Source organism: Pseudophryne corroboree, chromosome 4, assembly GCF_028390025.1.
Source record: "Pseudophryne corroboree isolate aPseCor3 chromosome 4, aPseCor3.hap2, whole genome shotgun sequence".
Classification (NCBI taxonomy): domain Eukaryota; kingdom Metazoa; phylum Chordata; class Amphibia; order Anura; family Myobatrachidae; genus Pseudophryne; species Pseudophryne corroboree.
In genome coordinates, this window is record NC_086447.1 from 256,673,682 (window position 1) to 256,817,860 (window position 144,179).

Sequence of the window (144,179 nt, forward strand, 5' to 3'; positions counted from 1 at the left end):
AACTGCTCAGGTGGGAGGGAAACTGGGTTTCCCGCCGCATGGGTAATAAAGTGCAAATAAAGTAAATGTTCATAAACTTCTTATGTCCATAACTATTCGCACGAGCGATTGATCTGCTTCAAACCAACACCGGAATATTTCTAATTAAATATTCTTCCGATGGATACTAAACACCACTGTATTACTCCTATCTGACCCTTCGTATCAAACAAAGAGGGATTCCTCTGTTCATAAACATTCTATATTAACCAAACTTTCAGAATCTATCAAAGGGACCATGATCTATAAAATACATTATTTGTGAAAAATATGTAACGATTGAGTCGCACGCTACGACTACACAAACTTTACCGTAAATACGCATACCGTGCACCAGCGGGTGCACGCAACAGCGGGTATGCGCCTTCACGGGAGAGCGCACGCATGCGCAGCGCGGACCAGTGTGAGGTGCAAATATGGCAGTGTGTATAGAGATATTTTTCTGACTTTGACAAATGCGTTCTGACAAGCCATGCCAGAATGCAGCATACAGGGCCTCGTCGTTCCAGGCCAGTTAAGATGCCAGGATTTTGAACTGTATAAGATACTGTCCCACAGTACGTGTTCCGTGGCGTAGACGGAAAATCTCAGATGAAGCAGAGGAAACCCGGCCCGGCTCGTCGAAGATGCGCCTGAATGATGCTACAAAGTCAGTATAGGAGGACAGCAGGGGATCAGACTTCTCCCATAACGGTGATGCCCAATCAAGGGCTGAGCCACTGAGGAGAGAAATAATATACCGTATATACTCGAGTATAAGCCGACTTTTTCAGCACTTTTTTTTGTGCTGAAAAAGCCACCTCGGCTTATACTCGAGTCAGTGCAGGCAGAGGCAGAGCAGTGTGAAGGAGGGACATGGAGCGCACAGCGCGCGGCGCTCCTGTGTCCCTCCTGCATCTCCGGCGGCAGCAGCGGCGGTTCTATTACAGGAAATACCCGTTCGTGACCTCTGATCACGAACCGGCACTTCCTATAATAGACCCGCCGCGGCCGCCGAAGATGCAGGAGGGACACAGGAGAGCCGCGCACGCTGTGTGCTTCGTGTCCCTCCAGAAGACAGCGCGGGATCGACGGAGGGGTAAGTAACAGCACTGTGGGGCATACCTGGCACTTGGGGAGGGAACGTATCTGGCAGCACTGTGGGGGCATATCTGGCAGCACTGTGGGGGCATATCTGGCAGCACTGTGGGGGCATAACTGGCAGCACTGTGGGGGCATAACTGGCAGCACTGTGGGGGCATATCTGGCAGCACTGTGGGGGCATATCTGGCAGCACTGTGGGGGCATAACTGGCAGCACTGTGGGGGCATATCTGGCAGCACTGTGGGGGCATATCTGGCAGCACTGTGGGGGCATATCTGGCAGCACTGTGGGGGCATATCTGGCAGCACTGTGGGGGCATATCTGGCAGCACTGTGGGGGCATATCTGGCAGCACTGTGGGGGCATAACTGGCAGCACTGTGGGGGCATATCTGGCAGCACTGTGGGGGCATATCTGGCAGCACTGTGGGGGCATATCTGGCACTATGAGGGCATATCTGGCACTGAGGGCTGTGTACGGCTAGAGCTGCATTTCCCACCCTAGGCTTATACTCGAGTCAATAAGTTTTCCCAGGTTTTTGTGGTAGAATTAGGTGCCTCGGCTTATATTCGGGTCGACTTATACTCGAGTATATACGGTAAGCAACTTTGGTACGGTCACTGGGGAAGTTGCCAGGTTGAAGCTCAAAATGGATTTCGCATTGGTTGAGAAATCCCCTGCAGAACCTTGGAGATCCGTCAAATTTTGCTGGCGTTGGAAGATGAATACGTGGAATGGAAATGGGTAAGGTGGGTGCGGTTATAGCTGGAGTCACTGTGATGGACGCATCAGACGTGACAGGTCCACGGAGGGTCGTCTGAATCCCATCCAGCCGAGTAGAGAGATCCTGGAGACAGCGGATGATGTGACCTTGTGCAGCCTCCTGATGTTCGAGTCTGGCTGCCAGTTCTTGCATAGGTCTAGCTGCTTGATCCTGGTCTCCGGCTGGATTCATATGGTCAGTGCTTACTGTCACAACTGAGGGTTTAGGCTGACGGAAGGAAGCCTCAGTTGTAGGGGCTGAGATGAAGTTAAACCTGGGAGGTTTAATCAGACCCCTGGACATGTAAGTGCAGATTGATTACCCGAAGGTGTGACCATGACAACCAGTTTAAAATTCAAAATAAAAATTTATTTAACAGACTCCGTGAAATGACAAGCAGCATTCAAAGTAAATCAAAGACAGTGGCAAATAACACAGTTCCTGGATCACATAACCATAGGAGGTATCTCAGAGCACTGGTAGGTATAGAACAGATGTAAAAGTCCTTTGATGGAATCACCTTACCAGGCCTGGTTGTAGTAGTGGAGATAGCCGAGGAACATGCCAGTAGTTGTAACAGGTGAATCTGTAACTTGAGTATGCTGCTGTATCAGCTGGATGGAACCAGCCAGGTGGTAAGACACGGAGTGGATGCTGAGTGGAATCAGCCGGGTGATGGAACACAGAGTGGATGCTGAATGGAATCAGCCAGGTACTAAAGTCACGGAGTGGATGCTGGATGGAACCAGCCAGGTGATGAACACAGAGTGAATGATGTGAGATGCTAGGGAGCGTAGAAACTGAATAGCTGATAAATGATTACCGGTGGTAGTGGATACTGCTGGTAAGATAGGATCCGCTGGATCAGCACCGGTGTTTAGTAGAAGCTGAAATCTGTTGAAAGCTGGCTGCTGGAAACAGATTGTAGATAGCTGGAAACTGGACAGCCACGGAAGACTGTAGAGTCAGGCTGCACCGCAAGATGGAAAGCAGGTGCGGGTCTCTTTGTGGATGCTGGAGACAGGAACTGGAACCTGGAGAAACAAACCACAGAAGAGAGAGACTGGAACAAGGTATGACATTCAAAGCACTGACATCTATCTGGCCCAGACACAGGATACTTATACCTGCTGCTATGCAGGCATTGGCTGGGCAATTATGCAGATTCCAGAGATGGTGGATTGGAGGAATTGGAGCATGTGATTAAATCCAACATGGCTGCGCCCATGCTGGAACCTGGAGGGAAAACTGGTTTGAAATGAAATGTGCAAACATAATGATAATGGCGGCGCCGGCCGCGGAGGACAGGAGACGCCAGATGACAATTATATGCTGAGACACTTGGAGGGCAGCAGAGGCCGCGGCAGGCATGATACACGATTCTGAGAACCTGCAGCAATAACACAGTAACGGCGGCGGAGGACGGGAGACGCCATGTTGGATTCAAACATGGCGCCGCTGTGGTAGTGTCTCAGAATGACAGGAGGGATGTGCAGAGTGTTGACACAGATGAGATCCGGACTTGGAACGCTGGGCCAGTCTCAGAAGACACCTAAACGGCAGGTAATGGCGTCCAGATACCCGGATCGTGACACGCAGGGCCCAATTGTACCACCAAACAATCCACTGTCTTTTGTCATTCTGGACAATTCTTTTGTTAGTGCCACAGTTTGCCACACTCAGAGCACGTTGCAGGAGTCATTTTGAGATCTGTTCCAGAATCTGGTGCCGCTTTCTGTCTGTCTTCCTTCTCTGCTGTCCAAGCCATTTTCTTCCAACCATAATACCGAGGGGCTGGCTGGGGGTCGGGGGGAGCGCAGAATGATGTAAATGTGCAATGGTAACAGCTAGAGTTTAATATTTCTGGTAAAACCTGCAATATAAATGAGTATGTCTAGGAGTAAGGATCCAGAGCCCACATAGAGAAGTAGTGGTCTCAGCAGAGCGTCTTAGCATTCATGCATCTGGGTTTCTCACAGTTTAGATTTCCTCAGCAGCAGGTCTGTTTTATTTGGTAAGTATGTGTGTCACTGGGATTACATGGTAACCTGTGGGACAGTTCATTCTCCCTGTAAATGTGTTTATTTACACATTTACTGCTCTTTTCAGTAAGAACTGTGAATTACACTTATTTCTGTCCAATCATGTTTTTGTTCAGCACCTTTCACACTGGTCTCCCAAATCTTCTTGTGCTTTATACATCTTTTCCAACAGTTCACTTGTATTTATGAGGCATCATTTTATCCATATTGGATGTAAGTTTAGAGTAAAATGCTAATAATAAAGCACAGTCCTCAGGAGGCAACATCTATTGTTACCCATTTACCATACACAGGAATAGAAACATCTTATGTGGAGTAAATGGAATGTTTTCATGTGCTGAGGTAATTTTTAACGAAGTACAACAATTTGTAATTTGCAACTGGTCCAAAGATATTTTCCCATTTTTGCAATGATTTTGAGAATGTATGTGATCACGTAAGCCAGTGATTTTCAACCTTTTTTTTACTCGCGGCACACGGAACAGTATTTTAAAATTGCCAAGGCACACCATCAGTTCCCCACAGAATAAAACAAAAAACACACATTGGCCCTCACAGTAAAAAAAATAAAAAAAAATCCACACATACATTGTTTTTTCTGTGTAGGCCAATCACATTGCTCCCCACAGAAATCATGTTGCTCCCTACATAAATCCGATTGCTCCCCACATAAATCAATCCCATTGCTCCCCACATAAATCATGTTGCTCACACATAAATCAATCACATTTCTCCCCACATAAATCCTATTGTTCCCCACAGGAGAAATAAAATAACAAATATTAGCCCCTAATGGTCAGCTGTCCTCCTCCCTGACCCTCAGTGGCGGGGGTTGTTCATAGTGGAGTGCTGCGAATACTGAGCAGGGGGCAGTCGGACAGGTGTGGATGTGGGTGGGCAAGGAAAGCTGTGTATGCAGGCGGGAACTAGAAGATGTGTATACAGGTGGGTGCGCTGGCTGGGTGGTGAGACACAGTTGCCGTGACCTATGATATCACACCGCCGTATCTTCAAAGCATAGGTCACGGTCGGAGCACGACTGATCCTCTAAGAAGAGCCCGGGCCAACAGTTCAGTCTGAAGGTGCAGGAAGCGGCTCTGGCTCCACAGCACGCCTTGCAACTGGTTGCAGCACACTAGTGTGACATGGCACACTGGTTGAAAATGCCTGATGTAAGCATTAGCAAGATTGGATACAAATGTAGAGTAGTAAGACAAAGGGGGTAATTCAGAGTTGATCGCAGCAGCAAATTTGTTAGTAGTTGGACAAAACCAGGGCAGTGATTCAGACCTGATCGCACGCAGGCTATTTTTTGCACTGCAGCGATCAGGTAGTCGCCGCCTACAGGGGAGGGGGTAATCACTGTGCAGTGGTACGAATGCTTGTGCAGCCTCTGCCCAGCTCAGGACTTAGCCACTGTGATGATCCTGAACGGAGCTGACATCAGGAACCCTCCCTGGAAACGGCCCGGCACACCTGCGTTTTCCTGGACACTCCCTGGAAACGGTGAGTTGCTGCCCACGAACGCCTTCTTCCTGTCAATCTTCTTGCGATCGCCGATGCAATTGCTTTTTTCGTAGAATCCATCGCTGTCCGGCCTGCACGCATGTGCTGTTCAAACCCGATCGCATAGCTGCAAAAAAAGGCAGCATGCACTGCAGGTGGAGCAGATATAACCATGTGCACTGCAGGGGGGGGGGGGGGCATTGGGCAGATATAACATTTGCAGAGAGAGTTAGATTTGGGTGGGTTATATTGTTTCTGTGCAGGGTAAATATTGGCTGCTTTATTTTTACACTGCAATTTAGATTTCAGTTTGAACACACCCCACCCAAATCTCTCTTTGCACATGTTATATCTGCCCCCCCTGCAATGCACATGGTTTTGCCCATCTGCTAACAAATTTGCTGCTGCGATCAACTCTGAATTACCCCATAAGTCATCTAAACTTAAGGGGGAACTAAATTCTCAGCAGTGTACCGCCATGAGCCATGATGTTCAGCTGCGCACATCTACAAAAATTATGGTGGCACAAAATTATTTGGCAATGTTGGTGGCTGTGGAGTGTCCGCATTACGATCATCCTGGCGACAAACCGTCGCCACGTTATGGACATTGTCAAGAGCTGAATCCCTAAGAAATATAATAGCATTCATGTAATAGTATAACATGCCCTTCCTAATGGTTATTGTGCTTATGTGACATGTTATATTTGTGTTTTCTGTTTATCACACAGGTAACCAGCCCCAACAAGCAGTACATTTATATGGAGATCCTTCCAGTTTCTAAACCCGGACACACAAGTCTTGACTTTTGTTCTTCTTACACTGTATCATTTGGAAAGCCTTAGTTATATGATTGTACTGAGTGTGTGGATAGCTGCACAATAGTTAGTCTGTATTTGATGCTTTGTTTACTCTGCGGCCTACTGAACACCAGGCCTGTTTATATTGATTTCTTGCTACTATAACAATAAGGACAAAGGACATTGCGGATTAGACTGCTGACTGTACAACTGCACCGGACCAAATTACAGCTAAACAGTGAGAACTTTTTGTGTCTATTGATACTTGTTTCTTTTTTGTGTGTAAAGTTTATAATTATTTATATTAACTTTATAAGCTCATAGGTAGTTTATAATGTTTTTTTTGGTGTTAATATACTGTTCGTATCCACCTCTTTTGCTCTTTAGATTCACTGGGATAGTATGGTGTTTTGCAACTTTAATGCTATTACTTTGCTGAAACTACAATCATCAATCTATATTATCTGCACTGCACAGCCTACAGATTACAGCACAGTCCATTGCTTCGCCACATTACACGTGCCTGTCTCAGGGATCATTTTCACAGCAGATTTATGCCAAGCATAGTACATGCAGCAGTTGTCATTTATTTATCCAAGGCTTGTTTTAATATTTTAAAGTACTGTGAGTGTAGTTTTTAAGGCTGTCAGGAGAACTGTCAGGATCCTGAGCTAGGGAGCTTAGCAAAGTGTATATGTGTGTGTGTGTGTATGTATGTGTGTGTGTGTGTGTGTGTGTGTGTGTGTGTGTGTGTGTGTGTGTGTGTGTGTATGTGTGTGTGTGGTGGTGGTGGTGGGGGAAACAGCAGTAGCCAGGGTAGGACTGGCCAACAGGGGTACAGAGGAGACCCTCACTGCATGGGGCACCAACTTCTCCTCTAGGGATCAGGTTCCAACTGTGCATTATACATGTTACCTTATACTGCACAGGACAGTGCATTACTATTATTAGTCTGGTACATTATAACCATTCTCTAATGGTTAGCCAAGTATCTGTGGCAGCTGACCACATCCCCTCTGGAGACTGGCCACATCCCTAAACATGGGCCCCTACTACTACTACTACTACTACTACTACAACAACAACATCCACCCCGGTGGGCCCTTCATGTCCCAGTCTGACACTGCCGATAACCTATGCAGAAGCTGTGTCCTGTGCCTTGCTATCTTGGGGGGCCTGGTTACACCTCCCTGGCAAGTACAGGTTGAGTATCCCTTATCCAAAATGCTTGGGACCAGAGGTATTTTGGATATCGGATTTTTTCGTATTTTGGAATAACTGCATACCATAATGAGATAACATGGTGATGGGACCTAAATCTAAGCACAGAATGCATTTATGTTACATATACACCTTATACACACAGCCTGAAGGCAATTTTAGCCAATATTTTTTATAACTTTGTGCATTAAACAAAGTGTGTCTGCATTCACACAATTCATTTATGTTTCATATACACCTTATACACACAGCCTGAAGGTCATTTAATACAATATTTTTAATAACTTTGTGTATTAAACAAAGTTTGTGTACATTGAGCCATCAAAAATCAAAGGTTTCACTATCTCACTCTCACTCAAAAAAGTCCGTATTTCGGAATATTCCGTATTTAGGAATATTTGGATATGGGATACTCAACCTGTAGTAACTTTGTAAGCATTCTCAAACTTTTGAAATAAGAAGAAAGGTCACATCTGTTACTGCTTTAACATTCCGAGATAAAAATATAAAAATGAATAAAGGGTCCTGCTGACCCTGGCGATGTATAGGAGAGAAGATTGGGGGCCAAATGTAAAAGAGTGAGAGTTTCAGAAAGTGAGAGATTTGGTAAGGTTTTGCTGTTTTTTTTTTTCAAGTGACAATCATTTACACAGCAAGATCAACCTGGTTTTGCAGTGTAAATGATTGCCACTTTAAAAAAACAAAACATAAAAACTGAAAAACCTTTATAAATCTCTCACCTTCTGAAACTCGGCCCACTGTATGCTGTTGTTAGGTTCAGCAAGACATAGGGACAGGATACCAGAATGTGTCAGGTAAGTGGAAGAGGATATTATTCCTAAACAGTAATACAATATGGGACCTCTTATATTTAAACCCGTCAGTGACAATGTTCCCTTTAAACTGTAAGTTACTGTATTTAGGCTTGAAGCCATAAATTGCTGATCCAGAAAATCCCTAGCACTCCAGATCATAGCTCTCATGCTGGGATCAGTATGAAATACAGACGGTCGGGATGCCAGCCGTCAGTATACAGAGAACGGCATCCCTTGCCACAGGTTCTGTTCCCACTCTATGGGTGTCGTGGACACCCACGAGTGGGAATAGCCCCTGTGAGCCGGGATTCAGGCTGAAGGCATTGTCAGTAGTCGAGATTCCGACGTCGGTATCCTGAATGCTGGGATCACGACAGCCGGCAATTTAACTGCATCCCCTCATGTCAGCTGGTGTAACGTGATCATTGATTTCATATGAAATGTTTTAGAAGTTTTAAAGCCATGACTGTTACAAAATATATGTTTATTTTATGTTTCATTTTATTGATTTGGAATAAGTGTTTATGGGCCATATTCATCATGAAAAAATTCATTATGTCCCCATCACAAAATTCTCACTTCCCAAAAAGTGGTCTTTTTGAGAAGACAGTTTTTCAGAAAGTGGTACCTTCCCCCTCTGAAGCCACAGCACCTCCCGCCGTTTTTCTGCAGCCGGACCTCCCCCCATCCCTCCCGTCATCTTGTTCTATGTGTCCGGCTGCAGCATCCTCCCCCTCCTCCGCAACATTGGCACCTTATTGTGTGTGTGCGCCCCCCGCCACCTTGCTCTACTACGTGACTGCCTGCTGCTCTCCCTCCCCCCCTGCCGGCACCTTACTGTGTGTGTGGCCGTCCCCCACAGCACCTTGCTCTATGTGTCCATGCGTAGCACAAACCTTGGGTTAATTTTATAATGAGGGAACCTGAGGCAGTTGTTTTAGCCAAATTTATAGGACCGCAGGTTCTAGCGATTTCATTAAAATACCCATTTTCTCACTATCATATCTGAAGACATGGTTTGTCGTGGTGATAGATCTAATATAGAGTGTGTATTGTGTCTCCCTCTAAACAAGACTGTCAATAGACAGTGGCGATAACCAGAACAGCTAAACGATCATTGGGCCAAAGGGATAGGGGCAGATTCTGAGTCAGACGCAGAGGGGTCTTTTGCCGCGGTAGCGTCCGGATCTTTATGCTAATGCCGTGACAAAGCCCTTCCTGGTGTACAGCCGGGCGTCCCAATATGCAAGAACTGAGACGCCCATTGGCAGCGTCTATATAAGCTGCATTACCGTCTAGTGTGTCTTTAGATGCACCATCGATCGCACCAGCGCTATGGCAGGTGAATCTTCTCTGTCTGATTATGGCTTCCTATGTGAGCAGCTGTGTCTCTGTATGTAGCCACTTTCAGCGATACGCCAGCATTATCCCTGTTACCTCCCAGTCACTGTCTAGGAACGCCCCTTACATTTTGCTATTGTGCGTCCAAATCTGTACTGCCGCCCTATACGAACAAAATTGGCATGCATGCGCGGATGTGACTTAGACACATGCACAGACGACACAACTATTTTGTGTGAATATTGGTATTGCATCTGACTCAGAACGCCGACCTTTTCTCAGCTTCCAGTGCAGATTCTGCACAAATTAAAGGAGAGAATAACCAGAAAAATTAGAGAAAGTACATTAAAATGTAAAAAATCTTGAATTACTGTACAATGGAGCATTATTTCCTCTATCGCCACATTATAGCAATCAGGAGATAACACATAACCTTTGCCAGGTTCGGTAAATAGTGACTGCTCCCCCCTTACTGATTAAGATCTGAACAACACTGCATTGCACCAGCAATATTTATTTATTTACAATTTCTTATATAGCGCAGCATATTCTGTTGTGCTTTACAATTGCAAACAACAATGATAGAACAAATCTGGGTAATAACAGACAGACATAGAGGTAAGAAGGCCCTGCTCTTAATCTTACAATTTATAGGGAAATAGGCATGGATTCAAGGAAAGGTGTTATCTATTGCATAATGGTCCACCAGATTGCAAAGTTCTTGGTGGGCTATATGATATGGTTATACAGCGATGTTTGCCAGGGATCAGGTGGATGTGAAAGTGAGGATATGTGTGCACTAAAGTATATATGGGAAATTATAATGTCTCTTGTAAATGAATGAATATCAGAAGTCACTGTGGATTTGTGTGACCATATAAAAGCGTAGGTGGGTACACACCTAAAGATTTATCTGTCTAATCAGTCTGGAGGGAACAAAAATCTGGTAACTTATGGGAACAAATGACAATCAACCATTTGCTCCCTAGAGAAACACAAATCAACTGCAGCTCTTCTAGGAAGAAGAATAGCAATTCACTGTAAATCCAGTGCATCTGGAAAGTATTCACAGCGCTTCACTTTTTCCACATTTTGTTATGTTACAGCCTTATTCCAAACTGGAATAAATTCATTTTTTCCCTCAAAATTCTACACATAATACCCTATAATGACAACGTAAAAAAAAAGTTTTTTTGAGATTTTTGCTAATTTATTCAAAAGAAAAAACTAAGAAATCACATGTACATAAATATTCACAGCCTTTGCCATGAAGCTCAAAATTGAACTCAGGTGCATCCTGTTTCCACTGATCATCCTTGAGATGTTCCTACAGCTTAATTGGAGTCCACCTGTGGTAAATTCAGTTGATTGGACATGATTTGGAAAGGCACACACCTGTCTATATAAGGTTCCACACTTGATAGTGCATGTCTGAGTATAAACCAAGCATGAAGTCAAAGGAATTGTCTGTAGACCTCCAAGACAGGATTGTCTTGAGGCACAAATCTGGGGGAAGGTGCAGAAAAATATTTGCTGCTTTGAAGGTTCCAATGAGCACAGTGGCCTTCATCATCCGGAAATGGAAGAAGTTCGGAACCACCAGGACTTCCTAGAGCTGGCAGGCCGTCTAAACAGAGCGATCGGGGGAGAAGGGCCCTAGTCAGGGAGGTGACCAAGTACCTGATGGTCACTCTGTCAGAGCTACAGCATTCCTCTGTGGAGAGAGGAGAACCTTCCAGAAGGACAACCATCTTTGCAGCAATCCACCAATCAGGCCTGTATGGTAGGATGGCCAGACGGAAGCCACTCTTTAGTAAAAAGTACATGGCAGCCCATCTGGAGTTTGCCAAAATGCACGTGAAGGACTCTCAGACCATGAGAAACAAAATTCTCTGGTCTGATGAGACAAAGATTGAACTCTTTGGTGTGAATGCCAGGCGTCATGTTTGGGGGACACCAGGCACCTCTCATCACCAGGTCAATACCATCCCTACAGTGAAGCATGGTGGTGGCAGCATCATGCTGTGGAGATGTTTTTCAGCAGCAGGAACTAGGAGACTAGTCAGAATAGAGGGAAATATGAATGCAGCAATGTACAGAGACATCCTGGATGAAAACCTGCTCCAGAGCGCTCTTGACCTCAGACTGGGGCGATGGTTCATCTTTCAGCAGGACAACGATCCTAAGCACACAGCCAAGATATTGAAGGAGTGGCTTCAGGACAACTCTGTGAATGTCCTTGAGTGGCCCAGGCAGAACCCAGACTTGAATCCGATTGAACATCTCTGGGGAGATCTGAAAATGGCTATGCACCAACGCTTCCCATCCAACCTGATGGAGCTTGAGACGTGCTGCAAAGAGGAATGGGTGAAACTGCCCAAAGATAGGTGTGCCAAGCTTCTGGCATCATATTCCAAAAGATTTGAGGCTGTAATTGCTGCCAAAGGTGCATCAACAAAGTATTGTGCAAAGGCTGTGAATACTTATGTACATGTGATTTCTTAGTTTTTTATTTTTAATAAATTTGCAAAAATCTAAAAAAAACTTTTTCACATTGTCATTATGGGACGTAGAATTTTGAGGGAAAAAGTTCATTTATTCCAGTTTCCAATAAGGCTGTAACATAACAAAATGTGGAAAAGGGTGAAGTGCTGTGAATACTTTCCGGATGATTCCAGAAAGTATCTGGGTCATTCCGACCCGATCGCTCGCTGCAAGTTATCGCAGCGCAGTGCTCGGGTCGGAACTGCGCATGTGCCGGTGCATACCAGCCGTTGTTGCCTATCAATCGCCTCTGGAGCTGCACTGGCCGTGAGTAACTCCTGAGATGCAAAAGCATCGCCGCTGTGCGATGCATCTGCATTTCTGTGAGGGAGGGGGGGGGGCGAACTGACATGCGGGGCAGACTAGCCCTGTGCTGGGCGTCCACCCGCATGTCTGAGTGCCCGATCGCAGCTGTGCTAAGTTTAGCACAGCTACGATCAACTCAGAATGACCCCCATAGTTTTTATATAGTTTTATAATGTTATGTTTTCACAATGGATAACATCTATACCATAGTGCTCGAAAAGTTATACAGAGGCAATGATAGTGCTCCAACTGTACCTAAAAGAGGATTCCATTGAGGATAAAACATCCAAACATTTCATCCTTAACCTGGTAGCACTGTAAATTATTACTCTGCTATTTGTTTCTGTAAATTCACCATTGTAGTGATAAGTGGGAAACACAACATTAATGTATGTGGCTGTTTATGCTGAAACATTTACAGGTTGTCACACAGTTGGTTTAGACATGTCACATTTATTTGTCAAGTTGCAGTTCTATACCCTGACTTGTCACGTTACTGGAGAATGACTGGGGAATGGCTGGTTTGTCACTTGCTTTATGAAAATACAGTTGTTTTATTACTACCAGTGGCGGATTTCCCACTAGGCACGTGAGGTGGGGGGAGACTAGGGGTGGCACTTGCTGGGGGGAGACACACCAGGCTAATAATGGCCAGGTGATTCTTTTTTTTCATCATTACGACTTATTTTTCATGACTTCATTTAGCAAATGACTGGGGAGGAACAATGGACAGCAAATTGTGGTCCAGTAGTTGGTAGTAGGGTGAGGTTGGAGCTGTTTTGGTGGTCTCAAGACATCCGAACTGGCACTTGAATTGAAGTGGGCAATGGCGTGATTTAGGGGGGAGGGCGGCAGCCAGTAATGTGCCTGGGGGCGGCCTGACCCCTAAATCCGCCCCTGATTACTACTGTATGCTCATTATTTTTCTAGAGACTGCACAAGATAATAACACACGTACAACACAATAACACTATTTTGTAGATGAAACACATTTAAAATAAATTACTGTAGCAGGGATTGATTTTTTTCCTATGCAGGGAACCACTGGGGCTTTTGCATCTACGGTTGTCAATGTTTCAAAATGCCTTTTTCTATTGAATTTATTTTCATGTTTTAGGATTTGTGATTTGGACACAGATGCATGTTAATGATATGAAGGTAGATCTGCTTTATTTTTAATGTATACTAATTTGTAATTTATGCTTCTAAACATGAATTCCAAAACTAACTAATGCATTTACAAGTGGCCCACAGATACAGGAATGACTTTTCTTGAAAAATATTTTTATTTATAAACAAAATACTGTATTTCTGTTGGAGAAGCAGTATAGTAGGTTGACAGCGTAACGTTTGTCCCACTTGTAAGAAATTCCCTATTTTTAATTAAACATTTAGTCTAGTAACTTGACATTATTCAGGTATTGTAAGAAGCATTTCAGTGACTTCTGAGCTGAAACATTTCTAAACTGATGCTAGTTCGAGATATAGGAATTTATTTTGGGCCAAATAATTGTTCTTGTTTTAATTAAAACAGAACTTTTAACCTTCACACAAGCAGTGTATGGATTAGCACTAGGCAATATACTGTATCCAGACATTACATCATGTACTGAAAGTCTTAAGGTCCCCTGTACATCTGTTACAGATGGTTGCAGATTTTTGCAATTTTTTTGAACCAGGAACATTCAACAAGTTTAAATTTCTCAATTCCCTGATTCTTACCGTAAATCGTCAGGATCAGCAAATCAAAGATTTTTAATATGAAGAATTTCCCAACAGATTGTCAATCATCAATGGCTGTTGTTCAGCGGTTCCGGCTGGGGAAATGGTGGCCAGGTGTATGGAGGCATTTCCAATCAGTAGTTCAAGTTGGGTCGGGATAAGAGTGTCTAGATGTATGGGGGCCTTTAGGCAGTGCTTTTTTTTTTTTACAAGTTCATACAAGATTTCAGACATTTATACAAGTTCATACAAGTTTTCAGGCATATATTTATTTCTACATTAACTGATATGATTTCTTCCTGTTTCCAGTGCTACTTCTAAGAATTAAAAATGATACCAAAAAGATGATGCTGGTACTATATACCTTTTAGGAGACAAAGCCATTTACAGCAACCAAGTCAATGAAACCTTTGCTAACAAGGGAACTGTACTGATTGGAGGAGGTGTGGCAGTGAGGTAGGCCCAGAAAAAATAGTCCATTCCTACAGCTGCCACTGATTTAATTTTTTTGAGCATACTCAGGGGTCAGTACATGTGGAGCACAATTTTATGTTTCAATGCCAGTACCAACAGACCAAATGGGTCTGCACTGTGCAAGCACGAACCCCATGGGCATGCTCAGAAGATCAGAGCTAGGGCATGGCTGGGAATATTTCGGCTGTCCCTTCCGAAAGGGGTGAGAGCCAGGTGGGCCGTGCAATGAGTGTGGTGGTGCCAAGTGGATGGTGTGGGGGCATGGTGCCACTATCACATAGTTGTGCCACCCCTTTATTATACAAAGCCATGATTCCCGGCATTGAGAAGCACTGATTAAGGGAGACTTACCTACTCTTCCCAGCAGACTGGAGAACCACCCAAGTTTCAGGAGACTCTGGGACATTTCAGAAGAGTAGGCAAGTATGCATCAAAGCCCCCTCTCCAAAATAGAAAACAAATTGTATCTCTATAGTTGTTTTTCAGGCAGCTTACAGAAGGGGCACTACACAAAGCTCCAACAGTTGATGGGTGGAGACATGCTGAAAAGAAAACATCCTTCACCTGCAGGATGTTAATAAAGCTATTGGCATCATTTTCAAACTATTTCTAATAAAACTGTGTTCTTTGAAAATATAAAACAGCTCTGTCATAATGCAAAATGCTACTTTAAAACACACACACACTTGCATACTATATAACTGTACAAACTGGCAATATTTTCTAGAAACAAATTAAAATTATTGCAGCTCTTACTCATGTTTTTGTGTTTTATTGAAATTAGATTTTTATAAAAAAGTATAGCTTGCCTACTTTGCAAAGAAATCTTATTATAATAATTGCCCATTGTTGTGTCTCATATATACATACATATATATATAAAACAAAAAATCAACCCTAATATCTTGCGCTATACCTCTAGTCTCAAACCAACAAGAAATACCCTCTGTCAGATAAGGTATTAAAAGTAGATTACAAATAGAAATGGATTCTCGTGGGAGCCAATATGCCTTTTGTATGACAATAATTAAAAGTTTTTATTGTACAGAAACAAACGATATTTATCCTAAGCGTTCGTTATTGACACAACCTTCTAAAAATTCATATAAAACAATATTACAATCTTATACATAAATTACAGTTGGATGTGAGGATTTTACAGCCAGGTGATCACAGTCAGAACTCGAAATGGATGTATCTCCAACCAGATGTTTGTGATAAGGACTTTGTTAACCAGACGTTGCAAAACCCCAATGGGTTAACAAAGTCCTTATCACAAACATCTGGTTGGAGATACATCCATTTCGAGTTCTGACTGTGATCACCTGGCTGTAAAATCCTCACATCCAACTGTAATTTATGTATAAGATTGTAATATTGTTTTATATGAATTTTTAGAAGGTTGTGTCAATAACGAACGCTTAGGATAAATATCGTTTGTTTCTGTACAATAAAAACTTTTAATTATTGTCATACAAAAGGCATATTGGCTCCCACGAGAATCCATTTCTATTTATACATATATATATATATATATATATTTATATATGGAACGCGCCTCTGTTTCCGCAGTTTAATTGTTGCAGAGGGTGTCATAGAAAGGTGCCTTAAGTAAAAGTTCTCTTTGTGCAGTTGGTGATAACACTCCAACTTCAGGATGCAAATCTGTACACTTATGGTCTCTATTGCCTTTTAACTTCTTTTCAGATGCATAGATATACTGTATACTGTAGTGTTTACTTCTTTGATACATTCTTTGTTTAGATGACTTTTAAATATGTTGTGCTGCTGTCCGTACCAAGGGTGTTCTTAGCAGTACATCTGTACATCCCAGAGTCTGAACTTTCCGGATTCTGCAAAACTAACGTTCCTGATGGATGAAGAAGCTCAGTGCCCATAGTGCGCCCTTTACTAGCTGCTGTTAATATTGATAAGTCAGGTAACTCCCATGTTATCTCTGGTTTTGGAATTCCAATGGCCATGCAGTTGAAATGCACAGGAGATCCTGCTCTTGTATGAATGGTATGTGGTGGTCTATTTGTAATCCTTGGAGGATAGGCTACAACCATAACAGGTACACTAATAGATGCCTCCCCTGCATTATTTTTGGCTTTACACAAATAGTTTCCTCGATCATGAATGGTGGTTTCTTGAATTACCAATGTGCCATTCTCAAGTAACATGTATTTCCCATTAACATGAGGCCTGTCTATTATAAATCCACTGGGGAGTGTCCAGATAACACTGGGCTTTGGTATTCCATCAGAAAGACAATGTAAAGTCAATGTCTCACCAATTATATTCTTTACTGGTCCTCTTGGGTGTGTTAGAATATTAGGTTTCTGACCAACCTCCAAAATGATTAACTTTTCGATGTAGCCTACTTTATTTCTTGCTGCACAGCGATATTTGCCAGTATCATCTTTGGAAGGACTGTGAATAATGAAAGTTCCATTGCTTCCTGCATAATAGTTTGTAAACGTCTGCCCATTTAAAAATCTTGTGCCATTTGGCAAAAGCCATATTATTTCTGGAGTGGGATTGCCATCTGCAAAGCAGTTAAGTATTGCCATTTTGCCTGGTTTGGCAATTATCTTTTCATTGAATGGATTTTTAAACATTGGTCTTCTAAGCACTTCAACAACCTCCAGCTGGACCACCAACATACTTTCACCGCCATCATTACGAGCAACACAGGTGAACTCTGCTGTGTCTGATGGCCTTACATTCCGAATTTCCAGAGTTCCATTCTTATGTACCATTATCCTACTGCCATGGTAAGGAGCAGTTAGATATATGTTATCAGGCATGATCCACATTATCTGCAGAGGAGGTGTCCCTTCAGCACTACAATGAATTAATTTTCTAGAGTGCTTTAAGGCAGAATCCTTGATTATTGTCTTATTTGTATATAAACCATTTATAACAGGAGGTGTTGAATGAACATCTAATTTGAGGAGTTTTGTGTCATCTCCTGCCGGATTGCGTGCCACACACATGTATTCTCCAGCATCTAGTAGTTTGACTTGGGTAATTGACAATGATCCATTATCATGCAATATATAGCGGTCATGGGACATTGCAATCATATCACTTGATGGAAGCAACCAGAATATTTTTGGTTTTGGTTCTCCAATAGCCTCACAATCCAGAACGGTATTAGCTCCAGCTCTTGCTTGAAACTTTGTCTTGGGATTGAGTTTAATGCGTGGAGCAGCTGCTACAACACTAATATGTACTTTCATCTCATCCCTTCCTAATGTGTTTTCAGCATAGCATGTATAATCTCCTTCTTCAGACATCCCTACTTTGTTGAGATACAATGTGCCATTGTCAAAGAGGACATATCTACGTCTCCGCCTACCGCTGTCGTCAGCTTGAAGGACATTGTTTATCAATGTGCCATCTGGTAAACTCCAGGATATTTCTGGCAGTGGAGATCCTGAAGCCTTGCAATCTACCTTGAAATCTCTTCCATATGGAACTTGCTTAGTGAGGTGCTGTTTCTGATCAATCTTTGCTGGTTTCATAGTTATGCTGACCTTCATCAGAATCACATCATCTCCCATTTTATTTCTCGCTACACATAAATAGTCGCCGGCATCTTTTTCATTTACCAATTGGACAATGAGTGAACCATTTGGATATACTTGAATTCGACTTCCCATTCTGAAAAACATAAGAAATTCTTAAAAAATGTTGCAGGTAACTTGCCTTATTACCAATATCATTATACAGGGAGTTTGGAAAGTCCCTCTGCAGTGACCACTGTCTCTGACTGCAGATCCCCCCCTGCAGCTGTGGGAGCCAGAGAGGGACAACCCTTAATGTAGATAAATATGTAACAAATTCTGTTTTATCTCATGTAAATGAAGTGTTTAAAAACCATTATGTAGTCATATTATTTAGCACACATTCTCTGTGAGAAAACTTGCTTAGCACACTGGGCGGTGATTCAGACCTGATTGTAGATGTGCTACATTTAGCACATCTACGATCAGCTTCCCTGACATGCCGGGGGACGCCCAGCACAGGGCCTGCCCCGTCGCTCAAGTACTAAAGCATCGCACGGCGGCAATGCTTATGTAGTTGAAGAGAAGCTCCCCACCAGCACAGCTCCCACGCGCTGTGAGGGTCGCAGCGGCTGCGTGTGATGCCACGCAGCCGCAGCGCCCCCCCCCAACGGTCCGGGCACACCTGCGTTACCCGGACTGCGCCCCCTCTGCCTGTCAATCAGCAGCGATCAGGTCTGAATTAGCCCCACTGTCACTACGAAGGGACTCTCCAAGCTCCCTGTATAAATCTAAACTATAGTGAAAGAGTTAATTCTATGGGGTTTATTTACGAAGTGTCAGGTTGTAAACCCGGTGCTTCTGATTGTGTTTATGGACAATATTTAAAAGGGCAGTGCTTTTACTAATCGTGTATTGCTAGTAAAATCATTGCCCTTTTACAGATCAGGCAAATGTACAATCATAAGCGCAGATTTTATAAACTGATACTTAATGAAGAAACCCCTATGGCACATTCTTGTCATCAGCACTAACAATGAATAAGCAGCTATTTTATCAACCAGTTCAGTATGATTTACTGACGGTCAGGATGCTGGCTGTCAGTATACAGACAATGGCATCCCAGCCGTCAGTATGGCGGCAGCGTGGCGAGCACAAAGAGTCCACTTGCATGCTCACTCCGCTTGCCATGCTGCAGGCTCGGTGGCTCGCTGTGCAAGCCACACGTTCTATTCCCACTCTATGGGTGTCATGGATACCACGGGCAGGAATAGCGCCTGTGAGCTGGGATTCCTGCTGTCGGTATTGTCAGCAGTCCGTATTCTGGTATCGGTATCCTGACTGCCGGCAAATTAACTGCGTCTCTTATCAAGTGAGAAATGTAAAAAGAAAAAAGCAAAGTATGCATTAGAGCAGGAGCATATCTGGTCCCCATAATAAAATTGTGAAGACATCTCTTATAGTCAAAAACCACCACAGTTTCTGCTCCATCAAAAATCACTATTCAATATGACAACGTACTAATTGCAGTAGTAGTAACCTGGCACATTACTCCGAATTATTTATGAGTCTTTTTATCCTAACATTCAAGTCTGCCTGCCTAATGTGTAAAAAGGGGACTCTGCTTAATGTGTAAAAAAGGGGGCTCTGCTGCCGTAATATGTTAAAGGGGACTCTACCTGCCATAATATGTAAAAGGGGAGTTTACCTGCCTAATGTGTAACTGGGGACTCTACCTGCCGTAATGTGTAAAAGGAAGCTCTGCACAGTGCCGTAACTAGACATTTTAGCGCTGTGTGCAAGAAACAGTATCGGCGCGCCCCCCCCCCCCTTACATACAAAGAAGGGCGTGGCTTCATGTGAAAGGGGCGTGACCACAGAGCTCCCTTTTGCACATTACAGCAGGCAGGGCTCCCTTTTTTAATATTACGGCAGGCAGAGCTCCCTTTCACATATTACAGCAGGCAGAGCTCCCTTTCACGCATTACAGCAGGCAGAGCCCCGTTTTTACACATAACAGCAGGCAGAGTCCCCCTATTTTACACATTAGGCAGGCAGTCCCCATTTTTTACACATTTGGGATGGTTAGAGCAGGTGAGAGGAACACGGGGGGGAGGGCTCTGGTGAGAGGAACGTAGGGGGAGGGCTAGGGTGAGAGCAGGTGAGAGTAACGTAGGGGGAGGATTAGAGAGAGAGCGAGTGAGAGGAACGCAGGGGGAGGATTAGAGAGAGCGAGAGAGGAAATGCAGGGGGAGGATTATGGAGAGAGCGAGTGAGAGGAACGCAGGGGGAGGATTAGAGAGAGAGCAGGTGAGAGGAACGCAGGGGGAGGATTATGGAGAGAGCGAGTGAGAGGAACGCAGGGGGAGGATTAGAGAGAGAGCAGGTGAGAGGAACGCAGGGGGAGGATTAGAGAGAGAGCGAGTGAGAGGAATGCAGGGGGAGGATTAGGGAGAGAGCGAGTGAGAGGAACGCAGGGGGAGGATTAGGGAGAGAGTGAGAGGAACGCAGGGGGAGGATTAGAGTGAGAGTGAGTGAGAGGAACATAGGGGGAGGATTAGGGAGAGAGTGAGTGAGAGGAATGCAGGGGGAGGATTAGGGAGAGAGCAGTTGAGGAACGCAGGGGGAGGATTAGGGAGAGAGCAGGTGAGAGGAACGCGGGGGGCGGATTAGGGAGAGAGCAGGTGAGAGGAACGCGGGGGGCGGATTAGGGAGAGAGCAGGTGAGAAGAACGCGGGGGGAGGATTAGGGAGAGAGCAGGTGAGAGGAACGCGGGGGGAGGATTAGGGAGAGAGCAGGTGAGAGGAACGTGGGGGGAGGATTAGGGAGAGAGCGAGTGAGAGGAACGTGGGGGGAGAATTAGGGAGAGAGCAGGTGAGAGGAACGTGGGGGGAGGATTAGGGAGAGAGCGAGTGAGAGGAACGCAGGGGGAGGATTAGAGAGAGAGAGTGAGTGAGAGGAACGTAGGGGGAGGATTAGGGAGAGAGTGAGAGAGGAATGCAGGGGGAGGATTGGGGAGAGAGCAGTTGAGGAACGCAGGGGGAGGATTAGGGAGAGAGCGAGTGAGAGGAACGCAGGGGAAGGATTAGGGAGAGAGCAGTTGAGAAACGCAGGGGGAGGATTAGGGAGAGAGCAGGTGAGAGGAATGCGGGGGGCGGATTAGGGAGAGAGCAGCTGAGAGGAACGCGGGGGGGAGGATTAGGGAGAGAGCGAGTGTGAGGAACTTGGGGGGAGGATTAGGGAGAGAGCAGGTGAGAGGAACGCGGGGGGAGGATTAGGGAGAGAGCAGGTGAGAGGAACGTGGGGGGAGGATTAGGGAGAGAGCAGGTGAGAGGAACGTGGGGGGAGAATTAGGGAGAGAGCAGGTGAGAGGAAAGTGGGGGGAGGGCTTGGGATAGAGTTGAGCGGCATACAGAACGGAGGAAAGGTATGGAGAGAGCAGGTGAGAGGCCCACAATGGGGAGGGAATGGGGGGAGGGGGGGGGGGCTGTAATATGTCCCTAACCTGCGGTGGTGGTGTGCCCTCGTGTAAATCCGACTCCTGGTCCTGTGCTGACAGGTGCTGGTGTACGGGTCCCTCTGCTCCATGCCTTCCCCGGCTCTTCCGCGGCTCCAGCTCCCATGTCAGCTGGCTGGGCTGGCTAAGTCAATAGAGGCTGTTTCTGGCTGCTCTGGGTGCACATGATGATGTCACGCCCGGCGTTGAGCAGCGCAGATGAGGGGAGAAAAGATGCTCAGTGCCTCAGCCTCCTCCCCTCAAGATCAGCTGCTGCTGCCTGGTGACGCCTCCAGCCCTCCACAATAGTAAAGCTGGTGAGCGGAGCTTCGGCGGCGCGGCCGCGGCGCAGCCCAGTCGGGGGTGGGGGGAGTGGTAGGAGGGGGAATGTAGAGGCGATCACAGCGCCTACCGAACTAGCAGTTCTCCATCTCCACCATGCTCCTCGGGCAGCAGGCGGTAGTGTCGCGTAGCCCTGCGGGTGCATGTGGAGATTTTTCCGCCCCACAGCGCATAGCGCTGTGTGCAATGCCCCTCTTGCCCATACCTAGTTACGGCACTGGCTCTGCGTGCCGTAATATGTAAAAGGGGACTCTACTGTACCTGCCATACTGTGTGAAAGGGGACTGTACATGGCAAAATGTGTAAAAGGGCACTCTACCTGGCAGAATGTGTAAAAGAGGACTCTATCTGGCATAATGTGTCATAGGGGCTCTACCTGGAGTAATGTGTAAAATGGGGCCTCACAAACGGGAGGGTCGGGGTCTCTGAGAACCAGACCTGCTCATCATGTATAAAGTTTATTACGTTTTTATAGCTATTGCTTTTGTCACTAGTTTATTGAATACATCTTTTTTCATATATGTATACAGATGGAGCCCTGCTCATCTATCCCTTTAATAGGATTAATTGAGCCAGTGCAGTCGGACATAATCCCCTGCCATGGCGCACCAGAGAAGGCTAGATGAGCGAGGCTCCATCTGTATGCTCTATGACGATATTAACAATACAATCTCATAAGTGCTGTTATCATTTTTGAATTGTGTTATAGCAGCTGCTTTTTCTACACAGGCAAGTCCATGGTATATCATAGGTGCCCAGAATCCTCTTTTGAAAAACATGTGCACAGATATTTATAGCACTGTGACTGCACAAGCAATTGGGCTGACTCTTCTGTAAATCAGTTCCGTTTATTTGGCTTGTTAAAGCAGATATGAACAATGTAGCTCACATGCTCCACATGGAAAGCAGGAATCACCCCAAAAGCACAGCCTAATTAAACTCTTGTAGCTGAATTATGAAGCGCTGTGCCTCATCTGTAGTCATCATGCTAGTCCTGCTAGAAGAAGCAGCTAAAAGAAACATGGGAATAGGTTTTATGTGTTTTCATCTCTATTAAAGGTGCAGTACTGTATGTGTTAGTAATATAATGCTGAGGTTGGTTACGGATATACTGTAAAGCAAAGGCCTCATTGCTTCACTCCCAAGACAGTTCATATTAAGTCCAATCCCAGCTAGGGATGGATTCAAGAACAAGTTGGAGATTGCAGTCCCCATTGAAGCGTGCAATCACATTTTAGCCAAGTAAGGATTTTGTCTAGACTACAGGGATAGGAAGAGGGAATGTCTCGCTTCAAGCTGCCCTTACACCCACCCTTACCAGCAGCTCTATCCTTAGTGCAGTATCTAGTGAAGGAAGGGTCAGAGTGCTGTGCTGCACTACCCAGCTTATGTTGCTGCTCTATGATGTAGGAGTTCTGTGCAAGGCATTGGTGAGGGATGCGGTCAAGATGCCGCCGGCCGGAAGCCCGGCGGTCGAAATACCGACGCCGGAATCCCGACCGCCACAATCCCGACCGCCACAATCCCGACATATTCTCCCTCCGTGGGTGTCCACGACACCCATAGAGGGAGAATATAATAGTGTGCCGAGCGTAGCGAGGCACCGTGCCCGCAAGGGGCTGCGTTCGGCTCGCCACCCCTGTCGGGATTGTGTAGTCGGGATTCCGGCGTCGGGATTTCGAACGCCGGGATTCCGTCCGACGGCATTTAGTACTGATCCCATTGGTGACAGCAGTAAGAGTCAGTGGCCCTCTGCATAGAGTTCCTTTACATATGGATCTGCAATGTGAAGGATAAGTGAAGACCAAGGCTCTCATCCAGCATTCTCCTTGGCAAGTAGGAATCTGTGGACTGTTGGGCTTGGTTCATTGGGCCTTATTCAGATCTGATCGCTGGGCTGCATTTTTTTGCTGTCCGGCAATCAGATAGTCACCGCCTACAGGGGGAGTGTATTTTCGCCGTGCAAGTGTGCGATCCTATGTGTAGCAGAGCTGCTCAAAATCAGTTAGTGCAGTCTCTGCGCAGCCCAGGACTTACTCGTCTAGTGCGATTAAATCCTGCTGATCGGGCCTGTGCTGATGTCAGACAACCTCCCTCAAAATGCTTGAGCCCGCCTACGTTTTTCCGGACGCTCCCTGAAAACGGTCAGCTGCCACCCACAAATGGCCTCTTCCTGTCAATCACCTTGCGAACGCCCGTGCGAATGGATCCTTCGCACCATCTCATCGCTAACCGCCAATGCCTGTTGTAGCCGTCCAACACACCTGCACATTGCGGCTCAGACGCATGCACAGTTCGGATCTGATCGCCCAGTGTGCGACCCCTGATTGACCCCCATAGCTTTAACACCCATCCTCTGGACAGTACAGAATTCTTTTGGACAGTCAGTAAATCGCGAGCTCTGTCTGGAGGCTTGGCAATCCAGTGTGAAAATAAAATCACAGTCCTACCTGCTTATCCACCTCCACCTACCCTGTTGTCACCCTCCTCTGACTCTGATCTTCCAGCCGCTGCATTTGTTGCAGTCATGGAGTCTGGGCTCCTTGTAAACACAGCTGATACTTGGAAACATACAGTGGTGCACCATTGAGGAGGCACACGCGGGTATGCTGACTTCTCCCTGTGATCAAGAACTTCTTCTGTCTCCCAGCCACTTCAAAGCATTCCTACCCATCATCCATGATTACTAGTCCATCATCTGGACTGTACTTATGAGCTGATACTTCTACCTAGAACACTATATGGGATATCTATTTCACATGTAGAAATGGCTGTCCCGTTGACATCAGTGACTGAGCTGCCTCCTCACTGTCCTAAACCACATACTCACACAAGCTACTGAATTATCTATACAGTGTTTTTTCCATCATGTTATACCCCTTTTACACTGACAATTTTATTCCGGGATTTTGCACGTGAACACGCATCATCCTGGGATTTTTGTCAGTGTGAATGGGTACAGGGACAATTTCCCGGGACGAGCATCCCGGGATTTCAACCCAGGTCTCGACCTGGGTTTAATCGGGGACCGTCCTGGGAAGCTGTGCAGTGTAAACGGGTATACCGGGTCAAGGCGACCCAGCACCCGTTCTCTGCATAGGAGGAGGCAGTGCTTGGAGAAGATTATCTGCAAGCACCGCCTCCGGTAGAGTCAGAGGTGACGTCAACGACCCGGCAATATGCTGGGTCGGACCGCTAATGTGAAATGGTCATTCCCGGGAATGTGTCCCGGCAAATATACCGGGACACATTCCCGGGAATGACCCAAGGCTGCGAGTGTAAAAGGGGTATTAGCGGGACTGACTTGTTTCATCAAATCACTATATTTCTGTCGATCCTCCATGAGTTGGATATATTCAATGTGTACAGAATTGATATATATACTTAACAATATATAGAGTGTGTATTTAAATTTTGGTCGACAAACCACTATATATATTAACGTCTTTTTACAAAATGTAATTATGCATTTAGAGCTCTAATGTGTTCGTGAATAACTTTATAATCTGTCCGCGAGCAAAAGACACCATCGGGGGTTAACGCTTGGGGAAAACCCATTGATTGCGCAGTTTATACAGGATAAGTGAGTTTCTGCCTGTTAACTAGAGATGTGCACCGGAAATTTTTCGGGTTTTGTGTTTTGGTTTTGGGTTCGGTTCCGTGGCCGTGTTTTGGGTTCGAACGCGTTTTGGCAAAACCTCACCGAATTTTTTTTGTCGGATTCGGGTGTGTTTTGGATTCGGGTGTTTTTTTCAAAAAACCCTAAAAAACAGCTTAAATCATAGAATTTGGGGGTCATTTTGATCCCAAAGTATTATTAACCTCAATAACCATAATTTCCACTCATTTTCAGTCTATTCTGAACACCTCACACTTCACAATATTATTTTTAGTCCTAAAATTTGCACCGAGGTCGCTGGATGACTAAGCTCAGCGACCCAAGTGGCCGACACAAACACCTGGCCCATCTAGGAGTGGAGTACATGAACTAGCCTAAGAATAAACAATTGATATTATATAAATGTAAACGAGACTGCCATATCTCCTGAACAAATATGAATAAAAAACCTTTAATAAACCCTAGTTAGGGCTGCATTAATGCTTCATGAAAATCAGCCGTGCGTCCACGAGCTGAAATGATTGTAAAAAGGAGACTGATAAAAAGTGCCTCTGTTATAAGTCACTGTCCTCCTTATACACAATAGAATCTCATTGGTAGAGAGTGTCCCAGTACTGGACTTGCGGACAACCGTGCTGTAGTATTATGTGGCAAATGGATAGTGATAGTCAAATTCACTTTGTGGTATATCACCTGATGTAGAAGCCTCTCCGTCAAAGGCGCTGTACTGAGCCGGGTTTGCAGCGGCTCTGTGCAGTGAACGTACAGCTGGTCTCGTCACCGGTGAACCATCCAGATGAACACGGTTGTTTAATTCTGCTGAAGGATGCTGTACCAGTCTGGATATGCAACAGTGTAAAAAGACTGGAGCAGCAGATTCTCCGGCCGCTGGTGGAAAAATCCGTATTAATTGCGGCTACGGTCCACTCGATGCATGTGGCTCACAGGGTGTCAGGAGAATATAGCAGTCCAAATGAGGTCCTTCAAAGGAGTACTCCTTTGAAGGACCTCATTTGGACTGCTATATTCTCCTGACACCCTGTGAGCCGCATGCATCGAGTGGACCGTAGCCGCAATTAATACGGATTCTTCCACCAGCGGCCGGAGAATCTGCTGCTCCAGTCTTTTTACACTGTTGCATATCCAGACTGGTACAGCATCCTTCAGCAGAATTAAACAACCGTGTTCATCTGGATGGTTCACCGGTGACGAGACCAGCTGTACGTTCACTGCACAGAGCCGCTGCAAACCCGGCTCAGTACAGCGCCTTTGACGGAGAGGCTTCTACATCAGGTGATATACCACAAAGTGAATTTGACCATCACTATCCATTTGCCACATAATACTACAGCACGGTTGTCCGCAAGTCCAGTACTGGGACACTCTCTACCAATGAGATTCTATTGTGTATAAGGAGGACAGTGACTTATAACAGAGGCACTTTTTATCAGTCTCCTTTTTACAATCATTTCAGCTCGTGGACGCACGGCTGATTTTCATGAAGCATTAATGTAGCCCTAACTAGGGTTTATTAAAGGTTTTTTATTCATATTTGTTCAGGAGATATGGCAGTCTCGTTTACATTTATATAATATCAATTGTTTATTCTTAGGCTAGTTCATGTACTGCATTTTTATGTGGATGACATATTAATATTTTAAATAAAACAATATATTGGATTCATTCTGCGCTCCCACTCTTTCTTTTTTCACACTTACTTTGATCCATTGTTGGGGCAGCCCGCCCACAACTGGTGAGCAGCCGTCTGAATCCAACCACATATAGTGTGTGTATTGTAGAGCGCCAATCTTTTGTGTATACATCTAGGAGTGGCACTGCAGTGTCACGCAGGATGGCCCTTCCAAAAAACACTCCCCAAACAGCACATGACGCAAAGAAAAAAAGAGGCGCAATGAGGTAGCTGTGTGAGTAAGCTAAGCGACCCTAGTGGCCGACACAAACACCTGGCCCATCTAGGAGTGGCACTGCAGTGTCACGCAGGATGGCCCTTCCAAAAAACACTCCCCAAACAGCACATGACGCAAAGAAAAAAAGAGGCGCAATGAAGTAGCTGTGTGACTAAGCTCAGCGACCCAAGTGGCCGACACAAACACCTGGCCCATCTAGGAGTGGCACTGCAGTGTCACGCAGGATGGCCCTTCCAAAAAACACTCCCCAAACAGCACATGACGCAAAGAAAAATGAAAGAAAAAAGAGGTGCAAGATGGAATTGTCCTTGGGCCCTCCCACCCACCCTTATGTTGTATAAACAGGACATGCACACTTTAACCAACCCATCATTTCAGTGACAGGGTCTGCCACACGACTGTGACTGAAATGACGGGTTGGTTTGGACCCCCACCAAAAAAGAAGCAATTAATCTCTCCTTGCACAAACTGGCTCTACAGAGGCAAGATGTCCACCTCATCATCATCCTCCGATTCATCACCGTGTACATCCCCCTCCTCACAGATTATCAATTCGTCCCCACTGGAATCCACCATCACAGCTCCCTGTGTACTTTGTGGAGGCAATTGCTGCTGGTGAATGTCTCCATGGAGGAATTGATTATAATTCATTTTAATGAACATCATCTTCTCCACATTTTCTGGAAGTAACCTCGTACACCGATTGCTGACAAGGTGAGCGGCGGCACTAAACACTCTTTCGGAGTACACACTTGTGGGAGGGCAACTTAGGTAGAATAAAGCCAGTTTGTGCAAGGGCCTCCAAATTGCCTCTTTTTCCTGCCAGTATACGTACGGACTGTCTGACGTGCCTACTTGGATGCGGTCACTCATATAATCCTCCACCATTCTTTCAATGGGGAGAGAATCATATGCAGTGACAGTAGACGACATGTCCGTAATCGTTGACAGGTCCTTCAGTCCGGACCAGATGTCAGCATCAGCAGTCGCTCCAGACTGCCCTGCATCACCGCCAGCGGGTGGGCTCGGAATTCTGAGCCTTTTCCTCGCACCCCCAGTTGCGGGAGAATGTGAAGGAGGAGATGTTGACAGGTCGCGTTCCGCTTGACTTGACAATTTTCTCACCAGCAGTTCTTTGAACCCCTGCAGACTTGTGTCTGCCGGAAAGAGAGATCCAAGGTAGGTTTTAAATCTAGGATCGAGCACGGTGGCCAAAATGTAGTGCTCTGATTTCAACAGATTGACCACCCGTTAATCCTTGTTAAGCGAATTAAGGGCTCCATCCACAAGTCCCACATGCCTAGCGGAATCGCTCTGTGTTAGCTCCTCCTTCAATGTCTCCAGCTTCTTCTGCAAAAGCCTGATGAGGGGAATGACCTGACTCAGGCTGGCAGTGTCTGAACTGACTTCACGTGTGGCAAGTTGAAAAGGTTGCAGAACCTTGCACAACGTTGAAATCATTCTCCACTGCGCTTGAGACAGATGCATTCCACCTCCTATATCGTGCTCAGTTGTATAGGCTTGAATGGCCTTTTGCTGCTCCTCCAACCTCTGAAGCATATAGAGGGTTGAATTCCACCTCGTTACCACTTCTTGCTTCAGATGATGGCAGGGCAGGTTCAGGCGTTTTTGGTGTTGCTCCAGTCTTCTGTACGTGGTACCTGTACGCCGAAAGTGTCCCGCAATTCTTCTGGCCACCGACAGCATCTCTTGCACGCCCCTCTCGTTTTTTAAATAATTCTGCACCACCAAATTCAAGGTATGTGCAAAACATGGGACGTGCTGGAATTTGCCCATATTTAATGCACACACAATATTGCTGGCGTTGTCCGATGCCACAAATCCACAGGAGAGTCCAATTGGGGTAAGCCATTCTTTGATGATCTTCCTCAGTTGCCGTAAGAGGTTTTTAGCTGTGTGCGTATTCTGGAAAGCGGTGATACAAAGCGTAGCCTGCCTAGGAAAGAGTTGGCGTTTGCGAGATGCTGCTACTGGTGCCGCCGCTGCTGTTCTTGCGGCGGGAGTCAATACATCTACCCAGTGGGCTGTCACAGTCATATAGTCCTGAGTCTGCCCTGCTCCACTTGTCCACATGTCCGTGGTTAAGTGGACATTGGGTACAACTGCATTTTTTAGGACACTGGTGAGTCTTTTTCTGAGGTCTGTGTACATTTTCGGTATCGCCTGCCTAGAGAAATGGAACCTAGATGGTATTTGGTACCGGGGACACAGTACCTCAATCAAGTCTATAGTTGGCTCTGCAGTAATGATGGATACCGGAACCACGTTTCTCACCGCCCAGGATGCCAAGGCCTCAGTTATCCGCTTTGCAGCAGGATGACTGCTGTGATATTTCATCTTCCTCGCAAAGGACTGTTGGACAGTCAATTGCTTGGTGGAAGTAGTAAAAGTCATCTTACGACTTCCCCTCTGGGATGACCATCGACTCCCAGCAGCAACAACAGCAGTGCCAGCAGCAGTAGGCGTTACACGCAAGGATGCATCAGAGGAATCCCAGGCAGGAGAGGACTCGTCAGAATTGCCAGTGACATGGCCTGCAGGACTATTGGCATTCCTGGGGAAGGAGGAAATTGACACTGAGGGAGTTGGTGGGGTGGTTTGCGTGAGCTTGGTTACAAGAGGAAGGGATTTACTGGTCAGTGGACTGCTTCCGCTGTCGCCCAAAGTTTTTGAACTTGTCACTGACTTATGATGAATGCGCTGCAGGTGACGTATAAGGGAGGATGTTCCAAGGTGGTTAACGTCCTTACCCCTACTTATTACAGCTTGACAAAGGCAACACACGGCTTGACAAATGTTGTCCGCATTTCTGTTGAAATACTTCCACACCGAAGAGCTGATTTTTTTTGTATTTTGACCAGGCATGTCAATGGCCATATTCCTCCCACGGACAACAGGTGTCTCCCCGGGTGCCTGACTGAAACAAACCACCTCACCATCAGAATCCTCCTTGTCAATTTCCTCCCCAGCGCCAGCAACACCCATATCCTCCTCATCCTGGTGTACTTCAACACTGACATCTTCAATCTGACTATCAGGAACTGGACTGCGGGTGCTCCTTCCAGCACTTGCAGGGGGCGTGCAAATGGTGGAAGGCGCATGCTCTTCACGTCCAGTGTTGGGAAGGTCAGGCATCGCAACCGACACAATTGGACTCTCCTTGTGGATTTGTGATTTCGAAGAACGCACAGTTCTTTGCTGTGCTTTTGCCAGCTTAAGTCTTTTCATTTTTCTAGCGAGAGGCTGAGTGCTTCCATCCTCATGTGAAGCTGAACCACTAGCCATGAACATAGGCCAGGGCCTCAGCCGTTCCTTGCCACTCCGTGTGGTAAATGGCATATTGGCAAGTTTACGCTTCTCCTCCGACGATTTTATTTTAGATTTTTGAGTCCTTTTTTTACTGATATTTTGTGTTTTGGATTTTACATGCTCTGTACTATGACATTGGGCATCGGCCTTGGCAGACGACGTTGATGGAATTTCATCGTCTCGGCCATGACTAGTGGCAGCAGCTTCAGCACGAGGTGGAAGTGGATCTTGATCTTTCCCTATTTTTGGAACCTCAACATTTTTGTTCTCCATATTTTAATAGGCACAACTAAAAGGCACCTCAGGTAAACAATGGAGATGGATCGATACTAGTATACTTATGGATGACGAGTGACTGACGACACAGAGGTAGCTACAGCCGTGGACTACCGTACTGCGTCTGCTAGTATAGAGATGATAATGATATAAAAAATATATATATATCACTACTGCAGGTGTATATAATATAATGACGGACCTGCTGGACACTTTCAGCAGACTCCTAAACTACTAGTATGAAGAAGATAGAAAAAAAAACCCCACCACAGGTAGGTATACAATTATGGACGAGCACTGACGACACAGAGGTAGCTACAGCCGTGGACTACCGTACTGCGTCTGCTAGTATAGAGATGATAATGATATAAAAAATATATATATATCACTACTGCAGGTATATATAATATAATGACGGACCTGCTGGACACTGTCAGCAGACTCCTAAACTACTAGTATGAAGAAGATAGAAAAAAAAACCCACCACAGGTAGGTATACAATTATGGATGAGCACTGACGACACAGAGGTAGCTACAGCCGTGGACTACCGTACTGCGTCTGCTAGTATAGATATGATAATGATATAAAAAATATATATATATCACTACTGCAGGTATATATAATATAATGACGGACCTGCTGGACACTGTCAGCAGACTCCTAAACTACTAGTATGAAGAAGATAGAAAAAAAACCCCCACCACAGGTAGGTATACAATTATGGACGAGCACTGACGACACAGAGGTAGCTACAGCCGTGGACTACCGTACTGCGTCTGCTAGTATAGAGATGATAATGATATAAAAAATATATATATATCACTACTGCAGGCATATATAATATAATGACGGACCTGCTGGACACTGTCAGCATACTCCTAAACTACTAGTATGAAGAAGATAGAAAAAAAACCCCCACCACAGGTAGGTATACAATTATGGACGAGCACTGACGACACAGAGGTAGCTACAGCCGTGGACTACCGTACTGCGTCTGCTAGTATAGAGATGATAATGATATAAAAAATATATATATATCACTACTGCAGGTATATATAATATAATGACGGACCTGCTGGACACTGTCAGCAGACTCCTAAACTGCTAGTATGAAGAAGATAGAAAAAAAAACCCCCACCACAGGTAGGTATACAATTATGGACAAGCACTGATGACACAGAGGTAGCTACAGCCGTGGACTACCGTACTGCGTCTGCTAGTATAGAGATGATAATGATATAAAAAATATATATATATATCACTACTGCAGGTATATATATAATATAATGACGGACTTGCTGGACACTGTCAGCAGACTCCTAAACTACTAGTATGAAGAAGATAGAAAAAAAACCCCCACCACAGGTAGGTATACAATTATGGACGAGCACTGACGACACAGAGGTAGCTACAGCCGTGGACTACCGTACTGCGTCTGCTAGTATAGAGATGATAATGATATAAAAAATATATATATATCACTACTGCAGGTATATATATAATATAATGACGGACCTGCTGGACACTGTCAGCAGACTCCTAAACTACTAGTATGAAGAAGATAGAAAAAAAAAACCCACCACAGGTAGGTATACAATTATGGACGAGCACTGACGACACAGAGGTAGCCACAGCCGTGGACTACCGTACTGCGTCTGCTAATATAGAGATGATAAAGATGATAGAGATGAACAAAAAAAATATAACACTACTGCAGGTAAATATTTATATAATATAATGAATGACGGACCTGCTGGACACTGTCAGCAGAATGCGTTTATAGAATAAAAAAAAAAAACACCACAGGAGTGTTTAACTTTTTCAGGCAGACAATATACTGGTGGTCACTGGTCAGTCACACTGGCAGCAAAAGTGTGCACTGTACTCCTGCTATAACTGCACCCCAGTCTCCCCCACAATTCAGCTGTGTGAGCAGTGAGCACTCAGCACAGTCAGATATACATAGATATATCATGCAGCACACTGAGGCTGAGCACAGATATGGTATGGAGCGTTTTTTTCAGGCAGAGAACGGATTAAAAAAAACTAGCAAAACTCTGCACTGACTGTACTCCTCCTAACAGCTCTCCCCAATCCTCCCCACAATAAGCTAAGCAGCAATCAGATCAACTAACTACTAACAGTAACTATAAACGGAGAGGACGCCAGCCACGTCCTCTCCCTATCAATCTCAATGCACGTGCGAAAATGGCGGCGACGCGCGGCTCCTTATATAGAATCCGAGTTTCGCGATAGAATACGAGCCTCGCGAGAATCCGACAGCGGGATGATGACGTTCGGGCGCGCTCGGGTTAGCCGAGCAAGGCGGGAAGATCCGAGTCTGCCTCGGACCCGTGTAAAAAGGCTGAAGTTCGGGGGGGTTCGGATTCCGAGGAACCGAACCCGCTCATCTCTACTGTTAACTCCAGTTTTTTCGTCACAGGGAAAATGCTGTTTATTTGAATAAATCTACGGCCAATTGATAATACCACATAATGTGCATTTAATAAATGTATTGTTGATTGTTTCCTATAACCAGTTACAGCCTTCTTATTTGTGCAATTGTCAGAACTTCATCTCCCCCTTTTTATCTCTTGTTTTACAGTATAGGGAAAAATTAGTCCCATGTGTTAAGGTGTGTACACACGGTGAGATAAATCTGTAAGATTTTGACTATATAGTCAAAATCTTAAGGAAAGTTAGTGCATATCTCAAGGTGTTAGGCAGCTTGCGATACCAATTAAATCCCAATGTGCACTTCGCCGTGGGTCGGTATCGCAAGGCTAGATAGACTGTGCAGGCAAGGCAATCTTGACTATCTAGTGTACTATCTAGTACAAACGGGCGGATTGGGCCACTGGGGTGCCATGCTAGTTTCCGGTGAGCCGGTCCCATAGACAGCTCAGTCGGGCCGGCTTACACTGCTGGGCTGGCGGCAGCCGCACACTTCCGGGTGCCGCTAGCCGGAAACTGTAGAGGCTGCAGTGTAGCTCCTGTGGTTGCTAGGAGGCAGTCGGGGACTCAGCAGGGACGGGGCTACACGGGCTCAGCAGGGGGCACGGCTACACGGGCTCAGCAGGGGTGGGGCTACACGGGCTCTGGCTCAGCATTGCTGCCACTGTCAGAAGGAGGGGAGAAGTCCCTGAAGTGGCTGCAGAGTCGGGGACAGGACCAGCCAGTGACACTGCTCCATGTTAAGGCACTGTAACCTGCATATAAGGAATACAGGCAGTGCAGTCACGGCACTTTCCCATGCATACACAGGCTGGCCCCTCCCACCAGACTCAGAGCAGCTCAGCCCATCCCTCCACTTCCTGCTCCTTATCTGCCCATGCTGCTGCCACCTACTCCTTTCTCAACACAGTGTTCTGGGCTGGATCCCTGCTCTTCAGAGGAAGAGAGCAGAAAGCCAGGTGGGGGTTATGTTTACTGGGGGTAATATGAGGGGGGGGGGGGGGTGTATGTATGTAATGCAGTGTGCTATATGTGCTGGGGGTAATATTGGGGGGGGGGGTACTGTTTGTACTGAGGTAATATGGGGGTGCTGTGTGTAATGCAGTGTGCTATATGTACTGGCGGTAATATAGGGGGGGGGTGATGTATGTGCTGGGGGTAATATGGGAAGAGGGGGGCCTGTGTGTAATGCAGGGTGCTATGTGTGTTGTATGTATGTACTGGTGGTAATATGGGGGGGGGGGGGCGCTGTGTGTAATGGAGTGTGCTGTATGTACTGGGTGTAATGGGGGGCTCTGTGTAATACAGTGTGCTCTGGGGGTCATTCAGACCCGATCGCACGCTAGCTTTTTTTGCAGCGGTGCAGTCGGGTCTGAACTGCGCATGCACCGCAATGCGCAGGCTCGTCGGCCGCCGGCGACGGGCATCGCCGGACAGCGACGGATTGTACGGAGAAAGCAATCGCACCAGCAATCGCAAGAAGATTGACAGGAAGAGGCCGTTTGTGGGTGGCAACTGCCCAGCCGTTCGGAAGGAGGGTCTCTGACATCAGCATCGGTCCGGGTCGTCGCAGTGGGTGAGTAAGTCCTGGGCTGTGCAGAGACTGCACAAACTTTTGTGTGTGCAGCTCTCTGCACATGGGCCCTCATTCCGAGTTGTTCGCTCGGTATTTTTCATCGCATCGCAATGAAAATCCGCTTAGTACGCATGCGCAATGTTCGCACTGCGACTGCGCCAAGTAACTTTGCTATGTAGAAAGTAATTTTACTCACGGCTTTTTCATCGCTCCGGCGATCGTAATGTGATTGACAGGAAATGGGTGTTACTGGGCGGAAACACGGCGTTTCAGGGGCGTGTGGCTGAAAACGCTACCGTTTCCGGAAAAAACGCAGGAGTGGCCGGAGAAACGGTGGGAGTGCCTGGGCGAATGCTGGGTGTGTTTGTGACGTCAAACAGGAACGACAAGCACTGAACTGATCGCACAGGCAGAGTAAGTCTGAAGCTACTCTGAAACTGCTAAGTAGTTAGTAATCGCAATATTGCGAATACATCGGTCGCAATTTTAAGAAGCTAAGATTCACTCCCAGTAGGCGGCGGCTTAGCGTGTGTAACTCTGCTAAATTCGCCTTGCGACCGATCAACTCGGAATGAGGGCCATGGTTCGCACCCCTGCAGAGCGATTACATACTCCCCTGTAGGTGACAACTACCTGGTCGCAGCAGTGCAAAAAATGCCTGCTTGCGACCAGGTCTGAATTAGGCCCTATATGTACTGGGGGTAATATGGGGAGAGAGGGCCTGTGTATAATGCTGTGTGCTGTAGGTAGGTACTGGGGGTAATATAGACGGGTGGGGCGCTGTGTATAATCCAGTGTGATGTGTGTACTGGGGGTAATATGGGGGAGGGGGGACCTGTGTGATATGGTGCGGTGTGTATTGGGGGTAATATGGAGAGGGGCCTGTGTAATATAGATGTACTGGGGGTAATATGGCAGCGACGCTGTGTATAATGCAGTGTGATGTGTGTACTGGGGGGTAATATGGGGAAGGGGACCTGTGTGTAATGCTGTGTGATATGGTGCTGTGTGTACTGGGGGTAATATGGAGAGGGGCCTGTGTAATATAGATGTACTGGGGGTAATATGGCAGCGACGCTGTGTATAATGCAGTGTGATGTGTGTACTGGGGGGTAATATGGGGAAGGGGACCTGTGTGTAATGCTGTGTGATATGGTGCTGTGTGTACTGGGAGTAATATGGGGGGGCTGTGTAATATATATGTACTGGGGGTAATATGGGGAGGGGGCCTGTCTATAATGCATTGTAATATAGGTGTGCTATGGGTTCTGGGGGTAATATTGAACCGGGGCCTGCGTAATATAGATGCAGGGGCGGATTGGCATGCCGGGACGCCGGACCGGATTCCGTTTGGCCGGTCCGGTGGTCCCCTTATTGGCTGGCCGTCACCCCCCTATACAGGCCGCTGCCACCAGCGCGGCAGCGTTAACTGAAGCTTCTGCGCATGCGCAGAAGTTCTGAAGCATTTAAAAAATGCCCACCGTCGGAGCTGCTGCGGCCTGCATAGGGGGTGGTGACAGCCAGCCAAGGAGGGGCAACAGGCAACATTGCCGACGGTTCCGCAGGTGAGTGCTGCTGCTGCAGCATATGGGTTAATAGGGAGGGAGGGGGAGGCAGTGACAGGGCACTACTGTGTGGCACAGTGGCAGTGCTGCTAAATGTGCATGGGATGTTACTACTGCAATATACTGTAAAAGGCATTATTACTACTGTGTGCGCAATTTAGTCTAGTCCCTTACCCTAACCATCCCCTTCCGCAGCCTAACCCTCCCCCCGCAGCCTAACCCTAACCTCCCCCCGCAGCCTAACCCTGACCCTTCCCGGGGCCTAACCCTAACCCTCACCCTCACCCTGCAACGTCAGATAAAATGCCTGTCAGTCTGATAGGCATTTTATCTGCCTGTGCAGCGGTGGATTGGCAGTGTGTATGACGAGCTCTGCCTGGTGCAATATGTATAATGTGCTTTACCTGGTGCAATGTGTATAATGTGCTCTACCTGGTGCAAAGTGTATAACGTGCTCTATTTGGTGCAATGTGTATAATGTGCTTTACCAGGTGAAATGTTTATAACGTGCTCTGCCTGGCGCAAAGCATATAATGTGCTTTACATGGTGCAATGTGTATAATGTACTCTGCCTGGCGCAGAGTGTATATCGTGCTCTACCTAGCGCAAAGTGTAGACATGCTCTAAATGGCGCAAAATGTATAACATGCTGTACCTGGCGCAGTGTGTATAGGAGGTTCTACCTGGTGCAATGTGTACAAGCGGCACTACTGTGTGGTGTAATGTGAATTGGCACTATTATGTGGCCACGCCCCTTCCCCATGAAGCCACGCCCCTAAAATTTTGGTGTGCGCCGTCGGCGCACACTTTCCATCCCTGCATTTAGTCAGGCCTTCTGAGCAGTAATCCCACCCCAGTTGACAGACTCCACCCCCTCAACACCCCCCCCCCCCCCCCCCCTCCCTATTAGGGCTGCTTCTATTAATTTCCCGGGCTGGTTTTCCATCCCAATCCACCCCTGAGTACAAAGTATAGTCAAAATCGCACATAGACAAAATCTCAAGTACAGATAGTCAAAATCTGTGCTATCTGGGCTCTGGGGGAGTTCAAAGGAAATCGCATAGTCAAAGTCGGGCATAGCAAAGTTCTCACCATGTGTACACACCTTAAGGCTGAATTATATTATTAGGAGCAAATCACAAAGAGCAATTTACACAAAAGCCGTGTTGCACTTCATGAGGGACATATTTCTCTGACGTCCTAGTGGATGCTGGGGACTCCGTAAGGACCATGGGGAATAGACGGGCTCCGCAGGAGACTGGGCACTCTAAAAGAAAGATTAGGTACTATCTGGTGTGCACTGGCTCCTCCCTCTATGCCCCTCCTCCAGACCTCCGTTAGATTTCTGTGCCCGGCCCGAGCTGGTTGCACACTAGGGGCTCTCCTGAGCTCCTAGAAAGAAAGTATATGTTAGGTTTTTTATTTTACAGTGAGACCTGCTGGCAACAGGCTCACTGCAACGAGGGACTAAGGGGAGAAGAAGCGAACCTGCCTGCTTGCAGCTAGCTTGGGCTTCTTAGGCTACTGGACACCATTAGCTCCAGAGGGATCGACCGCAGGACCCATCCTTGGTGTTCGTTCCCGGAGCCGCGCCGCCGTCCCCCTTACAGAGCCAGAAGCATGAAGATGGTCCGGAAAATCGGCGGCAGAAGACTTCAGCTGTGCGCCATTGCTCCTCATACACACTTCACACTCCGGTCACTGAGGGTGCAGGGCGCTGGGGGGGGGGCGCCCTGAGCAGCAATAAAAACACCTTGGCTGGCAAAATAATCACAATATATAGCCCCAGAGGCTATATATGTGATAATTACCCCTGCCAGAATCCATAAAAAAGCGGGAGAAAAGTCAGCGAAAAAGGGGCGGAGCTATCTCCCTCGGCACACTGGCGCCATTTTCTCTTCACAGTGTAGCTGGAAGACCGCTCCCCAGGCTCTCCCCTGTAGTTTTCAGGCTCAAAGGGTTAAAAAGAGAGGGGGGGCACTAAATTTAGGCGCAATATTGTTTATACAAGCAGCTATTGGGGAAAATTCACTCAGTGATAGTGTTTATCCCTACATTATATAGCGCTCTGGTGTGTGCTGGCATACTCTCTCTCTGTCTCCCCAAAGGGCTGTGTGGGGTCCTGTCCTCAGTCAGAGCATTCCCTGTGTGTGTGTGCGGTGTGTCGGTACGGCTGTGTCGACATGTTTAATGAGGAGGCTTATGTGGAGGCGGAGCAGATGCCGATAAATGGGATGTCGCCCCCTGTGGGCCGACACCAGAGTGGATGGATAGGTGGAAGGTATTAACCGACAGTGTCAACTCCTTACATAAAAGGCTGGATGACGTAACAGCTATGGGACAGCCGGCTTCTCAGCCCGCACCTGCCCAGGCGTCTCAAAGGCCATCAGGGGCTCAAAAACGCCCGCTCCCTCAGATGGCAGACACAGATGTCGACACGGAGTCTGACTCCAGTGTCGACGAGGTTGAGACATATACACAATCCACTAGGAACATCCGTTACATGATCCCGGCAATAAAAAATGTGTTACACATTTCTGACATTAACCCAAGTACCACTAAAAAAAAGGGTTTTATGTGTGGGGAGAAAAAGCAGGTAGTGTTTTGTTCCCCCATCAGATGAGTGAATGAAGTGTGAAAAAGCGTGGGTTCCCTCGATAAGAAACTGGTAAAAAGTTACTGATGGCGTACCCTTTCCCGCCAGAGGATAAGTTACGCTGGGAGATATCCCCTAGGGTGGATAAGGCGCTCACACGTTTGTCAAAAAAGGTGGCACTGCCGTCTTAGGATACGGCCACTTTGAAGGTACCTGCTGATAAATAGCAGGAGGCTATCCTGAAGTCTGTATTTACACACTCAGGTACTGGACTGAGACCTGCAGATAGTGCTGCTGCAGCCTGATCTGTAACCCTGTCAAACAGGGATACTATTTTGCGAACATAAGACGTCGTCTTATATATGAGGGATGCACAGAGGGATATTTTGCCGGCTGGCATCCAGAATTAATGCAATGTCCATTCTGTCAGGAGGGTATTAGAGACCCGACACTGGACAGGTGATGCTGACTTTAAAAGGCACATAGAGCCTTATAAGGGTGAGGAATTGTTTGGGGATGGTCTCTGGGACCGCATGTCCACAGCAACAGCTGGGAAGAAATTTTTTTACCTCAGGTTTCCTCACAGCCTAAGAAAAGCACTGTATTATCAGGTACAGTCCTTTCGGCTTCAGAAAAGCAAGCGGGTCAAAGGCGCTTCCTTTCTACACAGAGACGAGGGAAGAGGGAAAAAGCTGCACCAGTCAGCCAGTTCCCAGAATCAAAATTCTTCCCCCGCTTCCTCTGAGTCCACCGCATGACGCGGGGGCTCCACAGGCGTAGCCAGGTACGGTGGGGGGCCGCCTCAAAAATTTCAGCGATCAGTGGGCTCGCTCACAGGTGGATCCCTGGATCCTTCAAGTAGTATCTCAGGGGTACAAGCTGGAATTCGAGGCGTCTCCCCCCCGCCGTTTCCTCAAATCTGCCTTGCCGACAACTCCCTCAGGCAGGGAGGCTGTGCTAGAGGCAATTCACAAGCTGTATTCCCAGCAGGTGATAGTCAAGGTGCCCCTACTTCAACAAGGACGGGGTTACTATTCCACACTGTTTGTGGTACCGAAACCGGACGGTTCGGTGAGACCCATTTTAAATTTGAAATCCTTGAACACATACATAAAAAAATTCAAGTTCAAGATGGAATCGCTCAGGGCGGTTATTGCAAGCCTGGAGGAGGGGGATTACATGGTATCCCTGGATATCAAGGATGCTTACCTACATGTCCCCATTTACCATCCTCACTAGGAGTACCTCAGATTTGTGGTATAGGATTGCCGTTACCAATTCCAAACACTGCCGTTTGGACTGTCCACGGCACCGAGGGTCTTTACCAAGGTAATGGCAGAAATGATGATACTCCTTCGAAAAAAGGGAGTTTTAATTATCCCGTACTTGGACGATCTCCTTATAAAGGCGAGGTCCAAGGAGCAGTTGTTGGTCGGAGTAGCACTATCTCGGGAAATGCTACAACAGCACGGATGGATTCTATACATTCCAAAGTCACAGCTGGTTCCTACCACACGCCTACTGTTCCTGGGGATGGTTCTGGACACAGAACAGAAAAAAGTGTTTCTCCTGCAGGAGAAAGCCAAGGAGCTGTCATCTCTAGTCAGAGACCTCCTGAAAACAAAAACAGGTATCGGTGCATCACTGCACACGAGTCCTGGGAAAAATGGTAGCTTCTTACAAAGCAAAATTCCATTCGGCAGGTTCCATACAAGAACCTTTTAGTGGGACCTCTTGGACAAGTGGTCGGGATCGCATCTTCAGATGCATCGGCTGATAACCCTGTCTCCAAGGACCAGGGTATCTCTACTGTGGTGGCTGCAGAGTGCTCATCTTCAAGAGGGCCGCAGATTCGGCATACGGGACTGGGTCCTGGTAACCACGGATGCCAGCCTTCGAGGCTGGGGGGCAGTCACACAGGGAAGAAATTTCCATGGACTTTGGTCAAGTCAGGAGTCGTCCCAACACATAAATATTCTGGAACTGAGGGCCATTTACAATGCCCTAAGTCTGGCAAGGCCTCTGCTTCAAAACCAGCCGGTACTGATCCAATCAGACAACATCACGGCAGTCGCCCATGTAAACCGACAGGGCGGCACAAGAAGCAGGATGGCGATGGCAGAAGCCACAAGGATTCTCCGATGGGCGGAAAATCACGTCTTAGCACTGTCAGCAGTGTTCATTCCGGGAGTGGACAACTGGGAAGCAGACTTCCTCAGCAGACACGACCGACACCCGGGAGAGTGGGGACTTCATCCAGAAGTCTTCCAACTGTTGGTAAACCGTTGGGAAAGGCCACAGGTGGACATGATGGCGTCCCGCCTAAACAAAAAACTAGATATTGCGCCAGGTCAAGGGACCCTCAGGCAATAGCTGTGGACGCTCTAGTGACACCGTGGGTGTACCAGTCGGTTTATGTATTCCCTCCTCTGCCTCTCATACCAAAGGTACTGAGAATAATAAGAAAACGAGGAGTAAGAACGATACTCGTGGTTCAGGATGGGCCAAGAAGAGCTTGGTACCCAGAACTTACAGAAATAATATCAGAGGACCCATGGCCTCTACCGCTCAGACAGGATCTGCTACAGCAGGGGCCCTGTCTGTTCCAAGACTTACCGCGGCTGCGTTGGACGGCATGGCGGTTGAATTCCGGATCCTAAAGCAAAAGGGCATTCCGGAGGAAGTCATTCCTATGCTGATAAAAGCCAGGAAAGAAGTAACCGCAAACCATTATCACCGTATTTGGCGAAAATATGTTGCGTGGTGTGAGGCCAGGAAGGCCCCAACAGAGGAATTTCAGCTGGGTCGTTTTCTGCACTTCCTACAGTCGGGAGTGACTATGGGCCTAAATTTGGGTTCCATTAAGGTCCAGATTTCGGCTCTGTCGATTTTCTTCCAGAAAGAACTGGCTTCACTGCCTGAAGTTCAGACTTTTGTAAAGGGAGTGCTGCATATTCAGCCCCCCTTTTGTGCCTCCTGTGGCACCGTGGGATCTCAACGTGGTGTTGAGTTTCCTGAAATCACATTGGTTTGAGCCACTTAAAACTGTGGATCTGAAATATCTCACGTGGAAAGTGGTCATGTTATTGGCCTTGGCTTCGGCCAGGCGTGTGTCAGAATTGGCGGCTTTGTCATGTAAAAGACCTTATCTGATTTTCCATATGGATAGGGCAGAATTGAGGACTCGTCCCCAGTTTCTCCCTAAGGTGGTATCAGCTTTTCACTTGAACCAACCTATTGTGGTGCCTGCGGCTACTAAGGACTTGGAGGATTCCAAGTTACTGGACGTAGTCAGGGCCTTGAAAATTTATGTTTCCAGGATGGCTGGAGTCAGGAAAACTGACTCGCTTTTTATCCTGTATGCACCCAACAAAATAGGTGCTCCTGCTTCTATGCAGACTATTGCTCGCTGGATTTGTAGCACAATTCAGCTGGCGCATTCTGCGGCTGGATTGCCGCATCCTAAATCAGTGAAAGCCCATTCCACGAGGAAGGTGGGCTCATCTTGGGCGGCTGCCCGAGGGGTCTCGGCTTTACAACTTTGCCGAGCTGCGACTTGGTCAGGGGCAAACACGTTTGCTAAATTCTACAAATTTGATACCCTGGCTGAGGAGGACCTTGAGTTCTCTCATTCGGTGCTGCAGAGTCATCCGCACTCTCCCGCCCGTTTGGGAGCTTTGGTATAATCCCCATGGTCCTTACGGAGTCCCCAGCATCCACTAGGACGTCAGAGAAAATAAGAATTTACTCACCGGTAATTCTATTTCTCGTAGTCCGTAGTGGATGCTGGGCGCCCATCCCAAGTGCGGATTGTCTGCAATACTTGTATATAGTTATTGCCTAACTAAAGGGTTATTGTTGAGCCATCTGTTGAGAGGCTCAGTTATATTTCATACTGTTAACTGGGTATAGTATCACGAGTTATACGGTGTGATTGGTGTGGCTGGTATGAGTCTTACCCGGGATTCAAAATCCTTCCTTATTGTGTCAGCTCTTCCGGGCACAGTATCCTAACTGAGGTCTGGAGGAGGGGCATAGAGGGAGAGGAGCCAGTGCACACCAGATAGTACCTAATCTTTCCTTTAGAGTGCCCAGTCTCCTGCGGAGCCCGTCTATTCCCCATGGTCCTTACGGAGTCCCCAGCATCCACTACGGACTACGAGAAATAGAATTACCGGTGAGTAAATTCTTATTTTAAAATGCATCCTAGCTTAATTATGCATTTCAAAGCTGCCGATATTTGTTCACAACATACAGAGGCAGATAGTACTGTATTTAACCTGCACGCAATAAATTACATAAATGCATTGTCACCCCTTACACTGCAGCATGGTTTATTCCAGAAGCAAATTGCTCTTATTTGCTCAAGCTCTGTAGAAGCCCCAGTCTTTATTTTTCCATAAAATATACATAAACTTTTGCTGTAACAGGATTGCTGATCTGTTCTACTATTAAACTTTTTCTCTCTTGGATTTCATTACTGGTGTCTACACATGATCAGGACAAGGACTCTTCTTCATGTTCCATAACAGAATGCTCTGCCTGTAGAGAACTACATGAACTGATTAAATATTAAGTCAAAGTTGTTATGTTCTCACATTCCATCTACAGTAATATGGTGTAAAAATCCATACTCTATGCCACAGGTTCTCACACTCAGCGCTCGGGACCCCCACGCAGGTCATGTTTTCCAGGTCTCACAGAATCACAAGTGAAATAATCAGCTCCACCTGTGGATCTTGTAAAATGTGTCGGTAAGTAATTAAAACAGCTGTGCACCTGCTAGATGTCCTGCAAAACGGGGACTGTGTCGGTTCCTGTTGGCCGAGTTTGAGAACATGTGCTCTATGCTATCTGATTTTGTCGCTCTGCACTTTTTGTGAGGTTTTCATGAGTTAAAGTGCAAAATACACAATTAAATGGTAACCATTGTCTGTGGGAAAACATTAATTTATCATCACTATCACCATACTACTAAAATGTGCTAAAGTGTTTTTATTTACCTGTGCAACTGATCTACCACAGCTTTGGATGGCAGTCTCCATATTATCTTTGGCTTTGGTTCCCCACTTGCGCTACAGTTTAGCATCAGTTTGTCTCCAAAATTCATTTCTGTGTATTTAGGAGATGCATGAAGAATCTTTGGAACGGAATCACTCCACTGTACCATGAGACTGACGACTCTTCTCTCAGAGCCAGTAGAGCTGGTCGCTATGCACTCATAATTCCCATTGTCCGTGGCATCCACTTGTCTTATGTAGAGGGTTCCATTGGAAAACAGGAACAGCTTTGAATTAACATAATGCAAAGGTTTAACTTTTGTCCCATCAAAAGCTACCCAATAAACTCTCGGGTGAGGATTTCCTTTTGCAGTGCAATGAAGTTTAACATTCTCCCCAGGATGCACTACAAGTGTCTGTCTTTTGTCTTCTAAAATAATTGGGGGAGCAGCAATCACTTGGATCTTTACTGTAAAGGTGTCAGCTCCAGCTATATTAGTAGCCAAACACTTATAAATCCCACGGTCATATAATGTCACATCTCTGATTGTCAGGGTACCATCTGGTTGCACAAACACTTTGTGGTCATTGTCAGACTTCTCAGATGCAATGGTCTCATTAGCCAGTATCCAAGTAATTGTGGGAAAAGGTCTGCCCTCTGCCTGGCATTTTACACTTACAGTATTACCTGAGTGTACTGTAATCTCTCTCAATCTGCCCTGTATGATCCTGGGAGGGTATGTTATGACAGAGAGTGTAACAAGTAGCCGGTCTGAGCCATACTGGTTATTAGCGACACAAAGATATTGGCCACGGTCCTGGACACTCACACTAGCAATGGAGAGGGTACCATTCAGAAAAACTTCCATCTTGTTTCCCCGTTTTGCCTTTGACACAAAAGTCCCTGTTAGGGAAGAAAAAAATTTTTTTTCAGTTATCAAAAATAAGCTATGAAAATGCTATAATAAAACAAACTATGCATTGTCATGATCTGTCACATTACATCATTGGGTATTTTTCTCCATCAAGAAAAAAAACAATATACAGTATTTGTCCAATAAAAATATTATTTGGTTGAATTGGCATATTGATAATAAGATGAGTAATACACATTGGTATTCTTATGGTAGAACAACAATATTTTAATGTTTTTGTTTTTCTGAAGTAACAGAATAAACTCTTTTGAAGAATGCACCAATATTGTTTCAACAAAGTACATAACTGTAGCCTGCTACTCAAAAAAGATAGTACACTTGATACATGTGCACTGGAGATTTCAAATAGTAGACATATTGGAAAGAACTACAGAATGCAGTAGAAAAATTGAGGTGAATAATTTTGAAATTATTTTTTTAAATTATGAATATGGCGCCACTGGTCCCGGATTAAAGGGGTATTATGGCAAGCGTAAGTGTCAGTAATTTATGTGTACAGTTTTTTTTCTTTTTTAAAATAGCATTAGTTTGTTTGTATCTCTTCACTCAGCATAGGTAAACTACCTTAATGGGTAAAAAAAACATGTTTTTTTTTTTTTACTAAAACTTCAAGAAAAATAATTTTTTACCACCGTCAAAAAATACTTGGTGGTTCTTGTATCAGCACTAATCTGCAGGTCGGCATGGAAAAGGTCAACATGAGTTTTTGTTATTTTTTTGGTGTCGATTTGTTCATAAAGTGACCGGGAACCCCAATTAGTGCACTGTGTACCCTCACATGGCTTGTTTCGCTCGTCATGCTTCGGGCAAGGTGCCTCGCTCCGCTACCACTGCGTTCAGCGCAGGTTACTATTTCCAATCCTAGTCCACGTGCATCTTAAAGTATGAAAAAGTTCAAAAAATGAAAAAAATTGTGAAAAACTCAAGTTGACTTTTTCATGTGTCGACCTTTGCCATGTCGACCTAATGCCCATGTCAACATAATACCCATGTTGACCTAATGCATGTCGACCAATAGTGGTCGACCTATTGACTGTCGACCTAAGTTAGGTCGACCTAAGGACCGTATCCCCATCAGAGAATGGGCCTGATTAAGGTTTCTAGAAAAGCAACAAAGCACAGAACTAAGCAAAACCTTGCTGCACTGCAAGTGGGGCAGATGTGACATTTAGATTTACATTTGGATTGGTTATATTGTTTCTGTGCAGGGTAAATACTGGCTTTTTATTTATACACAGCAATTTAGATTTCAGTTTGAACCCACTCATACCTCCCAACTGTCTCGATTCCAGCGGGACAGTCCCGCTATTCGGACACTGTCCCACAGTCCCACCCGCGGCCACAGTGTCCCGCAGGAGAGGGGCAGGTTGGGAGAGCCTGTGATCTGCACTGCTCTGCTCTGCTCTGCTCTGCTCTGCAAAGCAGCCGGTGATGGCTGAATTAGATCCGGCTTCTATACAGTGTGGGGTGTGAAGGGGGGGGGGGGGGGGGGGGGCTGCCCTGCTGCTCAGGGAGCACATCCCCCAAAATGATGAAAACGGGGGTCATGCGATGAGGCCCCACCTCCGGCGCGGCAGATCCTGCATCAAAAGACTCAAAAATCGGGAGGTATGCACCCCCTCTTCCCAAATCTCTCTCTCTCTGCTGATGTCTGCCCCACATAATTTTGGTCAGTTCTGTGCATTTTTGCTTTGCTAACAAACCTGAATCAGGCCCTATAAATGCTAAGGTGCCCAGGGGCAAATGCAGGATTTCTGTAGAAGGTTTCCAAATGTTTGATTTTAGAGCAATTGTCGCCAGTCCATGAAGGATGCACAAATAGAGTAGCTTTAACAAGCTATAGTCTGCCCCAAACAAAGTGCAATACTTCAGATATATGCAGGCCCAATGATCGCGGTGAGCCAGATTCTCTCTCTGGTGCGCTGATTGAGCACTCAGGTCCACAGACACACACACGGCAGACTTGGTAGGAAAATCTGTGGCATGTTCAGCAGGTCCCTTCTGCCATTTATACTACATATAGTGGCCTCTGGCCAGGCTTTGAAGGAAGGGAGATTTCCGAGCAACTGGTAACCCCCATGCATTTGTCTGTGGGGCCACATCATTTGAAAAAGGTGCCCCTAAGTTTACTGAAGTAAGGATGTACATGATCACCAAATAATAACTTCTCATATATCATGTTTATTTATGGAGCCCCAACCCCTCCATGGCTGCAGTAACATAGAAACATAGAATTTGACACCACTTGGCCCAACTAGTCTGCCCCTTTGTTAACCATATTGTTACCTCAAACCTATTTGAGTCTTGTTTCTTTGTAAGGATACTCTTATGTCTATCCCATGCATGTTTAAATTGCTCTACAGTCATAGCCTCTACCACCTCTGATGGGAGGCTATTCCACTTATCCACTACACTTTCTGGGAAGTCATTTTTCCTCACATTTCCCCTGAACCTGCCTCCCTCCAGTTTCAGTGCTTGTCCTTGTGTTCTATTGCTTCTCTTCATTTGAAGGATGTTTCCCTCTTGGACTTTGTTAAAACTCTTGATATAGTTGAAAGTTTCTATCATGTCCCCCTTTCCCTTCTCTGCTCCAAACTTTACATATTGAGATTTTTTAGTCTTTACAGGTAAGGTTTATGATGTAGGCCATGCACCATTTTAGTTGCCCTTCTTTGTACAGTCTCAAATGTATTAAGTACTAGTAATGGAGACCGATCTAAGTTAATTGGGCCAATATATCAAGCATGTATAAGGGCTATTCCCTGTTCTCCCGATGTCTAGGTCAGCATAGCGGGGAACTACAATATACAGTATTGGTGATCCTCCATTTTCTAATTCCAACAAAAAAATTGGTTGGGATCAGCAAACCTGGGATTTATAACATGCTGTATTTCTATAATTCCCTGACAGATTGACGATCATCGATGCCCACAGAATGGCGTATAAAATCGGCTTCAGGAAACTGTCTCGCTGATATATAGCCCAGACACGTTTTATCTTCATTTGAACTCCTGCAAAGCAGTGGGGCTCATCTATAACAGTTTTAATGGGAATACATATGATATCCCGGCAGATGGGATGTCGGCTGTCTCTTTACCGACAGTGGCATCCCATCTGCCGGCAGAGAGTCCCCTAACTTACCTACGTATATAAAAGATAACTTACCTACATACTGTATATAATAGATAGATAATAACAAGGTAGTGTGAACATGGAATTTAAGTTCTGTCTGTAACAAATGGCACAAATTTTGTAAGATGATCCAAAATTATTGAAGATGTCACTTATTAATTAGGAATATCTGAGTATCTGGAGTTTCTGGTTTCCAGTGACATGAAAAATCACATTTGCATAAAACGTGTTCACTCCCAAAACAGGTGTGTCCACTTGTATATGGAATGTTTATGCCATGTGCCCTAACTTCTTAACAAATTAGGGATCAAATCTATCTGAGGACCATGGTTCTCAGATTTTGAAGAAATTTTATTTTGAGTTAGTGTCAATTAACAATACTGTACATTCCTAAAAATAGTTAAGCTAGGTATAGTCCAAGGCAGTAACTGAGCATTATATACACCTAGGAATCCATGTATCAAGCACTTATGGAGGAACGAAGGGCACATTTCCACTTTTCTTTCATATTTGCCATCAGAAGAACTTTTTAAGTTTATGTTCAGCATGGAGCATTACTGGAACAGTAGTTGTGGTGGAAAGAGGGTGGAATGTGTGATAATAATACTAATTATTATAATATTGACTGCAGCGCAACCTCTATCCTCCTCAGGCACCGAGCACATCCATTACAGTATCTCTGCTCTGTTTTTGAGCAAAGTGTTTTTATAGGTAATGCCTTAGAAAAGTATATAGGGTATCTCAATACAGGTTGAGTATCCCATATCCAAATATTCCGAAATACAGAATTTTTTGAGTGAGAGTGAGATAGTGAAACCTTTGTTTTCTGATGGCTTTGTTTAATGCACAAAGTTTTTTTAAAATATTGTCTAAAATTACCTTCAGGCTGTGTGTATAAGGTGTATATGAAACATAAATGCATTCTGTGCTTAGACTTGTGTCCCATCGCCATGATATCTCATTATAGTATGCAACTATTCCTAAATACGGAAAAATCCGATATCCAAAATACTTCTGGTCCTAAGCATTTTGGATAAGGGATACTCAACCTGTATTACATTTAGGGTTCCACATGTTTTCAATAAAAAGTATGCATTACATTAGTATTGCTTTTCTATGAAACAACATCATGCACATCGCACAACAATGAGTTATTGTATTAGCCTCACCTGAAGACACCTTTGTCCACAGTATGGTTGGTGCTGGATTTCCTGTGGCCTCACATGGAATAAAGGCATCTGAATTAGCAAGTACTGTGAAACTTGCAGCTCTACCTCCCACTATGCGAGGCTTTGAGCGGGTATTGTTGGAGGGGCTTTCTTCTATCCACTCTGCAGTTGTTTTCTTACCAATCTGGGGTGCTGTCGTAGAATTATACAGTGCAGGTTTCTTCAACACATGTGGAACATGTGCTATTATATGTACGTTTCTCTGGGGTGCTTTTGGAACAGGATGAATTTCAACATTAGAAGGAGACATCTTCTTTTCAGATACACGCTGAGGTCGGGCTGTGCTTGGGATTATTAGGGGTGATGGATCAGTCACACTGCCGATGACCACTGATTGTGGGGAAGGTGTGCTAGTTATTGTGTCTGTCTTGTATGATGAGTATGTCTTTGCTTTATGTGTAGTGGTAAATTCCTGCCTAAAGGGGTTATTTCTGCTTAGTGCTTGGTCAGATGTGTCTATGTAATTATCATCAGATGTTTCTAGATACAGAGTTGTAAGTGTATCTATGCCATTCATTATAGTTGATGGGTGTAAGGATAGTTTAGGAGCCTTTGATGTATTGCTCCAGAAATGTTTTTTCGCAGTAGTTAGAGGAATATCATTTTCTGAACTGAACAATCTTGTCGGTGCTGCTGTAACAGTATTACCTATGAGGTTAGGTCTTGGAGCAGTGGTATGAGCATTGGTTGTTTTCTCCGGATAAGTAGATGAGGTGCCGAAAAGATTTTTTTTTCGTGGTCTTTTCCTTCTGAGGAATCGGTGTCTTCCTACACTATGAGTAGTTGCAGGTGCCAATGGGTTTAGTGTTGTAGACTTAAAACTAAAGTCTTCTGAAGTAGTTTCAGCAATTGTACTCGCTAAGTAAGTTGCAGTCTTTGCAGTATTGGAACTGGTTGGATTAATTACAGTTATGGCAGTACTTGGACTGGTTGGATAAATTACTGTTGGTGCTACTTTAGCACTGATTGGATAAATGCCTATTGGGGCAGCTTTGGCACTCGTTGGATAAATGGCAGTTGTTGCTGCTTTGGCATTACTTGGCGCTTTGGCATTGGTTGGTAAAACTGTAGTAGCTGTTGTTTTAGCACTGGTCTGTTGAATCACAGATGTTGCTAATTGAACAGTAGTGGGTGTGGCTTTAGCACTAGTTGGGTAATTTACAGTTATTGCTTTAGCACTCATTGGATTACTATGTATTGTGCTCTCTGTCATTCCTAAAGGTGTGTTAGTATTTGCCTTTAGATTGCTATGTGTAGGCAGAGTTGATACAACCATGGTAGTAGAACCTTTACTAACTGCTGAGTGTGGAAGTGGAGGAAGTGGAGTAGTAATTGCAAATGTCAACTGGGATTTTTTTCTAAGCTTCATAAGTATTTCCCTTTGTATTATCGGATTGTTACCAAACAATCTATGCCATGGAATTTTTCTTCTAATTATTTTGGACACAGGCCGAGGTTTGAGGGTGGATTGAGCAGAAGTGGATCTTAATGATTCATCTGTTGTAGTTGCCTGAATTGTTGTTGGATTCTGCATTGTCACATCTTGTGTATGTCTGAAACCCATCTGGATTTTATCCGAAGCAGACATCCCTACTGAGCTGAAATGAGGAATTCTCTGTGTTGCAGAATGGGAAGATGTGATATAAGTATTTATTGTTGCTTCAGTATTATCAATGCTTTTGAAACTTGTAGCCACCTGAGCTGTCTCTCTTTTGTCCAAAGTCTCTGGAGTTGTTATAGTAGACTGTCGAGTTGATAATGGAACATAAGTACTTGAAGGTATAGTGCTGAATAAAAGCTGTTCATCTTTGCTAATCTCAGAAACTGTGGTTTGAGCCGTTTTGGTCTCACTATTGTCTAGTTTTCCAAATTTAAATTGATGAGCTCTTAAATTTGGAATACGATCAGGCCTTATAATCCGTCTTCTTCCGTTAAATTTTCTGCGGCCAAAACGCCTTAGTGTTGGCACCTGTTGAGTAACATCTTTCACTATCTGAATCTGTTGATGGGTAATGATGGTAGAGCCAGCTAGCATCCCTGGTGAAATTATTTTTTGAGTGCTGTGAAAGTATATGGGTCCAATGTCAGTTTGTGAAAGGAACAATTTAGTGCTTGACTTTGTTGAAGAATCGATACTAACAATATTTCCTTCTTCTACATCATCTCTTGTTACTGAATATTGTGGAATCTTTGTGCTGTGAGTAGAAACTTTATTTTCAGAATCTAGCAAATTTTGTGATCCATGTTCGGATGTAGATGTGGGTAAGTTGTATTTTCCAGAAGTTGTTGGTAAGTTACTGAGAACATAATTACCAGTGACTGTTTGTGGAGTAAATAAAATGTTTGGTTGAGACAGTTTTCTTTTAGTGCTCGGTGTAGCAACTGATATTTCTAAGTTTGAAATACCTGTTAGTGTGAATTGTTTAGAAGAAGCCATGGTATTTGTGATCTCCATATGTGCAACTGGTGTTGGAACTTCTTCCTTGGGAGCAGTAAACAGTGAACTTCCGGATGTTGGATTCATTGATGGAGGAGAGAGTTCTTCAAAAGGTTTTGGTTTACTAAGAATACTCTGAGCTATTATGTGAAGTTGACTAGATGTGGTTAGTGTATGTGAAGAAACATTGTGTGGTGTAGCAGAACAATCATAAGATGCTGTTGTTGGGTTAGTGATGGCATTTGGAGGGGTACTACTGATAAAGCTAGTTTCTGATGGTGGGTCAGTAATAACATCTTCAGATAGACTGTTAAAATAACCAGAAGTAGTAACAGGGTTGTTGATGTCAAATTGAGTAGTAACTTGCAGCTCATTTTCTATAGTTGCTGGATCTGTAAAGTAATTGTGGGTTGTATAATCAAAATCAGCAATTACAGTTGTTGATTTGGTTGTAATGTCTGGTATTGTAGCATAACGAGGACTACTGGTAACAGTTGGACTGGTAATGACAACTTGTGGGGTTGCAGTTAATGACTTAGGGGCAGTGGTAAAGTTATTACTATCAGATTTGATTCTACCAGATATGGTATATGCAGATTTCAGGATAGGGTTGCTAGTTACATCTCTGGATGTTAAGTACTGTCCACCCGTAGGCAATGGTGGTTCTGGAATTGTTGTTTTTAAGATGCTTAGATTGTTTGGTTTCTGACTACTATAGTTGAGTGTTGAATGTGGCAAATTTTCGGAATAATCTGGACTTGTTATGGTGAATAAAAACTTTGATGTTGTTATTTTTGGATTGCTCACTGTAGCCATTTCTAACCTATCTTTGTCAATGCTCTTTTCAGATGTTACTGCAGATATTGCATTTGTAGTCCATAAAGGTGTATTCGAGACAGTGACTGCAGGCACTGTAGGTATTGTATGTAACTTTGTTACAGATGAATATTTTTCGGATATTATTAAGAAATTTTCATCCACTGGAAGTAGCTCTTCACCAGATGGTTCTTCTACCTCTCCAGAGACCCTTTCTACTTCACTTTCTTCCTTGGCTGAACTTTTAGTGCCTTGGGTTGATATGATATTGTTAATTGAGTTCTGTTTTGTTTTTTGCAAGATCTCTGTCCAGCGTTGGGGATCAATTCTTGTGCTTTTAGAAAACTGCCTCCGATGTCCCCTTAGTCGCTGGTTTATTCTATTTCTTCTTAGAACTCCTGTGTTTACATTTTCCTGACCACCAGGTTTGGTGGCCTTGTGTATAAGTGGAAGTCTTTTATGTGCAATGGCTTTTCCAGTCACAGAGCGGTTGCGTTCTTTTATGTCTTCATTGCCTGATCCTTCATAATTTCTATCCTCCATTTGATCTTGCTGTATTTTTTTATTAAGGATGGTTATTTTTCTATCTTTCACCAATACTTTGTGTGTCAGCATGTCCAGGCCATAATGATTAGCTGCTAAGCATCTGAAATGTCCTTGCTCTCTCTGAGCTATGTTTTGAATTTTTAATGTTCCATTGGAGAAAATGAATTTGTTCCTTGATGTCTCATGTAGCACAGAGTGATCTGGTAGTATCCAGCTCACAGATGCATCAGGAACTCCTTTTGAACCGCATGGGAGATAGAGCACATCTCCACTATTAACCGAAAGTTCAGCTCCATTAAGATTTACTTCCTCTACATCAGTACTTACCACAGTTATTCTAAATGTAAGCACATCTGCATCCACATTATTTGTAGCAATACAATGATAAACTCCACTATCATAACTATCAGCTGCTTTTAAAACAAACTTTCCATTTTCTTTAATTGTTATCCTTCCCTCTTTGCTCATATATGGAGCACTAATCTTACTTCCATCAGGAAGAAGCCATTCAATGTTTGGTACTGGTTCACCCACAACTTGACAGTCCATCGCCACAGTTCCTCCAATAGTTGCAGTATACTCTGTCTGTGTACTGTTGCTCTTGAGAATCATAACCCAGTTGTTTTGAGTAGGATTTTCAACAAATTTTGGAATTGTGACAAAGATATCTGTCAAGTAACGGATATGTAGTGTGCTGAGGGTTGTAGCTGTCCTGTCCAGTTGTAATGTCACCAAGTCCTGCATCAGCCAGTTTGGTTCCGCTCTAAGTTCTGCTTCAATGTCAGTGAATGTGTCATCGCCAGAACCCACTTGCTTGTATTTGTAACTGATGAACGGTGTCTTTGTAAGCAAGAGGTCTCGCTTGAGTTTCATTGGGGAATCACTGTACATCGCTAATATGCCCCATAACTTCTGAATATAATCATAATCTATGTTACATATTAGAAAGGAGGAAAATGTAGTTCTCATTATTGTGTATTCTTCCTTTATATCTAGCATGATCTGTGACAATTTGGTTGGTCTCTGGACACTACATTCCAAGTTGGCTTCATTCCCAGACTGGTCTGTCATATTTAGGATGAGAGATCCCACTGGTGTCACAAAGTCTTTGGCTGATACAGCAGTGAAGCTGCTTTCCTCTGGAATGCTCACATTTTTTACCTTGAAGATGTTGTCTATTGTTGGCTTCACACAAGCAAGATCTTGAGATGATATTTCATCTAGTGACTTTCCTTTATTCCTTTCCGGGCTTGAGCAAAGTGGGCATTGTTGTCCTGAACGATCTCTTTTGCATTTGATTAAGTCTAGGGAAAGAAACACATAAAAATTTTTTTTAAAGAGTAGCTTAATATATTATTTATTTAACAGAAATAACTTCTCAAGTCTATAACATGACTTTTACTTCATGTGTCCTGCAACAAATGCCAGCCCCATATTCCAGAAAGTGGCTTACAGTAAGCATCTTTTCCTTTATGTTTCTGTTGATGCAACAGTCCTGATGTGTTGGACCAGTAAAAGTACTAGATAAACAAGATGATTGAACTGTGCTTCATACAGAGGTGTGATGACACAACATTCTTCCTGCAACAATTTGACATTAGCCTTGCATCCCTACTCCTTCCACTATCTGTCAGGGGGCAGGAGGCATCAAGCGTCATGTGCATTCCACCACTCAGCGCAAGCTTAGTGGCATTTAGTAATACCATATGCTTGAGAAAAAAAAATCACACACGATTTCTCATCTCCAGATAAGAGCTGCCCTTTGCAATACAAGGACTTCTGGATTTATGACCTGAGAATCCTTCTGGGCACGCATCAGATAAACACGTGTGCCGCAGGGGGTACTGGGAGGGATCCAATTGAATCCCTTTCAGTACTGATTGTGAAAAGAACCCATAGTTTTGATTAGGCACGCCATCTACAGATGGCATTGCCTACTGGGTCCAAGCTCCGGAATGTATTGCATTATGTAGTTTGGTGCATATGAAAAATGCAGCTAAACCTCCAAAAATTGCAGTTTCAGAAGTTTACTTTTGATGCATTCCAACCAGGATGCATCCTAGCTTGCCACAGTTGCCCTTCTGATGCCATGATATAGTAATTCCCCTATCCTCAAGTGTCTCACACATGAGGAGCACTCTCCTAACTTATTAGCTGTAACAAACTAGGTGCATATGGCCGGGCAAGTTATGATGATTGAGTACAATAAGGTGCTTAGACCTAGGCATCAGCTTTCTTTGCAAATCAAGTTAGTACAGTAGAATAGAATAATTCTGATTTGTATCTACTATACAGCATATTGGGATGTTCTGCCACACATGACACTGACATTATCATCGGTATAGTAATACAGTACAAGCACATAGTCCATTGTTCATAATCCCGAACAGCATGACCTGTACATTGTTACCAGGGCCGGTTGTAGCCCTTTTTGTGACCCGGGCGGGAAATAGGGGCGTGGCTTCATACAGGGGGTGTGGTCAGCTACGCCCCCCTGTACAATAGAGTAGCGCCGCTGAAATGCTGTGCGGTGCGCGATGACGTCATCGCGCACCGCACAGCAAAGGTCCTCTCCACGAAGGGAAACTAGACGCGTAGCGTCTAGTTCCCTTCACAGCGGGACCAGCGGGGGACACAGCGGGCAGCGGGTGGCACTGCAGTAGCGGATCTTGCCATGGTGCGGGGCCCTCCGGATGGCGCCTGCGTCCTCCGGAAGGCGGCGCCCCTGGCAAAAGTCCTGCTTGCCCATGGCAAGATCCGCTACTGATTGTTACCCAAATCCTGCATGTGTCTGTCTCAGTCCCTGCTTATCAGTTTGTGATTCTGTTAGGTATATATGGGATAATGTGTTACAATGAAAGCATCAATAATATTTTGTTACTTAAAAGTGTATACATGTAGATTATAATCATATATGTACATACTTACCTACTCTCCCGGAAGCTGCGGGATGCTCCCGTTTTTTGGGGTGGCCCCCCGCACCCCCGGAAGAGTGGGCAGGTCTCCCACATCCTGCTCGCACCCTAGTGAGAGGGTCCGTCGGGTGGAGAAGGGGTTAAAATGTCGCAAATTGCGTCATTTTAGCCCTGCCCCCTTCCTGCGGACCAGTGAATCGCGCCATTTCCCGATGTAGGGGCGGGGCTTAGTGATGTCACAGTCCGCCCCCGCCCCCCGAAGACACCTGCAGCGTCTCCTCTCCGGGCTTCTCCCGGAGAGGAGAAATACAATGTCGGTAAGTATGCATATGTATTAAAGGACATAAACTGAGAACAAAATACCTTTAGATTTCTGCCCCAGTTCTGTGAGCCACTGCAGGTTACAGTCGCAGGACCAGAAGTTCCCATACAGGTAAAGCCCTTCCAATTCATTCAAGTAGAAGAACATTTCTTTAGGCAGGAATGATAACTGGTTGTCAGACAGATAGATGTGTTTTATGGATGATGTCTTAAATATCTGTATGTAACGCAGAGTAACAAAAGTGTCGGCGTGCAGCTGCCGTATTGCGTTTCCTTCTAAGTGCACCAGTTTCAGAGATGTGAGTCCGTAGAAGGATTCTGGAGCCAGGAATTCCAGTTTGTTGTGATCCATGTGCAGCCTGACCATGTTCTTTAGACCACTGAATGTGTTCTTGTGGAGAGTTTTCATTTTATTGTAGCTCATTTTCAGTACCTAGAGAATGTGACATACACGTACAGTAACAGGGAAACATAATTTAAATGTGTTATTTGACTTACTTGGCTTCTGCTAGGAAAGAGTAAAGTAAAAAGGAGCACTAGACAGGTTTTTCTAGATGTCAATCGGCTCAGACCTGGAACAGTACATCACGGACTCCAGAGCAAAACTTGGTTCAGGACTTGGCAGCGCCACTTTAGCCCTAGTAATATTAGGATTCAGCTCATTGAGCCATAACAATGCCCCCATTGCAGCTAACATTGTGGCATTTTGTCTGAAAAGCGAAGTGCTTGGTGATTTCTCTTACGTCCTAGAGGATGCTGGGGACTCCGTAAGGACCATGGGGTTTAGAGTCTATACTATAGACGGGCTCCGCAGGAGACATGGGCAATCTAAAGACTTTAGTATAGAATGGGTGTGCACTGGCTCCTCCCTCTATGCCCCTCCTCCAGACCTCAGTTAGATCCTGTGCCCAGAGGCGACTGGATGCACTGCAGGGGAGCTCTCCTGAGTTTCTCTGAAAATGACTTTTGTTAGGTTTTTTATTTTCAGGGAGCACTGCTGGCAACAGGCTCCCTGCATCGTGGGACTGAGGGGAGAGAAGCAGACCTACTTAAATGATAGGCTCTGCTTCTTAGGCTACTGGACACCATTAGCTCCAGAGGGAGTCGGAACGCAGGTCTCACCCTCGCCGTTCGTCCCGGAGCCGCGCCGCCGTCCTCCTCACAGAGCCGGAAGGTAGAAGCCGGGTGAGTATGAGAAGAAAGAAGACTTCAAAGGCGGCAGAAGACTTCATGAGCTTCACTGAGGTAACGCGCATCGGTAACGCTGCGTGCCATTGCTCCCACACAGATCACACACAACAGGCACTGTACGGGTGCAGGGCGCAGGGGGGGCGCCCTGGGCAACATTATTAACCTCAAGGGACACTGGCATATAAAATAGATACTGCAGTGGCAGTATATTAATAAAACCCCGCCAGTATAAATAATTTGAGCGGGACCGAAGCCCGCCGGTGAGGGGGCGGGGCTTGATCCTTCCAGCACTAACCAGCGCCATTTTCTCCACAGCACACTGCAGAAGCTGGCTCCCCGGACTCTCCCCTGCTGAACACGGTTACAGAGGGCATAAAAGAGGGGGGCACATGTAATTGGCGCAGTGAAGTGTATTTATATATATATTTCTATAAAAGCGCTGTACTACTGGGATTTTATTCCAGTCCGGTGGCGCTGGGTGTGTGCTGGCATACTCTCTCTCTGTCTCTCCAAAGGGCCTTATTGGGGGAACTATCTCCATATAGATATATCCCTGAGTGTGTGGGGGTGTCGGTACGTGTGTGTCGGCATGTCTGAAGCGGAAGGCTCATCTAAGGAGGAGGTGGAGCAGATGATTGTGGTGTCTCCGTCGGCAACGCCGACACCTGATTGGTTGGACATGTGGTGTGTTTTAAATGCAAATGTGACTTTATTACATAAAAGATTGGACAAAGCAGAGTCCAGGGAAAAAGCAGGGAGTCAATCCATGGCTTTAAAAACGTCCCCTATCCCAAATAGCAGACACTGATACCGACACGGATTCTGACTCCATTGTCGACTACGATGATGCAAGGTTACACCCAAGGGTGGCCAAAAGTATTCATTATATGATTATTGCAATAAAAGATGTTTTGCATATCACAGATGTCCCCTCTGTCCCTGACACGAGGGTACACATGTTTAAGGAAAAGAACCCTGAGGTAACATTTCCCCCATCTCATGAGCTGAACGCATTATTTGAAAAAGCTTGGGAAACTCCAGACAAAAGACTGCAGATTCCCAAAAGAATTCTTATGGCGGATCCTTTCCCTGCACAGGACAGGGTACGGTGGGAATCCTCGCCCAGGGTGGACAAGGCTTTAACACGCTTATCCAAGAAGGTGGCGCTACTGACTCCAATACACATACGGGTGCTTTGCTCAGACCGGCAATAGCATCGGCTTGGGTTTGTAGCGCGGTAGCAGACTGGACAGATACCTTGTCAGCTGATATTGATACCCTAGAGAGGGATACCAAATTGTTGAACTTAGGTCACATCAAAGACGCAGTCTTATATATGAGAGACGCTCAGAGAGACGTCGGGCTACTAGATTCAAGGGCCAACGCCATGGCGATCTCGGCTAGGTGAGCACTGTGGACCCGCCAATGGACGGGTGATGCCGACTCATAGAGGCATATGGAAGTTTTACCTTACAAGGGTGAGGTTGTATTTGGGGAAGGTCTCGCGGACCTGGTTTCCACAGCTACCGCGGGTAAATTTTCTTTTTTGCCTTATGTTCCCCCACAGCAAAAGAAAACACCACAGTATCAAATGCAGTCCTTTCGGCCGCATAAGTACAGAAGAGGTCGGGGCTCTTCCTTCCTCGCCAGAGGTAAGGGTAGAGGGAAAAGAATGCCTGCTACGGCCAGTTCCCAGGAACAGAAGTCCTCCCCGGCTTCTACTAAATCCACCGCAGGACGCTGGGGCTCCACTGAAGGAGTCCGCACCGGTGGGGGCACGTCTTCGACTCTTCAGCCACGTCTGGGGTCAGTAGGACGTGGATCCTTGGGCGATGGAAATAGTATCCCAAGGCTACAAGCTGGAATTCGAAGACGTGCCTCCTCGCCGATTCTTCAAATCGGCTTTACCAGCTTCTCCCCCAGAGAGGGAGATAGTTTTAGCTGCAATTCAAAAGCTGTGTCAACAGCAAGTGATTATCAAGGTTCCCCTTATACATCAGGGAAAAGGGTGCTATTCAACCCTATTTGTGGTCCCGAAACCGGATGGCTCGGTCAGACCCATTCTAAATGTAAAATCCCTGAACCTGTACTTAAAGAGGTTCAAGTTCAAGATGGAATCGCTCAGGTCAGTTATCTCCAGCCTGGAAGGGGGGGATTTTAGGGTGTCACTAGACATAAAGGATGCATACCTTCACGTACCCATATATCCTCCTCATCAGGCATACCTGAGATTCGCTGTACAGGACTGTCATTACCAGTTTCATGTTCACCAAGGTAATGGCGGAAATGATGGTGCTCCTGCGCAGGCAGGGAGTCACAATTATCCCGTACTTGGACGATCTCCTGATAAAAGCGAGATCAAAGGAACAGTTGCAGAAAAGCGTGTCGCTCTCCCTGAGAGTACTACAACAACATGGCTGGATTCTAAATCTACCAAAGTCACAGTTGGTTCCAATGACTCGGCTGTCTTTCTTAGGCATGATTCTGGACACAGAACAAAAGAGGGTTTTTCTCCCGATGGAAAAAGCCCAGGAACTGCAGAACATGGTCAGAGACCTGTTAAAACCGAAAAGAGTGTCAGTCTATCAATGCACTCAAGTACTGGGGAAAATGGTGGCGACCTACGAGGCCATCCCCTTCGTCAGGTTTCATGCGAGGACTTTTCAGTGGGACTTTCTGGACAAGTGGTCCGGGTCCCACCTTCAAATTCATCAGAAAATAACCCTGTCCCCAGGGCCAGGGTGTCTCTCCTGTGGTGGCTGCAGAGTGCTCACCTTCTAGAGGGTCGCAGGTTCGGCATTCAGGACTGGGGTCTGGTGACCACGGACGCGAGCCTCCGAGGATGGGGAGCAGTCACACAATGAAGGAATTTTCAGGGACTGTGGTCAAGCCAGGAGGCTTGTCTACTTATCAACATACTGGAATTGAGGGCCATATACAACGGCCTACGACAAGCGGAGAATATTCTTCGCGACCTACCGGTTCTGATTCAATCAGACAACGTCACAGCCGTGGCTCATGTAAACCGCCAAAGCGGGACAAGGAGCAGAGTGGCAATGGCGGAAGCCACCAGGATTTTGCGCTTGGCAGAAAATCACGTAAGCACTCTGTCAGCAGTATTCATTCCGGGAGTGGACAACTGGGAAGCAGACTTCTTCAGCAGACACGATCTCCATCCAGGAGGTGGGGACTTCATCAAGAAGTTTTTGCAGAAATAACAAGTCTTTGGGGACTTCCTCAAATAGACATGATGGCGTCATGCCTCAACAAGAAGCTTCGGAGGTATTGTGCCAGGTCAAGGGACCCTCAGGCAGTAGCGGTGGACACCCTGGTGACACCATGGGTGTTTCAGTAGGTCTATGTGTTCCCTCCTCTTCCTCTCATCTCAAAAATATTGACAATCATAAGACGAAAAAGAGTGCAGACAATACTCATTGTTCCAGATTGGCCTCGAAGGGCCTGGTATTCAGATCTTCAGGAACTGCTCACAGAAGATCCTTGGCCTCTACCTCTCAGGGAGGACCTGTTGCATCAGGGGCCCTGCGTGTTCCAAGACTTACCCCGGTTATGAATGACGGCATGGCGGTTGAACACCGAATCCTAGCTGGGAAGGGTATTCCGGAAGAAGTCATCCCTACTCTGATAAAGGCTAGGAAGGAGGTGACGGCGAAACATTATCACTGTATCTGGAGGAAGTAGGTTTCTTGGTGTGAAGCCAAGAATGCTCCTACAGAAGATTTCCATTTGGGGCGGTTTCTCCACTTTCTACAGACAGGAGTGAATATGGGCCTAAAGTTAGGCTCCATTAAGGTACAGATTTCGTCCCTATCTATATTCTTCCAGAAAGAATTGGCTTCTCTCCCAGAAGTCCAGACTTTTGTAAAGGGAGTGCTACACATCCAGCCCCCTTTTGTGCCCCCAGTGGCACCATGGGACCTTAACGGGGTGTTACAGTTCCTAAAATCTCACTGGTTTGAGCCTCTTCAAACGGTTGAGTTAAAGTTTCTCACTTGGAGGGTGGTCATGTTGTTGGCCTTGGCATCTGCAAGGCGGTTGTCCGAATTGGCGGCCTTGTCTCATAAGAGCCCCTATCTCATTTTCCAAGTGGATAGTGCAGAGTTGAGGACTCGTCCTCAATTTTTACCTAAGGTGGTGTCATCGTTTCATATGAACCAACCTATTGTGGTGCCTGTGGCTACGGGAGACTTGGAGGATTCCAAATCCCTTGATGTAGTCAGGGCCTTAAAGATTTACGTAGCCAGGATGGCTCCGATTAGGAAAACAGAAGCTCTGTTTGTCCTGTATGCGGCCAACAAGGTTGGCGCTCCTGCTTCTAAGCAGACTATTGCTCGCTGGATCTGTAATATGATTCAGCAGGCTCATTCTACGGCTGGATTGCCGGTACCAAATTCGGTAAACGCCCATTCCACTAGGAAGGTGGGCTCTTCTTGGGCGGCTGCCCGAGGAGTCTCGGCTTTACAGCTTTGCCGAGCGGCTACTTGGTTGGGTTCAAACACTTTTGCAAAAGTGAGAATAATATAGTCCTGACCCTGCCCTGCTCCACTTGTCCACATGTCCGTGGTTAAGTGGACATTGTCTACCACAGCAGGTGCCGGGCTCCCGGCGCCGGTATGCTGGTCGCCGGGAGCCCGAGCGCCGGCATACCGTACGACACCCCTCTATGTACCCCGTCTGTGTCACCCCTGTCTGTCTACCCCTCCCCTTTAGAATGTAAGCACTCACGAGTAAGGCCCTCTTCCCTCATGTGCTTATCCTTTCTTACGTTAATAATCTTCAACTGCACCAAATCCAGCTGTCTTCTGCCATCTGATACTTATTCCAGTGTCATCTGCTGATGTACCTATGTTTATTTACCCTGTACTTGTCCTATATTGTCTTATACTGTAAGACACTGTTTTCCTGTTTTGATGATTTGTTGATGTACTCCGTAATTGGGCGCTGCGGAACCCTTGTGGAACCATATAAATAAAGGATAATAATAATAATAATGTATTATGAGAGCCGTGTCAAACGCTGCACTCACCCTGGCACGGCAGCCCTGTCCCCAATCCCATTAAAGGATAAAAAGTGATTAAGCCCTCTACCCTATGTGAGTAACATTTGTAGGGAAAGCCAACTTACACTGTTTACGTGTGGTGAGGGAAGCAGATATAAAGTGGTCTGTGTGCAAATTACCACAGGATTCTGGAGAGCTGTAGAAGTGTGTCTTTACTCTTTACTAGCTGCAGCCATGCTGAACAATTGTGGCAGAGGTACTTCCTGTATGACAAGTGGATGGCAATGATGCAACTTCCACCAATCACATACAGCATATATCTACAGCAGGTGCCTGACTGAGGGCTTCAGTAATGCTGCAGTCAGATAATCACTCACCCTCCGGCTGCCATCCACTATGATCCCCGGCAGGTCATGTTTGGCTGGGTGTATCTGACATGATTTGATCAGACTGCTGGCAGTGACTTCTATAAGTTAGGTATCCTGGGGGCCAGCACAAGTCTTGATCTAACAATGTACTTGACATCTCCTTTTTGTACATTTAAATAATGCAAATTATTATTCTATAGCCTCAGCAATTAATGTGCATTTTTGTTTTCAAACTTACTTTGTTACACTTTATTTTCTGTTATAATTATTTTTGCTTTATTTTATATTATATTCCTTACCTGCAATGAAGATAAGTCCTGGAAGGCACTTTCATGGATTGTCTGGATCTCATTGCTATGTAACATCAGCAGCTCTAGCTTCCGCAGGCCAGAGAAGTCGCTCTCTGTCAGACTGCTTAGGCTGTTGTACCTGTACGTAGGTGGAGATGTGTAAAGAGCCATAGGAATAGAAATCACAGATACAATAGGCTTGATGTATATAGCAGACACAGTATGTGTAAGAAAAATGATGAACATCGCTAGTTTGGAATATAGTACATAGGAAATAAATGTACTTCTCTCCCAGTAGGATGAGATCATCTATAAAAGATTCCTCTGAGAGATCTCTTGCCTAGAAAATCACTTCATACGTTTTCTGGGAAATCGCATACACTACATGTTTTACAAGTGTTCAATTCTCTCACTGGACTTCTGCCTTCAATTTGTTTATGATCTTATATTATATAGAATATCCAAGGTATTCGCCATTTAGGACTCTACCAATACTGCTGGGGTGCCCTCCAAGAGTTTTACACAAGCACAGTGGTTCCCATAAAGTGAAGTATGAACCTCCCCATGATGGAAGGAAGAGGTGGCACTCTCTGGCCTTGGCAAAACATCTATGTATTATTAGTGATGAGCGGGTTCGGTTTCTCGGAAACCGAACCCCCCCGAACTTCAGCCTTTTTACGCAGGTCCGAGGCAGGTTCGAACCTTCCCGCCTTGCTCGGCTAACCCGAGCGCGCCCGAACGCCATCATCCCGCTGTCGGATTCTCGCGAGATTTGGATTCTATATAAGAAGCCGCGCGTCGCCGCCATTTTCACACATGCATTGAGATTGATAGGGAGAGGACGTGGCTGGCGTCCTCTACGTTTAGTTATAGAGCCTTAGAGTTAGTTGATCTGATTGATTGCTACTGCTTAGCTTATTGTGGGGAGGATTGGGGAGCAGCTGTTAGGACTCAGGAGGAGTACAGTGCAGAGTTTTGCTAGTTTTTTTTTTATCCGTTCTCTGCCTGAAAAAAACGCTCCATACCATATCTGTGCTCAGCCTTAGTGTGCTGCATGATATATCTGACTGTGCTGAGTGCTCACACTGCTTAATTGTGGGGGTGACTGGGGAGCAGCTATAGCAGGAGTACAGTGCAGAGTTTTGCTGACAGTGACCACCAGTATACGTTTGTCTGCCTGAAAAACACTCCTGTGGTGTCTTTTTTTCTTTATACTATAAACGCAGTCTGCTGACAGTGTCCACCAGGTCCATTATACTGTATATAGCAGTACGGTAGGCCACTGCTGTACCTACCTCTGTGTCGTCACTCGTCGTCATACATAAAGTATACTAGTATATCCATCCATCTACATTGTATACCTGTGGTGTCTTTTTTTTTTATACTATAAACGCAGTCTGCTGACAGTGTCCACCAGGTCCATTATACTGTATATAGCAGTACGGTAGGCCACTGCTGTACCTACCTCTGTGTCGTCACTCGTCATCATACATAAAGTATACTAGTAGTATATCCATCCATATACATTGTATACCTGTGGTGTCTTTTTTTCTTTTATACTATAAACGCAGTCTGCTGACAGTGTCCACCAGGTCCATTATACTGTATATAGCAGTACGGTAGGCCACTGCTGTACCTACCTCTGTGTCGTCACTCGTCGTCATACATAAAGTATACTAGTAGTATATCCATCCATCTACATTGTATACCTGTGGTGTCTTTTTTTCTTTATACTATAAACGCAGTCTGCTGACAGTGTCCACCAGGTCCATTATACTGTATATAGCAGTACGGTAGGCCACTGCTGTACCTACCTCTGTGTCGTCACTCGCTGTCATACATAAAGTATACTAGTATATCCATCCATCTACATTGTATACCTGTGGTGTCTTTTTTTTTAATACTATAAACGCAGTCTGCTGACAGTGTCCACCAGGTCCATTATACTGTATATAGCAGTACGGTAGGCCACTGCTGTACCTACCTCTGTGTCGTCACTCATCGTCATACATAAAGTATACTAGCAGTATATCCATCCATCTACATTGTATACCTGTGGTGTCTTTTTTTCTTTATACTATAAACGCAGTCTACTGACAGTGTCCACCAGGTCCATTATACTGTATATAGCAGTACGGTAGGCCACTGCTGTACCTACCTCTGTGTCGTCACTCGTCGTCATACATAAAGTAAAAAAAGGACTCCAAAATCTAAAATAAAATTGTCGGAGGAGAAGCGTAAACTTGCCAATATGCCATTTACCACACGGAGTGGCAAGGAACAGCTTAGGCCCTGGCCTATGTTCATGGCTAGTGGTTCAGCTTCACATGAGGATGGAAGCACTTAGCCTCTCGCTAGAAAAATGAAAAGACTTAAGCTGGCAAAAGCACAAGAACTGTGCGTTCTTCGAAATCACAAATCCCCAAGGAGAGTCCAATTGTGTCGGTTGCGATGCCTGACCTTCCCAACACTGGACGGGAAGAGCTTGCGCCTTCCACCATTTGCACGCCCCCTGCAAGTGCTGGAAGGAGCACCCGCAGTCCAGTTCCTGATAGTCAAATTGAAGATGTCAGTGTTGAAGTACACCAGGATGAGGAGGATATGGGTGTTGCTGGCGCTGGGGAGGAAATTGACAAGGAGGATTCTGATGGTGAGGTGGTTTGTTTAAGTCAGGCACCCGGGGAGACACCTGTTGTCCGTGGGAAGAATATGGCCATTGACATGCCTGGTCAAAATACAAAAAAAATCAGCTCTTCGGTGTGGAATTATTTCAACACAAATGCGGACAACAGGTGTCAAGCCATGTGTTGCCTTTGTCAAGCTGTAATAAGTAGGGGTTAGGACGTTAACCACCTCGGAACATCCTCCCTTGTACGTCGCCTGCAGCGCATTCATCATAAGTCAGTGACAAGTTCAAAAACTTTGGGCGACAGCGGAAGCAGTCCACTGACCAGTAAATCCCTTCCTCTTGTAACCAAGCTCACGCAAACCACACCACCAACTCCCTCAGTGTCAATTTCCTCCTTACCCAGGAAAGCCAATAGTCCTGCAGGCCATGTCACTGGCAAGTCTGACGAGTCCTCTCCTGCCTGGGATTCCTCCGATGCATCCTTGAGTGTAACGCCTACTGCTGCTGGCGCTGCTGTTGTTGCTGCTGGGAGTCGATCGGCATCCCAGAGGGGAAGTCGGAAGACCACTTGTACTACTTCCAGTAAGCTATTGACTGTCCAACAGTCCTTTGCGAGGAAGATGAAATATCACAGCAGTCATCCTGCTGCAAAGCGGATAACTGAGGCCTTGGCAGCCTGGGCGGTGAGAAACGTGGTTCCGGTATCCATCGTTACTTCAGAGCCAACTATAGACTTGATTGAGGTACTGTGACCCCGGTACCAAATACCATCTAGGTTCCATTTCTCTAGGCAGGCGATACCGAAAATGTACACAGACCTCAGAAAAAGAGTCACCAGTGTCCTAAAAAATGCAGTTGTACCCAATGTCCACTTAACCACGGACATGTGGACAAGTGGAGCAGGGCAGACTCAGGACTACATGACTGTGACAGCCCACTGGGTAGATGTATTGCCTCCCGCTGCAAGAACAGCAGCGGCGGCACCAGTAGCAGCATCTCGCAAACGCCAACTCGTTCCTAGGCAGGCTACGCTTTGTATCACTGCTTTCCAGAATACGCACACAGCTGAAAACCTCTTACGGCAACTGAGGAAGATCATCGCAGAATGGCTTACCCCAATTGGACTCTCCTGGGGATTTGTGGCATCGGACAACGCCAGCAATATTGTGCGTGCATTACATCTGGGCAAATTCCAGCACGTCCCATGTTTTGCACATACCTTGAATTTGGTGGTGCAGAATTATTTAAAAAACGACAGGGACGTGCAAGAGATGCTGTCGGTGGCCAGAAGAATTGCGGGCCACTTTCGGCGTACAGGCACCGTGTACAGAAGACTGGAGCACCACCAAAACCGCCTGAACCTGCCCTGCCATCATCTGAAGCAAGAGGTGGTAACGAGGTGGAATTCAACCCTCTATATGCTTCAGAGGATGGAGGAGCAGCAAAAGGCCATTCAAGCCTATACATCTGCCCACGATATAGGCAAAGGAGGTGGAATGCACCTGTCTCAAGCGCAGTGGAGAATGATTTCAACGTTGTGCAAGGTTCTGCAACCTTTTGAACTTGCCACACGTGAAGTCAGTTCAGACACTGCCAGCCTGAGTCAGGTCATTCCCCTCATCAGGCTTTTGCAGAAGAAGCTGGAGACATTGAAGGAGGAGCTAAAACAGAGCGATTCCGCTAGGCATGTGGGACTTGTGGATGGAGCCCTTCATTCGCTTAACCAGGATTCACGGGTGTTCAATCTGTTGAAATCAGAGCACTACATTTTGGCCACCGTGCTCGATCCTAGATTTAAAACCTACGTTGTATCTCTCTTTCCGGCAGACACAAGTCTGCAGGGGTTCAAAGACCTGCTGGTGAGAAAATTGTCAAGTCAAGCGGAACGTGACCCGTCAACAGCTCCTCCTTCACATTCTCCCGCAACTGGGGGTGCGAGGAAAAGGCTAAGAATTCCCGAGCCCACCCGCTGGCGGTGATGCAGGGCAGTCTGGAGCGAGTGCTGACATCTGGTCCGGACTGAAGGACCTGCCAACGATTACTGACATGTCGTCTACTGTCACTGCATATGATTCTGTCACCATTGAAAGAATGGTGGAGGATTATATGAGTGACCGCATCCAAGTAGGCACGTCAGACAGTCCGTACGTATACTGGCAGGAAAAAGAGGCAATTTGGAGGCCCTTGCAGAAACTGGCTTTAATCTACCTAAGTTGCCCTCCCTCCAGTGTGTACTCCGAAAGAGTGTTTAGTGCCGCCGCTCACCTTGTCAGCAATCGGCGTACGAGGTTACTTTCAGAAAATGTGGAGAAGATGATGTTCATTAAAATTAATTATAATCAATTCCTCCGTGGAGACATTCACCAGCAGCAATTGCCTCCAGAAAGTACACGGGGACCTGAGATGGTGGATTCCAGTGGGGACGAATTAATAATCTGTGAGGAGGGGGATGTACACAGTGAAAGGGGTAATGAATTGGACGATGATGATGAGGTGGACATCTTGCCTCCGTAGAGCCAGTTTGTGCAAGGAGAGATTGATTGCTTCTTTTTTGGTGGGGGCCCAAACCAACCAGTCATTTCAGTCACAGTCGTGTGGCAGACCCTGTCGCTGAAATGATGGGTTCATTAAAGTGTGCATGTCCTGTTTATACAACATAAGGGTGGGTGGGAGGGCCCAAGGACAATTCCATCTTGCACCTCTTTTTTCTTTCATTTTTCTTTGCGTCATGTGCTGTTTGGGGAGTATTTTTTTGAAGGGCCATCCTGCGTGACACTGCAGTGCCACTCCTAGATGGGCCAGGTGTTTGTGTCGGCCACTTGGGTCGCTTATCTTAGTCACACAGCTACCTCATTGCGCCTCTTTTTTTCTTTGCGTCATGTGCTGTTTGGGGAGTATTTTTTTGAAGGGCCATCCTGTGTGACACTGCAGTGCCACTCCTAGATGGGCCAGGTGTTTGTGTCGGCCACTTGGGTCGCTTATCTTAGTCACACAGCTACCTCATTGCACCTCTTTTTTTCTTTGCGTCATGTGCTGTTTGGGGAGTATTTTTTTGAATGGCCATCCTGCGTGACACTGCAGTGCCACTCCTAGATGGGCCAGGTGTTTGTGTTGGCCACTTGGGTCGCTTAGCTTAGCCATCCAGCGACCTCGGTGCAAATTTTAGGACTAAAAATAATATTGTGAGGTGTGAGGTGTTCAGAATAGACTGAAAATTAGTGGAAATTATGGTTATTGAGGTTAATAATACTATGGGATCAAAATGACCCCCAAATTCTATGATTTAAGCTGTTTTTTAGGGTTTTTTGAAAAAAACACCCGAATCCAAAACACACCCGAATCCGACAAAAAAATTTCGGTGAGGTTTTGCCAAAACGCGTTCGAACCCAAAACACGGCCGCGGAACCGAACCCAAAACCAAAACACAAAACCCGAAAAATTTCCGGTGCACATCACTATGTATTATACAAACAAGAGGCATAGGTGGACCAGCGTTTCAAGAGCATAGAGAGGCTTTTTTTCAAGGTACTATATAGTACATTGGATTTTTGCCAAGACCGGTGAGTGCTGCTTCTTGATTTCATCATGAGGAGGTTCATATACAGTATATAGATATAAAATATATATTAGAGATGAGCGCCGGAAATTTTTCGGGTTTTGTGTTTTGGTTTTGGGTTCGGTTCCGCGGCCGTGTTTTGGGTTCGACCGCGTTTTGGCAAAACCTCACCGAATTTTTTTTGTCGGATTCGGGTGTGTTTTGGATTCGGGTGTTTTTTTTTAAAAAACCCTAAAAAACAGCTTAAATCATAGAATTTGGGGGTCATTTTGATCCCAAAGTATTATTAACCTCAAAAGCCATAATTTACACTCATTTTCAGTCTATTCTGAATACCTCACACCTCACAATATTATTTTTAGTCCTAAAATTTGCACCGAGGTCGCTGTGTGAGTAAGATAAGCGACCCTAGTGGCTGACACAAACACCGGGCCCATCTAGGAGTGGCACTGCAGTGTCACGCAGGATGTCCCTTCCAAAAAACCCTCCCCAAACAGCACATGACGCAAAGAAAAAAAGAGGCGCAATGAGGTAGCTGACTGTGTGAGTAAGATAAGCGACCCTAGTGGCCGACACAAACACCGGGCCCATCTAGGAGTGGCACTGCAGTGTCACGCAGGATGTCCCTTCCAAAAAACCCTCCCCAAACAGCACATGACGCAAAGAAAAAAAGAGGCGCAATGAGGTAGCTGACTGTGTGAGTAAGATAAGCGACCCTAGTGGCCGACACAAACACCGGGCCCATCTAGGAGTGGCACTGCAGTGTCACGCAGGATGGCCCTTCCGAAAAAAAACCCTCCCCAAACAGCACATGACGCAAAGAAAAAAAGAGGCGCAATGAGGTAGCTGACTGTGTGAGTAAGATAAGCGACCCTAGTGGCCGACACAAACACCGGGCCCATCTAGGAGTGGCACTGCAGTGTCACGCAGGATGGCCCTTCCAAAAAACCCTCCCCAAACAGCACATGACGCAAAGAAAAAAAGAGGCGCAATGAGGTAGCTGACTGTGTGAGTAAGATAAGCGACCCTAGTGGCCGACACAAACACCGGGCCCATCTAGAAACCCTCCCCAAACAGCACATGACGCAAAGAAAAAAAGAGGCGCAATGAGGTAGCTGACTGTGTGAGTAAGATAAGCGACCCTAGTGGCCGACACAAACACCGGGCCCATCTAGGAGTGGCACTGCAGTGTCACGCAGGATGGCCCTTCCAAAAAACCCTCCCCAAACAGCACATGACGCAAAGAAAAAAAGAGGCGCAATGAGGTAGCTGACTGTGTGAGTAAGATAAGCGACCCTAGTGGCCGACACAAACACCGGGCCCATCTAGGAGTGGCACTGCAGTGTCACGCAGGATGGCCCTTCCAAAAAACCCTCCCCAAACAGCACATGACGCAAAGAAAAATAAAAGAAAAAAGAGGTGCAAGATGGAATTGTCCTTGGGCCCTCCCACCCACCCTTATGTTGTATAAACAGGACATGCACACTTTAACCAACCCATCATTTCAGTGACAGGGTCTGCCACACGACTGTGACCGATATGACGGGTTGGTTTGGACCCCCCCCAAAAAAGAAGCAATTAATCTCTCCTTGCACAAACTGGCTCTAGAGAGGCAAGATGTCCACCTCATCATCATCCTCCGATATATCACCGTGTACATCCCCCTCCTCACAGATTATCAATTCGTCCCCACTGGAATCCACCATCTCAGCTCCCTGTGTACTTTGTGGAGGCAATTGCTGCTGGTCAATGTCTCCGCGGAGGAATTGATTATAATTCATTTTAATGAACATCATCTTCTCCACATTTTCTGGATGTAACCTCGTACGCCGATTGCTGACAAGGTGAGCGGCGGCACTAAACACTCTTTCGGAGTACACACTTGTGGGAGGGCAACTTAGGTAGAATAAAGCCAGTTTGTGCAAGGGCCTCCAAATTGCCTCTTTTTCCTGCCAGTATAAGTACGGACTGTGTGACGTGCCTACTTGGATGCGGTCACTCATATAATCCTCCACCATTCTTTCAATGTTGAGAGAATCATATGCAGTGACAGTAGACGACATGTCCGTAATCGTTGTCAGGTCCTTCAGTCCGGACCAGATGTCAGCATCAGCAGTCGCTCCAGACTGCCCTGCATCACCGCCAGCGGGTGGGCTCGGAATTCTGAGCCTTTTCCTCGCACCCCCAGTTGCGGGAGAATGTGAAGGAGGAGATGTTGACAGGTCGCGTTCCGCTTGACTTGACAATTTTCTCACCAGCAGGTCTTTCAACCCCAGCAGACTTGTGTCTGCCGGAAAGAGAGATCCAAGGTAGGTTTTAAATCTAGGATCGAGCACGGTGGCCAAAATGTAGTGCTCTGATTTCAACAGATTGACCACCCGTGAATCCTTGTTAAGCGAATTAAGGGCTCCATCCACAAGTCCCACATGCCTAGCGGAATCGCTCCGTGTTAGCTCCTCCTTCAATGTCTCCAGCTTCTTCTGCAAAAGCCTGATGAGGGGAATGACCTGACTCAGGCTGGCAGTGTCTGAACTGACTTCACGTGTGGCAAGTTCAAAGGGCATCAGAACCTTGCACAACGTTGAAATCATTCTCCACTGCACTTGAGACAGGTGCATTCCACCTCCTATATCGTGCTCAATTGTATAGGCTTGAATGGCCTTTTGCTGCTCCTCCAACCTCTGAAGCATATAGAGGGTTGAATTCCACCTCGTTACCACTTCTTGCTTCAGATGATGGCAGGGCAGGTTCAGTTGTTTTTGGTGGTGCTCCAGTCTTCTGTACGTGGTGCCTGTACGCCGAAAGTGTCCCGCAATTCTTCTGGCCACCGACAGCATCTCTTGCACGCCCCTGTCGTTTTTTTAAAAATTCTGCACCACCAAATTCAAGGTATGTGCAAAACATGGGACGTGCTGGAATTTGCCCATATTTAATGCACACACAATATTGCTGGCGTTGTCCGATGCCACAAATCCACAGGAGAATCCAATTGGGGTAAGCCATTCTGCGATGATCTTCCTCAGTTGCCGTAAGAGGTTTTTAGCTGTGTGCGTATTCTGGAAATCGGTGATACAAAGCGTAGCCTGCCTAGGAAAGAGTTGGCGTTTGCGAGATGCTGCTACTGGTGCCGCCGCTGCTGTTCTTGCGGCGGGAGTCCATACATCTACCCAGTGGGCTGTCACAGTCATATAGTCCTGACCCTGCCCTGCTCCACTTGTCCACATGTCCGTGGTTAAGTGGACATTGGGTACAACTGCATTTTTTAGGACACTGGTGAGTCTTTTTCTGACGTCCGTGTACATTCTCGGTATCGCCTGCCTACAGAAGTGGAACCTAGATGGTATTTGGTAACGGGGGCACACTGCCTCAATAAATTGTCTAGTTCCCTGTGAACTAACGGCGGATACCGGACGCACGTCTAACACCAACATAGTTGTCAAGGCCTCAGTTATCCGCTTTGCAGCAGGATGACTGCTGTGATATTTCATCTTCCTCGCAAAGGACTGTTGGACAGTCAATTGCTTACTGGAAGTAGTACAAGTGGGCTTACGACTTCCCCTCTGGGATGACCATCGACTCCCAGCAGCAACAACAGCAGCGCCAGCAGCAGTAGGCGTTACACGCAAGGATGCATCGGAGGAATCCCAGGCAGGAGAGGACTCGTCAGAATTGCCAGTGACATGGCCTGCAGGACTATTGGCATTCCTGGGGAAGGAGGAAATTGACACTGAGGGAGTTGGTGGGGTGGTTTGCGTGAGCTTGGTTACAAGAGGAAGGGATTTACTGGTCAGTGGACTGCTTCCGCTGTCGCCCAAAGTTTTTGAACTTGTCACTGACTTATTATGAATGCGCTGCAGGTGACGTATAAGGGAGGATGTTCCGAGGTGGTTAACGTCCTTACCCCTACTTATTACAGCTTGACAAAGGGAACACACGGCTTGACAAATGTTGTCCGCATTTCTGGTGAAATACTTCCACACCGAAGAGCTGATTTTTTTGGTATTTTCACCAGGCATGTCAACGGCCATATTCCTCCCACGGACAACAGGTGTCTCCCCGGGTGCCTGACTTAAACAAACCACCTCACCATCAGAATCCTCCTGGTCAATTTCCTCCCCAGCGCCAGCAACACCCATATCCTCCTCATCCTGGTGTACTTCAACACTGACATCTTCAATCTGACTATCAGGAACTGGACTGCGGGTGCTCCTTCCAGCACTTGCAGGGGGCGTGCAAATGGTGGAAGGCGCATGCTCTTCACGTCCAGTGTTGGGAAGGTCAGGCATCGCAACCGACACAATTGGACTCTCCTTGTGGATTTGGGATTTCGAAGAACGCACAGTTCTTTGCGGTGCTTTTGCCAGCTTGAGTCTTTTCAGTTTTCTAGCGAGAGGCTGAGTGCTTCCATCCTCATGTGAAGCTGAACCACTAGCCATGAACATAGGCCAGGGCCTCAGCCGTTCCTTGCCACTCCGTGTGGTAAATGGCATATTGGCAAGTTTACGCTTCTCCTCCGACAATTTTATTTTAGGTTTTGGAGTCCTTTTTTTACTGATATTTGGTGTTTTGGATCTGACATGCTCTGTACTATGACATTGGGCATCGGCCTTGGCAGACGACGTTGCTGGCATTTCATCGTCTCGGCCATGACTAGTGGCAGCAGCTTCAGCACGAGGTGGAAGTGGATCTTGATCTTTCCCTAATTTTGGAACCTCAACATTTTTGTTCTCCATATTTTAATAGGCACAACTAAAAGGCACCTCAGGTAAACAATGGAGATGGATGGATACTAGTATACAATTATGGATGGACTGCCGAGTGCCGACACAGAGGTAGCTACAGCCGTGGACTATTGTACTGTACTGTGTCTGCTGCTAATATAGACTGGATGATAATGAGATGTAGTATGTATGTATAAAGAAGAAAGAAAAAAAAAACCACGGGTAGGTGGTATACAATTATGGATGGACTGCCGAGTGCCGACACAGAGGTAGCTACAGCCGTGGACTACCGTACTGTGTCTGCTGCTAATATAGACTGGTTGATAATGAGATGTAGTATGTATAAAGAAGAAAGAAAAAAAAAAAACCACGGGTAGGTGGTATACAATTATGGACGGACTGCCGAGTGCCGACACAGAGGTAGCTACAGCCGTGGACTACCGTACTGTGTCTGCTGCTAATATAGACTGGTTGATAATGAGATGTAGTATGTATAAAGAAGAAAGAAAAAAAAAACCACGGGTAGGTGGTATACAATTATGGACGGACTGCCGAGTGCCGACACAGAGGTAGCTACAGCCGTGGACTACCGTACTGTACTGTGTCTGCTGCTAATATAGACTGGATGATAATGAGATGTAGTATGTATAAAGAAGAAAGAAAAAAAAACCACGGGTAGGTGGTATACAATTATGGACGGACTGCCGAGTGCCGACACAGAGGTAGCTACAGCCGTGGACTACCGTACTGTACTGTGTCTGCTGCTAATATAGACTGGTTGATAAAGAGATGTAGTATGTATGTATAAAGAAGAAAGAAAAAAAAACCACGGGTAGGTGGTATACAATTATGGATGGACTGCCGAGTGCCGACACAGAGGTAGCTACAGCCGTGGACTACTGTACTGTGTCTGCTGCTAATATAGACTGGTTGATAAAGAGATGTAGTATGTATGTATAAAGAAGAAAGAAAAAAAAACCACGGGTAGGTGGTATACAATTATGGACGGACTGCCGAGTGCCGACACAGAGGTAGCTACAGCCGTGGACTACCGTACTGTACTGTGTCTGCTGCTAATATAGACTGGTTGATAAAGAGATGTAGTATGTATGTATAAAGAAGAAAGAAAAAAAAACCACGGGTAGGTGGTATACAATTATGGATGGACTGCCGAGTGCCGACACAGAGGTAGCTACAGCCGTGGACTACTGTACTGTGTCTGCTGCTAATATAGACTGGTTGATAAAGAGATGTAGTATGTATGTATAAAGAAGAAAGAAAAAAAAAACACGGGTAGGTGGTATACAATTATGGACGGACTGCCGAGTGCCAACACAGAGGTAGCTACAGCCGTGGACTACCGTACTGTACTGTGTCTGCTGCTAATATAGACTGGTTGATAAAGAGATGTAGTATGTATGTATAAAGAAGAAAGAAAAAAAAACCACGGGTAGGTGGTATACAATTATGGATGGACTGCCGAGTGCCGACACAGAGGTAGCTACAGCCGTGGACTACTGTACTGTGTCTGCTGCTAATATAGACTGGTTGATAAAGAGATGTAGTATGTATGTATAAAGAAGAAAGAAAAAAAAACCACGGGTAGGTGGTATACAATTATGGATGGACTGCCGAGTGCCGACACAGAGGTAGCTACAGCCGTGGACTACTGTACTGTGTCTGCTGCTAATATAGACTGGTTGATAAAGAGATGTAGTATGTATGTATAAAGAAGAAAGAAAAAAAAACCACGGGTAGGTGGTATACAATTATGGACGGACTGCCGAGTGCCGACACAGAGGTAGCTACAGCCGTGGACTACCGTACTGTACTGTGTCTGCTGCTAATATAGACTGGTTGATAAAGAGATGTAGTATGTATGTATAAAGAAGAAAGAAAAAAAAACCACGGGTAGGTGGTATACAATTATGGATGGACTGCCGAGTGCCGACACAGAGGTAGCTACAGCCGTGGACTACTGTACTGTGTCTGCTGCTAATATAGACTGGTTGATAAAGAGATGTAGTATGTATGTATAAAGAAGAAAGAAAAAAAAAACACGGGTAGGTGGTATACAATTATGGACGGACTGCCGAGTGCCAACACAGAGGTAGCTACTGCCGTGGACTACCGTACTGTACTGTGTCTGCTGCTAATATAGACTGGTTGATAAAGAGATGTAGTATGTATGTATAAAGAAGAAAGAAAAAAAAACCACGGGTAGGTGGTATACAATTATGGATGGACTGCCGAGTGCCGACACAGAGGTAGCTACAGCCGTGGACTACTGTACTGTGTCTGCTGCTAATATAGACTGGTTGATAAAGAGATGTAGTATGTATGTATAAAGAAGAAAGAAAAAAAAACCACGGGTAGGTGGTATACAATTATGGATGGACTGCCGAGTGCCGACACAGAGGTAGCTACAGCCGTGAACTACCGTACTGTGTCTGCTGCGACTGAATGATAAATAATGATATAAAAAATATATATATATCACTACTGCAGCCGGACAGGTATATATTATATAATGACGGACCTGCTGGACACTGTCTGTCAGCAGAATGAGTTTTTTATAGAATAAAAAAAAAAACACCACACAAGTCACACGACGAGTGTTTAACTTTTTCAGGCAATCACAATATAGTATACTACTAACTATACTGGTGGTCAGTGTGGTCAGGTCACTGGTCAGTCACACTGGCAGTGGCACTCCTGCAGCAAAAGTGTGCACTGTTTAATTTTAATAATATGTACTCCTGGCTCCTGCTATAACCTATAACTGGCACTGCTCCCCAGTCTCCCCCACAATTATAAGCTGTGTGAGCACAGTCAGATATATACATAGATGATGCAGCACACTGGGCTGAGCAGTGCACACAGATATGGTATGTGACTGAGTCACTGTGTATCGTTTTTTTCAGGCAGAGAACGGATTATATTAAATAAAACTCCACTGTCTGGTGGTCACTGTGGTCAGTCACTACTAAACTCTGCACTCTCTACAGTACTCCTAAGCTCCAGTAAATCAAGTGTCTCTGTCTCAAATCAATCTCACTCTCTCTCTTCTAATCTAAATGGAGAGGACGCCAGCCACGTCCTCTCCCTATCAATCTCAATGCACGTGTGAAAATGGCGGCGACGCGCGGCTCCTTATATAGAATCCGAGTCTCGCGAGAATCCGACAGCGTCATGATGACGTTCGGGCGCGCTCGGGTTAACCGAGCAAGGCGGGAAGATCCGAGTCGCTCGGACCCGTGAAAAAAAACATGAAGTTCGGGCGGGTTCGGATTCCGAGGAACCGAACCCGCTCATCTCTAATATATATACAATATATACTGTATCATGGTGAATGGTGCAGTTATATCTCTGATACTGTATAGCCATGCTGCGTGACGCCTGGATGTTCACACTATACAGCTTATTTAATATGATGGTGTAAAGAAAAACAATGAGCCTTGTAACCTGCAGCAACCAATCACTTGCCTGGTGTGGCCAAACTAATGAAAGCTTATAGCTGATTGGTAGAAATGAGAGATATTGTGCAGAATATCTTCCAATGCAAAGTTTTGCAAGTTGTTATGGCAGCATTTAGCCTATAGTATCCTCATTCTTCACCAATTCCAGTACACTCTACAACAAACTGACCATCATCATTCCAGCAATAGTCATAGACTATAAAATCTGCAAAATGCTGATTTAGAAAATAAGATTTTAAACCTACCGGTAAATCTTTTTCTCCTAGTCTGTAGAGGATGCTGTGGACTCCGTAAGGACCATGGGGTATAGATGGCTCCGCAGGACACATGGGCACTGTAAGACTTTAGAATGGGTGTGCACTGGCTCCTCCCTCTATGCCCCTCCTCCAGACCTCAGTTAGGACTGTGCCCAGAGGAGACGGACAGTACGAGGAAAGGATTTTTGTTAATCTAAGGGCAAGATACATACCAGCCCACACCATACATACCGTACAACATGGTATATAATAAACCAGTTAACAGCATGAACAAAACAGTATCAGCCAGAGACTGAACACAACTGTAACATAACCCTTATGTAAGCAATAACTATATACAAGCCTTGCAGAATTTTTCCGCACTGGGACGGGCGCCCAGCATCCCCTACGGACTAGGAGAAAAAGATTTACCGGTAGGTTTAAAATCTTATTTTCTCTTACGTCCTAGAGGATGCTGGGGACTCCGACAGGACCATGGGGATTATACCAAAGCTCCAGACCGGGCGGGAGAGTGCGTATGACTCTGCAGCACCAATAGAGCAAACATGAGGTCCTCATCAGCCAGGGTATCAAACTTGTAGAATTTTGCAAAAGTGTTTGAACCTGACCAAGTAGCTGCTCGGCAAAGCTGTAATGCCGAGACGCCTCTGTCAGCCGCCCAAGAAGCGCCCACCTTCCTAGTGGAACGGGCCTTAACTGAATTTGGAACCGTCAGTCCAGCCGTAGAATGAGCCTGCTGAATCGTGTTACAGATCCAGCGAGCAAAAGTCTGCTTATACGCAGGAGCGCCAACCTTGTTGGCCGCATACCGGACAAACAGTGCTTCTGTTTTCCTAACCCTAGCCGTTGTGGCCACATAAATCTTTAAGGCCCTGACTACATCAAGGTACTTGGAATCCTCCAAAGCACCCGTAGCCACAGGCACCACAATAGGTTGGTTCATATGAAATGACGAAACCACCTTAGGCAGAAAATGAGGACGAGTCCACACTCTGTACGATCCGCATGGAAAATCAGATAGGGGCTCTTGTGAGACAAAGCCGCCAATTTGGACACCCGCCTTGCAGATGCCAAGGCCAATAACACGACCACCTTCCAAGGGAGAAACTTCAATTCAACCGTTTGAAGAGGTTCAAACCAGCATGATTTAAGGAACTGTAACACCACGTTAAGGTCCCACGGTGCCACCGGAGGCACAAAAGGAGGTTGGATGTGCAACACTCCCTTTACAAAAGTCTGGACTTCTGGGAGAGAAGCCAATTCCTTCTGAAAGAATATAGATAAGGCCGTAATCTGCACCTTAATGGAGCCTAACTTTAGGCCCATATCCACACCTGACTACAGAAAATGGAGAAAATGACCCAGCTGAAAATCTTCCATAGGAGCATTCTTGGCTTCACACCAAGACACATACTTTCTCCAGACACGGTGATAGTGTTTCGCCGTTACCTCCTTCCTAGCTTTAATTAGAGTAGGGATGACTTCACCCGGAATACCTTTCCTAGCTAGGATTTGGTGTTCAACCGCCATGCCGTCAAACGTAACCGCTGTAAGTCTTGGAACACACAGGGCCCCTGTAGTAACAGGTCCTCCCTGAGAGGAAGAGGCCACGGATCTTCTGAGGGCATTTCCTGAAGATCTGAATACCAGGCCCTTCGAGGCCAATCTGGAACAATGAGTATTGTCTGCACTCTTGTTCGGCTTATGATTCTCAATATCTTTGAGATGAGAGGAAGTGGAGGGAACACATAGACCGACTGAAACACCCACGGTGTCACCAGGGCATCCACTGCCACTGCCTGAGGGTCCCTTGACCTGGAACAATACGTCCGAAGCTTTCTGTTGAGGCGTGACACCATCATGTCTATTTGAGGGAGACCCCAACGACTTGTCACCTCTGCAAAGACTTCTTGATGAAGTCCCCAGTCTCCTGGATGGAGATCGTGTCTGCTGAGGAAGTCTGCTTCCCAGTTGTCTACTCCCGGAATGAAGACCGCTGACAGAGCGCTTACATGATTTTCCGCCCAGCGAAGAATCCTGGTGGCTGCTGCCATTGCTGCTCTGCTTCTTGTCCCGCCCTGGTGGTTTACATGTGCCACAGCTGGGATGTTGTCTGACTGTATCAGAACAGGTAGGTTGCGAAGGAGATTCTCCGCCTGTCGCAGGACGTTGTATATGGCCCTTAATTTCAGCACATTGATGTGTAGACAAGCCTCCTGGCTTAACCATATTACCTGAAAATTTTTTCTTTGTGTGACTGCTCCCCATCCTCGGAGGCTCGCGTCCGTGGTCACAAGAACCCAAGCTTGAATGCCAAACCTGCGACCCTCTAGAAGGCGAGTACTCTGGAGCCAACACAGGAGAGAGACCCTGGCCCTGGGGGACAGAGTTATCTTCCGAAGCATCTGCAGATGGGACCCTGACCACTTGTCCAGAAGGTCCCACTGAAAAGTCCTTGCATGGAACCTGCCGAACGGAATGGCCTCGTAGGCCGCCACAATCTTTCCCAATACTCGAGTGCAGTGATGAACTGACACTCTTTTTGTTAACAGGTCCTTGACCATGTTCTGGAGTTCCTGGGCTTATTCCATTGGGAGAAAAACCCCTTCTTCTTCCGTGTCCAGAATCATGCCCAAAAATGACAGTCGAGTTGTCGGAACCAACTGCGACTTTGGTAGATTTAGAATCCAGCCATGCTGTTGTAGTACTCTTAGGGAGAGAGACACGCTTTTTAATAACTGTTCCCTTGAACTCGCTTTTATCAGGAGATCGTCCAAGTATGGGATAATTGTGACGCCTTGCTTGCGCAGGTGCACCATCATTTCCGCCATTACCTTGGTGAAAATCCTCGGGGCCGTGGAAAGCCCAAACGGCAACTTCTGAAACTGGTAATGACAATCCTGTACAGCGAATCTCAGGTACGCCTGATGAGGAGGATATATGGGAACATGAAGGTATGCATCCTTTATGTCTAGTGACACCATAAAATCCCCCCCTTCCAGGCTGGAGATCACTTCCCTGAGAGATTCCATCTTAAATTTGAACCTCCTCAAATATAGGTTTAGGGATTTTAGATTCAGAATTGGTCTTACCGAGCCATCCGGCTTCAGGACCACCAATAGGGTTGAATAAAACCCTTTCCCCTGTTGCACTAGGGGAACCTTGTTAATCACTTGCTGTTGACACAGCTTTAGTATGGCAACCGAAACTATTTCCCTCACTGGGGAAGAAGTTGGCAAGGCCGATTTGAGAAATCGGTGTGGAGGCCCATCTTCGAACTCCAGTTTGTAGCCTTGGGATACAAAATCGACCACCCAAGAATCCAAATCCGAATGAACCCAGACTTGGCTGAAGAGTCGAAGACGTGCCCCTACCAGTGCGGACTCCCGTAGCGAAGCCCCAGCGTCATGCGGTGGATTTGGTAGAGGCCGGGGAGGATTTTTGTTCCTGTGAACTAGCCATAGCCGGTGTTCTCTTCCCTCTACCTCTTCCTCTGGCGAGGAAAGAAGAGCAACGCCCTCTTCTGAACTTATGCGACCGAAAGGACTGCATCTGGTAATGAAGTGTTTTCTTTTGCTGTGGGGGAACGTAAGGCAAAAAAGAAGACTTACCCGCGGTAGCTGTGGAAACCAGGTCCGCGAGGCCATCCCCAAATAAAAGTTCACCTTTGTAAGGTAAAGCCTCCATATGCCTCTTTGAGTCAGCATCCCCTGTCCATTGACGGGTCCACAGGGACCTTCTAGCAGAAACTGCCATGACATTAGCTCTTGAACCCAAAAGCCCAATATCTCTTGCAGCCTCTCTCATATATAACGCTGCGTCCTTGATGTGACCTAAGGTCAACACAATACCATCTTGTCTAGGGTGTCAATGTCAGATGACAAGCTATCAGCCCAAGCTGCTATCCGGGGACGGTAGTGCCACCTTTTTGGACAAGCGCGTTAAGGCCTTGTCCAGTGTGGGCGAGGATTCCCACCGTAACCTGTCCTTTGGGGGGAAAGGATACGCCATAATAATTCTCTTGGGAACCTGCAGTCTTGTGTCAGGAGTCTACCAAGATTATTCAAATAAAGCATTCAGCTCATGAGATGGGGGAAAAGTTCCCTCAGGTTTCTTTTCTTTAAACATGCAGACCCTCGTGTCAGGGACAGAGGGGTCCTCTGTGATATGCAAAACATCTTTTATTGCAATAATCATATATTGAATACTTTTGGCGACTCTTGGGTGCCACCTCGCCTCATCATAGTCGATACTGGAGTCGGAATCCGTGTCGGTATCAGTGTCTGCTATCTGCGTAAAGGGACGTTTATGGGACCCTGAGGGGCCCTGTGACACAGTAAAAGCCATGGGTTGATTCCCAGCATTGTCTTTGGACTCCTTTGTCCAATCTTTTATGTAATAAACCCACAGTAGCATTCAAAACATTCCACATGTTCACCCAATCAGGTGTCGGCTGTGCGGACGGAGACACCACCACCATCTGCTCTGCTTCCTCCCTAGACGAGCCTTCCACTTCAGACATGTCGACACACACGTACTGACACCCCCACACACTGGGATAACTGAAATATGGGGACTGACCCACAATAAGGCCCTTTGGAGAGACAGAGAGTATGCCAGCACACACCCAGCGCCACAATATACTGAAACCAAAAGTCCCAGCCTAAATAGCACTTTATAAATGTACAATTTTGCACCAAATAATGTGCCCCCCTCTTGTTTTTGCCCCCTGTTACTGTGTTCAGCAGGGGAGAGTCTGGGAGCAGCTTCTCTGCAGCATGATGTGGAGAAAATGGCGCTGGTTAGTGCTGGAGGATAAAGCCCCGCCCCCTCGACGGCGGGCTTCGGTCCCACTCATTTATTTATACTGGCGGGGGTTATATAATATACTGCCTCCGCAGTATCTAAGAATGCTGACAGTTTCATTTGAGGTGATTATTGCTGCCCAGGGCGCCCCCTCTGCGCCCTGCACCCATGCTGTGCCTTATGTGTGTGTGGGAGCAATGGCGCGGTACTTTAGTGAAGATCTGAAGTCTTCTGCCGCCTTTGAAGTCTTCTTGCTTCATATACTTACCCGGCTTCTATCTTCCGACTCTGTGAGGAGGACGGCGGCGCGGCTCTGGGACGAACAGCAAGGACAACACCTGTGTTCCGACTCTCTGGAGCTAATGGTGTCCATTAGTCTAAGAAGCAGAGCCTATCAGTAAAGTAGGTCTGGTTCTCTCCCCTCAGTCCCACGAACAGGGAGCCTGTTGCCAGCAGTGCTCCCTAAAAATAAAAAACCTAACAAAAGTCATTTTCAGAGAAACTCAGTAGAGCTCCCCTGCAGTGCATCCAGTCTCCTCTGGGCACAGGATCTAACTGAGGTCTGGAGGAGGGGCATAGAGGGAGGAGCCAGTGCACACCCATTCTAAAGTCTTACAGTGCCCATGTCTCCTGTGGAGCCGTCTATACCCCATGGTCCTTACGGAGTCCCCAGCATCCTCTAGGACGTAAGAGAAATAATGGTGGAGATCTACTAATCCTTGGAGAGCGATAAGTGAACGGAGATAAAGTACCAGCCAATCACCACCTAGCTGCCACTCCCCGTTACTTCCCCTAAACGGTTGCTTCCTGCCACTCACTCTGTAATGATATCCTCCCTGCAAGCAGACTCGCAAAGGCTCCTTTACACATGTGCAGTGCGATGGCAGCGCATGCGCATCCCGCCAATAATTGTGAAAACATCGGCCTACAGTAGCATACAACTCTGAAAGTAGGTCCATTGTCTCGCTGGAACTACATATATGTGTGAAATACGCTGGCTCACTGCCAAACTCCGTTTGTGTGAAATGTCACCACACTGTTATACACCTCTGTGGTTTCATTGTTATGGGTTGTAGCACAGCATTGATATTATCTCTTAAATTGGTCTGGTTGGGTTATTGCTGTTTGTTGGGGGGAAAATATCAGAACAGACTAGAGATGAGCGGGTTCGGTTCCTCGGAATCCGAACCCGCCCGAACTTCAGTTTTTTTTACACGGGTCCGAGCGACTCGGATCTTCCCGCCTTGCTCGGTTAACCCGAGCGCGCCCGAACGTCATCATCACGCTGTCGGATTCTCGCGAGGCTCGGATTCTATCGCGAGACTCGGATTCTATATAAGGAGCCGCGCGTCGCCGCCATTTTTCACACGTGCATTGAGATTCATAGGGAGAGGACGTGGCTGGCGTCCTCTCCGTTTATAGAGATTCGAGAAGAGAGTGAGACAGAGAGAGACAAAGTAGTAATTTTGGGGAGCATTAGGAGGAGTACTACTACTACTACTAGTACTTGCTGATGTGATAGAGAGAGATAGTGTGACTGTATTATCTGACTTGTGGGGGAGACACTGACAGTGGGGAGCAGTTAGAGTCTGAGAGCAGGACTCAGGACTCAGGAGTACATATAACGTACAGTGCACACTTTTGCTGCCAGAGTGCCAGCCACACTGCCATTGTTTGTGACCACACTGACCACCAGTATAATATATATTGTGATTGTCTGCTTAGGACTCAGGAGTACTACTTGCAAGTTGCTGATAGTGTGACCAGAGACCTGACCACCAGTTTAATAATCACCACCAGTTTATGAGTTTAATATATATATATATATATATATATATATATATATAATTGTATATAATATATTTATAATATTGTATAGCACCTACCCGTGGTTGTTTTTTTTCTTTCTTTCTTCTTTATACATACTACTATAGTAGCTTACTGTAGCAGTCTGCGGTGCTGCTGAGCTGACAGTGTCCAGCAGGTCCGTCATCAGTCATTACATAATAAATATATAATATATACCTGTCCGGCTGCAGTACTAGTGATATTATATATACATATATATTGATTTCATCTCATTATCATCCAGTCTATATTAGCAGCAGACACAGTACGTTAGTCCACGGCTGTAGCTACCTCTGTGTCGGCACTCGGCAGTCCATCCATAATTGTATACCACCTACCCGTGGTTGTTTTTTTTTTCTTTCTTCTTTATACATACTACTATAGTAGCTTACTGTAGCAGTCTGCGTCGGCACTCGGCAGTCCATCCATAAGTATACTAGTATCCATCCATCTCCATTGTTTACCTGAGGTGCCTTTTAGTTGTGCCTATTAAAATATGGAGAACAAAAATGTTGAGGTTCCAAAATTAGGGAAAGATCAAGATCCACTTCCACCTCGTGCTGAAGCTGCTGCCACTAGTCATGGCCGAGACGATGAAATGCCAGCAACGTCGTCTGCCAAGGCCGATGCCCAATGTCATAGTACAGAGCATGTCAAATCCAAAACACCAAATATCAGTAAAAAAAGGACTCCAAAACCTAAAATAAAATTGTCGGAGGAGAAGCGTAAACTTGCCAATATGCCATTTACCACACGGAGTGGCAAGGAACGGCTGAGGCCCTGGCCTATGTTCATGGCTAGTGGTTCAGCTTCACATGAGGATGGAAGCACTCAGCCTCTCGCTAGAAAACTGAAAAGACTCAAGCTGGCAAAAGCACCGCAAAGAACTGTGCGTTCTTCGAAATCCCAAATCCACAAGGAGAGTCCAATTGTGTCGGTTGCGATGCCTGACCTTCCCAACACTGGACGTGAAGAGCATGCGCCTTCCACCATTTGCACGCCCCCTGCAAGTGCTGGAAGGAGCACCCGCAGTCCAGTTCCTGATAGTCAGATTGAAGATGTCAGTGTTGAAGTACACCAGGATGAGGAGGATATGGGTGTTGCTGGCGCTGGGGAGGAAATTGACCAGGAGGATTCTGATGGTGAGGTGGTTTGTTTAAGTCAGGCACCCGGGGAGACACCTGTTGTCCGTGGGAGGAATAGGGCCGTTGACATGCCTGGTGAAAATACCAAAAAAAATCAGCTCTTCGGTGTGGAAGTATTTCAACAGAAATGCGGACAACATTTGTCAAGCCGTGTGTTGCCTTTGTCAAGCTGTAATAAGTAGGGGTAAGGACGTTAACCACCTCGGAACATCCTCCCTTATACGTCACCTGCAGCGCATTCATAATAAGTCAGTGACAAGTTCAAAAACTTTGGGTGACAGCGGAAGCAGTCCACTGACCAGTAAATCCCTTCCTCTTGTAACCAAGCTCACGCAAACCACCCCACCAACTCCCTCAGTGTCAATTTCCTCCTTCCCCAGGAATGCCAATAGTCCTGCAGGCCATGTCACTGGCAATTCTGACGAGTCCTCTCCTGCCTGGGATTCCTCCGATGCATCCTTGAGTGTAATGCCTACTGCTGCTGGCGCTGCTGTTGTTGCTGCTGGGAGTCGATCGTCATCCCAGAGGGGAAGTCGTAAGCCCACTTGTACTACTTCCAGTAAGCAATTGACTGTCCAACAGTCCTTTGCGAGGAAGATGAAATATCACAGCAGTCATCCTGTTGCAAAGCGGATAACTGAGGCCTTGACAACTATGTTGGTGTTAGATGTGCGTCCGGTATCCGCCGTTAGTTCACAGGGAACTAGACAATTTCTTGAGGTAGTGTGCCCCCGTTACCAAATACCATCTAGGTTCCACTTCTCTAGGCAGGCGATACCGAGAATGTACACGGACGTCAGAAAAAGACTCACCAGTGTCCTAAAAAATGCAGTTGTACCCAATGTCCACTTAACCACGGACATGTGGACAAGTGGAGCAGGGCAGGGTCAGGACTATATGACTGTGACAGCCCACTGGGTAGATGTATGGACTCCCGCCGCAAGAACAGCAGCGGCGGCACCAGTAGCAGCATCTCGCAAACGCCAACTCTTTCCTAGGCAGGCTACGCTTTGTATCACCGCTTTCCAGAATACGCACACAGCTGAAAACCTCTTACGGCAACTGAGGAAGATCATCGCGGAATGGCTTACCCCAATTGGACTCTCCTGTGGATTTGTGGCATCGGACAACGCCAGCAATATTGTGTGTGCATTAAATATGGGCAAATTCCAGCACGTCCCATGTTTTGCACATACCTTGAATTTGGTGGTGCAGAATTTTTTAAAAAACGACAGGGGTGTGCAAGAGATGCTGTCGGTGGCCAGAAGAATTGCGGGACACTTTCGGCGTACAGGCACCACGTACAGAAGACTGGAGCACCACCAAAAACAACTGAACCTGCCCTGCCATCATCTGAAGCAAGAAGTGGTAACGAGGTGGAATTCAACCCTCTATATGCTTCAGAGGTTGGAGGAGCAGCAAAAGGCCATTCAAGCCTATACAATTCAGCACGATATAGGAGGTGGAATGCACCTGTCTCAAGCGCAGTGGAGAATGATTTCAACATTGTGCAAGGTTCTGATGCCCTTTGAACTTGCCACACGTGAAGTCAGTTCAGACACTGCCAGCCTGAGTCAGGTCATTCCCCTCATCAGGCTTTTGCAGAAGAAGCTGGAGACATTGAAGGAGGAGCTAACACAGAGCGATTCCGCTAGGCATGTGGGACTTGTGGATGGAGCCCTTAATTCGCTTAACAAGGATTCACGGGTGGTCAATCTGTTGAAATCAGAGCACTACATTTTGGCCACCATGCTCGATCCTAGATTTAAAGCTTACCTTGGATCTCTCTTTCCGGCAGACACAAGTCTGCTGGGGTTCAAAGACCTGCTGGTGAGAAAATTGTCAAGTCAAGCGGAACGCGACCTGTCAACATCTCCTCCTTCACATTCTCCCGCAACTGGGGGTGCGAGGAAAAGGCTCAGAATTCCGAGCCCACCCGCTGGCGGTGATGCAGGGCAGTCTGGAGCGACTGCTGATGCTGACATCTGGTCCGGACTGAAGGACCTGACAACGATTACGGACATGTCGTCTACTGTCACTGCATATGATTCTCTCACCATTGAAAGAATGGTGGAGGATTATATGAGTGACCGCATCCAAGTAGGCACGTCACACAGTCTGTACTTATACTGGCAGGAAAAAGAGGCAATTTGGAGGCCCTTGCACAAACTGGCTTTATTCTACCTAAGTTGCCCTCCCACAAGTGTGTACTCCGAAAGAGTGTTTAGTGCCGCCGCTCACCTTGTCAGCAATCGGCGTACGAGGTTACATCCAGAAAATGTGGAGAAGATGATGTTCATTAAAATGAATTATAATCAATTCCTCCGTGGAGACATTGACCAGCAGCAATTGCCTCCACAAAGTACACAGGGAGCTGAGATGGTGGATTCCAGTGGGGACGAATTGATAATCTGTGAGGAGGGGGATGTACACGGTGATATATCGGAGGATGATGATGAGGTGGACATCTTGCCTCTGTAGAGCCAGTTTGTGCAAGGAGAGATTAATTGCTTCTTTTTTGGTGGGGGTCCAAACCAACCCGTCATTTCAGTCACAGTCGTGTGGCAGACCCTGTCACTGAAATGATGGGTTGGTTAAAGTGTGCATGTCCTGTTTATACAACAAAAGGGTGGGTGGGAGGGCCCAAGGACAATTCCATCTTGCACCTCTTTTTTCTTTAATTTTTCTTTGCGTCATGTGCTGTTTGGGGAGTATTTTTTGGAAGGGCCATCCTGCGTGACACTGCAGTGCCACTCCTAGATGGGCCCGGTGTTTGTGTCGGCCACTAGGGTCGCTTATCTTACTCACACAGCTACCTCATTGCGCCTCTTTTTTTCTTTGCGTCATGTGCTGTTTGGGGAGGGTTTTTTGGAAGGGACATCCTGCGTGACACTGCAGTGCCACTCCTAGATGGGCCCGGTGTTTGTGTCGGCCACTAGGGTCGCTTATCTTACTCACACAGCTACCTCATTGCGCCTCTTTTTTTCTTCGCGTCATGTGCTGTTTGGGGAGGGTTTTTTGGAAGGGACATCCTGCGTGACACTGCAGTGCCACTCCTAGATGGGCCCGGTGTTTGTGTCGGCCACTAGGGTCGCTTATCTTACTCACACAGCTACCTCATTGCGCCTCTTTTTTTCTTTGCGTCATGTGCTGTTTGGGGAGGGTTTTTTGGAAGGGACATCCTGCGTGACACTGCAGTGCCACTCCTAGATGGGCCCGGTGTTTGTGTCGGCCACTTGGGTCGCTTATCTTACTCACACAGCTACCTCATTGCGCCTCTTTTTTTCTTTGCGTCATGTGCTGTTTGGGGAGGGTTTTTTGGAAGGGACATCCTGCGTGACACTGCAGTGCCACTCCTAGATGGGCCCGGTGTTTGTGTCGGCCACTAGGGTCGCTTATCTTACTCACACAGCTACCTCATTGCGCCTCTTTTTTTCTTTGCGTCATGTGCTGTTTGGGGAGGGTTTTTTGGAAGGGACATCCTGCGTGACACTGCAGTGCCACTTCTAGATGGGCCAGGTTTTTGTGTCGGCCACTAGGGTCGCTTAGCTTAGTCATCCAGCGACCTCGGTGCAAATTTTAGGACTAAAAATAATATTGTGAGGTGTGAGGTATTCAGAATAGACTGAAAATGAGTGGAAATTATGGTTTTTGAGGTTAATAATACTTTGGGATCAAAATGACCCCCAAATTCTATGATTTAAGCTGTTTTTTTAGTGTTTTTTGAAAAAAACACCCGAATCCAAAACACACCCGAATCCGACAAAAAAAATTCGGTGAGGTTTTGCCAAAACGCGGTCGAACCCAAAACACGGCCGCGGAACCGAACCCAAAACCAAAACACAAAACCCGAAAAATTTCAAGTGCACATCTCTAGAACAGACCACAAGAAGTTTGTAGCAATGAATAAGTAAAAGGTTAATATGGAATAAGGTGGTATTTTCGGTCTCTATAGGCTACCAGAATGTGGTAGATTAATCTAATTGCATGCTCACTTAATGTTAAACAGGGCTATAAACTGGCAAACATATAGCATTTAATCGCTGTAATACCTTCCGGCTACAATGTATGTAGAGTCTGGGTTCCTCTCCCAAGAGCATTTTGCAGCTCCACACAAATAGTGGGAGGAAAAGACAGATTTGCTGGTGTCTTGTAGCCAAGTGTTATTACCCCTAAGCAGTATGACATTTCTTGCATAGTTTCATTTACACTTGTATTACCTGAATACATATGTAGTTACTACTAGTAGTTGCAATTGGATTATCTGTTACTGCAATGTGTTTTGCAGAGTAAAGCCCTTAATCATGTACACTTTTACACAATATAAACACTAAACTATATTCTGTACTGGAACAAACAGCCATTTTTACTGATACACCAGTTGCATGCTTGTGCTGCACAGAACAGCAGCCTTGGACATCTGGAGATTATTAGTAACACTTAGCCCTTTCTCTGTTCACTTAAGAATCGATTTGCCTCATTGTGAGACATTTATTTATTTATTTCTCATGGGGGGTGTCTTTTATGTTATTAAAGTAGCAGCCAGCCCACACCACTTTCAGAAACATTCTCTGCCATCCATGTATTTGGAAATTCTCCTGATGCATTGTTAAGAAAATAAATAGTAGTAGTTAATAGCTACGGTTCATGGCCACAAGTGTAATATGGGGCCAAATGTAATAGACTGAGAGTTTCAAAAAGTGAGAGATTTGTTACGGTTTTGCAGTTTTTTTTTAAAGTGGCAATCATTTACACTGAAAAAACAGGTTGATCTTGCAGTGTAAATGATTGCCACTTTAAAAAAAACTGAAAAACCTTACCAAATCTCTCACTTTCTGAAACTCTCACTCTTATTACATTTGGCCCACTGTGTCATATAATGGTATGCCTGGTTAGTACTTACAGATGGGTCCACCTTGATCTTGGCTTTTAATAGGATTAATTGAGCCAGGGCAGTTGGATTTGGGGGGTCATTCCTAGTTGATCGCTAGGTGAAAATGTTCGCTGCGCAGCGATGATGCAAAAAAATTGGCACTTCTGCGCAATGCGCACGCGCGACGTACTTTCACAACGGCCAAAGTAGTTTCACACAAGGTCTAGCGAAGCTTTCAGTCGCAGTGCTGGCTGCAGAGTGATTGACAGGAAGGGGGCGTTTCTGGGTGTCAACTGACCGTTTTCAGGGAGTAATCGAAAAAATGCAGGCATCCTTTCATTTGCACTTATGCTAAGCTAAGATACACTCCCAGAGGGCGGCGGTTAGCGTTTGCACGGCTGCTAAAAACAGCTAGCGAGCTATCAACTCGGAATGACCCCCTTAATCCCCTGCTGTAATGATTTAATCCCCTGATGTATTCTTCTCTGTATTGTATTGCAGCTGAGAACAATAGATGAAGGACTTATGTTAATAAACCATGGTGTGCCTAGGCGCAGCATAGAAGCCAAGATGAGCGTGGACCCATCTGTAGGTTAGAAAGTGAAACACATGCTATTATTTCTGTGAATAGCTTAGAAGGAGACAGCTCACACCTTTGAATATTAGTTCTTTTTGATTAGTTTTATAATGCTCTATATTATTGTAATTGATTACTGTAGATGTGCACCTGCGTATTTATAATGGGTGCATTGGCCATCTTCACAAGCAAAGTGCACCAACTTCACCTGATATCTGGATTAATGTGAACAGGAACCCACTAGAATTTACATCTAGATTTATCAAGCCTTGGAGAGTGATAAATTGGACTGTGTTAAAGTTCCAACCAATCAGCTCCTGTCATTTTTGAAACACAGCCTGTAACATGACAGTTAGTAGCTGATTGGTTGGTACTTTATCCCCGTGCAATTGATCACTCTCCAAGGCTTGACAAATCTGGGCCATAGTTCTTTTGCTTATACCAATTATATTTCAGCATTTCTAAATTTGGACTTAAATGCAACCTTTTGACTGTTGAACTTTCAACCCTGTCGGACTTTTGACCTTTTTGACTATCAACCATATGGTGTCGACCTACTGATTGTTTATCTTTTAGCTGTCTATCTTGTATACCACACCCTCAGTGTCTTTGGGAGCTTCTAGTGATCCAGGGCTTCTGGAGGAGGGTAAGCAAAGATGCTGAGACCCACCTGGTTCAATTTGTGCCTTTTACTCTCGAGTGATCCGTTATGGGCATTTTCCAGAGCGGGTAGAAAATGATTGCTTGATTTAAGCGCTGCGGCAAAAATGACCATTCTGCGGGAATTGATACACCCAACCCCTATTAATTTTCAGTTATATAGAAAGTTAATTTTATTTTTTCTAATGAAGTGAGTGGACAGGATGTTTGATATGGAGAAGAAGGCCTTTTTTCTGTGATACATGGGAAAGTTTTATTGCAACTCTGTCAACCTCAACGCAGTCCCAAATCTATCACAGCATGCATCTGACCCAGTGGTACGAAACTCGAATCCTTCTGGGTGATCTTCCCATCATGTTGCCCGGGTGAGTGCCAGACACCATTTTCTTACTGTATATCTTTGTTTTTAAATTGTGTTCACATACATATATCCCCAAGCATTATGTACGTGTTTGTATTTTACATAAGGTTTGAGCTACATGCACGACTATGTATTGTAAGAGATGTCCCTGGAAATGTGCTCTCAAGATGCCTTGTTAAATGTTGTTTATCACTACATGTCAGGGACATCATTGATTAGCACGGCGCTGGCGCAACTCTCGGATTGGTGTGTCCTGAGAGTGGGGCGTCGGGGTCCGTGACACTACGTGTAAAGTCTTTTATACTTAAATCATTTGCCTATGTCTTGCAAAATTATACACAGTGTTTTTTTATTTTTCTTCAATAAAAAATATCTAAATTTGGTATCATTGATTGTGTTAATTACTGCGTTTTGGGAGTGGAGCCCCTACCTCTCTGCATTTGGGAAATTAGCTGGTACTACGTAAAATCAAATCTCATCTGGGAAAATTGAGAGATCCATGTCTGGACTGCAGATGCAGAGGTACTGTTATTGTAAATTGTATCTTACTTATACAGTACTTACCTGTCGGGAATTACTTAATCACTTATGTTTTACTTTGTGGCCAGCGTGAAGGGGATGCAGTCAATATACCAACTTTCGGGATCCCAGCATTTGGGAGACTGATGCTGGAATCCCGATAGCCAGTGAAATACTAATGCCGGGAATCTGGACACACACTGAGACCACACTGGTGGGTCCACACCATCAACCGAGTGGGAATAGAACATGTGGCGAGCGAAGAAAGTCAGCGGCGAATGCAGCGAGCCCTCGAGGGGACTCGCTGCTGGGATTAAGGCAGACGGGAAGCTACTGTCGGTATAGTGACAGCCGGCATCCCATCTGCCGGGATATCATATGTATCCCACGTGAAGTTGGGGGTGGTGGAGGCAACAAATTGCGCTGCGAGAGGTGGGCAGAAGGTTGGGGCTGCCTTGCCTTTCTGTAGGCATCAGAAACTGGCTATCTGTTACTGCTGCTATTCTGTATGTGATGCTATTATTTACATTGGTTGACGTGTACCTAGAAATAATGAGGTGCAAGATAAGGGCACCAAAGTAAGTATAGTATAGGAAGACTTGATACCTTTCCCCCTTAGTGAGGTGGGCATGACCATAACACGCCTCTTCTTAGTAAAAATAGAAACCACTGCATAAAAGTCTCCTGTCACCTTCTTGTTTCACTAGTCACTAGAAACACTTTGACTCCACCTAACGCCTCTCCTCTGCCCGTGGAAACTTTTGCTTCTCCGCCAATGTTACTTTTGCACTGCACAGTGCATGTTTTCTGCTTTATATATAATCTACTTAGCTACTGTATACTCATATTGGATCATAGCAATGAAAAACAAAATACTGTGGATGCTGTAAAAAAAGTACTCTTTTAAATCTTCCAGAATACCTTTTGAATGTGTCTCATACCCCTTTTCCATCTATGATGCGGGTCTCAGCCGGAAGCCTGACACGGGTGCTACCCGGCTGCATCGATGGCCCCTTTTCCCATCAGCAGTCACCATCCCGGCATATTGCAGCTGAGGGACCCCTTTCCACTACCAAAAAACACAGGTAAATGTGCGCCCCCATGCATTTACCTGTGTTTTTTGAGCTACTGGAAAAGGGGTATCATTCTTCTAATTTAAAAGGCAATCACAAATAAAATGACAAGAATTTTGTAACCAAAAAGGCAAAACTACTGACAGCAGGCTTGGGCAAGCTTGTAACCTGTATAAATATTAAATGCTGTGGGGTTTTCAGCTGTTGTGCAACTACAAGTGTAGCTGGCAGAGTATCCCTGGGCATATGGTACGGTAGCAGCATGATAGCCATAGATTGCTTGCCAATGATATATATATATTTTTATTGCTCTGTAGAACATGTTATAACATTCATACATTTTTTGCCTGTTTAATATTGAACAATATGTGACTTACCCTAAATTAATGCGTTCCACATCTGCTTGGATCTGTTTAGGGATGACGTTGAGGTACCTAAAAGTGCAGTGGACTTCTGTCTGGACGTAGCAGGCACAGGGTTTGGGACACGCCATGCCGCTGTCAGATAGGACAGAGAGCCAGAGGAGGATAAGGTAGCCAGGTAGACATGAATCACTTCTGCCTCTTGGTTTCATCCTTAATGATTATTTTAATGCAGCATTACCCTGAGATTAAACATAAACATGAATAATTTAAAACTAACATATATTTTCTATAAGAGAAAGCCAAAAATATGACATTAAATAACGTCAGATCTTTGATTTAGCTGACACTCTGTAAACAAATGATTGGGATTTCTGGTAATTTCTGCAAAGGAGCAATTCAGGCTATCAAAGAGACTTTGCCAAGAAATGTTTTTAGGGCTTTTTGTGTAGTTAATTTAGATGCATCAGACTACAGTAAATTGACAGAAATGTAACTCACACAGTAGTCTTAGTGTTTGGTTTGTAGTATTAATATATATGCCTTACTGTTTGGTTTGTAGTATTAATATATAGTTGCGGCATATTCTGTCTAGATAAAACCTAATTTTGCACACAGCTGACTTCCTTTTAAAGCGCACATAGGTCCCAATTGTGATGACTATAGATCAGTCATGTGCTGAAAGTCTACGTTAAGGGCTATGTACCAACATTGCTCAAAGGTGCAAATCCATATTAGCCAATCAACAGTTTAGCTCTAATCCATATAGTGCAAGCAAGAGAATAAAATAAATCATCTGATTGGTTGTTGTGATTTTTGGGCAATTCTGCACCTTTGGACAATGCTAATAAATAACATTCATTACTCTTTCTGTGCATCACTTCCTGTCTGTAGTCATCAGCATTCAGCACTCATTCTAGAGTAAAAACCAAACCTGAACAATTCCAGTTGTAGCTTACAAAACATGTTTCATCCATTAACAACATTATAAATTGTCTATCAAATTGCCAGTGCCAGAGAACACGTCAGCTTCTTGGTTGCCAAACACTCATTCCAAAGAAAACGAGCTGTTTTGAGAAGATGAATAGTGTTGGCGAGTTGAAATTCCAAGAAGAAAATATGCTGATATAATTTAATTGCCTTTCCTTTCCTTTCTTCTGCAGGATGAGGGTTCTAGTTTTCCAGTCTAGTAGGTGAAACATGAATCCTTTTAGTAGACGGTGGTCTTGCTGCTGAGCTGATTGGATTAGAACGGTGGCAAATACATGCTGTATACCCAATGTGAGGATCATGCAAAGATGCAGAGCATGTGATTTACATTACACAGCTATTGACTTACTGTTGATGTTAAAGGTACTGTAATTATTTATCTAAGTGAAATGATACAGTATGCTCACTATATTAATCTATTCTATGGATGCCTTGTACATTGCTAGGGAACCCTTGTTGTACCTTATAAAGATAACTTTGAAAATACAGTAGCTAACTTTCTTTTTTAACTAATCTAATCAATATCCTTCTCATTCAGTTTGAGCAGAGATTTTTACAGGTAACATCAAATAATCATTTTACTTTAATTCCAAATAATATATGTATATATATTTATATATATATATCTATTTACAAAATCACTTTTATTGAACTTCTACTAAAATTGGTCTAAATCATTAAGTTTGATCTATTCCATATTGTTAGTTACTGGTTTTCTAGATGTTGTCCAATTTATTATACCCAACCTTTACTTAACAGTTGATAGATTTTATATTCTGGATGCAAACAGATAATGTGCTACTAGATGTGTGAAATAATTTAGTAAAACTGCACAATGACCAGTTCACAAACTACAGGGTGTAATCTCAGCTATAAATCTCTTTTCCTGATAAACCCTATTCTATCGAAGCAGAAAGTTCCAAATCCTGTCATTGTTTAAGTACAGTAAACTGCTCTTTGTACTAAGTACCACAGTACAACTTTGTTCAGTATATTGAGGAGAAAAATGAGCCTCTGTAGCTCATGATTAAGTTCAATTCTAAAATATATATTTTGTCTTAACAAATACATGTACAGTATATATAAGAAGTACCTGGTGCCTGACAGTTGCAGGATTCCTCTGCGATGGAGAAGACTGTAGTGCAGCGTACAGGTACAGTAGCCAGTCCTCACATGTGAACCAGGAAAGCACAGGTTAAGTACAGTAATCCCCCTTCAGATGTCAGTGGGGATTCTATATTTTGATGGATTTAGAGATATCCCCATAGTGTATTACAGAGATGTACTTTTTGGACTTATCCAGGCATTTTATTGTATGGAGGACACACATCACTTGTGGCTGTTTATTTTTTTCCTTTTGATAAATATGTATCCAAACAGCCTGTACAGTATCCTTTCCTGAGCTTGCAGCAGTTTTGCTCCTCACAGGTCTGTCTGCATCTGTTTCCAATGAAAGTAGAAGTAGATTTTCTATTTCTTCATATAGTTTTGGAATTCCTTTCTTGAATCATCTTTTGTGTCTCCTCTCTGCCCCCTGCAGTCTCCCTGATGGCTGGAGAGAAGGCGCTTACTGCTGTACAGCATCCTCTCCCAGGATTTTTCTGTAGTAGTGGCACACTCAGAACACGCACAGCACTGATGTCACTGACACCCGATATGCACCACTGTATTTTTGGTAACACAATGTATGCAACGTTCTAAATGTCAGCACCAGCAGATACGTCAACTCTGTTGTGAGCTTGTTTAATACGAAGTGTAGACTGTTGTGCATTATTTTCTGGAGTACAACAGTCTTAAAAAATAGTAACCAGTAGAATGATACAATAGTCACTGTAGGTGGTCCAGTCATTTAGATTTTCCAGGGGTGAACTGGTAACTGCAGACATGTCACCCTCAGATCTATGAGTTATGCTGGTGAACATGCAGAAGGAATAGCCAACCACATGGTGGTCTGAGCCTTCCTGTCATGCCATAAATCTCTAACAAGCTGTGTAATGGTTTATGGGTGATAATGGCTGCTTAGAACAGTACTGTCAGCTGTACACAGCAGTATCTTGTTATACATTTGTATATTTTATACTTGAAACATTTTTTCCCCCTCCATTTTCCCATGTAATGGCTGTGTCTAGTGTAATATGGGCCTGATTGATCTCTGTAAGTAAAGCAAAAAAAGCAAACTGGGCAAAACATGTTGGACTCCAGGTGGGGCAGATGTAAAATGTGCAGGGAGAGTTAGATTTGGGTGGGGCGCAGGACCGTAACTAGGCGTGAGTGGAGGGGGCGCTGCATATAGCGTTGCAGGGTAGGGGCTGCTGTTGGCGGCACTTGTCGCTTATCTGTTTTAATTACTTTTACTTGCAGCTTCCCCCCCTTTTTGAAGAACAGAATCTCCTGACTGCTGCTGTCTCCTACCCCGACCCTTTTTGTTGCTAATACCTATACAACATTCATGAATGCAACTTGAGATTTCTTTGTTATTCAGTCACACTGTCCTTTATTACATTTCAAGATGCTGATATATCTGGGATTCGAACCCATTGCCTGTGTGCATTGCAGTCAGACAATCTATTCATTGAGATATATTCCTTTGCAAAGAAAGCTAGAGAATTGTAACTATTTGAAGCCTACCTTGTACTTTGTGATAAAATGATCAGCATTGTGGCTGAGCAGATCTAGGTAGTGTGTGGCTGCAAGAGATTGGATGTGTGGCTGCACACTACATAGATCTGCTCAATTGCAATGCTGATTATTATTTTTCTTTTAAAGCACCAGTCATATAGTTCTCATAGTTTTTAAGCAGGCTCAAATAGCTCAATGAGTAGGGTGTTTGATTAGAATTCAATAGGTTATAGGTTTGAATCCTGGGCATTGCAGTATATTGAAATGTGTTGTTTAATAAAGGGTATATAACTGAATAACAATGAGCTCTCAAGTTAAGTGCATGAATGTGGTATAAAGATAATTTGGGTCAAAATCTATTTTCTTGCTCTGGTCTATAAATGTGTGTGTGTGTGTATATATATATATATATATACACACACACACATATATATATATATGGGACTGTTTGCTGCTGAAACTCCCCTTGATGGACAGATAAGCGTTTGAACTCTTTTATCTTGTACGCTTAACTTTTGGCTATCTTGTCTCCCTGGGACAGTTTGTTGCTGACCTCCCTATTCCCATAATGGACAGATAAGCTTTTATGATTTTAAATCTTGTACGTGTGTTGTCTAGCCGTTTTTATCTGATTGTTCATTAAATCTGTATTTTATGTTGTGATTTTACGGATTACATTTTATTGGGAATAAGCTAGTTCCCTAAGTCCGTGCCCTATATTGCGAAAGGCATTATTTTAATCTATGAACGATACACACTATGTTTGCTGTTTCTTCTTTTTACATGTTAATCCTAAAATGATGAACATCGGCTGGAAGTTCTTGTTCACCAGATAAGTGCCCAAGGCCATATTAATATTTTAGTATTCTAACCCACCTGATTATTTCCGTTATAATTGTCACTACACTCATTAGCGCTTGTTTTCTCCACTACCTATATATATATATATATATATATATATATACACACACACACACACACACACACACACACACACACATATATATATATATATATATATATATATACATACATACAGTATATATATGTATATATATATATATATATATACATACATACAGTATATATATATATATATATATATATATATACATATAAATATATATATATAGAAACATAGAAACATAGAATTTGACGGCAGATAAGAACCACTTGGCCCATCTAGTCTGCCCCTTTTTTATTTTATCCTTTAGGCAATCTCAACCCTTTTTCTCTATCGTCCTAAGTGGATGCTGGGGTTCCTGAAAGGACCATGGGAATAGCGGCTCCGCAGGAGACAGGGCACAAAAAAGTAAAGCTTTTACCAGATCAGGTGGTGTGCACTGGCTCCTCCCCCTATGACCCTCCTCCAGACTCCAGTTAGATTTTGTGCCCGAACGAGAAGGGTGCAATCTAGGTGGCTCTCCTAAAGAGCTGCTTAGAGAAAGTTTAGCTTAGGTTTTTTACTTTACAGTGAGTCCTGCTGGCAACAGGATCACTGCGACGAGGGACTTAGGGGAGAAGTAGTGAACTCACCTGCGTGCAGAGTGGATTTGCTGCTTGGCTACTGGACACTAGCTCCAGAGGGACGATCACAGGTACAGCCTGGATGGTCACCGGAGCCGCGCCGCCGGCCCCCTTGCAGACGCTGAAGAGAGAAGAGGTCCAAAATCGGCGGCTGAAGACTCCTGAGTCTTCATAAAGGTAGCGCACAGCACTGCAGCTGTGCGCCATTTTCCTCTCAGCACACTTCACACAACAGTCACTGAGGGTGCAGAGCGCTGGGGGGGGCGCTCTGAGAGGCAAATAAAAACCTTATTAGAGGCAAAAAATACCTCACATATAGCCCACAGAGGCTATATGGAGATATTTAACCCCTGCCTAACTTCAAAAATAGCGGGAGACGAGCCCGCCGTAAAAGGGGCGGGGCCTATCTCCTCAGCACACAGCGCCATTTTCTCTCACAGAAAAGCTGGAGAGAAGGCTCCCAGGCTCTCCCCTGCACTGCACTACAGAAACAGGGTTAAAACAGAGAGGGGGGGCACTGATTTTGGCGATATTGTATATATATAAAAGATGCTATAAGGGAGAAACACTTATATAAGGTTGTCCCTATGTAATTATAGCGTTTTTGGTGTGTGCTGGCAGACTCTCCCTCTGTCTCCCCAAAGGGCTAGTGGGTCCTGTCCTCTGTCAGAGCATTCCCGGTGTGTGTGCTGTGTGTCGGTACGTGTGTGTCGACATGTATGAGGACGATGTTGGTGAGGAGGCGGAGAAATTGCCTGTAATGGTGATGTCACTCTCTAGGGAGTCGACACCGGAATGGATGGCTTATTTAGAGAATTACGTGAGAATGTCAACACGCTGCAAGGTCGGTTGACGACATGAGACGGCCGACAATCTATTAGGACCGGTCCAGGCGTCTCAGAAACACCGTCAGGGGTTTTAAAAACGCCCATTTACCTCAGTCGGTCGACTCAGACACAGACACGGACACTGAATACAGTGTCGACGGTGAATAAACAAACGTATTTCTCATTAGGGCCACACGTTAAGGGCAATGAAGGAGGTGTTACGTGTTTCTGATACTACAAGTACCACAAGAAAGGGTATTATGTGGGAGTGGAAAAAACTACCTGTAGTTTTTCCTGAATCAGATAAAATAAAATGAAGTGTGTGATGATGCGTAGGGTTACCCCGATAGCAAATATTGGCGTTATACCCTTTCCCGCCAGAAATTAGGGTACGTTGGGAAACACCCCTTAGGGTGATAAGGCGCTCACACGCTTATCAAGTGGCGTTACCGTCTCCAGATACGGCCGCCCTCAAGGAGCCAGCTGATAGGAAGCTGAAAAAATATCCTAAAAAGTATATACACACATACGGTGGTTATACTGCGACCAGCGATCGCCATCAGCCTGGAGATGCAGTGCTGGGTTGGCTTGGTCGGATTCCCTGACTGAAAATATTTTATTCATGTAGAGCATTTAATAGGATGCATTCTATATATATGTATGTGAGATGCACAGAGGGATATTTGCTCTCTGGCATCAAGATAAGTGCGTTGTCCATATCTCCCAGAAGATGTCAGGGACACGACAGTGGTCAGGTGATACAGATCCCATACGGCAGATGGAAGTATTGCTGTATAAAGGGAAGGAGTTATTTGGGGGTCGGTCCATCGGACCTGGGGACCACAGCAACAGCTGGGAAATCCAACCTTTTTTACCCCAAGTTACATCTCAGCTAAAAAAGACACCGTCTTTTCAGCCTCAATCTTTCCTTTCCCATGAGGGCATGCAGGCAAAAGGCCAGTCATATCTGCCCAGACATAGAGGTAAGGGAAGTAGACTGCAGCAGGCAGCCCTTTCCCAGGAAAAGAAGCCCTCCACCGCGTCTGCCAAGTCCTCAGCATGACGCTGGGGCCGTGCAAGCGGACTCAAGGTGGGGGGGTAGTCTCAAGAGTCTCAGGGCGCAGTGGGATCACTCGCAAGTTGACCCCTAGATCGTACGAGTATTATCCCAGGGGTAAAGATTGGAGAGTCGAGACATCTTCTCCTCGCAGGTTCCTGAAGTCTGCTTTACCAACGGCTCCCTCCGACAGGGAGGCAGCATTGGAAACAATTCACAAGCTGTATATCCAGCAGGTGATAATCAAAGTACCCCTCCTACGACAAGGAAAAGGGTATTATTTTTCCACACTATATTGTGGTACTGAAGCCAGACGGCTTGGTGACACATAGTCTAAATCTAAAATGTTTTGAACACTTACATAAAAGGTTCAAATCGAGATAAAGTCACTCAGAGCAGTGATAGCGAACCGGAAAAAAGGGGACTATATGGTGTCCCTGGACATCAAGGATTACCTCCATGTCCAAATTTTGTCCTTCTCATCAAGGGTACCTCTGGTTCGTGGTACAGAACTGTCAATATCAGTTTCAGACGATGCCGTTTGAATTATCCACGGCACCCCGGGCCTTTTTACCAAGGTAATGGCCGAAAAGATGTTTCTTCAAAGAAAAAAGGCATCTAAATTATCCCTTACTTGCACGACCTAAAAAGGGCAAGTTCCAGAGAACAGTTGGAGGTCGGGAGAGCACTATCTAAAGTAGTTCTTCGACGGCACGACTGGATTCTAAATATTCCAAGAATCGCAGCTGTTTTCCGACGATACGTCTGCTGTTCCTAGGGATGATTCTGGACACGGTTCAGAAAAAGGTTTTTCTTCCCGAGGAAAAAGCCAAGGAGTTATCCGACCTGTCAGGAACCTCCTAAAACCAGGAAAGGTGTCTGTACATCAATGCACAAGAGTCCTGGGAAAAATGGTGGCTTTTTACGAAGCAATTCCATTCGGCAGATTCCATGCAAGAATTTTCCAAAGGGATCTGTTGGACAAATGGTCAGGGTCGCATCCTCAGATGCACCTGCGAATAACCCTGTCGCCAAGGACAAGGGTATATCTTCTGTGGTGGTTGCAAAAGGCTCATCTATTGGAGGGCCGCAGATTCGGCATACAGGATTTGATCCTGGTGACCACGGACGCCAGCCTGAGAGGTTGGGGAGCAGTCACACAAGGAAGAAACTTCCAGGGGGTATGGACGAACCTGGAAAAGTCTCTTCACATAAACATTCTGGTACTAAGAGCAATCTAAAATGCTCTAAGCCAGGCGGAACCACTCCTGCAAGGAAAACCGGTGTTGATTCAGTCGGACAACATCACGGCGGTCGCCCATGTAAACAGACAGGGCGGCACAAGAAGCAGGAGTGCAATGGCAGAAGCTGCCAAGATTCTTCGCTGGGCGGAGAATCACGTAATAGCACTGTCAGCAGTGTTCTTCCCGGGCGTGGACAACTGGGAAGCAGACTTCCTCAGCAGACACGATATTCACCCGGGAGAGGGGGGTCTTCATCCAGAAGTCTTCCACATGCTAATAAACTGTTGGGAAAGACCAATGGTAGACATGATGGCGTCTCGCCTCAACAAGAAACTGGACAAGTATTGCGCCAGGTCAAGAGATCCACAGGCAATAGCTGTGGACGCACTGGTAACACCTTGGGTGTACAAATCAGTATATGTGTTTCCTCCTCTGCCTCTCATACCAAAGGTATTGAAGATTATACGGTGAGGAGGAGTAAGAACAATACTAGTGGCTCCGGATTGGCCAAGAAGGACTTGGTACCCGGAACTTCAAGAGTTGGTCACGGACGACCCGTGCCCTCTACTTCTGAGAAGGGACCTGCTACAACAGGGTCCCTGTCTCTTTCAAGACTTACCGCGGCTGCGTTTGACGGCATGGCGGTTGAACGCCAGATCCTAAAAGGGAAAGGCATTCCAGAAGAAGTCATTCCTACCTTGATTAAGGCAAGGAAGGAAGTCACCGCGAAACATTATCACCGCATTTGGCGAAAATATGTCGCGTGGTGCGAGGATCGGAGTGTTCCGACGGAGGAATTTCAACTGGGTCGTTTCCTACATTTCCTACAATCAGGATTGTCTATGGGTCTCAAATTGAGATCTATTAAGGTTCAAATTTCGGCCCTGTCAATATTCTTCCAAAAAGAATTGGCCTCAGTTCCTGAGGTACAGACTTTTGTTAAAGGAGTACTGCATATACAGCCTCCTGTGGTGCCTCCGGTGGCACCATGGGATCTAAATGTAGTTTTAGATTTCCTCAAATCCCATTGGTTTGAACCATTGAAAAAGGTGGATTTTAAATATCTCACATGGAAAGTGACTATGTTACTGGCCCTGGCTTCCGCCAGGAGAGTATCTGAATTGGCGGCTTTATCTTATAAAAGCCCTTATCTAATCTTCCATTCGGATAGGGCAGAACTGAGGACTCGTCCGCATTTTCTCCCTAAGGTGGTATCAGCGTTTCACCTGAACCAACCTATTGTGGTGCCTGCGGCCACTGGCGACTTGGAGGACTCCAAGTTGTTGGACGTTGTCAGAGCCTTAAAAATATACATTTCAAGGACGGCTGAAGTCAGAAAATCTGACTCGCTGTTGATACTATATGCACCCAACAAGTTGGGTGCCCCTGCTTCTAAGCAGACGATTGCTCGTTGGATTTGTAACACAATTCAACTTGCTCATTCTGTGGCAGGCCTGCCACAGCCTAAATCTGTTAAGGCCCATTCCACAAGGAAGGTGGGCTCATCTTGGGCGGCTGCCCGAGGGGTCTCGGCATTACAATTCTGTCGAGCAGCTACGTGGTCGGGGGAAAACACGTTTGTAAAATTCTACAAATTTGATACCCTGGCAAAAGAGGACTTGGAATTCTCTCATTCGGTGCTGCAGAGTCATCCGCACTCTCCCGCCCGTTTGGGAGCTTTGGTATAATCCCCATGGTCCTTTCAGGAACCCCAGCATCCACTTAGGACGATAGAGAAAATAAGAATTTACTTACCGATAATTCTATTTCTCGGAGTCCGTAGTGGATGCTGGGCGCCCATCCCAAGTGCGGATTATCTGCAATACTGTACATAGTTATTGTTAACAAATTCGGGTTATATTGTTAAGGAGCCATCTTTAAGAGGCTCTTTCTGTTATCATACTGTTAACTGGGTTTAGATCACAAGTTGTACGGTGTGATTGGTGTGGCTGGTATGAGTCTTACCCGGGATTCAAATTGCCTCCCTTATTGTGTACGCTCGTCCGGGCACAGTACCTAACTGGAGTCTGGAGGAGGGTCATAGGGGGAGGAGCCAGTGCACACCACCTGATCTGGTAAAAGCTTTACTTTTTTGTGCCCTGTCTCCTGCGGAGCCGCTATTCCCATGGTCCTTTCAGGAACCCCAGCATCCACTACGGACTCCGAGAAATAGAATTATCGGTAAGTAAATTCTTATTTTTAACCTTGATTCTTTGTAAGGATATTCATATGTCCCAAGCATGTTTAAATTGCCCTACAGTCTTAGCCTCTACCACCTCTGATGGGAGGCTATTCCACTTATCCACTACCCTTTCTGTGAAGTAATTTTTCCTTAAATTTCCCCTGAACCTCCCCCCCTCCAGTCTCAATGTATGCCCTCGAGTTCTAATACTTCTTTTCCTTTGAAGAATGTTTCCCTCCTGAACTTTGTTAAGACCCTTTATATATTTGAAAGTTTCTATCATGTCTCCCCTTTCCCTTCTCTCCTCCAAACTATACATGTTAAGATCTTTTAGCCTTTCCGGGTAAGTTTTGTGATGTAGGCCATGCACCATTTTAGTTGCCCTTCTTTGTACACTCTCTAATGTATTTATATCCTTCTGGAGATAGGGTCTCCAGAACTGGACACAGTATTCCAGATGGGGCCGTACCAATGACCTATACAGTGGCATTATCACGTCTTTTTTCCTGCTACTGATTCCTCTCCCTATGCAACCAAGCATCTGACTTGCCTTTCTCATTGCTTTGTTGCATTGCTTTCCTGCCTTCAAGTCACTTGAAATAGTGACTCCTAAATCTCTTTCCTCCTTAGTAGTTTCCATTATAGTACCCTTGATACTATACTTAGCCTTTGGGTTTTTGAGACCCAAGTGCATGATTTTGCATTTTTTAGCATTAAACTGTAGTTGCCATGTTCTTGACCATTTCTCAAGCCTACCTAGGTCATTAATCATTTGTTTGACCCCTCCCGGTGTGTCTACCCTGTTGCATATCTTTGTATCATCTGCAAAAAGGCATATCTTCCCTTCAATACCATCTGCAATGTCACCAACAAAGATATTAAAGAGAACTGGACCAAGTACAGATCCCTGGGGTACTCCACTGGTAACATTTCCCTCCATAGATTGCACTCCATTAACTACGACTGTCTGTTTCCTATCCTGCAACCAGGTTCTTATCCATTTAACTGATTTATAATCCACCCCCAGGCTTTCAAGTTTATTTAGCAGTCTGCGATGTGGGACAGTGTCAAATGCCTTACTAAAGTCTAGATATGCTACATCTACAGCTCCCCCTTGATCTATTATTTTCATCACAGAGTCAAAAAAGTCAATAAGATTTGTTTGGCATGATCTCCCACCAGTAAATCCATGCTGTTTTGGATCCTGTAAGTTGTTTGATTTAAGATATTCCACTACTCTTTCTTTTAATAGTTTTTCCATTACTTTCCCTACTACTGATGTAAGGCTTACTGGTCTGTATTTACTTGCTTCTTCCTTGCTTCCACTTTTGTGCAGTGGAACTACATTTGCTCTTTTCCAGTCCTCTGGAATAGCACCTGTATTTAGTGACTGGTTAAATAATTCTGTTAAAGGTGTAACCAGCACATCTTTTAGCTCTTTGAGTATCCTTGGGTGTATCCCATCTGGTCCCATTGATTTATCCACTTTTAGTTTTGAAAGTTCTGTTAGGACCTTCTCCTCTGCAAATGTATTTTCATCTACCTTATTTTTATGAATGTCCTTGCAATTTAACTGTGGCCCCATCCCTTCTTCTGTAGTAAATACTGAGCAAAAATAATTATTTAGGTGATCTGCTATTGCCTTGTCTCCCTCCAGCAAATGCCCACTCTCTGTCTTAAGTCTTATTATTCCTCCATTTGATTTTCTCCTTTCACTTATATACTTAAAAAAAGTTTTGCCCCCTTTATCTACTGACTGGGCCATTTTCTCCTCAGCTTCTGCCTTTGCACGTCTGATCACTTTCTTAGCATCCTTCCGTCTGTCCAGATACACCTCTTTGTCGTTATTATTTTGAGTCTGTTTGTATTTCCTAAAAGCCATCTTTTTTGCTTTCACACTAGTTGATACTACTTTTGTGAACCACACTGGCTTCCTTTTCCTGGTGCTTTTCCTAACCATTTTGATACAAAGGTCTGTTACACTTAGTAATGTACTTTTCATTTTTTTCCACCTCTCCTGCACTCCTTCCAAGTTCCTCCAGTCTGCCAATGAATCACTTAAACATCTCCCCATTTTTGCAAAGTCTGCATTTCTAAAATCCAACACCTTTGTTTTTGTGTGAGAGTAGTTGGATCCTGTCTTTATACTAAACCATACTGCTTGATGATCACTGGATCCCAGGTGCTCACCCACATATATATCAGATATCCTATCACCATTTGTAAGAATTAGATCTAATATTGAGTCTTTGCGAGTGGGCTCCCTCACCAATTGCTTGAGAGATGCTCCCTGTAAGGAATGTAGAAATTTGCCACTTGTAGCTGAACTTGCAAAAGACCCCTCCCAATTTATATCAGGTAAATTAAAGTCTCCCATGATTATGACTTCTCCCTTAAAAGCCATTTTAGAGATGTCCAACAATAGGTTCCTGTCCAAATCCTGCCCCTGGCCTGGTGGTCTATAGATCACCCCAATGCGAATAATGTCCTTCTTCCCAGTTTCTATGGTGACCCAAAGGGCCTCAGTTTTGGCTTCAATATTTTGTATTAAAGTAGCATTTATGCTTTTTTTTCACATACATTGCTACCCCTCCTCCTATTCTTCCTATTCTATCTTTCCTAAATAAATTGTATCCTGGTATAGCTAAGTCCCAGTCATGATTCTCATTGCACCAAGACTCTGTAATTGCCACAAAATCCAGGTTATCCCTTGTCATTATCGCAATTAGCTCTGGAATTTTGTCTCCTAAGCTCCTAGCATTTGCAGACATAGCTTTAAGATATTTTTTTGTGCATTTGTTAGTAGTAGCCATGTCCAGAGCGTACAAAATAAATGACAAGTTTAAAGTTGAAATTACCTGTTTGGGGATGTTGCTCAGTATTTGTTTTCTTTTACTAATCAGTAATCATACTCTGTCCTTTACACCATGACTATACCTTACTAAATATAAAGACATAGTACACCTGACCACAATGGGTAAATGTTCAAAGGAGGTAATCACCAGTCAGTATGCAATAATAAACTGTTTCACTGAGCAACTTCCCTACACATGCAATGACATTTACAAGAAATCATTACATCAAGAAACATACATAAGTTTGCATAAGAGAGAACTGTAGTGAGCAGATTGGGGATGCCTTTTCATAGGTTTTTAAAAACAGATAATATGCATAAGATGAATTACATACGTTTGAGGCATTAAGGCAGTCCTTTTGTGGTAGTGTTGGTGTGTTGATGTTTTCCTTCTGGTTTCCTTCGGTTTAACGCAGGTATAACGCTATTTTTATAATAACACTTTTATGTCAGCACTTCCATGGAAGCACATCCAGCCGATGGCTATCCAGCCGTATACTAGACTTCAAATAGGAACAATATCCATGTGAATGCAATGATTGCAAACTCCACCCAAAACCATCCCCCTTTAAACTAAGGCCAAAAATTAGCTTAGAAAAACAGACATTACATACCAATAAGGCAGCCAACTATATCTCTACAAAGAGAAAAACATACAAAAAAAAAAACACCCTTTTTCAATATACCTAGACTATTCAATCATGACATTCATTTGACATAATCAGCAAATGCAGTACAACTTGCTGGGATGTGTAGTTCCACGAATCATACCTAGACTATTCAATCATGAAATTCATTTGACATAATCAGCAAATGCAGTACAACTTGCTGGGATGTGTAGTTCCACGAATCATACCTAGACTATTCGATCATGAAATTCATTTGACATAATCAGCAAATGCAGTACAACTTGCTGGGATGTGTATATGTGTATACACACATATATCTTGTAGTAACAGTGGCACTCAGAATTAAACAGACGACACCAGCGCTGGTGTCGCCTGTTTATTTCCGAGTGCCACCGTTACTACAAGTTACATGCTCACAACAGAGAGGTTGTGCACAGGTCCAAGTTGTATTTCACTTCCAAACGTGGGCATGCTTCCTATATCCCTATTGATAAAGTGTGTCTGGGTGGGGGGGCATCAATTCTCTCCCTGGCACAGGGCAGCAAAAAGTCTAGTTACGGCTCTGGTGGGGTGTGTTCGAACTGAAACCTGAATTGCGGTGTACAAATAAAGCTAACATTTGTGGTCTACATGCAAAAGCTGCCAGTATTTACCGTGCACAGAAAACATATAAACATAAGCTAACGTTGGTGGCTCGTGGAGCTGAACCATCCTCGCGTGCACAACCACATTGGGAGTGAAGCCTGTCACTGTGGGGGCGTGCCCAGCTCTCTCCGAGATGCTGTACTCCCCCCAGTCTCTCCCAGCACTGTGAATGCACACAGCATTAATTCTTCCGCAGCTTGCCCACTGCTTTGCTATAATATGCAGAGCAGTGTTGTGTGCTCTCCCCAACTCCCCCAACCATAGGACACTGTGGCCCGTGGGTGAGACAGTCCTAGAAAAACAGGAGGTATGTATTTTCTCCCCTTGCATTGCAACATAGTTTATTCCAGACACAAGGGGCGGTATTCAATTATTTCCACCCCTGATCACCCGTACAGGCAGCTATTTAATTGTTTTTACCAACGGGTGCAGTATCATCATTTCAGCTCCCTTCTCCTGGGGGTGGCAAGCTGAAATGCGCAAAACGTGACCCATTTGTGCGCCCAAATGGGACTTTTCACGATCACACCCATTACTTTAGTCGTGTTTAGCAGCTAAACCTGACTGCTATGGGTGCAATATGTGTGATAAGGGGGAACAATTGAATATCTCTCCGCAATCTCCCGTCACTTCACATGGGAGATCAGGCGCGATATATCAATTGAATACCGCCTAAAGTTACTTGCTGTTTTTGCTTTGCTTACAAACATTAATCAGGCAATACTGTATGTCATTATATAGGAAAGTGTGTTATAATTAGTTTATACATTTCAACAAATTTTTGAGCCTATTGATTGACAATGTTAAGGCTGATTTTCTATCGTCACTTATGGCTTCAATTTGGCAATAAAATATTGCTGGGCTAGCTGACGAGCGGGAGTGGTAAGGCTTAACTGTGCCAGACCCTTGGGGTGTATATGCATGTAGAACGCAGCAAGCAGGCTTGCACATGTACTGTACAGTGGAACTTAAAGCCCAGACTTGAAATTTCAGTTTCACTAATAATAGTTATATATGAAAATGAATAAAATAAATTGTAAAAATAGATAAAAATCTTAGAAAAGCACATTTTAAGGCTAGTGAGGATTGAAAAATACTTTATTAAACTAAAACTATTTTTCATTCATTTATTTTTCTGTTATTGCTCTCCTGAGATGATGAAGGCCTGTGGAAGTACTTGTACCGTCATGATCCTTGTTAAATAGGCTTTCTATGTTATGAAATGGAAACCTATTGCTGGTAAAATGTATCACTTGCAGAAGCTATAGCATACTTATCTACTTTTTTAGTCTCCTCTCCGGGAGAAGCTGAAAGGGACTACCCTAAAAATTGTTGAGTCTCCAGCAGCTTCCGGTACGCTAGGCAAGAATGGGGTACAGCAGCTGAGAGCAGAGCTATCTCCAGGGATAACCACCCAATAGATAGGACTAACCCAATCTTGGGCTAAGCAAAAAAAAATGTTTTTGATGTAGATACTGCTCTTAGCCCTTCCCTGTTATAGTGGGTCCACCCTGGCTTTCATAGCCTGTTGCTAACACAGTCGGACTGGGGCCATTACATACTAATTGCCTGGCCCTGTCTGAGGGCCCAGAAGGGGAGGAGGAGAACTGGTCCTCTCCAGGCCGATTTGTGGCAATGTGCATAGTATTTTTCATTTATTTTCTTCAGAGTGGGAATATCCATGCCTCAGGATTCAGCCTCTCTCTGTTCCGCCTTTGCGGCCCTGGGTAACCCCACACTTTTTGAACGCCTTGCATTAGGCTATAATGAGCTCTTCACTTTTGAAAGGGTGGAAATATTCTTTAAAATGCCAGTCGTCAGTATGTGGCTTATGAAACTGGCATGTGTGGTATGCAGCCGCTTGCAGGTATGCGTACAGCATACAGTATTTTAATACAGTTTAATGAATCAATCCAGTTAGCTGTGAAGCATGCGTGTTGCCGCGGTGTTAAAATGGCAGCAACTGCACCACATCTTGTACCCTTTGTAACCTGCTCTCAGATAGAATTTGCTCATTATTGCTCGAAGCCCCATAGGGCAGTATTGAGCGAGTTCAGCCTGCCATAAAGTAAGGCTGTTGTCGTACTCACTCGTTCCCAGGGCAGGGCAAGAGAGCCTTGGTGGGCCCAGGTAATTTTAAGGGGGTGTGGCCTAATCATAGGAGGTTCGGCCATGCATCCTTAGAAAAAAAATACAGAATTGTATTTATTTTATGTGCCTCCCTGGCCACACTGCAGCCCAAGACAAAGCAGCGTGTGCTGGGCTCAGAAAAAGAGCTGCAGCTGCCAGGTAAGGGGAGACCAGGGCCCCCACTAGGTCCCTCCATCAGACCTTGGCTCGGGTAATTAGTCCCCCCCCCCCCATCTCTCAGCGCCACTGCTCGTACCCACACTGTATTTGCTGCTCGTTGGATTGACCCCTAAATGTATATTGATATGACCACATTCTAACACTATTTTGCATCTTCTTAAAATTACCAAGTACAATTTTGAGTGTTTATTATGTACTGTACATGTGGGATGCAAATTACTGTTAACCCTGAATGAGCCCCTTTATTAATAGAACTGTCAGGAGTTTCATACTACAATATAACTCATGGTTATTTATGATAATAATAATAATAATAATAATAATAATGGTTTACCAACCACACAGTTGCGCTGTACGGCTGCACTACAATTTGTTTGTATTCACCTGAGCTAATTGCAGAGGAACCATGAGATAAAGGCATGGGATACATACGATATCCCGGTAGACGGGATGCTGGCTGTCAGTATACCGGCAGCGAGGCAGAGCTTGCTGCATCCGCCACAGGTTCTAGTCCCACTCGGTTGGTGGTGTGGATTTTCTAACTATGGAACTGCTAATGTTAGCATGTGAAGCTGCCACACTGAAATGAAAAGAGATGCTCACCGGAGTCATTGCAAACACATTTGCAATTGCATACACATTCAAGACATATTTTCAGAAATGAGGAACATCGAAGGTATGGGTAGACCTATGACTAAGCAGACTGGACACATTAATAGCGACTCAGATGCCATGTTATTGCTTATAAGAGCTCCCTGCTGTCAGCAGATACTCGCCCTGAAAACGGTCGTGACATGCATGAATTTTCCCAACCACTCCCCATAAACTCCACATTACACCTCCAAACGGTCACTTCCTGTTAAACAATTCTCCTTTAAATCCTCTCTTTGAGTTAGATCGCAGATACCCTTGCGCAAGTGCATTGCGATAGTAGCCCATGCGCAGTCTGTCGATAATCGCTCCAGTGCGCTCACAAGCCCCGCATTCACACCAAAGCCATGCGTGATGGAAAAAGGTACATGATCCTGTTCTCACAACTACATGGTCGTACCTAGCATTCCCTGGGTAACTGGTCTGCCCCTGGTGACTCATTTGGCTGCACTGTCGGCTCCTACACTGTGATTGGAGCCAAGTGTACCCGGTTCCTGTCACTGAGGAGGAGTCTGCATTATGGTGTCTCCACTCAGAGGGTGACACCAGTGTGTGGCCTGCACCCCCCTAGTAATGCCAATGGTTGGAATTTGTTGTGATGTTTTATCATTTCTACATTTTACACTGTGCATTTACCAAAGAATCCACAATAACGCAGTGTCAGTTTCACGTACTGTGAGGAGAACATGCACCAGGAAATGCTTTAGGGAACAAGGATGTGCACAGTTTGAATTTGACTCTAAGGGGTCTATTTACTAAGCCTTGAACAGAGATAAAGTGGGCAGAGGTAAAGTACCAGCCAATCAACTCCTAACAAAAAATGTAATTAAATAAGTGAGTGCGCTGTCAACGGCAGCCTGTGTAGGGATGGTTAGTCCCTAAGGAAAGAAAGAACTAGGAGAAAGGTATACTGGCGCCGGCTGAATTTCAAATAATGAACGGATATAAGTTTTCAATAAAAAATGAATTCATACATTTATTATAAAATAAAAAATAATTAAACACATAAAAAGTCTAGGCTTCAGAAGGGTATGGATTAAAAGGATTGAGAGTCTCTTCAAATAAATAAATTCGACCACTTCTATCCCCACTGAGACAATTAAAAGTCCAATTGCTGCCAGATTATTAAAGATGGACATGCTCCTGAGGAAGCTGGCAGCCACTAAGACCAGCGAAACGCGTTGATCCCTACATTTCTGACCACAGACATTGTACCCACTGTCATTTTTAATAATCTGGCAACAATTGGACTTTTAAACTCCCACAGGATCCGCACAAGTGTTGTCCATTTGGGAATTCTGGACATACCCCTGCTGCTACTGGACCTCGCCTTGCAATGGAGAACCAAGGGGACTTTTCCTGAGAAAATGGTAACATCCACATCTATAATTTACTGAGGATTTTTTGGAGGAACGAGCCCTAGCCAGAGAATAAGCGCTAATTGTCTCAGTGGGGATAGAAGTGGTCGAATTTATTTATTTGAGAGACTCTCAATCCTTTTAATCCATACCCTTCTGAAGCCTAGACTTTTTATGTGTTTAATTATTTTTTATTTTATAATAAATGTATGAATTCATTTTTTATTGAAAACTTATATCCGTTCATTATTTGAAATTCAGCCGGCGCCAGTATACCTTTCTCCCAACTCCTAACTGCCATGTCACAGGCTGGGTTTGAAAAATTACAGTTAGGAGCTGATTGGCTGGTACTTTATCTCCGTCCACTTTATCTCCATGTTAGGCTTAGTAAATAGACCCCTAATCCTTCCTACTGACAGGCTGCACTTTCTTCAAGATGCTATGATCTCCTGTTTGCTGAATCCAACTTCCTTGTAGTCTGGTCGTGTGTAACTGCTGATTCAATCCAGATCCATGAACATGAAGAGAAACTCTTTCAACTCTCTTGGGACTGAGATGTGTCCATCTATTAAGTTGTATGTTGAATAATAAATACTGAAGGAAGATGAACATATATAATATGGTGCATACATGCATTATGCACTGTAATACACTACAGGTTATTTATTTTGTACCCATATCCAATTTATAGTCTCCTTCAAATTAGAGATGGCACTGGCACTTTTTGTGTTTTGGTTCTAATTCCACTTTTGTGTTGGTTTTGGCTTGGTTTTGCCAAAACCACCCTTTCATGTTTTGGTTTTGGTTTTGGTTTTGGATCTGGATGATTTTTGAAAAAAAACATAAAAACAGCTAAAATCACAGAATTTGGGGGTAATTTCGGTATTATTAACCTCAATAACAATAATTTCCACTCATTTCCAGTTTATTCTGAACACCTCACACCTCACAATATTTTTTTTAGGCCAAAAGGTTGCACCAAGGTTGCTGGATGACTAAGCTAAGCGACACAAGTGGACAACACAAACACCTGGCCCATCTAGGAGTGGCACTGCAGTGTCAGACAGGAGGGCAGATATAAAAAAAGGTCCCAAACAGCACATCATGCAAAGAAGAAAAAGAATTGCAATGAGGTAGTTGTATGACTAAGCCAAGCGACACAAACAATTGGCCCATCTAGGCGTGGCACTGCAGTAGCAGACAGGAGGGCAGATATCAAAAAAAGGCCCCTAACAGCACACGATGCAAAGAAGAAAAAAAGGTGCACCGAGGCTGCTGTATGACTAAGCTAAGCGACACAACCACCTGGCCCATCTAGTAGTGTCATGCAGTGGCTGAATATCGAGAGTGGGCCGCAATTGTTCGGTCCACTGACAGCATTCCCAGCACGCTCCAGTCACTTTAAAAAAAAATCTGCAATTGGTGGACTTATACGGCAGTACCCCAGGACTAATACAGCAGTACCCCTGGACTCATATGGCAGTGTCACACAGGATGGCACTTTTCAAAAACTAAGCCCCAAACAGCACCTCATGCACAGATGTCGAAGAGGTGCAATGAGGTAGCTGTATGACTAAGCCAAGCGACACAAACAATTCCAACTGGAATTATACGTCCAAATCACCGAAATTATACGTCCAAATCACTGGAATTAATTGGCAAAATCACTGGAATTATACGTCCAAATCACTGGAATTAATTGGCAAGATCACTGTAATTATACGTCCAATTCACTGGAATTAATTGGCAAAATCACTGTAATTAATAATTATACGTCCAAATCACAGGAATTAATTGGCAAGATCACTGTAATTATACATCCAAATCACTGGAATTAATTGGCAAAATCACTGTAATTAATAATTATACGTCCAAATCACTGGAATTAAATGGCAAAATCTCGCTATCGCTTGCCTAGTGAAGTGGAATCTACATGGGATTTGGTACCGGGGACACAATACCTCCATCAATTGTCTAAATCCCACTGCACTAATGGCGGATAGCGGACGCACCTCTAACACCAACATAAGTGTCAAGGCCTCAGTTATGAGTGCTTCCATCGTCATGTGAAGCTGAACCACTAGTCATGAACATAGGCCAGGGCCTCAGTTGCTCCTTGTCACTCCGTGTCGTAAATGGCATATTGGCAAGTTTACGTTTCTCCTCACACCATTTAAATTAAATGTTTTGGGTCTTTTTACTGAACTTTGGCTTTTTGGATTTTACATGCCCTCTACTATCACAATGGGCATCGCCCTTGGCAGACGACGTTGGTGGCATTTCATTGTCTATGTCATGGCTAGTGGCAGCAGCTTCAGCACTAGGAGGAAATGGTTCTTGATTTTTCCCTATTTTATCCTCCAAATTTTTGTTCTCCATTATGTTTCTGGAGTTATATAACACAATATGCGGCACAGGAATGACTGGTGGCTGATGGCCAGGACACTACCACTGGTCTGATGCAGCACAACACAGCAACACTGTGAGGGACTTGTTGTTGTTATTATTATTATTATTATACATAAGCAGTGGACATATAGCAGTATACCACTGTGACTGCCTGGTCACTGGAATGACTGATGGCCAGGACACTACCACTGGTCTGATACAGGACAACACAGCACCACTGAAAGGGACTTATACAGCTACACTGGATATATGGCAGCAGAGGACACCACCACTGTGACTGGTCACTGGACTGATGCTGCACAAGACACTACCCCTGGGCTGATGCAAGACAACACAGCACCACTGAAAGGGACTTATACAGCTACACTGGATATATGGCAGCAGAGAACACCACCACTGTGACTGGTCACTAGACTGATGCTGCACAAGACACTACCCCTGGGCTGATGCAAGACAACACAGCAAAAATGCAAGAGACTTATACAGCAGCCAGCAGCACTGGGGACATATAGCAGCAGAGTACACCAACACTGTGACTGGCTGGACTGATGCAGCACAATACACTGACTACACTGAACTGGACTGAGCAGCACAACACAGCACAAAACTCACCACCCCACTATCCCGCCCCCACACAGACACTGAGGATGGAGACACGTCCTCTCACTACACTCTCCGAGACTGGAGTGAAAATGGCCGCAATGCGTGGTTCCTTATATGGAATCCAAATCCCGCGAGAATCCGACAGCGGGATGATGACGTTTTGCCTTGTTCGGGTTTCCGAGGCAGGCGGGAAAACCCGACCCGGGCTCGGAACCGGGTTCGGTGCGTAAAGTTCGGTATGGTTCGGTTCTCTGAGACCTGAACCATCTCATCTCTACTTCAAATGTGTGTACAACTTGAGGGGGGGGGGGGTTGGGGAGCGGCGATGGACCTTTGTGGGAGAGTGATCCAGCCAACGCAGTTGTGGCTGGATCATTTTCGGGGCGGCTGCATATGCAGGGAGGCATCCGCTATTCCCTGGTCAGCAATGCGATCACAATTAGATTGCGATTGCAATGCTGGGCGGGACATGGAATGCTGGGCGGCCCCCAGCATGCAATCTTACTGAGTAGCAGTTTCTGCTTTTTAGCAGAATCTGCTACTCAACCTCAATAGGTTCTTTACATCAGTATCTACAACTTGCAAATATATCTATTCACAAGTCTACAATATGTAAAAACCCTAACAACACTAACAAGAATGGTTCATTGGTTAATGGTAGGATACAACAGAAGAGCGTCTGGATGTTCCATGGCACTACTCAGATCAGGATTATAGGAGGGGCAACAGGGGCAGTTGTCCCGGGGCTCCCATACACTGCCCCCCAGACTCCGCACTATAACCAGTGCAGCCGGTGCCCACAGTCAGTGGCACTAATATTAAATCAGTCTCCTGCTGGGCTGGCTGCTACAATATCATCGGCTCCGGCGAGAGGCACATTCGGGTACCGTTAGCCAGAAGATGACCACCAAAGAGGCGCATATAAACATTACATGCGGCCAGTGACAGCGCTATACCAGAATGCGCTCCAGTGGAGACATGTGGGCAGGAATTCAAGCTGTCCGGGTAGAATGAGCAACACCGTAGGGTCCCATCACATGCCGGAAACAGATGCCAGGTACACCACAAGTTTGGGAAGCAGTACCACTCCCACTGACTGCTGAGGCCGGAGCCACAGGATAGACTAGTCGGAGAGATCTGGGAACTTGCTGCCATGGACACCCCTCCTCCTCCCCCACCTAGGGGTCTATTCATGAAGCAGTGATAAGAGTGGAGAAGTGAGCCAGTGGAGAAGTTACCCATGGCAACCAATCAGCATTGAAGTAACATTTAGAATTTGCGTACTATACAATTGTACGGAGCAGCTGATTGGTAGCCATGGGCAACTTTTCCACTGGCTCACTTCTCCACTCTTATCACTGCTTCATGAATAGACCCCCTAGAGAGGTGTGCCTAGAAGCGACTGTGAGAAGTGTAAACATTGTACAGGAGCACAAGTCCAGTTGTACCCTATACTTTTCTACTATTTTCTCTTTACAGCTATTCATAATGTATTAGTATAGTAATACATTATACAAATATAATTGTATTTTACGGGAGACCACACGCATGCGCAGTGGTGATTGTAAAAAGCGACATCTGGTGGATGATCGCAGGTATTACACGTAAAGGTAACGCCAAACGCTCTGTCTGCCTCCGTGCGATTAGGTACGCCTCTCTGTGACTAGGTGCGCCTCCCTACGCCCCGGTACGCTGCGTATGCTCGATCGGAACAAATGCCTCAGCCAGTCAAGATAAAGGTGGCTACATCTGTATCAAGGGTTTTAGCAAGGTCCAGGAGGGAGACATTCTTCAAAGGAAGAGAAGTATCAGAACAAGAGGACATGTGGTGAAACTGGAGAAAGGTAGATTCAGGGGAAATTTGAGGAAAAATTACTTCACAGAAAGGCTAGTGGATACGTAGAATAGCCTCACATTAGAGGTGGTTGAGCAATTCAAACACACTTGGGATAGACATAAGAGTATACTTACAAAGACCTAACGAACACATAGGGTTCAAGTTGCCAAAAGGATAAATGAAAAAGGGCAGATTAGATGGGCCAAGAGGTTCTGATCTGCTGTTAAATTATATGTTTTTATGACAACCCAAAATGCAGAAGCAAATCAACAACTGAATTGCTTTAACAGAAGAAAATTTGCCTTTTTTAGTGGCCCAGCAGAGTCCTGACCTCAACCTGTTTGAGAAAATGGTTCACACCGGTCATCCCAAGAAGATTACAGAACTGATAAACTTTTGTAAGGAAGAATGCACCAAAATTCCTCATGACCATTGTGCAGGTCTGATCTGCAGTTACAGGACACGTTTAGTTGAGGTTTCTATTGCCAAAAGAGAGTCAACTACTTATTATTAAAACCAAGGGTTATCATACTTTTTCCATCCTGCACAGTGAATCTATCTATCTATCTATCTATCTATCTATCTATCTATCTATCTATCTATCTATCTATCTATCTATCTGTTTATTGATCAGTCTAATGTTCAGTTGATCTATCCATCGGCCTATTGATCTGTCTATCTAACATAGTGGGGTAATGGAGAGCCTCAGGTGCCCTGTGTCTTGAAAATAAAAATAAATGAAAGTTTTATACTTGAAGATTGTTATGCAATAAGCTGTGTTCCAGAAGACTACTCTTTTAAATATGAATTTTATTTGATTGTGTGATGTTTGTATTTCAGTAATACATATAAACTAAACTAATTACTGAGCAGTGTACAATGGGATTAGCTAATAATAAAGCACATATGACATGTACTGAACACTAAACTATGAACTAGATGCAAAGTGGGAGACAATATCCATGGCACAGACATAGACATTTTAATTCATTGCATGTGATAAGTAAATAATAGTGAATGCTTTTCATTATCTAATTTAAAATATAAAACAAAAAAAACATTTCATTTGATTTGAAGCAATAATTTCCCTAAAAGCTGCTGAACCTTCTTTTCTGTTACTATCTTTATGCATAAAGAATTTTACAAATCAATGCAACATATGACACCACACTGCCAAATATCAAGTTCTGATCAAATACTGTAATGCCGCCGTTCATTAAATACTAGTCAGTGTGCAAGAAATAATCTATCCACAGTCACACTTCTCAGCTTAAGCCAATCATGTTGATGATAGATATATCTGTATTCAAGGAGACCATATACTATGCAATTATCTGCCGACCAGCCGATTTTCAAATGATTGGACTGATAAATGCACAGTTTATGGCCACAACCGAGCCGCAGCGATCGCATGGGCAGCCATGAAAATACTTTCAACATGCTCAACTGATCCGATCATTGCAGGGCAGATAGTGTATGTATAATACAATCTGTGGACACTGTCAAAAGAGCAAGGTCAGCACACATACTGTACACAAGTCTCCATAGTAGGTGCATGCAGGGCCAGATTAAGCCTTGGGGGAATTGGCGTTTCTATAATGGGTGCAATGTGTGCAGTGCACACGGGCCCCTGGGTCAGGGGGGCACACACTGCACCCATTTTAATACTTACCTTTCTGGAGTCCAGCGTCAGACACTGTGGTCACAGCGGAAGTCACCACCAAAATGGTCGCCTCAAATGCGCGGTAGCCAAATTGGTCTCCGGATCATGACGGCTGCCATGTTTCCGGAGACCTGCGCATGCACAGTAGACTCCGGGACAATGCGTCTATAACGCCGTACAGAGGAGGGGGCCCACCTGGAGGGCGCACGGGCCCCCTCCTCTGTTGAAACACCCCTGCTTGGGGGTGCAGGGTAATGGGGGGTATATTAGATTGTGCATACCTCCCAACATGACCCATTCCAGGATGGACAAAATGCTCTCTACTGGGACTTCCCTCTTATTATATGATTGGTGTCACATATGTTGAACTATTTAGTAACATAGTATCTGAGGTTGAAAAAAGACATTTGTCCATCGAGTTCAACCTATTTTTGTTCTCCTATGCATGATGATTAGTCTAAAATTTTTGACTGATGCTGATGTCAGCCGTTGCATTTTATCCCTTTTTGTGGTAACTATAATGCGTGGTAACTATGCCCCATAACCCTGGATATCCTTATCCACTAGGAATTTATCTAACCCATTCTTAAAGGTGTTGATAGATTCCGCCATTACAACTCCCTCAGGCAGGGAATTCCAAACACGTATTGTCCTTACCGTGAAAAAGCCTTTACGACGTATTGTGCGGAATCTCCTCTCCTCTAACCTGAGCGAGTGTTCACGAGTCCTGTGTGTTGATCTGGCCAAAAACAGGGTCCCGCGCAAGCTCTGTGTATTGTCCCCTTATATATTTGTAAATGTTGATCATATCCCCTCTTAGTCTCCTCTTTTCCAAAGTTAACATGCCTAGCCTTTCAAGCCTTTCCTTGTATTCCCTCGTCTCCATGCCCTTAATTAGTTTAGTCGCCCTCCTCTGAACCTTTTCTAGCTCCAGGATATCCTTTTTGTAGTACGGTGCCCAGAATTGTACACAGTATTCAAGGTGCGGCCTCACTAGTGATTTATATAACAGGAGTTAATTGATAAGAAATTGATAAGAAATGTTTTTCAACAGAAATGTTTTTCAACAGAAGTGATTGAAATCAATATTTAAAGTCCAGGTAGAGAACATTTTGACCCTTCTGGAATAGGTCCTGTTGGGAGGTATGTATTGTGCATATTAAATGTAAAGATTTAAATGTATATTAGATTTAAACTATTCATTTAATAATGCTTGGGTACTGTTTATATCTCCACATACTTATAAAGTTTTCTTGTAGTGGAACAAAGACAACCTTAAAATACACATAGAAAAATAAAATCTATAATTTATCTTGCAAACTGCAGTAGCAGCAGCCTCTGTACTACTTACACACTGGGACAGGGTCAATGGTAAGAGAGAGAAAGAAGGCTCTTGTGTGGGCGCACTCTTGGTTAATTGAAATAAATTTCAATAATTATTAGGTGCTGAAATGGGTGTAGGACTTTGACGTGTCTACAGCCTTTCTTATCACACTTCGTGAGACAGGTCCAGAACATTTCTACATTTTTTTATATATATTTCAATTTCACCATATTTACTTTGGATCCTATGTTCTCTAATGGGTAATTAGATGAATTTTTTTAATTAATATCCATTAAAGTTATGTTTTAACATTATTGTACATGATCAATTGAAATTTATTGAAATTTATTTCAATTAACCAAGAGTGCGCCCACACAAGAGCCTTCTTTCTCTCTCTTACCATTGACATATGTTCTACCTGACTCTGGGCACACCACCAAACTGGATGGAGATTTGATGATTTAATATATATAAAAAAATCATAATTGTCCAAATTTTGGTTCCGCCAGATTAGATTTTGACTTTGTTATGACCGGTGCCGGGTCACCTTTCTTTCTTTAGCTAACACTGGGACAGGGCTCAGGAGGACTCTGTGTGTGTGTGTCTCTCTAGACCCAAATGCTCTCATTAGATAACATGAGTACTGTTTTACATTTTTGCAACAGGATGTTTTTTTTTTATTTTTCTTATTTACTTGTTTAACTATAGGATTGATGCCCATTACCAGAATCCACTGCAGGAGGTGTGCATAATTGTGTTTAGGACAGCTCCACATCACTTGTCACATGTGTTGGTGGCACGTCAGTAATGGTGTTCTGGGCCAATACAGATAATGGACCTATTTTATCCTGTGGAAATTACACTGTTACTTATTTAATAATATGATTTTGTAAAATTATGCAGATATTTGTTATGCAATTTTAAAATAATCAATTACACCTTGTTGGTTTGTTCCAAGAAAAAAAATAATAATAATAATATTAAAACCATCACTACTTCTTAACAAAAGCCTGTGGTATAAAACTATTGTGTGACATTTTTTCATAGTTAGATTGTTAAAATAAAAACACAAAAGGAAAAATGAAAACACATGTTGCTAATAGTTACCAGGTCATTGATCACCAACTGGTGTGCCATATGTTGTGCCAACATCAACTGGTGTGAGTGTGGTGCAGAAATGCTTGTTGGCCGGTCTGTAAACTAACATTAAGTTAACATTAATTACAGATGCACGACTGGCCAACATAGTGCCTGTGTACTTGCAGTGAGTATTTGGGTAAAAAATGATACACCATTTAAAAAAAAAACATATGCTAATATCTTTTTAAGCAGGGTATTTGCAAGTTACTCACCGGATTGAGGAGGATATGGTGGTGCATCAGTGTCATGCACATTCACTCCAGACACCACTTCTTGTGGAATAAAAGCTTTCACCTGCTCCTCATATTCATTGAAATGGATGTGCACAGGTGAACCACCTCCAGTACCACTTGCTACTCTCCTTTCCCTGGCCATCGTTCCCTTAACCACTTTTATTTGTGTCTCAAAAATGCTTGATGCACTGGGTTGTACTGTGTTTCAATGTCCCAGTGCTCTGCACTGCATCTACAGCCTCCTGCCACATAATATTTTTGCGCCTACTTGAGGTTTGCTGTATCCTCGTACCAAATAATTTATCATATTTAAGGATAAGATTTACCAAGGCACAATTTTCAGCCAAACGAAATCTACAGTAACATTCCTGCCAGATTTAGTCTTACCAGCCTGTGCTTCCTCACCAGAGTCTGTTTGGAGGCCCCACAATCTCCCCCACATTAGATGCAGCAGGTGTAGGATCACTCTCCTCCAACTCACTATGCTGACCCTACTCCTATTACTTGCCATCTTCACAAATGCTTCACTGTCCTATGAAGATAAATCACAACTCACTTTCACATTCAAATACACTTTTATTGAGGATACACAAGTTTTTCCAATTTCATTAGTGTGCATGTGATTCATTTGGCCCAATAGGAAAGAATGAGGAAGTTCCATTAGATTTTGCATTCAATTTTTAAGGGGATTTTAGATTCAATTTGGTAAGGGATTTCATACATTCAACTCAAAATCCCTTTCCAAAATCGATCAACATCGAGTTCGATTTGAAAATTGAATGCAAAATTGTTTTTTAGTAAATAAGGATTTTTTCCAAAAATTAAGATACTCAAAAATAATTGATTTTAAACAATTTTGTAGATACATACAGGGGTTATATACCCCCTTATATGATACATAGCGTCATTTACACCACATACAGGAGAATGCTCCCTGCACCATTTTAAACAGGGGATTTTATTTTCTCTCTATTCTTCCCTACCTCTTTCGTTTCCTTTTTTTCCTACCCCCTCCCCCCCACCTGTGTACTCTATACCAGTAATAGCCTGAATATTTTAATGATCATTGTGTTTAAATAAATGCTATATCTTTTTTATTTTTCATTTTAAATAAATTCAACTACATATATTCTACTTGTCTATACGTCCATCTTTAAAAAGTTTTGTGTAAAATATATCCATCTGTGTTACTGCTAGTCGTGTGTTAGGGCAACTTTTTCCTTAGCACAGTTTTTCACACATACAGATAGAGCCATCTTTATCTTGGCCTTTAATAAAATTAATTGATCCAGGGCAGTCGGACTTAATCCCCTGCTGTAATGTTCTCTGTTATTGTATTGCAGCTGAAAACAATAGATTAAAGGTTTATGCTAATAAACAATGGTGTGACTAGGCGCAGCATAGAAGCTACTGCAGAAATAACAAAGTAAAAATTTACAAGTGCGCTGTCAACAGCAGCTTGTATAGGGATGGTCTAAAATCCCTGAATACATAGCAAATACAAGAAAACAGGTAGGTATACCAGCGCTGGCTGAATAACATAAGTAATGAATGGACGGTTGGTTTACAGTGCAGTAGGAGTACAGAAGTGGAACTTCTCTTGTATTGCACAATACAGTACATATACATCTCTATTGGTGGCAATAATCCATGTACTGTTTACTATTTTTGCATCTGCATATTTTACAGAATGGATTTTATCCTCTTAGCTATTTTAGATAATAAAATCAGATTATTTTAATTTTAAACCAACCATCCATTCATTATTTATGTAATTCAGCCAGCGCTGGTATACAGTACCTACCTGTTTTCTTGTATTTGCAGCATAGAAGCCAAGATGATTGCGGCTCCATCTGTAGTAGGGATTGAGGATTACCCTACCCCCCCCCCACCTGCAGACCAGCAGTATGACACTTACCCTCACAGGGAGCACAGTCTGTCCAAAACCTTGTTTGCTAGTGCAGACTCATTTGCACCACCACTGGGTCTGTTGGGAAAGCTCAGCTTTTTCCTGGCAGCAGCAGTTGCCAGAGAACCTGAAGGAGGGGAAATTGTTGTGTCAGGTACCACTTGAGCTGACAACTTGCTCACCAGGAGCTCTTTGTGTCTCTAAAAATCTGGGTCAGTTGGAAGGAATAACATGATATACTGTACCACTTAAATATATTGTAGGATCAAGCATTGTCGCCAGATGTTGACAAACCTTTGATCATGCATAACAAATAAAGGACTTGATCTACAAGTCCGACATACTTAGTGGAATTGCTTTGTTTTATCTCCTCCTTCCACCTTGTTACCATCTCTTGCTTCAGTTGGTGGCATGGTAAATTGAACTGTTCTTGGAGCTGCTGCAATCTCCTACATGCTGTTGCTGAATACTGATGTGTCCCAAAAAAACTCTGTACAACCAAGCTGATTGTGTGAGCAAAACATTGAACATGTTGGAATTCACCCAGCTGTAATGCTTTCACAATATTTGTGGCATTATCAGAAATCACAAACCCTGAAGAGAATTCATGTGTGGTAAGCCATTTTGCTGTGACATCCCTTAGCTTTTATAATAGGTTGTCAGCGATATGCCTCTTATTGAAGCTGGTGATAGAAAGAGTAGCCTGCCTCTGAATGATCTGAAGTTGTTTGTCAGATGCTGCTGCTAAAGACGATTTACCCACCCAGTAACTGTCATGTAGTCACTGTCATGTAATCTTTAGTTTGTCAGGTTCCGCTTGTCCACATATCTGTGGTTAAGTGGATAGTGGGTACAATGGCATTTTGTAGGCCAATAATTAGGATTTTTTAATGTACTGGTACAATCAAGGAATTGCGTTTCTAGTAAAATGGAACTGAGAGGGAATTTAGTAGCGGGACACAGGACCTCAAGTATCTGTCTAAAACCCGCTGCATCAATGGCATATTTTGGAAGCAGATCTAATACTAGCATAGCTGTCATTGCGTCAGTGTTCTGCTATACGACTGGGTGACAGCTGTCATACTTGCTGCCTCTTGCAAAGGACTGTGTCACAGTCAATTGTTGTGTGAGACTAGTAGTCTTCTTAGTCCCCTTCTGGATCCACCCCCGAGCAGCAGCAACAGGCCTAGCGCTCAAGGATTCTTCTGAGGAATCCTGGATAGGAGTAGTCACCTAACCTTATCAAATTTGATGCAGGACTACCTCCGATCATTAGTGAGGATATTAATGATGAAGTTGATGGCAGCAGAGATTGCAGGTGCTGGGATCTAGCTGTGAAAAGGGAGGTAGCTGATGCTGTACTGCTTTGTGTTATTTTTTTAGCTTAAGTTTCTGATTTTCCCAAAAACTTTCCATGAACTCACTTCAAATGACATAACAGGGAGAAGGTACTTATATGGTTAAGGTCTCTACCTCTACTTACTGTGACTTTACAAATGCTACAGATGGCTAGACAATTGTCATGATTTGTGTACAAATAATTCCACATGTAAGAGGTTGATTTTTTGGTGTTATGCTCAGGCATGACAATGGCCTTCTTCTTATCATAAGCAAAACAAGCAACATCCTCATCATCAACATCCTCATTACTCATAATCATCATCCTCATTAGCACTAGCTACGCAAATATCATCCTCATCTGTTGCACTTTCCCAGTCACATCCTCAATTTTTATGTCACCAGCTATACTGTACTTGTGCTGTTCATCCCCACATTTGCAGAGGGTGCAGAAATGGTTGAAGGAGGCTTCTGTATGAATACAGTATCAGAAAGGTTGGGCTCACACATAGTACTCATCAGTGCCGTAACTAGACATTTTTGTGCTGTGTGCAAGAAAACAGCATTGGCTCCCCTCTCCCCCTCCTCCCGCATATTTAAAATAGGGCCAGTGCGAGCCTTAGGCAAGCATCAAAAGTATAGGGATAGTGGCTTCATGGGGAAGGGGCATGGCCACAAAATAATACAAATTCATATTACGATGCACAGTAGTCTCCATTATTCAAATTACGCCACACAGTAGCACCACTTACACACCTTACACCAGGAAGAGCCTCTTTTGCACATTACGCCAGGTAGAGACCCTGTCACACATTACTCCAGGTAAATTCCCCTTTTACGCATTACTGCAAGTAGAGCCCCTTCTTCATATTACAGCAGGTAAAGTCCCCTTTTACACGTTAGCACAGGTAGAGCCCCCTTTTACACATTACGACAGAGCCCCCATTTACAATTTATGGCAGATAGAGCCCCTTTTTACACATTACGGCAAGTAAAGCTCTCTTTTACACATTACGGCAGGTAGAGCCCCCTTTTACACATTACAGCAGGTAGAGTCCCCTTTTACACATTGCCCAAGGTAGAGCCCTGGTTACACATTGCGCCAGGAAGAGCCCTGGTTACACATTGCGCCAGGTAAAACCATTAAAAAAGCCAGATCCACATTAAAAAAAAATAAAAAAAAACTGGGACGGTTGCAGGGAATGGCGCCAGTGCGGCATGAATTGACAGTGACGGCATATTGAATTTAGCGCTGGCCGCAAGCAGGTTAATGGGCCAAATACAGAGGGCAGAATGGTAACCCTGGCAGGTGGATAGAGTAGAGTAGATAGAGAGCCAGCAGGTACCCCTGGAAGGTTATTAGGGGTGAGAGAGAGAAGGCAGGTGTAACTGGCAGGTGAGTAGGGCAGACGGAGAGCAAGTGGGTGCCCCTGGCAGGTAAACAGGGGAGATGGAGAGCAGGTAGGTACCCCTGGCAGGTTAGCAAGGGAGATGGAGAGCAGGTAGGTGCCAATGGCAGGTAAGCAGGGGAGATGGAGAGCAGGTAGCTGCCCCTGGCAGGTAAGCAGGGGAGATGGAGAGCAGTTAGGTACCCCTGGCAGGTGAGTGGACTAGATGCAAAGCAGGTAGAGTCAGAGTGGCACAGCAGCCCCTGAAATTCCAGCCTAGGGGGAAGTTCACAGCACACTACTACTGCTGCTTTTACCTTTTGATGCACACAGCAGACATTACATGCAAACTGTACATTCTGGGGCAGTTGGGTGATAGGTCCTGTCTCCTGGCGATGGGCCTGCAGCTCCTGGGATGTTGGCGGCCTGACTGTCAGTCCTCAGTGTAATGTAGACACACTGGGTGACCAGCAGTCACTGCAGCCCAATCACCCCTCCTGAATGACAGCTCTGTCGGCCAATCGCCGCTCCTCCTACACTTTCTCCCACCCAGATGGCCTGACTGACAGCAACAGCAGCCAAACAGCCACCACCAGAGCCATTCCCCTTCACTTTATTGTGACAGACGGCGGCATATTGAATTTGCCGCTGGCCACTGCGGCTGCTCCTGATTGTCGGTCTGCGAGCAGCCAATCAGGGCGCACCATGGTCAGCTCCAAATTTGACATACATACAGTACCACTGCTGTTAAATGAATGCCTGGCTGCTTTTTCTGTATTCCGCTGTCACGGCCGGGCTCTGCCTGGGCTGGGGACAGAAGTGCCGAAAGTCTCCCTTGAAGAGAAGCGCTGCAGCGGCAGGAGGCGGACGCCAGTGATAGGACGAGTGGCCATGCAGGTGGCGCTGCCAGATGGTGCGCCCACAGTGCATATGCGCTGTGGGCAAGGCACCGCTGGTCCACACCTAGTTATGGCTCTGGCACTCATGGACACACTTTGACTCTCCTCAGGGATTTATGATGTTTTTAAACACACCATTGTCATGAGAGGAAGAAGAAAATGCCTCACTGATACCCCTTTCAGACCACTCAAATAACCCAGTATTGACCCGGTATTTTTCCAGGTCGACGCGGGTCGCTGTGTGGTCTGAAAGGGTCATTCCTGAATTCCCGGGTCACCTAACCTGGTAATTCAACCCGAGAATAAAGAAGGATTATTCCTAGGTTATTACCAGGTCAGTTGCAGTGTGAACGGGTTACCTGGTACCCGTTCACAGCATAGGGATAGGCGACACAAGATGATATCATCTCCCAGCACTGCCCCCGTCCCCGATGCCGCCGCGGTCCCCGCCACCTATGGCAACCTGACCCGGCATATTGCCAGGTCAGGAAGCCAGTTCTCAGGGTCCAATGTCGGGGAAGCACCCGGGAAGGACCCGTTTCCAATTCCCAGGTGCGACTCGGCATTTGCGATCTGAAAGCGGTATTACAGGTGTAGAACCACCACTCATGAACAGAGGCCACAGCCTTATAGTCTCCACATAACTGCGTGTGGTGAATGGCATGTTGGCAATTTTATGTTTTTCTGCAGTAAAAACTGCAGGTTTAGAGGTGTTTTTTCTTTACCACTGTAAAATATAGTGTTTTTTATTTCAGGTGCCCTAACTTAAATTCTCTATGCCCTTGGTTATTGGCTTTAGTCGATGCCTTGAGAATTGGCTTAAGTCGATGTTTAGGAACTAGTATCATCATGACTGGTGGCAGCAGCTACAATGCTATTACTTGGTTGCTGCTCCTGCTCTTCTCTCGACTGATCATTATCCATATTGTTTAACACACACAACTTGTACACAAAAACTATAGTATTTATTATTATGAACTTATTTTGCAAAAGACAACGCACTCTGCTGGCTCACAATTATAGTTATGTGAATGCGGTGGGGTATGGCCTGCGGAGTCACAGTTCTTATATTATGTGAATGCAGTGAGGCACAGCCTGCAGAGTAACAGTAGTTATATTTATGCGAACAAACACGGTGGCTTACAGCACACCCAAGTTGTGCCAAAAACAAACATTTTTTTAAAACTTTTATTCCAACTGACAGCTCACACTGAGGGCAATCACAGTACTTATATTTATGTGAACAAAGTAGCAGTGGGTTTCAGAGCACACAGGTTGTACAAGCAAACAAACAAACAAACAAACTTTTTTTAACTTTTTTTGCAAATGACAACTCACATTTTGGGGAGTTACACTGCTTATATTTATGTGAACAAAGTCGCAGTGGGGTACAGGCCACACAGATTGTACAGGCAAAAGAACATATTTTTAACTTTTTTTGCAAATCACAATTCACACTGTGGGGAGTCCAATCTCTTATATTTATGTGTACAGCGCACACAGGCTGTACAAACAAAAGGACAATTTTTTTTAACTTTTACTTTTTCCGCAAATGACAACTCACACTGTGGAGTCACAGTTGTTATATCATATATGTGAGTGCAGTGGGTTATGCCCTGTGGAGTCACAGTGCTTATATTATTTATGTGAACGCAGTGGGGTATGGCCTGCAGAGTCACAGCACAGCACCAGTGTGACACATTTAGACAATAGATATAACTAAGTTTCCATTCTATAATAAATAATAAACAATGACTTGTTAACTACCTATACTGTAATCTAGCTAACACTAAGGAGCCTGAGGGGACTGGAATAGACAATTAAGGGGGGTACACATGGAGAAATCCGTGCTTAAATTCTAAGCAATCTGACTAGATTGCTTAGAAGTTAAGCACGGATCTCTCCGTGTGTATGCCCCACAGCTATAGCGATTCGTGGCCTTGCGCGGCACTATCGTTGGTACTAGAATGGCCTGCATGCAGGCACAATCTAGCAGGTCGCTCATTTCACCGCTGGGTGTAATGAGCGCTCCCCCATCCCCGCTCAATACACATTGCGCTGTGTGCTAAGTGGGGGAGAGATGTGTGCTGAGCGGTCTGTGCTTGATCGCTCAGCATACTTCTCTCCCCGTGGGCTATAGGTCAGCTCAGCAGCACTAGAGTGGATGGACACTGGACAGATATAGTACGCCAGCTCAACAGCACTGTAGTGGATTGGCACTGGACAAATACAGTATGTCAGTTCAGCAGCACTGGAGTGGATGAACACTGGACAGATAGGTCAGCTCAGCAGCACTAGAGTGGATCAACACTGGGCAGAAACATCAGCTCAGCAGCACTAGAGTGGATGGACACTGGACAGATACAGTACGCCAGCTCAGCAACACTGGAGAGGATTGACACTGCGTAGATACAGTAAGTCAGCTCAGCAGCACTGGAGTGGATGTGTAACGGGTAAGTATGAGGTGGAAGGTCAATGCTGATACAGGTGTAGCTGGACGTACCTGGATTCTTCATCCGGGATCACCTCTTGGACCGGATCTACTGCTGGAACCCTAGGCAGAAAGGCGAGGAACCGCAACCCCAGAGGACCCAACACATACAGTAAGTCACCACACTTTAGGACGGTGACATAAATATTTATTGTACGGGAACAAGAAAAACAGTCAAGGCTGTAACTTTAATCCTCAGTTAGATGTTGGAACCGCACAATAGATGAATTCAGCATACAGTTGACATACAGTAGGAAATTATATTCAAACAGTATTAATCGAAATTTACCATAGGCACCCCTCAGTCGGTGACTGTATTGACAATATATCAGTGCCTTTAGTGTGACTCTATTATATGAAGCCTGACAATTAAGTCAGCAAACTCGCCACTGTGCAGTAGCGGATTTACCACTAGGCAACCAAAGCGGCTGCAAGGGCCTAGTGCATGGGTCTTCAACCTGCGCCTCCCCCCAGCTGCTGTGGAACTACACATCCCAGCATGCCCTGCCACAGTTTTAGCATGCCTTTATACCAAAACTATGGCAGGGCATGCTGCGATGTGTAGCTCCACAGCAGCTGGAGGGCCACAAGTTGAAGACCCATAGCCTAGCGGGACCCAGGAGGATTGTCAACAGATCATGTAGTCGGGAGTGCATTTCTGATTTCTGACGAAAATATCAGAGTGCTGGGCTGGCTGAATACTCCCGGCAGGTTGTCAGTGACTAGATAGTTGCCAGGTGCCAGTTACCTGCACCTGCCTGTGCGCAGTGCCCACAGTCTGATTTTAAGTATAACTACCATCCGCTTGTTATAATAGGGCAGGGGACAGTTTGGGGAGCATACACTGACTGGCGGGCGGCACAATGAGTGGGGGCCTGTCTGCTACAGTTGGTGGGAGAACACTGAGGATTGTTTGAGGAAGGGGGCCCCAAATTGATGACTTGCTTGGGGCCCCATGAGGTCTAAACCCGCCTCTGTTTCTAGGTAGTGCACATGCCTCTCCACCTCATACATGCATAAACAGCATATATACACTTTGCTTAGAGGCTTGATTACAAAGGTCTTTATGAGACATATGCACATGCTGAATGTAAAAATAACACGTTTATTGCTCCAGACATAACGGGGTTTATGGGCACATATTACTGCAGAGTGCACTTTGTTATGGGGGCATGATCAGGTTCTGTAGGGGAGTTCTGCACTTTCATCCTCTGCTCTTTAATATTTTTACACAAGTGACAGTTACAATGTTATAAAGACATGTCTGGTGTTTGATGTGGGTTTGAAAAGCTTTTTTATGGTCCCACATATGGCTTTTCCTTCTGCATACCAAGCTATTTTAATCATGAAAGTAAGTGTTGTTTGCTCCTCATGGTGTAATGCATGCAGCTCTTATAAAAGGCTCCTTTGTATTTGTGTCATCCAGTCATTTTTTTTTTGGGGGGGGGGGGGGGGGGATAATGTGATGGTAATCATTTGTTACAGCTTATAATACACAAAAAGAAATGATTATGTTGTTCTGTAAAAGGAATTCGAAATAATTTTTTTTTTTTTTTTTTTTTACCGAAGGCAATAAAATTTGGTACAGCCCCATCCCTTATAGCTCTTTTGGAACAATTATAAGTCTTTTTAGTGAGTCACTTTTTTTTTTAACATGTCTTTCCCTTTTTTCAATGGCATTTCATGTGACTGCTGTTGCAGAAGAGAGATTAGAGGAATGTACATTAGTATGAACCTAGTACAGACACGCTTGGGGCGGGTATCAAAGTGCAGTTTATTATGTGATTTTTTTACATTTCAAACACAAACCTCATTACTTATTGGCCCTCATTCCGAGTTGATCGGTCGCAAGGCGAATTTAGCAGAGTTACACACGCTAAGCCGCCGCCTACTGGGAGTGAATCTTAGCTTCTTAAAATTGCGACCGATGTATTCGCAATATTGCGATTACTAACTACTTAGCAGTTTCAGAGTAGCTTCAGACTTACTCTGCCTGTGCGATCAGTTCAGTGCTTGTCGTTCCTGTTTGACGTCACAAACACACCCAGCGTTCGCCCAGGCACTCCCACCGTTTCTCCGGCCACTCCTGCGTTTTTTCCGGAAACGGTAGCGTTTTCAGCCACACGCCCCTGAAACGCCGTGTTTCCGCCCAGTAACACCCATTTCCTGTCAATCACATTACGATCGCCGGAGCGATGAAAAAGCCGTGAGTAAAATTACTTTCTACATAGCAAAGTTACTTGGCGCAGTCGCAGTGCGAACATTGCGCATGCGTACTAAGCGGATTTTCATTGCGATGCGATGAAAAATACCGAGCGAACAACTCGGAATGAGGGCCATTAATCTGTCATTTGCATAAATCTGCATATGGTATCAGATATAAAAGATGCAATTCGCATGCAGTTAGCGGCAACCCACATATAGCTCAAAACAAACCATGTGTGATGTGAAACAAACCACTGGCTTGCCACCCCATTATCATGCACTTACTGTACCTCTTCTAGCTGTCAGATCTGCTCCTCCAAAATGCCAGGGAAGTAATAAGCAGGGACAGTGGTTATCACTAGTGGTGCCGAGAGGGGTACTAATTACCCGGGCCTCAGTTTGATGGAGGGGCCCAGTGGGGGCCAGGTCTTCACCCTCCTCACCTGGCAGCAGCAGCTGCAGCTTTTCTTCTCAGTCCAGCACACACCGCTGTGTGCTGTTCTACAGTGTGGCCAGGGAGGAGCTTAAAATACAATTTCTCTAACGTCCTAGTGGATGCTGGGGACTCCGTCAGGACCATGGGGATTAGCGGCTCCGCAGGAGACAGGGCACAAAAATAAAGCTTTAGGATCAGGTGGTGTGCACTGGCTCCTCCCCCTATGACCCTCCTCCAAGCCTCAGTTAGGTTTTTGTGCCCGTCCGAGCAGGGTGCAATCTAGGTGGCTCTCCTAAAGAGCTGCTTAGAAAAAGTTTTTAGGTTTTTTATTTTCAGTGAGTCCTGCTGGCAACAGGCTCACTGCATCGAGGGACTTAGGGGAGAGAAGTGAACTCACCTGCGTGCAGGATGGATTGGCTTCTTAGGCTACTGGACACCATTAGCTCCAAAGGGAGTCGGAACACAGGTCTCACCCTGGGGTTCGTCCCGGAGCCGCGCCGCCGACCCCCCTTGCAGATGCCGAAGATGGAAGAGGTCCAGAAGCAGGCGGCAGAAGACTTTTCAGTCTTCCTGAGGTAGCGCACAGCACTGCAGCTGTGCGCCATTGTTGTCAGCACACTTCACACAGCGGTCACGGAGGGTGCAGGGCGCTGGGGGGGCGCCCTGGACAGCAATGTATAATACCTTTTTTATGGCTAAAAATACATCACATATAGCCCCTGGGGGCTATATGGATGTATTTAACCCCTGCCAGGTCTCAGAAAAACGGGAGAAGAAGCCCGCCGAAAAGGGGGCGGGGCCTATTCTCCTCAGCACACAGCGCCATTTTCCCTCACAGAAATGCTGGTGGGAAGGCTCCCAGGCTCTCCCCTGCACTGCACTACAGAAACAGGGTTAAAACAGAGAGGGGGGGCACTGATTTGGCGATATGACTACATATATTAAAATGCTATAAGGGAAAAGCACTTATATAAAGGTTGACCCTGTATAATTATAGCGTTTTTGGTGTGTGCTGGCAAACTCTCCCTCTGTCTCCCCAAAGGGCTAGTGGGTCCTGTCCTCTATCAGAGCATTCCCTGTGTGTGTGCTGTGTGTCGGTACGTGTGTGTCGACATGTATGAGGACGATGTTGGGAGGCGGAGCAAATTGCCTGTAATGGTGATGTCACTCTCTAGGGAGTCGACACCGGAATAGATGGCTTATTTAAGGAATTACGTGATAATGTCAACACGCTGCAAGTCGGTTGACGACATGAGACGGCCGGCAAACATATTAGTATCTGTCCAGGCGTCTAAAACACCGTCAGGGACGTTATAATGCCCATTTTATCTCAGTCGGTCGACACAGACACGGACACTGACTCCAGTGTCGACGGTGAAGAAACAAACGTATTTTCCTTTAGGGCCACACGTTACTTGTTAAGGGCAATGAAGGAGGTGTTACATATTTCTGATACTACAAGTACCACAAAAAAGGGTATTATGTGGAGTGTGGAAAAACTACCTATAGTTTTTCCTGAATCAGATAAATTAAATGAAGTGTGTGATGAGGCGCGGGGTTCCCCCGATAGAAAATTATTGGCGGTATACCCTTTCCCGCCAGAAGTTAGGGCGCGTTGGGAAACACCCCTTAGGGTGGATAAGGCGCTCACACGCTTATCAAAACAAGTGGCGGTACCATCTCCAGATACGGCCGCCCTCAAGGAGCCAGCTGATAGGAGGCTGGAAAATATCCTAAAAAGTATATACACACATACTGGTGTTATACTGCGACCAGCGATCGCCTCAGCCTGGATGTGCAGCGCGGGGGTGGCTTGGTCGGATTCCCTGACTGAAAATATTGATACCCTTGACAGGGACAGTATTTTATTTACTATAGAGCATTTAAAGAATGCATTTCTATATATGCGAGATGCACAGAGGGATATTTGCACTCTGGCATCAAGAGTAAGTGCGATGTCCATATCTGCCAAAAGATGTTTATGGACACGACAGTGGTCAGGTGATGCAGTTTCCAAACGGCACAAAGATGTATTGCCGTATAAAGGGGAGGAGTTATTTGGGGTCGGTCCATCGGACCTGGTGGCCACGGCAACTGCTGGGAAATCCACCGTTTTTACCCTAAGTCACATCTATGCGGAAAAAGACACCGTCTTTTCAGCCTCAGTCCTTTCGTCCCCATAAGCATATCTGCCCAGGGATAGAGGAAAGGGAAGAAGACTGCAGCAGGCAGCCCATTCCCAGGAACAGAAGCTTTCCACCGCTTCTGCCAAGTTCTCAGCATGACGCTGGAGCCGTACAGGACCCCTGGATCCTACAAGTAGTATCCCAGGGGTACAGATTGGAAAGTCGAGACGTTTCCCCTCGCAGGTTCCTGAAGTCTGCTTTACCAACGTCTCCCTCCGACAGGGAGCCAGTATTGGAAAAAATTCACAAGCTGTATTCCCAGCAGGTGATAATCAAAGTACCCCTCCTACAACAAGGAAAGGGGTATTATTCCACACTATATTGTGGTACTGAAACCAGAAGGCTCGGTGAGACCTATTCTAAATCTGAAATATTTGAACACTTACAAAGGTTCAAATCAAGATGGAGTCACTCAGAGCAGTGATAGCGAACCAGGAAGAAGGGGACTATATGGTGTCCCGGGACATCAGGGATGCTTACCTCCATGTCCAAATTTGCCCTTCTCACCAAGGGTATCTCAGGTTCGTGGTACAGAACTGTCACTATCAGTTTCAGACGCTGCCGTTTGGATTGTCCACGGCACTCCGGGTCTTTACCAAGGTAATGCCCGAAATGATGATTCTTCTTCGAAGAAAATGGACGACCTCCTGATAAGAGCAAGGTCCAGAGAACAGTTGGAGGTCGGAGTAGCACTATCTCAAGTAGTTCTACGACAGCACGGGTGGATTCTAAATATTCCAAAACCGCAGTTGTTTCCGACGACACGTCTGCTGTTCCTAGGGATGATTCTGGACACAGTCCAGAAAAAGGTGTTTCTCCCGGAGGAGAAAGCCAGGGAGTTATCCGAGCTAGTCAGGAACCTCCTAAAACCAGGAAAAGTGTCAGTGCATCATTGCACAAGAGTCCTGGGAAAAATGGTGGCTTATTACGAAGCGATTCCATTCGGCAGATTCCACGCAAGAACTTTTCAGTGGGATCTGCTGGACAAATGGTCCGGATCGCATCTTCAGATGCATCAGCGGATAACCCTATCTCCAAGGACAAGGGTGTCTCTCCTGTGGTGGTTACAGAGTGCTCATCTTCTAGAGGGCCGCAGATTCGGCATTCAGGATTGGATGCTGGTGACCACGGAGGCCAGCCTGAGAGGCTGGGGAGCAGTCACACATGGAAAAAATTTCCAGGGAGTGTGATCAAGTCTGGAGACTTTTCTCCACATAAATATACTGGAGCTAAGGGCAATTTATAATGCTCTAAGCTTAGCAAGACCTCTGCTTCAAGGTCAGCCGGTATTGATCCAGTGGGACAACATCACGGCAGTCGCCCACGTAAACAGACAGGGCGGCACAAGAAGCAGGAGGGCAATGGCAAAAACTGCAAGGATTTTTCGCTGGGCGGAAAATCATGTGATAGCACTGTCAGCAGTGTTCATTCCGGGAGTGGACAACTGGGAAGCAGACTTCCTCAGCAGGCACGACCTCCACCCGGGAGAGTGGGGACTTCATCGGGAAGTTTTCCACATGATTGTGAACCGTTGGGAAAGACCAAAGGTGTACATGATGGCGTCCCGCCTGAACAAAAAACTGGACAGGTATTGCGCCAGGTCAAGAGACTTTCAGGCAATAGCTGTGGACGTTCTGGTAACACCGTGGGCGTACCAGTCGGTGTATGTGTTTCCTCCTCTGCTTCTCATACCCAAGGTATTGAGAATTATAAGACGTAGAGGAGTAAGAACTATACTCGTGGCTCCGGATTGGCCAAGAAGGACTTGGTACCCGGAACTTCAAGAGATACTCACAGAGGACTCATGACCTCTGCCGCTAAGAAGGGACTTGCTTCAGCACGTACCATGTCTGTTCCAAGACTTACCACGGCTGCGTTTGACGGCATGGCGGTTGAACGCCGGATCCTAAGGGAAAAAGGCATTCCGGAAGAGGTCTTTCCTACCATGGTCAAAGCCAGGAAGGACGTGACCGCACAACATTATCACCACATGTGGCGAAAATATGTTGCGTGGTGTGAGGCCAGGAAGGCTCCACGAAGAAATTTCAACTCGGTCGATTCCTGCATTTCCTGCAAACAGGAGTGTCTATGGGCCTCAGATTGGGGTCCATTAAGGTTCAAATTTCGGCCCTGTCGATTTTCTTCCAGAAAGAATTGGCTTCAGTTCCTGAAGTCCAGAAGTTTGTCAAGGGAGTACTGCATATACAACCCCCTTTTGTGCCTCCAGTGGCACTGTGGGATCTCAACGTAGTGCTGGGATTCCTCAAATCACATTGGTTTAAACCGCTCAAATCTGTGGATTTGAAATATCTCACATGGAAAGTGACCATGATGTTGGCCCTGGCCTCGGCCAGGCGAGTGTCAGAATTGGCGGCTTTGTCTCACAAAAGCCCATATCTAATTGTCCATTCGGACAGGGCAGAGCTGCGGACTCGTCCCCAGTTTCTCCCTAAGGTGGTGTCAGCGTTTCACCTGAACCAGCTTATTGTGGTACCTGCGGCTACTAGGGACTTGGAGGACTCCAAGTTGCTAGATGTTGTCAGGGCCCTGAAAATATCGGTTTCCAGGACGGCTGGAGTCAGGAAAACTGACTTGCTGTTATCCTGTATGCACCCAACAAACTGGGTGCTCTTGCTTCTAAGCAGACGATTGCTAGTTGGATGTATAGTACAATTCAGCTTGTACATTATGTGGCAGGCCTGCCACAGCCAAAATATGTAAATGCCCATTCCACAAGGAAGGTGGGCTCATCCTGGGCGGCTGCCCGAGGGGTCTCGGCATTACAACTCTGCCGAGCAGCTACGTGGTCGGGGGGAGAACACGTTTGTAAAATTCTACAAATTTGATACCCTGGCTAAAGAGGACCTGGAGTTCTCTCATTCGGTGCTGCAGAGTCATCCGCACTCTCCCGCCCGTTTGGGAGCTTTGGTATAATCCCCATGGTCCTGACGGAGTCCCCAGCATCCACTAGGACGTTAGAGAAAATAAGATTTTACTTACCGATAAATCTATTTCTCGTAGTCCGTAGTGGATGCTGGGCGCCCATCCCAAGTGCGGATTGTCTGCAATACTTGTACATAGTTATTGGTACAAAAATCGGGTTATTATTGTTGTGAGCCGTCTGTTCAGAGGCTCCTACGTTATCATACTGTTAACTGGGTTCAGATCACAAGTTGTACGGTGTGATTGGTGTGGCTGGTATGAGTCTTACCCGGAATTCAAAATCCTTCCTTATTGTGTACGCTCGTCCGGGCACAGTATCCTAACTGAGGCTTGGAGGAGGGTCATAGGGGGAGGAGCCAGTGCACACCACCTGATCCTAAAGCTTTATTTTTGTGCCCTGTCTCCTGCGGAGTCGCTAATCCCCATGGTCCTGACGGAGTCCCCAGCATCCACTACGGACTACGAGAAATAGATTTATCGGTAAGTAAAATCTTATTATTTGCTATGTGTGCATGGCCACAGCTCCTATGATTAGGCCACACCCCATGAAAAGTACACAGGCCCAGCCAATACATAGTCACCCAAACCGGGTACATGCCTTAGAGCACATACTTAGTGGAATGAAGTGATAGGGGCCCATAGTTAGGGGTGTGGTCAGCCTCCACAGAGGCTTGGATAATCATTGTAGAGTGCATGGTCTAGCCTCTTTATAAATATAGCAGAGCACTGTAGAAAATACACAATAGTCCTGTGCAGTATAATGTAAAATATGTATCACAAAGTGTTTCCACATATAATTGCTGTAAGCCGGAATACAGTTGCACAACTCAATGTGATGAGAAATGTCAGCTGCCACCTGGGGAGCGTTAGTAACATTTGAAATATTTTAGGCAAGGTGCTCCCAATTATAGAAATAAAAACATTATTGAGAAAACCATATGTTTCAAGCTTCACAAAACCCATTTCAGTAATGCAAAAAAATACACCACAAAAAAAACCATTTTCCTTTGGAGTAATAAGTATTTTACAAAAGTTTATTTCTATTTTTAACATATAAAAGACACAATACAAATGATACATGCACTACAGATGTAATATTAATGACAATTAAAAAGAAATGATGTGTAGCATCAGTAAGAAGCATAATAGAGGCAGAACATAAAATGATACTGAAGGCATATATAGTAAGTATTGGGTTTGTGTTTTGATAGAAAGAAAATTAGAAGGTTTTTGTTTGTTAATAAATGCTGAATTTGTAATAAAATATAAAGTAGAAGACAAGGGACCTGATCTGTGACCAGGGCCGGATCTTGACCTTGTGGTGCCCCGGGCGAAAAAATAGGGTGTGGCTTCATGGAGAAGGGGCGTGATCAGTTATGCCCCCTGTAGCTGTGCCCACAGTAGTATTGCCCCCAGTACTGTGCCCCCTGTAGAATTGCCCCCAGTTCTGTGCCCCCTGTAGAATTGCCCTCAGTACTGTGCCTCCAGTACTGTGCCCCCTGTAGAGTAGAAAATAAAAAAATAAATAAAAATAAATTAATACTTACAATCCCCGCTCCTGCTTCCCGACCACTGCTGCCCTCCATCCCCGGCCGCCGGCGCCGCTCCTCGGATCTCCTCATGACGTCTCTCCCATAGCACCGCATAGACACTAGAGGTCAGTTATGACCTCTAGCGTCTATGTGCCGCTTCCACAATGCAGTGCGGTGCGCGATGACTTCATCGCGCACCGCACAGCACTGGCACCAATAGCAGTTCTTGCCAAGGCGGCGCCCCGGGCAAAAATCCTGCTTGCCCATAGCAAGATCCGCTACTGTCTGTGACTGCATTTCTTGCTTGGAAATATGCTTGGAAATAAATGATAATGATGGAGATGTATGATCATGTTGGTACTGTACAGAACGTTAAATGTCTGGACCTGCGTTACCCATTATTATGGTGAAGCAAGGTCAGATACCGACCGGCTGTATTACAATCACATTTACCAAAGATGGAGAGTGTTAACACACCTGTCTGGAGAACTGCACCTCCTGCAGCTGCTTTAACCATCACTTGCAGGGATGCTGCATCAAAACTTCCCAGCGGCAATATTTTTGGAAAAAAAAAACACGTTTTTTTTTTTTTATGCACAATATCTGGCTGTCCAAACCAGCAGCCAGTACCACTGATCATTCATAACTTGCCCAACCAGATCAGTACCCTCTCTAGGTATAGCGCTACCCAGGGCCAGATTAAGCCTTGGAGGGGGGGGGGGGGGGGGGGTGCTGGAGCACTAAAGACAGGGGCGCCCGAGGGAAGAGGGATGAATATTAGATTGTGCTTACCTCCCAACATGATGTACTCCAGGAGGAACAAAATGCTCTCTGCCTGGAATTCCCTTTTACACCCAGGCGGGGTTCCCCAGACACCCAGGCAGGGAGAAGAAGCTGGGATCCCTGGGTCACTTACAGCTCTCTTCCTACTCCTATCTATCCTCTGGTTGGGAAGCTCTGTTGGTAGCTTATGAAACCTGATACTGCTGTATCTCTGCCTGCACAGCATACTGTCCTGCTCACTTTCTGATTGCCTGGTTCTTCTGCTGCACAAGAGGGAGATCTAGTAATGTCATTGTGCTCCGGCTGGAGGGCCCCTAACAGAGGGGGGCTCAGGGTTTAGTATGCCCTGTTCCCCCACCTTAATCTGGATATGGCGCCACTGATAATGACAGTAGCCCAAAATAAGTCAGATAATAACAGTAATGAGAATCTGCAGCAAATACAGTAGTTGTGTAGTTAAAAGTGGCTGGAACTAATTATACGGGCTTGGGCTTGCTGGAGGGGGCCAGGAGGTGCCCTGATAAGCCACGCCTCTCTTTCTCTAACGTCCTAAGTGGATGCTGGGGACTCCGTAAGGACCATGGGGAATAGCGGCTCCGCAGGAGACTGGGCACAAAAGTAAAGCTTTAGAACTACCTGGTGTGCACTGGCTCCTCCCCCTATGACCCTCCTCCAAGCCTCAGTTAGATTTTTGTGCCCGAACGAGAAGGGTGCACACTAGGGGCTCTCCTGAGCTGCTTAGTGAAAAGTTTAGTTTTAGGTTTTTTATTTTCAGTGAGACCTGCTGGCAACAGGCTCACTGCATCGAGGGACTAAGGGGAGAAGAAGCGAACTCACCTGTGTGCAGAGTGGATTGGGCTTCTTAGGCTACTGGACATTAGCTCCAGAGGGACGATCACAGGCCCAGCCATGGATGGGTCCCAGAGCCGCGCCGCCGGCCCCCTTACAGAGCCAGAAGACAGAAGAGGTCCGGAAAATCGGCGGCAGAAGACGTCCTGTCTTCAACAAGGTAGCGCACAGCACTGCAGCTGTGCGCCATTGCTCTCAGCACACTTCACACTCCGGTCACTGAGGGTGCAGGGCGCTGGGGGGGGGCGCCCTGAGACGCAATAAAAACACCTTGGATGGCAAAAAATGCATCACATATAGCTCCTGGGCTATATGGATGCATTTAACCCCTGCCAGAATACATAGAAAAACGGGAGATAAGGCCGCCGATAAGGGGGCGGAGCCTATCTCCTCAGCACACTGGCACCATTTTCCCTCACAGCTCCGTTGGAGGGAAGCTCCCTGGCTCTCCCCTGCAGTCACTACACTACAGAAAGGGTTAAAAAAGAGAGGGGGGGCACTAATTACACGCAGTATTAAAGATACAGCAGCTATAAGGGGAAAAACACTTATATAAGGTTATCCCTGTATATATATAGCGCTCTGGTGTGTGCTGGCAAACTCTCCCTCTGTCTCCCCAAAGGGCTAGTGGGGTCCTGTCCTCTATCAGAGCATTCCCTGTGTGTGTGCTGTATGTCGGTACGTTTGTGTCGACATGTATGAGGAGAAAAATGATGTGGAGACGGAGCAGATTGCCTGTAATAGTGATGTCACCCCCTAGGGGGTCGACACCTGAGTGGATGAACTGTTGGAAGGAATTACGTGACAGTGTCAGCTCTGTATAAAAGACAGTGGTTGACATGAGACAGCCGGCTACTCAGCTTGTGCCTGTCCAGACGTCTCATAGGCCGTCAGGGGCTCTAAAGCGCCCGTTACCTCAGATGGCAGATATAGACGCCGACACGGATACTGACTCCAGTGTCGACGGTGAAGAGACAAATGTGACTTCCAGTAGGGCCACACGTTACATGATTGAGGCAATGAAAAATGTTTTACACATTTCTGATAATACGAGTACCACCAAAAAGGGGTATTATGTTCGGTGAGGAAAAACTACCTGTAGTTTTCCTGAATCTGAGAAATTAAATGAGGTGTGTGATGATGCGTGGGTTTCCCCCGATAACAACTGATAATTTCTAAAATGTTATTGGCATTATATCCTTTCCCGCCAGAGGTTAGGGTGCGTTGGGAAACACCCCCTAGGGTGGATAAAGCGCTCACACGCTTGTAAGGGCTCTACCCTCTCCTCAGATGGCCGCCCTTAAGGATCCTGCTGATAGAAAGCAGGAGGGTATCCTAAAATGTATTTACACACATACTGGTGTTATACTGCGACCAGCAATCGCCTCAGCCTGGATGTGCAGTGCTGGGTTGGCGTGGTCGGATTCCCTGACTGAAAATATTGATACCCTTGATAGGGACAGTATATTTTTGCCTATAGAGCATTTGAAAGATGCATTTCTATATATGCGTGATATATATATCTATATATATTCTATATATGCGTGATATATATATATGCGTGATGCACAAGTCCCTAAGACACTTAGAGGGGGCAATAGAGATAGAACACTCTTACAACGTGAATCCAGGTGGATTCACAAGTTGGGGACTCTCTCCCCTCGAGGCCTTAATGAGAATCTAGGCCTTCAGTGTTTTTTGTAATTACAGTGTTGTCTTTTGCAACTATAACATTGGTTTCAGGTCAGTTAATGATATGACTATGGTCTCCAAGTTGTAATATTATAGCTGGGAGGCTATGCCATGTTAGAGCATTATCATATTGCTAATTATTTGCTAATCTCTCCCTTTTGACCTGGGTTATAATAATTATTACACTAAGGAATGTATCCATTTACAGTGACTTATATATATGCCGTTTGTGCTAGATTCAGCTTTCCAAGGGTTAGGGCATTGAGAGATATCATGCACGTTTTGTTTATTTGTATATTATATACCTGTGTTTTGTGTTTGTTCATGTTTTGTCACCTAGGTTACAGCCACGCTCAGCGCCGCCTGATGTCGTAACATAGTATCTGAGGTTGAAAAAAGACAATTGTCCATCGAGTTCAACCTATTTGTGGTGTCCTATGCATGATGATTTGACTAAAATGTCTGACTGATGCTGCTGTCAGCCATTGCATTTTATCCCTATTTATAGTAACTATAATGCATGACTATGCACCATACCCCTAAATATCCTTATCCAATAGGAATTTATCTAACCCATTCTTAAAGGTGTTGACAGATTCCGCCATTACAACTCCCTCGGGCAGGGAATTCCAAACACGTATTGTCCTTACCGTGAAAAAGCCTTTACGCCGTATTGTGCGGAATCTCCTCTCCTCTAACCTGAGCGAGTGTCCACGAGTCCTCTGTGTTGATCTAACCAAAAACAGGTCCCGCGCAAGCTCTGTGTATTGTCCCCTTATATATTTGTAGATGTTGATCATATCCCCTCTTAGTCTCCGCTTTTCCAATGTAAACATGCCTAGTCTTTCAAGCCTTTCCTTGTATTCCATCGTCTCCATGCCCTTAATTAGTTTGGTCGCCCTCCTCTGTACCTTTTCAAGCTCCAGGATATCCTTTTTGTAGTACGGTGCCCAGAACTGTACACAGTATTCAAGGTGTGGCCTCACTAGTGATTTATATAACGGGAGTATAATA

At 45.2% G+C, this 144,179-nt stretch overlaps 2 protein-coding genes across 8 annotated transcripts in view; one reads left to right on the forward strand and one right to left on the reverse strand.

The window, feature by feature from the left end:
• MED12L (mediator complex subunit 12L) overlaps positions 1–6,476 on the forward strand; it is a 1,138,385-nt gene extending 1,131,909 nt beyond the window's left edge. For all 7 annotated transcript variants that reach the window (XR_010175887.1, XM_063916058.1, XM_063916059.1 and 4 more), the window contains one exon: positions 6,163–6,476. Coding sequence is in view for 6 of the 7 variants with exons in the window: in XM_063916058.1 (XP_063772128.1) it covers positions 6,163–6,215 (53 nt within the window). In the remaining variant the exon portion in view is untranslated. The remainder of the gene's footprint in view (positions 1–6,162) is intronic.
• A 9,673-nt stretch (positions 6,477–16,149) lies between these two features.
• IGSF10 (immunoglobulin superfamily member 10) lies at positions 16,150–97,021 on the reverse strand. The gene is made up of 7 exons (XM_063916076.1): positions 96,496–97,021; positions 94,428–94,654; positions 63,556–63,685; positions 56,723–57,113; positions 49,586–54,748; positions 44,353–45,253; positions 16,150–18,323 (listed from the first exon to the last, which is right to left on the reverse strand). Exons 2-7 carry the CDS (start codon positions 94,622–94,624, stop codon positions 16,415–16,417), a joined length of 8,691 nt encoding a protein of 2,896 aa, XP_063772146.1. The 5' UTR covers positions 94,625–94,654; positions 96,496–97,021; the 3' UTR covers positions 16,150–16,414.
• Between the last annotated feature and the right edge of the window lie 47,158 nt (positions 97,022–144,179).

What these genes read in the sequence shown, in the direction of transcription:
- IGSF10 (XM_063916076.1), bottom strand. Translation starts at nt 94,624, where the DNA reads ATGAAACCAAGAGGCAGAAGTGATTCATGTCTACCTGGCTACCTTATC. An exon ending in GTGGAACGCATTAATTTAGG is followed by an intron (nt 63,686 to 94,427) that starts GTAAGTCACATA and finishes ACCTACGTACAG; the next exon opens with GTACAACAGCCTAAGCAGTC. An exon ending in AGGACTTATCTTCATTGCAG is followed by an intron (nt 57,114 to 63,555) that starts GTAAGGAATATA and finishes CACATTCTCTAG; the next exon opens with GTACTGAAAATGAGCTACAA.